This window comes from Gordionus sp. m RMFG-2023, chromosome 5, assembly GCF_954871325.1.
Source record: "Gordionus sp. m RMFG-2023 chromosome 5, tfGorSpeb1-WG-v2, whole genome shotgun sequence".
NCBI classification, from domain to species: Eukaryota; Metazoa; Nematomorpha; class Gordioida; order Chordodea; family Parachordodidae; genus Gordionus; species Gordionus sp. m RMFG-2023.
Genome location: NC_088779.1, coordinates 24479479 through 24623657, shown reverse-complemented (window position 1 = coordinate 24623657; position 144179 = coordinate 24479479). Strand labels below are relative to the sequence as shown.

The 144179-nt window shown below is 28.7% G+C and overlaps 9 protein-coding genes across 15 annotated transcripts; 6 read left to right on the top strand and 3 right to left on the bottom strand.

Moving 5' to 3' along the window:
• Positions 1–19241: 19241 nt before the first annotated feature.
• On the bottom strand, positions 19242–26412 carry LOC135929383 (uncharacterized). Of its 5 annotated transcripts, XM_065465930.1 has the most exons (9): positions 25999–26391; positions 25913–25954; positions 25685–25869; positions 25584–25642; positions 25382–25540; positions 24620–25339; positions 23107–23236; positions 22093–22182; positions 19251–19872 (listed from the first exon to the last, which is right to left on the bottom strand). In XM_065465930.1, exons 1-8 carry the CDS (start codon positions 26023–26025, stop codon positions 22131–22133), a joined length of 1374 nt encoding a protein of 457 aa, XP_065322002.1. In that variant the 5' UTR covers positions 26026–26391; the 3' UTR covers positions 19251–19872; positions 22093–22130. The 5 variants fall into 5 exon arrangements, 3 of the variants coding, with proteins under 3 accessions (XP_065322003.1, XP_065322001.1, XP_065322002.1); XM_065465929.1 differs by having other exon boundaries at positions 19250–19872; positions 25584–25869; XR_010572579.1 differs by lacking the exon at positions 23107–23236 and having other exon boundaries at positions 19242–19872; positions 25584–25869; positions 25999–26410.
• Positions 26413–44901: 18489 nt separating this feature from the next.
• On the top strand, positions 44902–45692 carry LOC135930282 (craniofacial development protein 2-like). Its single transcript, XM_065467063.1, has 2 exons — positions 44902–45492; positions 45546–45692. The coding sequence occupies exons 1-2, from the start codon at positions 44902–44904 to the stop codon at positions 45690–45692; spliced, it is 738 nt and encodes a 245-aa protein (XP_065323135.1).
• A 742-nt stretch (positions 45693–46434) lies between these two features.
• On the bottom strand, positions 46435–56664 carry LOC135930281 (endoplasmic reticulum junction formation protein lunapark-B-like). Its single transcript, XM_065467062.1, has 7 exons — positions 56628–56664; positions 50672–50827; positions 50576–50629; positions 50466–50531; positions 50349–50414; positions 47797–48079; positions 46435–46537 (listed from the first exon to the last, which is right to left on the bottom strand). The coding sequence occupies exons 1-7, from the start codon at positions 56662–56664 to the stop codon at positions 46435–46437; spliced, it is 765 nt and encodes a 254-aa protein (XP_065323134.1).
• Positions 56665–61176: 4512 nt separating this feature from the next.
• LOC135929412 (uncharacterized) lies at positions 61177–69712 on the bottom strand. 3 transcript variants are annotated; one of them, XM_065465976.1, is made up of 8 exons: positions 69569–69712; positions 69343–69528; positions 69148–69302; positions 65477–65665; positions 63623–64162; positions 62300–62572; positions 61709–61795; positions 61177–61605 (listed from the first exon to the last, which is right to left on the bottom strand). In XM_065465976.1, the coding sequence occupies exons 2-8, from the start codon at positions 69398–69400 to the stop codon at positions 61288–61290; spliced, it is 1620 nt and encodes a 539-aa protein (XP_065322048.1). In that variant the 5' UTR covers positions 69401–69528; positions 69569–69712; the 3' UTR covers positions 61177–61287. The 3 variants fall into 3 exon arrangements, with proteins under 3 accessions (XP_065322048.1, XP_065322049.1, XP_065322050.1); XM_065465977.1 differs by lacking the exon at positions 69148–69302 and having other exon boundaries at positions 65477–65661; XM_065465978.1 differs by lacking the exons at positions 69148–69302; positions 69569–69712 and having other exon boundaries at positions 69343–69464.
• Positions 69713–71087: 1375 nt separating this feature from the next.
• LOC135930280 (uncharacterized) lies at positions 71088–80620 on the top strand. Its single transcript, XM_065467061.1, has 7 exons — positions 71088–72650; positions 76037–76322; positions 77125–78426; positions 78544–78672; positions 79772–79876; positions 80111–80240; positions 80584–80620. The coding sequence occupies exons 1-7, from the start codon at positions 71088–71090 to the stop codon at positions 80618–80620; spliced, it is 3552 nt and encodes a 1183-aa protein (XP_065323133.1).
• An 11374-nt stretch (positions 80621–91994) lies between these two features.
• On the top strand, positions 91995–107251 carry LOC135930055 (polyamine-transporting ATPase 13A3-like). Its single transcript, XM_065466837.1, has 8 exons — positions 91995–92112; positions 92595–93562; positions 95361–95523; positions 100343–100785; positions 102757–103315; positions 103543–104286; positions 104477–104783; positions 107110–107251. The coding sequence occupies exons 2-8, from the start codon at positions 92784–92786 to the stop codon at positions 107202–107204; spliced, it is 3090 nt and encodes a 1029-aa protein (XP_065322909.1). The 5' UTR covers positions 91995–92112; positions 92595–92783; the 3' UTR covers positions 107205–107251.
• LOC135930056 (uncharacterized) lies at positions 107245–109806 on the top strand. The gene has a single exon (XM_065466838.1). It carries the CDS (start codon positions 107245–107247, stop codon positions 108739–108741), a length of 1497 nt encoding a protein of 498 aa, XP_065322910.1. The 3' UTR covers positions 108742–109806.
• A 4505-nt stretch (positions 109807–114311) lies between these two features.
• On the top strand, positions 114312–130544 carry LOC135930279 (polyamine-transporting ATPase 13A3-like). Its single transcript, XM_065467060.1, has 7 exons — positions 114312–115057; positions 115886–116048; positions 117393–117799; positions 123902–124436; positions 125981–126718; positions 126984–127293; positions 128257–130544. Exons 1-7 carry the CDS (start codon positions 114312–114314, stop codon positions 130542–130544), a joined length of 5187 nt encoding a protein of 1728 aa, XP_065323132.1.
• A 4307-nt stretch (positions 130545–134851) lies between these two features.
• Positions 134852–142094, top strand: LOC135930278 (collagen alpha chain-like). Its single transcript, XM_065467059.1, has 10 exons — positions 134852–135073; positions 135820–136321; positions 136468–136619; positions 136681–136806; positions 137184–137690; positions 137942–138067; positions 140194–140686; positions 140790–140961; positions 141040–141239; positions 141868–142094. The coding sequence occupies exons 1-10, from the start codon at positions 134852–134854 to the stop codon at positions 142092–142094; spliced, it is 2727 nt and encodes a 908-aa protein (XP_065323131.1).
• Positions 142095–144179: the final 2085 nt, after the last annotated feature.

Genomic DNA, 144179 nt, shown 5'->3' with positions numbered 1-144179 from the left:
ACCGAATACATTCCCACGTATGCAGTATCTATACTGTGCATCAGCCAATTTTGCTATATACTTTTTAACCACACTTAACTTTTCGTTTTTATTTAGAGTTTTCCAGCATATTGATTAACATACAAGATTTAATGGCGAAGATTGTCTGAAATTCATAAAGTAGTTACTCTACATATGCGGGAATTAAAGATTATGGAAAGCTATGCATAAATATCCACCCTCTAAGCTATAATAACCATGATTTTTAAAAAAATTAAAAATCGGTTCCTTTTTTAAAGTTATAATTTAATCAATATATTTTATGACTTTTTTAAGTATAATTCTATATTCTTTTTATGGGGGTCATGAGATATTCTTTATTAATTCAAAATAAATTCTGGCAAAATGATAGCAAAAGTGGAACTTCAGACAAGATAACAGAAAAGGAATGGTGGAAAAATAGCAAATCAAAATTGTAGATCGAATTATTTATAACCCATAATGTTATCTAACTTTTGGAAACACATAAAATCATAATAATAGTAATGGCTATAGAGAATGCCTATGTAACTAGTTCACGCTAGGATAAGATTCTATGAGTGATAGTTAATAAAAATCGGATTTCTTCCTTAGGCTGTATTTATAGTAAATGCGTTATCTTCAAGCGTTACGTTATTTAACGTAGTGTTATTATGATTTAGTTTTAAAATCTAATTTAAAATAAAATATAGAGATAATTATTGTATGTAATATTTAATAAAAATCATATACCTTTAATCGAATTCGCTATTATTTTTATAATCTTATCGCATATTTTTTATCGACGTATCGTAAAGTATGTTTTTCAAATTTTATCATAGCCTTATCATCATAAGCTCCATATTTATAAATTTAAACCAATTTATTGACTTTATTTTTGTAATAACGCTCTCTAAATAAAGCAACGCTTGAACAAAACCCGTTTACTCTAGTCCCAAAAATTAGGGCAGATGGATATCTGTATACAAATGTGTAAAATCTTGTTGGGTTCGTAGAATCAATCTGCAGATGTGATCTCAAGCAAGAAACTAATTTTTCAAGGGATTCGAATGATTCCATTCCATCATTAAACTTTATAGCATTTTTAGTTTTAATAATTAGCAAGCATCTTTCACAATCATTATATTTATAAATTCTGTTTAAACGTTATTCTTTATTCTTTTACATTTACACGTAAAATATTGGTATAGATTTCCTCCTATCATTATAAATAAGTTCACTACATTTCCATTTTAAATGTTTTAGGTTGAATTCATAGTGTGATCCGATTCGGCACGATTAACAGCTGATCGATTTTTAAAATCTGTTTATGAGATAAATTTTTCTTTATTAATATTTATTTTATAAATTCTTGTCTAAATATCATCATTTATTAATTTTTCTTCCGCAAGATTAATTAACGATTGGAGAATAGGTTGAAAATAGAAAATAATATAAGAACGTTTGACAAGCAGTAAGAAACATCAATAATGGTTTGAAAGACCTTGTAGCCTATAAATATAAGGGTTGCTAAAAATAATCATAAAAATATGAATAAATAATAACTTCACTTTATTACATGATCCTACATAATTAAATAATAAAAAATAAAAATTAAAAAGTTAAACTAAAGTAAAAAAGAATTCTTTCCAAAAATTGAAAAGTGAATTATATCCACAAAATCTCAAACTTTCCTTTAAAATTTACATCTTCGAAATATCCTCATTGAAATCGTAATAATTCTTCTAATTTATATAAGAAAATATTTATATCACAACAAATATAAAAATGGTTAAACAAATTTTTTTTAAATAAATGCTTATATAAGAAAAAAATTATTTTATGCTATGACCTAAATATTTTTAAAAAGCCTCAAAATCTTAAAACTTTCGTAAGTTTAATGAAACATGTCCAAAATTTTCCATTAAAATTTAAAGTTTTAAAAATCTATCATTTGTATCAAATTATTTTTATACTTACATTTTAATTTAATATTTCCCATTTTGATTAATATAACTGCCCATTTCTTATTATAATCTGAAATATAAATTAATTATTGTTTATTTATCTTCTAATCTTTTATAAACTTTAAGTTAAAATTTATTAAATTTTTATAATTTCTCTATCTTAAATAACCTTTCACAAATCTAAAAAATGATTTAAACCACTATTTTATTTTTAATTAAAAATATGTCATTTTTCATTAAAGTCACGAAAGTTTATTAATATTTTTGATATTTAGATCAGAGCTTAAATAAATATTTATTTTATTTTTTGATACATTACCCTAAAGGTAAAAGGGTAAGTGTAAAGAAAAATCAATTAGTTTCGTTTTATCAGATTGTACATTAATTGAATAATTGAGGTTAAGCTTAAACTAACTAACCCAAATGCAAGTAAAATTAAATTGATTTAATTATCAAAATTGTATTTATGTTTGGTCAGTTAGAAGAAAAACTTAATTTAATATAGATCTCCAAAACGGATATTATTAACCGAATACCATGCCTGTTCTTACAGGGAGGGATCTGATGTTCTTTAAAGTTTTTAGGGGATTTCAACCCCTCTACAGCATCTAACGACGCTATTCACTTTATCTAATATATTGTAAAAACAAAAAAAAAGTATTTAAATTTTTAAATAACAATTTAAGCCCATACTTCGTCCACTGGATAAAAAATTTCAATCAGGCCTGACTCGTGAGAAAATGAAAAAGGAAGCAACTATATAATTTTATCTTGCGGTTAGCAAAAAAAATACCATCAAAATTATCTAAGCTAGATGTAGGCTAGAAGAGCAATAATCTTACTTAAATAATTTTAAAATAAAAGCAATTTTTGTGGATATTTCAAAGCTACCAGTGATTATTTATTGGGCGGACGAATGTGGATTATTATATCCCTAGACTTATAATAAACCTAGAAAGATAAATAAGGCAAATATTGTTGTATCCTAGCATTTTTTCTTTAAAAATTAAAATTTATTTATAGTTATTTTTTTTTAGAATTTAGAAACAATGCTAGTTTTCCCTATTTATGCACATTGTAATATGAGAATGAGATACGTAGGTTTTAATTAAGTTTTTTGATAAATTCTTTCCGCTCTTCCTTTCTCTTATTATAACCGGCCTATGAATATTATGATTATCGTCTTGTGCGAAGGCTTGATAAGGGCTGAAATAAACATATATGTCAATAAGGGAAGTTAAAAATTTGATAAAACATTCATTTTTATAACTTATCATTACCCGAGGTGGAAAAATGTAAACGCGAACATCATGAAAAAATTTTAATTTTGTAATTAAATTTAAATATTATAACGATCTCATAATCTTTAATAAATCTTGTAATGGTCTGCATTATTTAAGTCTATTCGATAACGAAAACTAAATTATTTATATCAGAAACCTGCAGACATTATAGTTCAACTTGGCCCGATGGGGAAGGGGCTTAAAATAATATGATTAATAAACCCAGGCCATTATGGTCCGAAATTTTTTTATAAACACTGAATAGTCATGGCCCATTTTTTCAGACTAGGATTTGAAGAATAACTTTAAATTGGACCAATCAACAAGTTCACCATGATGGATTTTTTATACATTATGCACATTTTGTATTTTAGGTATCCCTATAAAACTACAAAGCGATCGGAGCGATTTCTGCTTGTAAAATAGCCAAATTTTATTAAACTGCCGAAATATAATTTTTCTAAACCTGCTGGGCCCGGCAAGAAAAATTTAGATTGATTTATACATTATTATTTGATAAATGTAAATGATTGTGATATTAAGATTTGAAAAAAGATTAAAATAAAACATATTCATCACAACAATCAGTATCAATTTTAGTGTGATAAAAATACAATTTCTGAATTCTAAATCGGTTTACGAATAGCTGACGGCTATTCAAAAATCTTGGTTTTCATCAATGAATTTATGTAGCAGTAATGAATTAGTAATTTTATTAAGATAATTTTTCCATATTATATAAATATGAAGCAAATCAAAAATTCGCAACAATAATAATAATTTTCCGCGAAGGAATTTAGTAGGCCTATTTTGTTGGTGCTTCAAAATATATATTATTTAATATTTAGTTTACAATGAGGGTCGGTAAGTTCATATTTTAAAATAATATAAACTTTATATGATTTTTGTAAATTATATTTTAAATTTTCTTAATAACCTAAAATATATCTATTATTTTAATGTTGAAAAACATTTAAAATATTTTTACAATTATAATAATATTTTTTAAAATAATTATCAAAATATTTAATGCCATCTATAAAATACACTTATATTTATATTCAGTTATTATAAAATTAAATCAAGCGTGGAAATGCATTTCTTTATATAAAAATAAGGATAGACAAAAATAAAATGGTATTTTTATTTTTTTTAAATAATTGATAAATTGTTCATCTGCAGGTCAAAGTCAGACTAAATTTCAAACCATTATTACATTTAAGTTTTAAACCCATATTCATCTTATTAAAGATGCTAGGAAAATATTTTATATTTTATATAATTATCAAAAAAAAAATGAAAACAAAAAAATATGGTATAAAAATTATATTTTATAGAGAATTAAATCTTGTTGGTGATTTAATTCACACTTATAAAGTTTTTTCTTATTTCTTCTTCATCGCTATTAAACAGATAAGATATAAGAAAACAAATCAAGAGTTAATTAAATCACCAAAAGGAGCAATTTTGAAAAACCCGATTTTGGCCTTTTAAAATTTTGATTCTATTGTATTTAAACCAAAATTTTTTTTAAAGCCTCGGAGGTTATCCCTTAACGATAAGAATTTGTATGAATCAATTAAAAATGATAATATTCATTTCCCGATAAAGAGAAAATTGTTTATGATTCCGTCATGTTTTTGCCGTGCAGTTAGACTTATATAATGATTCAATGAAATATTTTATAAAACAAAAGGGAAAAAAACCATATAACAAAGTATTTATTTTATTTAGATTTTTTAGCGAACTTACTTTCTATCCAAGAAATAATAAATGGGCCAGGGAGAGGGTTGCCTGCTAGTGTACAGATACTATTTAGATCCCGAATATCAAAAATTTCTTGTTAAGATTCGGATCACAGAATTTTTAATAATAATATTCATAATTTTATTAAATTAATGGCATAGTTTTTTAACAAAACTTCCTTTTAAATTAATAAACTTTAAGGATTAGGATCCGTTATATCCTATATATTCAGGATTAAGTTATTTCCATCTTTGGTTTGATTTAAAATATAGTAAATTAATATATTATTTCAAAAAAAAATTGTGTAAACATCATTGAATGAGAATTTAAAAATAATTAATTAATAATTAACGGTAAAATTTCTTTCCATCGTTGTTATTAAAAATATAAAAGTGACTTATTAAGCCTATGAGAAAAAATTGTAGTAAAAATTAGCTTGTAGCATAAAAACAAAACCATTAATTCTTAAAATCTATTATTATGAATTATTCGTTAATCAATTTTATTCGTTTCATATTTTACGAATAATAAAGTTATTCGATTTGAATCGAATACGAATAAAGAAAACATATTATTCTTCGAATAATCCATTATTCGAACCTAATCATACATATTAAAACTTATTCATAAATATTTAAAACTTCATTTCCGTATCTATTAATGACCTTTTAAATTTATAAAATAATCTAATTTTTCCAGAGTTGGTAAAAAAAAATCTTTTTGAAAATGTTACCTCTGGTCCATTAGGACTAGTTGCTTTCCCTCAAAAAAATTTCGAGAATCCAGAAATATTTTTGTTTAAGATTTATTTACCACCCTTTTACTAGAGATATCCAAAGCCTGGCCCGTGTATTTTCGCACAAATTGCCTTGCCCGTTATACAAACATTTTCCCGGATCGTCAAGACCTGATAATGTTTTTTATCAAATATTTGGCCCGGAGTAGCCAACTTTGCAAAAAATCAAGCCCGGACGATAAAATTTATTTAGACAAATTTTGGCTAGCTTGTCTGGCTTGGCTCGTTTATTTATGTATAAAAATTAGCCTCACCTGGCCCGCAGGCCGGAATTTCGGACAGGTCCGGCTTTACAGATATCGAATTCGTAGAAACTCATTTGAGTATTTTTTTATGTGTCCATCTACGGAGTAGGTATTCAGGAAGATAACGGAACATTCTTTTCGCCTTAACATTATAGTATTTTGTGTAAGTTATAAATTCAAACACATATATTTGAAATCCGCAAATTATCATTCATTTTAAAGTTTACGAAGTGTTACGTGAATCATGATAATGCACATAAAGTTTTACAAAATCATTTACTTTATATATTTTGAAATGATAATATTAGAATGATATTTTACAAATATATGAAATTCACTTCAAGTTTAGAATGATATTTTGAGAAGGTAAAAAAATAATATATATTTATAATATATAACAATTTAAATATAAAATGACTGACCATAGTTTCGTCTTTAACAAATTCCAAATTTTAACATTTGTTCATATATAAAAAATCTTCAAAGATTTTGATTTCGGAAGATTTTTTTGAGAATGCTCAAACAGAATTTTCATATTTTACCTAAAATTCCATATATATTTTGTGATTTTTATGCATAAAAATCTTAAAGGATGAAATAACAAATGTGTGTTCTTGATTAGTGTTAAACGGTTCGATTTTTAAAAACGGGGAATCCATTATTTTAGCTAAAATAATTACGCACGCTTTGAGATTTTGTTAAAAGATGTCCTGCTATCTATTAGCAAAATCTACAGGCATGCGTAATAATTTTGGCTAAAATATAGAGTTAACCGTTTTTAAAAATCGAGCAGTTTAACAATACTAATTTAGATCTTTAAAAAAAACTTCAATTTTGTTGATCTTCCAAAATTTTTGTTTAAAATTTTTGATAAAAAAATCTTCAAATGCTCATTTAAAGATTTTTGTTAAACCCTTATAAATAAAAAATATTTTTTAAGGCACTTTAATCAAACTTGGGCCTCTCTTATCTGCATAGAGCCGATGATGAAGATAAAATGGTATTATATCTCGAGAGATGTTTATGGTAAAATTTTTATTAAGATCTTCCAGAGATCGTTGACAGCTTTTTACCTAAAGTTCTTAGGATCGCTTTTTCGCCGAAGTTCCCTAATGTGGTAGTAACGAAGAGTAAAAAATAGGTTTTTTTAATTGAAAATTAGTCCAAAATTAAATTTTTAAAAAGAAAAATACCAAATTTTACTAATAATCATAACTTATTAGATAAAGAAATTAAATTTTTGAATTTTTTGACAAAATATATAATTAATTATTTTTGTAGGAGGAATTATTTAATATTCTAAATTTAAAAATCCAAGCTACTTTAATGTTTTTGCATATCTATAATATATATATAAAAGCCGCGTCACAACAAATTTAGCCAATAATATTTTAAAAATATTCGTCCAATATAAATCATCATGCAAATGTTATGCTAATTGCAATTTTTAACATGTGATTTTATATTTTATTTTTAATGTTTTTAATGATGATTTTATATAATAACTATAAATACCTCATTAGAAGACGTTAGATGTTAAAGATATTGGTAATTTATGTTACATATGATTTTATTTTAATAAATATTTCACATTATATACTCAAGGTCAAGATGCCTATTTAAATCAATTATCAATAAATAAAAATCTATCAAATTAGTAAATATAGCCCAGCCATTTCATCAGTTAATATTTAGATTTTCACAGTATCAATGTTTAAATTATCAAATATATTTTCTTAAAATAAAAATCTTATTTAAGAATAGATCCATGCCATGAGAATTTGCAAACTTGCTCAAGTTTCTGGAGAACAAATTAGGTAATTTTTATGCATAAGTAAATATTTGCATTTATATGCTTACTAGCTGATAGATCATCAAGTTCGACAAAGAATTAGAATTTTCTCCTTAATTTGATGATGGATGAATTAAATTAAAAACCATGCTTTACGAATTATCACTTTTATGAAATATCATAGGTCTGTAATTTTGCAACTTGGTAAATCAATTGAATTTATCATGGAAGAAGATTTTGGTTGTTAATTAATACAATTCAATTGCCGTTAGCATAGCTGATATTTTTAAAATTTTGCCATTTATTACCATATTGACTATCGTATCCATGATGCATGCAACTTTCAACTGAATACCTCTTATCTTTTCGGAAAATTTGACCTTTCTACATGCATCCATGGTTTTGTATATTTTCTCAACACTTCATAATTGTTGAATGTATTATTCCTATAACTTATAACATTTTTTATTAAATGTATAACCTTTGTGTTTTACTTATATATTTTGACTATGATTGAAACTAACCTCCTGTTATTTATTAACTTAGAATATCTTTTAATTTATTCTATTGTAATTTAATAACAATGTCTTAAATTTAATTTTTTGTACCTAGTAATAAATCATTTGTTATTTGGGGGGTAGTGGTTTGTTTAAAATTTAAATTAATATGAACAAATTTTCACTATTTTTATAAGGCGTGGTATTTTAATATGTATTCATGAATTTCATATAAATACCAGGAGCTAACCAGTAGAATGATGGGTAAATCAGACATTTCCCCTTCATTTGATGATAAATTATTTTAAAAAATTTTTCCAATGATATAAAATGCAAGAAAAAAATGTATATATTAGACAGATTTAATTCTTATAACCTTTTTACATCAGATATATTTTTCTGGATCCAAGGAAAAAATAATTATTATGGGTTCTGCTGGGCTTGGGATTTCACGTCACAATTGGGAAAAATTTTTCAAAATTATTATGTCTTTGTTGAATAATATAATTTTACAAATTGTAACCTTTATTTTAGTTTTACAAATTGTAACCTTTATTTTAGTCGTAACTTATATTTTAGTTTATTTTAAGATTATATTTTCATTTTAGTTTTATTTAATCAAATATTACTTTTGTAAAAAAGATATAAATACGTTGTAAAAAAGTATAAAAAAATAGATAATAAAAATATATTTTTTTCTTTACATGTTGCCTCGGTGTGAGGTTGGCAAAAATAACTCGCCACCATGCAATTTTTTTAAAATTTTTAAAAAAAAATTTTTTTTTCCTCTTTCATATATTTTTATGGAGATGTTATATGTAAAAATATGAATAATAAAAAAAACGAAACAAGTAAATTCTATAAAAGAAATGAAAAAAAAGCTAAAAATCATTTTAAAATGATTCTCACTATGTTTTCCTTCAAACTTATTAATATACCTTGGGATATATCAATTTACGCTATACTTTATGAACTTACTTACGATTATGACATACAATATTCAAGAGAACCCGATAGTGATGATGTTATTTTTGAATTTTTTAGTCTCAAGAAAATGATTAAATATTTTGAACTTAATGGAAAATTTTACGTTCATAACGATTCGGAGTTTATTCAACTCCGGTGTATATTTATAAAAATATAAAGTGTCATTATTATTTTCAAACACTTATATGAAATATTATAAAAATCATTAATAAATAATGGACACTAAACCAGAATTAATATACAAAATTCTAAAACTGGTTGGACCACTCACTGAGATTTACTTAGACAGAATAGTAAGTTATTTTTAGACCAGCGCTTTACTGGACTCCATTAAAATAAATACTTTACTTAATAATTTATCTGATGATTTTGATAATATTAAATCAATTTGCTCTAATACCGATATATTAGATCTTAAGATAGTGATTAAGAAATTAGCTTACCTTTTACCTGTACAAGATAAAAAGATTTTAATAAACAAATTCAACTTATTACAGCAGAATTCGAGTGAGAATTTTATGCAATGGTTCATAAGAGTATCAAAACTGCATAAAAAATGTAACTTTTCAGACGACAATAGATTAAAAGAAAAATTACGTACGTCTACCTTAAATGACAAAATAAAATATAAATTTTGTAAAAATATTAATTTAACCTTAAATGAAATGGTGGAGTTAGGAATTAGATTAGATAGTATTAATAATAATTCAGATATTGATAATATAAGTTATATGAATAACGATAAAAAGTCTGATAAAGATAAAAACTTTAACAATAGAAATAGAAATGACAATAATAATAATAATTATTTTAGACCTGATAATAATTTTAGAAATAATTATGATAATAGAGATAATAATAGAAATAGAGATAATTTTAACAATAATTTTAGATACTATGATAGGAATTACGATAATAATAATTCGAGATACCAAGATAATTATAATAACTATAACTACAACAACTATCGCTGTAACAATAATAATCAATCTAATTATGGTAGAAATAATACATGGCATGATAATAATCAAAGAAAACACATCCAATACGGTGACGGAAATCGTAACATTTACCAATCTTATAGCAACAATTCAAATAATTATAGAGGTAGCGACAACAATATGAATAATGAAGAAATTATTAAAGAGAAAGTCGACTCTACAAAGATCAAAGATGATAACGATTTCAATGTTAACAACTTATCTGGGGACATGCTTAATGATAAAGATAATGCATTTATGACTACTTTAAAAGTGAACATTGTTACGAGTATGCAAGTCGACACAGGCTCCAAACATACTATCATACCTCATGGTCTGGCTAAAAAACTTGGTATTAGAGATGTTAAGAAATGCGAGTTACAACTTACCGCTTATGACGGAAATTTAATCAAGATCATCGGCATTACTCAAGTTAAAGTGACTTATGAAGGTATCTCAAAATATTTACAAGCGGTAGTAGAGATCTGCAAAGTTAGGCTCGGCCGGTAAAATAATCGGGTTCGGGCCGGGCCTAATATTTTTAAAAAAATTTCGGGCCGGGTCGAGTTGGACCTTGGAAATTTTATTATATATATCTAAATTTATCAATTTTATATTGAGTTTTTATGTAAAATAAAAATTTTTGATTTAATTTATTGAAACTAAACGCTATATAACATATGTCTTTTATTTTAAGTAATTATAAAAATTAATTTCTATATTTAAATAAATTCGGGCCTGGCCGGGCCGGTAAATTTTTTTAAAATAAATTTCGGGTTTGGGCCGGGCCGGCAAATCTTTCAAAAAAAATTTTGGGTTCGGGCCGGGCCGGCAAATTTTATAAAAAAATTTCGAGTTCGGGCCGGGCCGACAAAACTTTTTTAAAATAAATTTCGGGCCGGGCTTGAAAAATTAGGCCCGATGCAGATCACTAAGCGGTAGTCGTTGAGTCAAGAAAAAATGCCTTGTTGGGACATATATGGATCAACGCTTTCAAAAATATTTTAACTAAATTTATAGCAAATGTTGACACTAATTATGAAGATGAAATAAAAAATTGATCAAAGAGTGTGAATCCAAATTGATTAATGGGCTAATCAATAAAGCAAGTGTCAAGTTACATTTAAAAAGAGATGCCCAACCTAAAATTATACCGCCTAAACGTATTCCTTATTCAAAAATTGATCTTGTGAGCAATGAACTTAAAAAATGGATACATGATAAAATTATTGAGCCGGTGAATGATGTCCGATGGCCAAGTCCTGTTACCGCTGTCTACAAAGATGATGGGAGCATTAGGCTTTGTGCTGATTTTAAGGACACTGTAAACCCAGCTCTAGAAGATTTCAAATACCCTCTACCACGAATCAATGATCTAATAGCTAAACTTTCAGAAGGAAAGAAATTTACGAAGATTGACTTTAAAAATGCTTTTTTACAGGTCCCGATTGATAAAAGTTGCAGAAATATTTTAACTATATCTACGCACAAGGGATATTACCAATTTACTATACTTCCTTTTGGGCTAAAGACCTCATCTACAATCTTCCAACAGATCATGGATCAAATCTTCGGTGACATGGATGACGTCATATTTTATATTGATGATTTACTTATAACTGGGAAAAACGATGAAGCCTACCTTAATAACATAAAAAAAGTTTGATAGAATATCATCGTTTGGGCTAATACCTAACTTCAACAAAAGTGTGTTCTTCAAAAACAAAGTGAGGTTCCTAGGTCACGATATTGACGCCAAGGGGATTCATGCTAATCACGACAAAATTGAAGCAATAATTAATATGCCATAACCAAAATGAGCTGCTGAAAACATTTCTGGGAATGGCTGGCTACTATAGAAAATCTTTGAACAATTTTGCAGAAATAGCCGATCCTCTATATAAAATCGTCAACAAAGAAAAATGGGCTTGGAACTTAGAACACTCTAAAAGTTTTAATGATCTTAAGAAGTTGATTAGTCTTCCACCTGCTTTGACATATTTTAACTCTGAATTACCTATAGGGATAGCCACTGACGCATCTAAATGTGGTTTAGGAGCTGTATAATTTCATGTTGAAAAAGACGGTAAAGAAAAACCTATAGCTTTCGCGTCAAGAACTTTATTAAAATCCGAAATGAATTATACCTATATTGAGCGTGAGGCTCTCGCTATTATGTTCGCTATAAAGAGGTTCCAGATTTAATCGGCACAAAATTTACAATTATTACTGACCATAAACCTCTAGTTCACATCTTTACCAAGGGTCTTAAGGATAATAGTACCATGTCTTAAGACTCCAGAAGTGAAATATAACATTAGGAGGATATGATTTAATATAAAGTTTAAAGCCGGTAAATATAATGTTGTTCCTGATTGTCTCTCGAGATTGCCACAAGAATATCATGATGAAGCTGTTAAAAATATCACTATAATAAATGAATATGGGAATTTACCTATTAATTTTAATCAAATTCGTGATGAAACTTTGAAAGATATTGAATTAAAACAAGTTATAAATGATATTAAGAACAACAGGCCTATAATGAACAATATTTATAAAAACATTGAATTGGAATTAAGTATAATTAAGGATTGTCTTTACAAAAGCAACAGAATCATAATTCCGTCTTCTATGGGAAAAAATATACTACAGTCATTACATGAAGGTCACTTGGGAGCAGGAAAAATCAAATCCTTAGCCAAAGATTACATGTGGTGGTCTGGTATAAATAATGACATAGAAATGGAAGTGAAAAGTTGTGACAATTGTAACATATATCATGATAATCTTAAAAAGATACAAAAACCATGGGTTTCGGCAACCAAACCGTTTGAAAGGATACACATAGATTATGCGGGTCCGTTCTTTACAAGAAATTGGTTGATAATAGTCGAAGCCTACAGCAAATTTTCAATAATTATTCCTGTTATAAATATTACGACTGATGTTACTTACGAGTAACGATTTTGAAAAATTTTGCAACAATTATGGTATCAAACATGTGCTCACATCTGCTTATCACCAGCAATCCAATGGCCAGGAAGAACGCATGGTGAGAACGTTCAAAACACATATAAAAAGGAATATCAAAATTGACTTAGACATCGCACTTGACAAATTTTTATTTAATTACAGAAATACGCGTAATGATACTACAGGAGTTACACCATCTCAGAGAATGTTCAATCGAGATATTAGAATTAAATGGGACTTAGAAGAATAAAATAAGTTACTTTACCACGAAATGGAACCTTTAACGTAGATTTTGTTTGGAACAAAGTACAAGGTGATGACAAATGGTGCAAAGGCATATGGTCACACATAAAGAAAGTGACATGATGTTCCAAATTAAGACAGAGAAAGGTATTTTGAGGAGACATATAGATCAAATAAGTATTAGAAACTGTTTTAACACACTTATTAACTACGACTCTAAGGATTCTTTTAAGGATGTAAGTGTGGACAAAAATATAAAAATTACTAAATGATATAACACCTATTTCTAGACCAATGCGAATAAATAAAAACCTGCTTATTTAAAAGACTACATAACTTAAAATATAATAAAGTAAATTAAATATTAAAACGCATAAAGTAAATTAAATATTAAAACGCTTATACTAAAACGCAAAATATGAAAACGCTTAAAATATTATATAACAATCTTATTGATTTACCATTTTTCATTTATTCTTATACCCAACTTGATGAAATATTATTTCTCATTATTCGCAACGCACTGATGATAATAACAATTTTGAAAATTGATAATAATAACGACTGAGCATTACAAGCAAGCTATATGGCAAGTTCACGATTTATAAGGACAATTTGCGATAAGGATATCAAGCTTACGATTTAAACAAACCAACGTGCAAAATCGATTAAAACAAACCGACGATTGGGACAAAGCGATTACTATGACTTATGAAACAACTTGATGGTCAAAACGTTAAAACATTTGGACAACAAACATACTATGACAGCACAATTAAACTTATGTGAAAGCTTCTTTAGAAGAAGGAGAATGTTGAATAATATAATTTTAGTTTTACAAATTGTAACCTTTATTTTAGTTTTACAAATTGTAACCTTTATTTTAGTGGTAACTTATATTTTAGTTTATTTTAAGATTATATTTTCATTTTAGTTTTATTTATTCAAATATTACTTTTGTAAAAAAGATATAAATACGTTGTAAAAAAGTATAATAAAATAGATAATAAAAAATAAATTTTTCGTTTTCTCTACAGTCTTAAATGCTTGAAAAATTTAGACATGGCCAAGCCTAATAAAACTAAGGCCCATGCAACTTTCATATTCTGATTGTATTTTTAAATGCATTATGACTTTTTATATATTTTATTTCAGTTCTCAACTACCAAAATTATTATGGTCTTTGGCGGGTTTGAGAAAATCCCCAAGTGCGTAAACCTGCTTAGGAATTTTTTTAGTATTACACAGAATATTTATATGGCTCTCAGGTAAAAGCTAATTTAAATATATTTTTACTCAAAAAAATAGAATTTTCACTCTTAGTCTTAATTGATTGGCCTTTGTCTGAAACAGAAACCTTCATGGGTTGGGCCGGCCCATGGATCGGGTATGGGTCTAATATTATATTTTTAGCGGGCCTGGGCCGGGCCTGAATTTATATAATTATTTTTTAATGGGCTTGGGCCTAAAATTATTTAATTTAAATTATTTAAAACAGTTGCTAATTTAAAGAAATATTGCCTTTTTTCTTCTAATAATAATAAATTTCAGTATTATAAGCAAAATGATTGCCTAAAAATATTTAAATATTGTTTATTTTCATTAAATAAAAACGAATTCTATTTTTGGATATGGGCTGGGGCCCGTTTGGAAATTTTTTTTGAAACTTATCATGGGCTTGGGAATTTTTTTTAACAGGGCTTGGGCCTATAAAATTTTTTTACTGCGGGCCTGGGCCGGGCTTGGTCAAAAAATTAAGGCCCATGGTCTGAAGTAGGGGTGAAAGGGGTTAAAAAGAATAAAAAATATAGTTTTTAAAGATTTGCCTATCTCCAGGCTTGGGAAAAATTTTTCAAAATTACTATGGGTTGGCCAAGCTTGAAAAGAATTTTTTATAAAATTATTATGGGTTGGGCTTGGAAAATATTTTTATATATTATATTGGGCTGGGCTTGGGAAAAATTTTTCAAAATTATTAGCTTGGGCGCTTGAGAATTTTTTTTATTAACTATGGGTAGACCTGTGCGCCCACAAACTATCGACGGCCCGCGTAATTTTCAAAAAATTTTATCGACGGCCGGCGGCGCGCCGATTTTTAGCCGCCATCAACAAAATCGGCGTAAATCGGCGCAGTTATAAATTTTTATAACATAAACTTTTTAAATTGCTTATTATTTTTTAAAAAAAGGAATATACATTACTCTACAGATATCTCGGCTTATTTTTTAATATTTATTTAATAGAAAACTCATTATAAATCCAAAATCGATTTCGTAATTTTATAATTATCATGTATATTTTATTTAAATTTTCGGGATAATAATGATCCCCTTGAATTTAACGTCAATCCAGCGGTAGAGAAAACTCTTTCACTAGGTGTGCTAGTCACCCAAATGCAAAGAATTTTTTGGCGCCTGGAAAGATTGGGAAGTTTACTCTTCTTTTCCCTCCAAAAATTTAGAACGTCCATATCTTGTGAATATCGTTTTCCAAGAAAACTATGGTATTCTTGTTCTAAGTCACCTAACTTGGAATCATAATTTATATTTGTTAAATGTTTATTTGCCCATTTTGTCAAATAATTTAAATTTAATAATTCATCTTGATCCTCATTAGCTATATTTACTAACCTGATTATCATCATTCTCTATAGGCTTAAGATGTTTTATTATAAATTCTGAAGCTGAACAATTTTGCTCTATTAAATACTTTGACACAATTGTCAATTTTTGAAATCTTGGATCTAAAAGAGAAGCCATTACCTAGATAATTTTAAATAAAAAATAAAAGAATATATTATTACTTGCAGAATACACACCGAAAATCGTAACGCAAGTTTTTTTTAGCATATTTTCCTTAAGTGAAATGATTTCAGAACTATCACTATCATTTATTATTAAATTTGTTTCAATTTCACTTTTAAAAGATAACACCAAGTTTAAAGTAGGCCCTTTTTGTACTGAAAGAAATTCGACAGTTTCTTTAAATTTTGAAAGAAATGCTAATAGTTCTTCTACCAGCTCAGATTCATAATTTGATAAAGTGTTTCCTAATTCTTTCAAAACATTATTAATTAAATTTTTATTTAATCCAGATATGCTTTCTAGCATAATTAATATACTATGCCAAAGTGTTGGGACATTTAATTTTAAGGTTTTAATATGCGTGGAATTATTGTTATTATTATCATTTGAATTGCCAATTTGAAAACGGGTATCCGGGTATGGATCAAAGCTGTCAAGAGCTAACATGTCTGATGTTAAATTTATTGTACTTAGACATTTTTTTGATCTTCCTTAATTCTAATTCAACCTCTGCAGTTTTATATCTTAGAGCAGTAATAATTTCTCTAATTCTTTTGCAAAAAATTTTCCAGACTATGGATTTCTTATTATTCAGAGTTAGGATACTAAAATTATTTATAGAATTATTAAATGTAGACATCCATTTTTTAAAATATATAAAATTATGGTAACTTTTGGAATTTTAGATTTTTGATTGATTGAATTCTATAATGACGTCAATATAATATAAAAATTTATCAAAATCCTGATTGACATTAAAAAAATTACAACAGTGATGTTGACCAATTATTAGAATAAAAAGGTATGAAATATGAAAGAAATTTCTGCGCCGGCCATGCGCCGCCGCGCCGATATGAAAATCGGCGGCGTTTTCGGCGCAACCAAAAATATTTTAATATTCATTATGATTTTTTCAATATTTATTTCAGTTCTCAAGTACCAAAATTATTATCATCTTTCATTGGGCTTGGAAGAATTTTTTCAAATTATTATAGCTTTGTACCTAGCTTGGGAATTTTTTTCCATATATTAGGTATAGGTGATCAATAATATTTAACAAAAAATATTGATATTATCAAATAAAGGCTTTAAATATATTTTTACTCAAACCATAGTATTTACACTTAGTTTTAATGGATCTGGTTTGAAGAGGGGATGGGGTAAAATGAATAAAAATTGGATATTATTTTCAAATAACAGGTAACAACTATCATAAAAGTAAGGAGAAAATTCTCATTCCCCGTCATTTTTGACCGGGTATCTACTAGTTATATTATATATGTACTTCTAGTAGTATATATATTTTTTTTAACAAAATCCTTTATTTCCTTAAAAATAGGAATTAAATTATTAATATCCACTATATATAATTTGAGACAAAGGATTATAATAAATAATTGAAATGGAACAAACCCGTTATAAAATTTAAATTAACAACCGGATAGAAACTGAATCGGTGATATCAATATAATATATGCCAGACCCGTATTATAATTATAAAAAAATCAAGAGGTGGGAATTATTTAATATTTCCAAATTCCATTTATAAAACGGGTCGCGCTGAGACCTATTTACCACTGTTGAAAACATGATTATCAAGACCTATTTACCACCGTTGAAAACATGATTATCAATTTTCAAATGAGCAATTAGGGATTATTTTCCTACTGATATTTCGAGTAAATAGGATCAAGAAAATTGACTTTTTTCCTTCAAAATTTGTGATTTAAATCATAAAATATTTTTTATGTATAAAAATCACAAAAGGTAAAAAATTTGGGCCAAATTTGATCAAAAACCCTGCTTAAGAATTCTCAAAAAAAAATTCATTACTTTTGTACTGAGCATTTGCAAAACCTTGGTTGAAAATTCAGGGATGTGAACCCTTTGACAAAAAAAGGATCCGAATTCAGGAATAAAATCTTTAAAAATGGTTCGGGTTCAGAATCCTTTGGAGAACATAAAGAAATATTGTCACCTTTTCTCCATTTATTTATATTTTATAATCCATATAAATATAGGGCATAATATACAAGTAAAAAATTTAAAAATTAATTTATAATTTAAATGTTATATTAAATCGCATAGTCTTAATGTCATTTAAAACTATGATTACCTACACTACAAAACAGGCGTATCCAGGATTTGTTAAGGGTGGGGGGAGGGGTGGGCTTATTCCCCATAATTTTTATGAAGATCTCTAGGTCCATTAATAGTATGATTAGCTTTATCAGATTTCTTATAAAAATAATTTTGGATTCTCACTTTTTTTATAAAAATGATTTTTTCTAAAAATTCTAAAAAAGTTATTAATTTACTAACTTTTCAAGATTCTTCCTTATAGTGATATATATTGTATACATTTTTGGGAGTGAGAGGTTTGTAGGGGAAAATTTTTATTAGTTTAAAATAATATTTAAGAGAACAGGCAAATATGTGATGTCCACCCTTGGTTACGCGTCTACTATATCACAATATTTCACTTTCTAAAATTTATATTATGGGACCTGCAGTGACACTATTTGCACGGCCCAGGTATTATTTTTAAAAATATATTTAGACCTGGGCATTTCAAATTTTAGGCCTGGCTTGAGTATATATAAAAAAGATTAAAATACTGCAGGATGATTTATATGAAACGAGTTAAAGTTTTTTATATAGCATATTAATAAGTTACCATTTATAATAAAATACCTAAACTACAAAATTCACAATATTTAACTTTCTAAAATTGAAATAAATAAACAAGATGTTACTTTTAAAATGGAAGATAAAATCCAGAAAATTTTGAAAAATGGGAATCCCTAAAAATACATTATGCAGATATATTTTTAACAACTTTCAAAAATTGTTTGACTTGTAATATTGATGTAACAAAGTTGTTAGAAATATATGAAAATGTTTTACATATCATTGATACATATAGAAAATTTTATATATAAAACATTTCAAAAACATGAAGCTTTTGAAAATAAAGTCAAAAATTCGTAATGATAATAATAATAATTTCGCGAAGTTCTTGTAGATAAAAAAAATATATACATGTTACTTTGGCTATATATAAACTGACTTGTACCACAATTATAGTTTTTTAATTTTATTAACAAAATGTTATATAAAATTTTTTAAAATAAAACTTTAAAAAATGCTAATATGGGATAAAAAATAAATTAATGTATTCATTTATAATAATGGTAGGATAATCTTGTTTTTTTTATTATAAATATAACAAAATTAAGAACTATAAATATCTACTGCCATCTATATTATTAAAATATATTTATATTTCCAATCAATATGATTAAATAAAATTATCAAAAATAAATTAAAATGAGATTATCAAAGTAAAAAATTTTTTAAAATTATAAAGTACAAAGCTCTATTATTGTAAAAAAAAATTGAACAAAATATAAAAGAATATAATAAATAAAAATAATAAAATGCGATTAATAAAAGTTATCACATTTTTCATACTAATATTTCTTTTTTAACAAATCTTTTTTATCTGCTCAGTATGCTAATGACAATCACCAATCATATCTTGTTCAAATCAATATGCCTATTATAAAAAATTCTTTATAATATTTTTGGACTAAATTATTTCATAAGTTGTGATACAAATAAATTTCTAAATCAAATTATAAAACTGTTTTTTTTTACTTCTTACTTAAAGTGGCTATTAAATGCGCCAAAGTAGTCCCTAAAAAATCTTTCCAAAATTTAATTTATATTATACATCATAATCTATTTTAAGCTAAAATATTTTATTAAAGCCAGAAAAAAATCAGATAAAAATATTAAAATGTTGCATCTATAAGTTACACATTACCTAAACAAAAGCTCTTATAAGACATAATCAAGAGAAGATTGTATCTTAAAAAAAATAACACTTATAAATATCTTGGAAACATCTAGGATTTGATTTATCAGTAGAAATCTATCATAGGAAAATAAATTAGTGCAACAACATGCCAATAGGAGAATTTATATAATGGAATATTCCTTTTATAAAATATTTACATGTTTGCCATTATTGTGCTGAAGCTATCCTTTAATCAAGACTATATATTAAAAAATTACACTATTTACGGGCAAATACCATTATTAGACCCTGGACAATGGAATGCCCTTCTCCTTTTCGATGAATCCCGTTTTAAAATTAACTGTTAAGGGAGATCGGATAGTCAGAAATAAGAATGTAAATCCTTTCATGCTGATTTTTTTAAAAGAATTAAATATCAAGGAAACACAGTGATATGGATCTTAAGAGATATTAGGTTATCATCTTCACCCGCTGCTAATGCCCATTTGATAATTTCTGGCACTTTTGGTTTACCAAACATTCCAAATTTTAGCACATTTTGTTTTGCTATTAATAGCAGGATGAATTCTAGAAATTGCATATGTACTCTTTATTGCATGCTTTATAAATTTGTATAAACAAAAATTTGTTATATCAAAGCGATAACCAGTGGTCTACAGCAGGTAGAACAATAAGATTCTTGAGCAAAATAAATTAAAGGCCGGGCCAGAGTTTTGGGAAAAAATCTTAAAACATATAATTAGGAAAATTTTATGGTTTTACTTCATGAAAAATTTTATAGGCTGGTTACCTTTTACATTACATATTTCACGAGACCGGGTAAAAATAATTATGGGTTAAGCTAAATAACCAGCTAAAAAAATTTCATGTATCGGCCAGGGCCCACCTCTATTATGTTATATTAATTAATATCCAAAAAAAATATCTAAAAATATCTGCATCTTTTTGAGATTAAATCTTAGGATATAAATACTTTTCAAAGATTAGTATCCAAAATATAAGATACTTCCGAAAATTTTTATAGTTAAATATAAGTATCCACAACATAACGTGCCAACAGAAGTTCGCCTGCAATCAAAATTCAAAACTGAACAACATTCAAGATTCGGGGTTTCATGCATGGCTACCAATGATATATAATAAAACCTAGACTGACGATGTATTCATTAAAAGTGTACATCAATGAAAAACATCTAAAGACACCATTTTAACGCCTGGTTAAGCGTAGCATATAAAAAAAATATTTTAATGTAAGCGAAGTAGAATAATATCCTAACCTCACAATTATTCCAAGGCTTTTCTTAAAAGAAAATATGTATTTAGCAGACCAAATTCAAATAATTGAAAGTATTCTGGATCTTTTATGAGTCACCAAAATATCCGTGCCACATAATCTCCAGCTGATTTGCATTCAACAAAGCTGTAATATGCATTATTGTGAATGAATCGTCACTCTAGTGTATTATTATAGCCCATTGATGCATATAAAATATTTCGTTTTTAATAAAACAAAGAGGATAACTTACTAATAGATTGGCTGATAAACATTTTAATTTGAGAGGAATATATCTAAAACTTGAAGAGTCTTATATGAGCCAATTATCAAATTAATAATTTCGGAAAGTTTTTTCGACATGCGCAATAGGTTTTGCATTCATTAATAATTGAGCGCATTATTTTAAATTTAAAAATCTGATTTTTCCAGAAATGAATTTCAATAGGATTATAATATCTACCATATAAATTTCAATAAATTTTATAATGAACTTTTAATGCAAAACCTATTGCGCATGTCGGGAAAACCTATTAAACTATCACCTTACCATAATTTCTTATTATAGTTTTTTTAGAGAAGATGTTATATATTCTTTAAATTGAACCTGTGCATGATTTTTAAAAAATAGCTATAATTTATTAAATTTCATATTATGACAAAATATTGTTAAATTCATTTACAGTTGAGTCTTTGAGCGGATCTGCATTCATTGAACAGCTTACTTCTTTTTGCTTCCTGATATCTTCACGATATTAGTTGGCTCCTTTAAGCTAATTATATATATTTTTTTAAAGTAATGATTAAAAAGCCTATAGATGGCGCTAGATATTATAAACGTTTCAATACACTAAAAGGATTTTTTATTCACTGTTTAAACCCATTTTAATGCAATAAATTGATTTTTAAAATTAACATAATGTGTATTATTATTAACAATTAACATATGATGGCCTAAATTTTTTTTATCAATATGCATAATATTACCAATGAATCGATTTTTAAATGATAAAAAAGTATTGCAATAAACGTTAAAGTGCCAAAATAATATATATATATTATTAGCAATATTTTTTTTGGAAATAAAGCGTCCGAACAAATTATTGAAGAAATTATCAGAAAAATATTAAAAGAAGAAATTTAAAAAATTAGGGTTCCCAGACATTTTGATAAAAAAGACCATATAAAATATAAAAAAATTATTTTTATTTCTTCCCCTAATTATAGACTTGATTATAAATATAGAATTTAATATTTAAGTTGATTTAATAATTAATTATTTAACAGCAACAATTTCTAAAAAAAAAATATGAGTCCAAAACATTTATCATACATTTAAGAATGCATTAATAATAAGTCAGGTACTATTGGTCTTTCATCAAGATGTATATGAAGAGTAGGTTTTCGATTATCAGTTGAGGTGTTTGTGCAATTCAGTGTGGATATTTTTTTAGGACAAACTAGCAGCTTTCTACCCCTCCCATGTCTGGTAACTGAAATATCAAAGGATATTTGCTAGTTACAATGCTTGTACCTCTCCCCCCATGTTAGAAGATTCTAGATGCTAAAACATGTTCTTTTCATTAATTTTTGTGTCTAGTTTATGAAAACAATATTTTTTCCCCATTTTTTTGCATTCTTTTATCATAAAGATAATAATCATGTTTTTTGGAAGAAAAAAAATGTAAATAAAATACCAATTTTTGTCATGGACATTTTTAAAGGGCACTTGCAAATGTTTTTGATTTGAAAAATATTTGCCTGAAGGTGGTTTTTTGGGTTTAATCTTTTCGGCACTGTTAAAATTGCAATATGCACTTTTGAAGTCTATATTTAAAATAATATTTAAATGATTTTAGATTTGGGCAATTTTATAAAAATCATTAAAATAGCTTAATCACAAAATAAAATCATAACATATATAGTTTTTGGTAATAGGAAAAAACCCCTGGAAAAAACCCCCATGGCAAAAAAACCCCATGGGAAAATTTTTTTAAAAAAAATCGTTATTTTTTTAAATTTTTATCTTGTCAATTTTTCTTAAATTTTTTCTCAATTTAATATTTTCTTCCCATTTTTGCTTTAAGTCATTGTTAATCTTTATTTTTCTGACCTTTTCTTAATTTTTTTTCATCTCAATTTTCACTAAATTTTTTAGTATAGCCTAGCAATAATTAATATTGATAATAATTTTATAACTGAATCAAAAAAAACACAAAATACTTACAAAAAAATATTTGAAGTAATAATGTCTATAATGTCAAGAACAGGATTTATTTCCTGATCCATTATATATATATATATACATGGATTTCGAAAAGTCTTCTATGAGCGAGGTTAAAAGTCATTGGTATGATTATTAACATGTTAAAGCATTTATATTTATTTTTTCAATTAGGAAATCACATCATAATCAGAGGATGCTTTTACCATTTGTGTCAAAGTACCCATATAAAAATTCAAAAGCTAGGTCTGGAAAGCCAATACAGAACCGATGAAGCCCTAAGCTTCTTTTGTGGCATGATGGACGACTTAGCATTTGTTCCTTTATGTGATATGGGCAATGCAATGGCATTCCTTAGATCTGTTACTCCAAGCAATGGTAAGGATATTCTTGAATATTTCGATAAAAATTACATCAGTGGAGTATCAAGGGAGGTCACAAGAAGCAATTCTCTATACCAGACAGGTTGAATTGGGCTTCAATTTCCTCCAAAAATATAAATCAGAGCACTATACTCAACGAATAACTCATAAATAATCAATGTGAAGGTTTGAATCATCGTTTTTCTAATTTGGTTGGGAATAAACACCCATCAATCTGGATATTAATTAAAAAAATGAAATGTGAGGTGGCTGCATGAAACCAAACTTAACAATGGCGTGTAGGTAGTTTGACACAGAAAACAAAATCGCAGTCAATAAACTAAAAAAAATGATGATGTTCAAATTGGTACTGGAAAAAAAATATTCCAGTAAAATAACCCATGTATTACTTATTTTCGCAAAAATTTTTGCTATAGTAATAAATATAATATCCATCTTAAATTACTATATTAAGTAAACTAATTGTCTATACCTTATTATCCAAATAAAAATATACTGATATTATTAGATCTTAAGTAAATTAGAAAAAAAATTTCGGGTTTTTTTCCAGGGGTTTATTTTACGGGATTCATAGTTTTTGCATGAGTTAAAATTTAATAAAACCTAACTTTTCATACTCCCCTTTATTGGCCAAATGTTTGGAACTATTTAATGGCAATCTAAATCCAGGATTCCCATCTCTATATATAATTTGTTTAGATTGTTCAAATTTTAATTTTTCATTATTATTAAATTCATAGGTTACACTTTGTGTGAATATAGCAGAAATTGGTGTTATTGGAAATAAAGTATTATGATGAAAAAAGTCTAATGATTTATGTTGAGCATTGTTTATAGCTTTATAAGGATTATTGTTTGGAGCTTTATAAGGGACATTGTTTGGAGCTTTATAAGGAATATTGTTTGAAGTTTTAGATTGTATATTTTTGTGAGGTTTAATTTGAATATTTTTTTGAGGGTAAAGATGAATATTTTTGTAAGGTTTATGTTGAATATTTTTGGATGGTTCAGGTTGAATACTTATTTGAGGTTTAGGTTGAATATTTTTTGGTGGTTTAAGTTGAATATTTTTTGGTGGTTTAAGTTGCATATTTTTATGAGGTTTATGAATATTTTTATGGGGTTTAGACTCAATATTTTTTGGAGTTATATCTTGATTATATATAGGACAGTAAGGATCATGCTTTAAGGAATTAGAATCATTTTGTTGTATTGTTGAGATTTCTTCATATGTAATAGAAAATACTAATTTATAAATAAAAAAATATATATTTTTTAAATTATTTAATATAGTTTTGACATAGAATCTTGATGTTAAATTACCTAAATATATTTTAAAATGCTTATTAATTTATATAATTTTACTATCCTCCATTTCATAAAAACTTGTATTCTCATGTTTGTTAATATTATGCTTATAATCAATTTTTTCCAAAATTTCAAGGGCATTTTCATATGTTTCTGTTTTTTTAATATTATCAATAATATTGTTCCTTTTTTTGATAAGTTGTTTTATTTTAATATCTATATTATTTGTTAATTAATAAATACAATAATATAAAGGTACCTGAATTTGTTTTACAAAATCTATAATATAATTTTAGAATATTTCTTAGAAACCAGGCCCTTAAATAAAATTTAATACAGATTTTAAATATAAAAACACACATCAATGGGATTATAACTAATATGCAACTAAAAAAAAATCTTGCTTTCCAACTTGATGGTAAATATATTTTAAATCCAATTAAGCCAATTATCATGGCAAGAGAAGAAAACACTAATAGTTTTCTATTATATTTTTTTAATTTTATAGTGTTAAGATAACATATTTCATTAAGTTTGCTTATATCCTATTATTTAACATAAAATTATTGTATACAAAATATAACCAACCCTATCAATATTTTCAATTATTATAACAGGAGAAGTTCTGTACTATAGAATTAGTAAAACTAAATATATATTATTAATAAATATACGTTAAATTTAGTAAAAATAGCACCCATAATAAAAATTCATTCATTCATTCATTCATTACCACGCCAGAAATTGCACCGTGCAATTATTTCATCACCCACCAGGAGTTGAAGTGTGCATCATGTATTTTCACTAGTATATAGATCCCATACATGATGTCTACCCGTTTTATTATAGTGGACGGTACCACTATGTAGCCAGTTAGCAAAGTGAAGAAGGAAGAAGTAATGGTGATGTATTAGTTCCGTTACCGGCAGAATAGTGTTAAGGAAAAAAATAAATAATGTCATATAAAAAATGTACCTGCATCCTTAAGTGGTATTTAGTGAGGCAACAAAAAATAATAACCCTTATATCTTGGTAAGTATTGAGAGTTTGTGTTAAGTTTGCATGAAGAGTCTCTTCCTTGTTTGTTGTTCGGTGTGCCAAATATCGTATGTCCTGTATATTACTGTGCCAATGATATTTGGGTTCGTCCGAGTTATTGCGTTATTATTATAACCAGTTTATCTTCTCATTGTCCATTATACAACTAATAGTTTCGTAATTGTTATCGTTATCGTCGCCGATATCGTGTGTCCAGAAAAAGAAGGTCGTGGGTTATTCCATTTATTGCAAGAACGTAAAGGGGAAGAACGGTTTCAATATTAATTTATTTTTAGATTATTTCTAAACCCTTGCTAATGAATCATGACGAGAAATTCATCATATCATATCAAGCACGTTGGTCCTTAAAAGTGCTAAATATTTCTAAACACGATCAGCTTTTGTCCAAATGCATGCTCAATGGATGTTAATTTTTTAATGTTATAACCAGGTGGATATTGTGAGGGAGCAGTGGCACTATGAGGGAGCGCACAGGGTCGAGGAAAAATTTGAATAGACCCCTGAAGCAAAATATCCTTGAACTAAAAATAATTTTTTGCGATTGCCCTCTGAACTGTTTCTTTTATAATTTTTAATTAATATGATAATTGATAGATAGATTCTTACAAATTTTTAAAAAATGCAAATCTCTTTGACAAGCATATCTTGCTTTTTTTTATATTCAATTTTTTTATAAAAAACAGAAGACGATCGAACATGTAATCTTTATTAAAATTCGTTGCTAGTAATCTGCTTTAGAAGCGTATAATTTTTAGAGTATCTTTAATTGTTCATCTAAAATTTCGTAGGTCTATTAAGTGAGTAAAACAATTGACAAATGACAATTTCTTATATCCAGGATTATGGGGGGGGGGGGGGGGGGACGTATTTTAAAAATTTTAGCGTATCCCATCCAAAAATTTTCAAAAAAATAAGATTTAAATTATAAATGGTTTTATTAGCTTATTATTTATTTTAAATGTAATACACATAAAATATTTTGATTATAAAATGGTAATATATTAACTTAATCAAAATAGAGTTTTGTAAAATGAGATTTTAAGCAAATTGATATCTCCAAGATTCTGTTAAAAAATAGGGGAGAGTAAGAGGAATTATTAGCTTAATCTTCCATAAAATTTCTTGGAGATCTTTATGTTCTTTTATAGTAGGCCATTGGCTATTACATATTTTTCAAAATAATTTTGATTATTTTACTTTATATGCTTATGTTCATAAAATTTTGAATAAGAAATATTTTAGAAAAATTATTAGCGTTTACTTTAGTCAATTTACCGGTATAATTGTATTTATATTTTTGAAAAATGGGGATAGGAGAGGGTGGGGGCCTTTGGGAAAATTTATTAGCTAAAGACACAAATTACAAAAACATGTAAAAAAAATTCTGCGGGGCCTCCCAGGGCTAAAAACACTGGAGGACCTCACGACCTCCAGACCTGTCTTTTAACTTAATTGCAGGGGCGTCGCTTGTCTTTACAATATAAGGGGGCTCAACTAAAATATTTAATGGGGGAATTTGCCCCTAATCCCTAATTTATGGGCCTTTGGCCCTATTTCCGGGCTTTGGCCGAGTTTTATATTTATATATTATACTTTTTTAAAATTTGCTAACTCTGAACATTATTCTGAATTTAAAATTTTGTCATTTATTATATTATGCATACAAAATAAACTAGCATATAAATAATTAAAATAATACACTACACGATATTTCTAAAAATAATATTTTTTAATACAAAATCTATTTATTACAGTATAAAATATTTTTGATTGCTGATATAAAAAAATTTTGCGTCTAAAGAATTACAAGTTATAAAAAAGGTTAATTAATTCATACATGTGCCTCAATTGATATTGGTTTTAAAAAACCATATTATATAATATAATTCTTAGTAGCTTACATTGACAAAAGGCATGAAACTTATATTACCATTTTAGACAATGTTTTATAGAATGAACCAATAAGAAAAAATTCATAGGCCTAACCAAATCAATAATTCTTGAAGAAGAGAATATAAATAACCAATCCAAATCATAAAACTATATGGTGGTTAGAGCTTACTCTTAGACATGTGGAAGCTTAAGTAATCAAGAAAATTATTGTGAGATATTAAATTTCTAAAAGATTATCTTCCATTTTTAATGATATATATAAACGACTACACAGTTGACCATTTTGCATATCTAAAATATGCAATCATATGCTCTCAGCTCAGCAGATGTAGTAATAATCTATAATTACATAGCCACAATCATAATAGATGCTGGTAATTTGCAGTCATAGCCATGACACTCACGATGTTAACTCGAATTTATTATGTTAGATAAATTGATAAAACAAAAACATTGAAAATCTTTAGAAGAAATTATGCAAATATATTGAAGCTATGAGTTACTTACACATATGAAACATTTTGTAACTATAAAATAAGAACCAGAGTGGTAGATTTTATATATTATTGTTTCACCACCTCTAGTTGGTATATTATATCTAATAATATAATAAAATTAAAAATATACTGGTATTAAAAATTTAACTCAAAACTGTTTTTCTGAAGAAAAAATAGCTTTCCTATAAACATGTAAAAAAAGAGAAGATAAGATATCTAATTTATTACATCCATTGCGGGATGAATATAAAGATATATTTTTAAATAGATGGTGTTAAAGAATTGTATACAAATTGTAACTTATATTTATTATCAAAAGCATATATTGGTAAAATTTATTTAAATATTAGCTGTTTTATATTATATAACTATCAAATACGTCTGTAAAAGTGGCATTTTACCTAATATTTTATAAACAATTGTATAAAATAGAGGATTATAAAGTACTACTTACTTTTATAAATAAATCATTTATACTTGTTTGGACCTTGAAAATATTTTCCAATGTTTTAAGAAATTAAAACATTTGGTACAATGAATATCTTAACATTCCGTATACCTATATATAGGCAAAGGGCCTTATTTCTGGTCATCGGCCTAACTTACATAATTTCCGAACTCAGAGACGCATATAATTATACAAAGAAAATATTTGTCTTTATTTTGAAAACGACGATATATGATATAATACAAGAACGAGGTTATTGTGGGGGGACTCGTTCCTCGGGGCCCTGTGCCTGTTCCTCGGTGGAGGTCCTTGCATCGGTTTTCTCTCTCATATCGTCCGTCGTCAAATTTATCGTTTAATAAAATATGGCCTGATTGAAGTCCCTCTCCAGACTGGCTAACGCTTTCTTGCTCAAGGCATGGCAGTGCGTTTTCGATTCTGTGGAGACCCTCTATATCTATATCGTGTAGGACATTGTGAGCTCGCTCGTCCCCTATCCAAAACTTGCTTGGTTCATCCACTTAGTTGTCCTCTGATGCAGCGTTTACATGACAGGATTTTTTCTGGCTGGAAACCTCAAAAATCTATGCCTACCTATTAATTTATCTGTTTAATTACAATGATACTCTTTCAGAAAATATAAAAATTATAACTTAAATTATTTTATTTCTACTATCAACTTTCGACATTTTGTGAATATAAAGGAGCTATTTTTTAGATAATAAATTCAATTAAAACCCCCATCATTTACAACGAATTGATTATTATAGCCTTATAAGCTTGCGGGAAAATGTGTAAACCTTTTAAATTACATTTTAAAGGATAGCAGAAAGTTTTATTTGGAAAATAATGTCTCTGATTGTTTGCAATATATAGATTTGTTTGATGAATTGTAATATAATAGGTCTATAATAAAAGCATTATGCAAACTGTTTTTACCCCCCCCCCCTCCCGTTAATGTAGATGCTGCTATGACGGGATTTACGTAAGGTTTCTTGCAAAGTGAACAAAATAATGGAAATCAACAGATAGCATAATCTTTGTTACTAGATGTTCGCAGACTCGCGACCTAGACGCTCCCTTCTTGATGTATAGGCCACTTGACTATTTTTGACCAGGGAGGGTATCGTTTTATATCTGTTTAGGCCGTGCTTACATCCCACCTATATTGCTAGGAGCTCCTTTTGATTGATGTGTGCCTTCGGCAGATCTGGTATCCCTAGAGCGTGCTTTAATCGTCGAAGGTAAGAGATTATTTATCCTCTAATGCTCCGCGATGCCTAGTCAATGATGACTCCACGGTTCATAAATGAAGATGAAAGAAAAGGGCTTCATCTGTGTCGCTATTGTGAACAAAGTTGCCAGAAAATTTTCAAATTGCGGGAGAAATTTGGTATTATGCGGGAGAAATATAAAATTTGCAGTAAAAATATAAAAATTGCTAAAAAAAATTTTGCGGGCTCATCGTCCGGGATTTTGAATTGACTTAATTATCCGCCTATTATTTTTTATTTAGTTTATATAAATACAAAGTCGGTAACTATTTTTCAAATTAAAATAATATCTTGATTTATTAAAATATATTAATTTATAAAAAAAAATCAACTATCTTTTTAAATATAAAAGAATGTAAGCAAGATAAAATTTTATAAAAAAAAACGATTTTAATTTTACAATTAAAAATATAATTTATGGTCCCGCAAAACGACCGCAATAGGAAATCTACCGTGTGTGTATATAACATTTTAGGGATAGGCGCTTAATTATCAAGTATCACGTTTAAATACATAATAAGGTAATCCAAAAATAAGTAATAATACAGAAGAAACTACAGTTGCAGCAATTGTAATCACTTATCTTGTAGTACAACATTCACAGAGATACTTAACATCACAATGTTGGTAGAATCTTTTTCCTATAATATTAAACTATACTTGTAGAACAAAAATGAGCAAGGCTATCATCAATGTTTTAGGACCTAAATCCAGGAAGTCAATTCTTGATGATTTGAAAAATGGGCATACATGTGCAGTTCTAACAGAGGAATCTAATAAGGGAAATATTAAAATATTCCCTTGATCCTCCGCTATTTCAACAAAATTAAGGACGTTTCAAGAAAATTATTAAATTTTTTCCCCATAAATAGTGAAAAATTTAAAGTAGTTAACCATATAGGTAAATATAACAGATTCGGTATTATCAATAAATTGCATGTCAGCTTTCTGATCTGATAATGCCTCAGTGAATTTGGAAAAAACCAGAGTGTATTTACAGAATTGAGTCAGCACAATGTTAGTTGCGATATGTTCCTATTACCAGCCATCGATAGAATCTTAAAATTTTATAAACCTTTAAAAATATATTTCTTAAATAAAAATTATAAAAGCTGTCCTAACATTTTGAAAATTTTATTTCATAATGAATGGCAGAGGTATATTTAGGATTGTTTCACATGTAGGAAATCTACTACGTTAATGTGCAGCCGCAATCAGAAGAATCTTAACAAATATTCACAAAATATTGCTGCAGATGTGTTCATCTTTACAATTAAAAATTGACAATAAATTTTATGACGCCGTTGATAAAACTATATTAAAATGTTCAAATATTTTAAAAATACTGATAGACATTGATGTCTTGTTTGAGGAGATTGTGATGCTCTCTAGTTTTGATTTACAATTTAAAAAATATATTTATTTAATGCGAATATATAAATAAGATTTTATAAAATATAAAAAAAATATGGAAAATTAAATAGTTATAATGTTAATTATATTTTATTTGAGATTTAAATAATGGAACTAAACGTTTACCGTCGTTATTGAGATATTTATAAAATTCTTAGCATGACATATTATAAATTTGTTTAACCATTAGCTCGGCCTTTAATGTTGTTAAAGCAATCCGATTTCTCTCCTTTTTCCAGGCAGTCCTCATCAGGCTAAAAATGGCTCGGATGAGGCATTTAGAATGAGGTGAGGAGAAGACATACTCGAATATTTTTTCCAAGCATGATGATTTATTGTTATTACGAAAAAATTCTACCCATTTCTCCTCTGCTTTTAGAGCAATCTAACTTTAAGTATTTTGGCGAATCATAAAAAATAGAGAGAATTACAATCTCCCCAAACAAGAAATCAATGTCTTTCGATATTATTAATAAATTTATTAATTATAAAAACCATCAATTGATGGTTTCTGTTCCAAGGTCATAATATTTATACATTTGTAAATAGAGTTATTAAAATCAAATTTTGATTGTAAATATTCTAAAATTGTCTTAATAAAAATATCTGCTTCATTTAAAAATTTATTAATTAGAGTATTATTTGAACATTTTAATATATTTTTAGCAATAGCGCCATAAAATTTATTATCAATTTTTAACTGTAGAGATGAACAGAGCTCTAGCATGATTTTGTAAATCTTTTTTATAAAGAATATTCTGATTGCAACTGAATATTAATTGCATGAAGTAGATTTACTACATGTGAAATGAATCCCAAATATGCTTCTGCCATTTCATACTCGTAGGACAGCTTTAAAATCTTTATTTAAGAAAAGTATTTTTTTAAGGGTTTGTAAAATTTTAAAATTCTATCGTTGGCAGGTATTAATGACAACCACCTGATAGGTATATATCGCAACATCTCACACCATTCCAAGTCAAACCACTTCATCAACACTTTTAATTCATTAACTCTTTTAGTTAATGACTAAATTCGTTAAAACATTTCATAACAATTATTTTGACATCCACAGATAGTACATTTATTGCCTTCTTGCAAGAATTATGTAGTATATGGCATATACCGCCAATTGGTATTAATTCATTATTGTGCTGCCTCAATTTTGGTTTTTGCCAAAATTTACAGAGGCATTATCAGCGCAGAAAGCTGACATACAAATCATTGATAACTCTGAATCAGCTATATTTACCATTATGTGGCTAGCTACATCGTTGGATTTTTCACTATCTGAGGAAAAAATTTAAATTTTTTATGGAAATGTTCTTATTCTTGTTGAAATAACGAAGGATCAAGGGAAATGTTTTAATATTTCCCTTATTAGATGCATCTGTTAGAATTGAATATGGATGCCCATCTTTCAAATCGTCTAGAATTGACCTCTAGGATTCAGGTACTAAAACACTTGTAATAGCCTTGCTCATTTTTCTTCTGCCACAAGTAAGGTTTGCACTTATATTGGATTAAATATCATGAGAAAAAGATTCGACCCATATTGTGATCATATAGCTCTGTGAATGTTAAACTACATACGATTTCAGCAAATGTAGTTGCATCTATATTATTTATTATTTGAGAATATTTTTGTATTGCAAATATTCCCCTGTACTGACTTATATGAATGAAATGATGTTGATTTATTATTGGATAAAAATAAAACAGAATAGAAAGTAATTTACAAACTAGACATGTTTTTAGAATAAATATTTAAAAATATAAAAATCATCAATTATTATCTCTCAAAATTATTATTTATATATTAAAAATGTTAAAATACTAAAAGAAAATTGCGGGATAAATTAAAAAATTGCAGTAGATTTTTGCCGGAAATTTCCAATTGCGGTAGTTTTGTGGGAGAGAGATGTCTGCGTGTAAACTAAAAAATTGCGGGAGTCTCCCGCTGTTGGGGGGGGCATGGCAACTCTAATCGTGAGTAATGCTTTGGAATACTCCTTTAAATAGTCAATTGGATACGCTTCCTCAATATTTAGCACCATAGTATAATAAGATGCTATTGACAACCCTATGATCGAGTAGGTGTAGTGATTGAGTGTTCCTAATACTTCTAATGCGATATATCACTCTAAAGCCAACAATTACAGGATATGTTTATAGAGGATCAATTTCAATTGGCAGAACCGTAATCTCGTTTTGTTCTCTTTGTCCACTGATTCCATCTTGGTAGTCAGAGTTGTTGAAGGATCAAATCAAAAGATCCACGATCCTGGATTCGATCTCAAATTTGTCAACCCGGATTTATGATCCTGACTTAAATTGAGGATCGAAATCATTTTGCTTAATATTCGATCACGATCCTTTTAAAAATTAATTTTTTACAAAGCAATAAATAAAGTAAAAATTTTGAAAATTAAATTAAAATATTTTTTTAAAAAAAATAATTTACATCATATTTTATCAACTTCCATTCCACCATATATATTTCAATTTGATAAATTTTATTTAGAACATTTACGAGATTTAGAGCCTACAAGTACAAGTTTTATTTATTTAATTATATTATATATAATATAAATTAATTCTAGGTTTTAATAATGTCCATTATAGATTTAGAAGATAATACATCTACTATATGTGACAGATATAAGTGAGAACATAAACGCAGTCAGTGGGGGGGGGGGGGTAATTGGAGAATACCCCCTTCAGAAATAACACTTTTTTGTGAATACCATTTTAAGTTAATAAAAAAGAGCCTCCTTAGTTTTTTCCATACCCCCTGTACCCCAAAAATGTGTGCATATATCTTAAACAATAATTTGAAGGAAAGAATGTAAAAGTTAATATTTTTTTAAACTAAGACTATAATTTATATAAAAAAAGTGAAATCAAAAATGTTTTTAAGAAATGAAATATAAGCCAAAGATAAGTCTAAAGGCAATAGAAATTTATTATAATTACTATTAATATATTTATAAAATACTAAATAATATAATATATCAAATATTTTTTATAAAGTGAATAACTTTAATTTATTTTTCTTAATAAAAGTTAAATATAATTTACTGATAAAATTAAATTGTAAATTAAGTAAAAAAAATTAACGCACTATACAAACAGTGGAATATTATATGTCATTTACAATATATATAATTTTATTTTATCTAAGTATGACAATCAAATAATTTTCACCAATAGTGATTTATATATTTTACAGAAGATTATAAAATATTAATATGTACATCATAAAATATCTTTTAAAGATGTAAATGAAAAAAATAATCGTATATTTGTTGAATTAATAAATATATCTACTATTAATACTTTGCTTTCGGAACAAAATATTGTTACATTCATTTAAACATATGAATTATAATTTCAAAATTTTAGTTAAAGATAAATGCCAAAAGAAAAATTACCTTTGCCAGAAATTGGACCTGATAGATGGTTCGGTTCATCCGGTGGTAAATATTATTTTATTTTAATCATATTTATTTACAGATATAACTTACATTAAAGAAATTAAGCTTAAAATCAGCCATCACCCACCTTTAAAGTAATTAAGTTATACTGTAGTTCTCGGGTATAGGCTTTTTCTTTGTCCCACTCCTTTTAAATTAAAGCCTATAGAGGTTTAAGCAACATTTTTCGAAATGTTGTGCCTACAAGTACGTGCGGCTTGCCCACAAACGTGTGGAGGGCTCCTCATATTTTTACTTTTATACCCAAATTAAATTGTTCCAATTAGATGGAAATGGGGAAAACCGAGCGTAGCTCTGTTGAATCTTCAACGTTAGAGGGCAAAAGCGCTATATATCACGTATCACGTAAATTTTAGTTAATGTTCATCCAATATCAATTCTCTTTATTATTAATATTTATCAATGTAAATCCTAAATGGGTACGATGGATAATGAATATGAAATGGATTATTGATTATTTTCAAGGATATAAAGAACTAGTTTTATTGATAAGTGATTGTATTTGTATTTGTACTAGTATTTTTTATTTTATTTCATCATATGTATATTTCTTGGTTGCAATGTTAAATTAAAGTAAAAATAACATAGCCAACATAAATCTTCCATAATCAAGTTTTTATTTAATGGGCATGGGCTTTTTACTTATCTTATTTTCAGTGGGATGGGCGTTTAAGTAAGTAGCTTTGTCTCTTGATAATGAAACAATAGTGATTATGCCAGAGAAATATAATCCTATCATTCAGATAGTCTCAATAGGTAGTGTTTTATAAATTTTATATATTTTTTTCTAAGTTAATGTTGTTGATCTACAGTAAATTTTATCATAATAATTTATTGATCTATAACAGGCTTGTTAATCGATCCTTTTAAAAAGATCGAATCACGATCTTTTCAAAAAAAGATGACCGAAATCCAGGATCGACCTTATTTTAAAAAAAAGAATCACGATCCTTTTCTTATTAAAATTTTTGAAGGAAATTACTGAGCGCTGCAAAATTAACTAATATAAAAATAAATTAAATTTGGTATAAATTTATTGTAAATGAATAATATAATATAAGTATAACAATTAGAATATATATATTTATAATTAAAATTAGCCTTTAATAATAAAATTTTCTCTAAGTTATTATCATCCACTTCTTTCATTAAGCACATGTTTAGCTTTACTAAACAAACGCTCCACAGTGCTTGATGGCAAAGGTGTGTTATATTCAGTAAATATTTTTTTTAATTAACATAAGTATTAAAAATATTCAATGAATCATCATTTGAATAAAAAAATTTATTAATGGAACGAGTATTTTGAAGATTTTTCCAAAAAAGGTATTTATTTCATCCATAGATACATTTGAAGCATCGTGTGATTGACCTAGAATATTTTCCAAATGGGCTATTAACCTTTATTTTACCAACAGATTTTGTGGCATATTAATATAAGGCCAATTTAGCTTAAATTTTGGGTGAATTATTGCTGCCAATATGTTACTAACCTAAAATTTATTTATATTATATATAATATAATTTAAATAAATAAAACTTGTAGGCTCTAAATTTCGTTCTTGATAAAATTTAGGAAATTATTGAAATATTAAATATGGTGAAATGGAAGTTGATAAAATATGAACCTTAGACTCGAGATTTCGATAATATATGTCTAGACCTTTATTCCTTCTATGAGAAAAATCATCAGGCTTGCGTAAAATTTTTCTGGGTGAAATATTGAGTTAGCCGTTTTTAAAAATAGGTTCAAAACGAGCCGTTTAAGAAAATTAAATATGATATAGATAGATATTTTATTTTTAAATAATAATTTAATTTAATTTTCAAAATTTTTATTTTATTTATTGCTTTTTATAAAAATTAATTTCTAAATGGATCGGGATCGAATATTTAAAAAAATGATCTCGATCACGATCCTTAATTAAAGTAAGGATCATAAATCTGGGAAAATAGACAAATTTAGGATCGAATCCAGGATCGACGATATTTTGACTCGATCCTTTAACAACTCTGATCAATAATACTATCTTATAGATAATATATTCAAAAGTACAAAATTTGCAATCTGGTTAAATTAGCTTATATTTTAAAAATACGTATATAATTAATTTAGGTATTTTAGTTTTACCATGCTATTTTACCTAAAAAGAATGCTGATTGTGAATTTAGCAAGAATTTTAACATGGTATAAAAAAAGGTGCATTCACATAATCAATTGAGGAGTATTACAAAATTATGATTTTTATAGCACTTAGGTATACATTTTTAACTCAAATTTGAAAACACTTATTAAATCATAAATTGTTACTCAATAACTTTAAAATTTTATTATCCTCTAATCCATCAGTGAGCATTTCGGATGAGATTTGAGATAAAATTCACTATTTATATACGTTATATTTGCAAGATATGGTAAATAAATAATTGGAAGTAAATTTGAATTTATATTGGCATACAAGCTTAAAAAGAATGGGCATTAAGCTTGAGAATGCACTAAGTGCACACAATGTTTGTAAAGACACTACAATAAACTTTCCAAACATTACAAATTATTTCAAATTTTAGCATGCCTGCTTATTACGACATGTACTGAAAGATCTTTCTCGAATTTACGAAGGCTAAAAACATTTTGTGAAATACCAGGGATCTAAACCGAAACGAATATCAGCCCGGTTCAGGTTGGGGTAAAAATAACGGTTCAAGGTTCAGGTTCGGGTTGCAAAAAATAAAAATATCAGTTCTGTTCGAACCTCTAAAAATCGGTTTGAACACTTTTGTATTCAAACCTACATCCATGTATAGGAAAGAATTTTTATTTTATTTCATAATTAAAATTAAAAAAACATACATAAAACCTTCATTTTTATTAATTGCACATTATAAAATAATGTTTAATTTATAAATTTTACAAATAAATATCATTGATTAATTTTAATATTTAACAATTATTTAAATTTTTTTATTAAGTCGCACAATTAATATATTTTCAAAATTAGTCTCACCAGGCGCCTACACAGATATTTGGTCTGGGGGGGGGGGGGGGGGTAATAAAATTTTTTAAGAAATATCATTGAGTGTAAATTTATTAGGCCTAATAACTTTTTTAATACACAATTTTAAATTAATGTAAATTATAAAAAATTAATATATAAACCCGCATATAAAAAACTATAAAATAAATGTGAATTAAAATATATTAAACGGATATAAATGGCGGCATTGAAAAACTATAAAATTAAATTATAAAATATAAAGTGAATATAACCACTAAATGACCCAAAATAGAAATTTAAATTTTTTGAGCCTTTAAAATTTATATATATAGTATAAAAAATTTAATTGTTGGAAATATAAATTATACACAAAAATTTCTTAGGAATAATTGTATTTTTTATGTTTTGAGCTAATTTTTCAATTATCTCATCCTTGCTTGGCGTTAAATGCCTATGAATATTCAAAAGATTCAAACTATTCAATCTACTTTCAGAAGTTTTACTTCATAGGTATGTTTTTCAGAGACTTGCTGGCCCAGCCTCCGGGCCTGACCTTAAATTTTTTTTAAATATACTCGGGCCGGGCTTTATATTTTAAAACCAAATATTTGAAATCTACATTATTAGCTATAAAAATCAAAAATTTATTTTAGAAAAATTCGGGCCAGGCCTGAATTTAAAAAAGCCGGGCCGGGCCTGAAATTTTTTTTAGAAAAAAAACCCCGAACAGGGTCGAAAAAAATTTTGTAAAAAATCCGAGCCGTGTCCTACATATGGTACCTAGGCAGGGTTCTGTTATTCTTCTTAAAAAGATAATGTTCTCTCAATAGTTTACTAATGGGAAGAGTTGCTAATATATTTATAATCATTTTAATACATTGGGAATATAATCTAAAATGTGTTTGAAATAATGCAAATCATCCATAACATTTTTTGGGACTATATCAACCATAGTTAATCTTTTAATCATAGTTATTCAGCTAATAAGGCATCATAACATACTTTAATATCTTCAAGATAAAATTTAATAAATATTTTTTTTTATCACCATCTGAAAAAGGTTGAAGGCTTTTATGGAAGTTCTGCAGTGGTAAGTGCTGCATGATGAATTAAAAACCATTCATTTATTTGGGTTATAAATGTACTTAAGAGTTGGGACATTTGTTTTATAGTTCTTCTACTGATCCTATATTAATTATTAATGTTTTGAAGATGAGCTTGCTTGCTGTAGTCAAGGGGGGCAAATATTAAACACGTATAGCTCTGCCTTTGACTCAACAATAATATATAAAATATGAAATTCTTCATCAACATTAGCTCTAATTTCCTTGAGTTCTAATAAAATGCTCTATTCTCATCTTCGTAATCAAGTCAATGTCATATTTTTGAAAAGTATTACATAAAATAGTCTATAATTAAATAATACATTCTAATGAGAAAATAAATTTGGAATAAGTATTGAATCCAATAATTTTCTTGCTTCTGAGGGAATATTTATTTCAAACCATTATGATATTTCAGTAATAGCATTAATAATCGGCTCTTCTAACTCCATAAAAGCTGTTACTGCTTGATGGCGGCGACTCGATCTCGTTGGACAAGCTTGCAATTTCTTTCTCCCTGTTAGACAAGGATTCTCAGAGATAATTATTATTTGACTAGAAAACTAATATTTGAAAATAGTAGGTAAATTACGCCAAGGAAAACTTGGAAACGAAATTAATTGATAAAATAACTTAGTAGATGAATGTGATAAATAAATGTAATTAAATATATATGAGATAGGAATAAATATTAACAAATATAAATTAATATTAACAATATTTTTGAAAAATATAATCCGGCATCTGCATTTATTTGCTTGGGGGGGGGGATTTGTCCCTCTGCCCCCCCCCCGCTGCGTGAGTCTCACTCAAATTACATCTATAAGGAGATAATATAAATTTAATTGTTGAAAAGCATCTTTCCACACTAACTTAAGTAGCCGGCACTGCCAGTATGATATCAGATTTGATGTATCATTATTAATACTATGGATTTAATTTTTCTCTAGGCATTATAATTTATAAGCTTAAAATTTAATAAATGTTGCAAAATTGCAATATACAAAGTTTATAAAAATTATGAATGACACTTATTAATTAAATGCGATTGATAATAATCTTTAAAACATTTCGATTATAATTAAAATTATAAGACTCGAACCGGTTGGTATTTTAGCGGTTCGGTTCAGGTTCGGCTGGAAATTTTTTAAAAAGTTTAGGTTCGGTTTAGGTTTGATAAAAAATACCGGTTTTTAGCGGTTTAATGGTTTGGTTCAGGTTCAGTTTGGATCCCTGTGAAATACTACCTCGCAAATTGATTAAATGGCTTAGCACTCATAAATATTCATCGGGAATTAACACCAGTAATTATCTAATTCTAAAAGAAAATTAGATCTAAAATTATAAATTATTAAACGTTTTTGTATTAATGCATATATATGTAATTTATTATATTTTATATAACTTAATAAAAATATCCTTCTTATTTATTCCAAACTTATTTTTTGATATTTAAACAATTTCGTATATTCAAAATAAAGATAATATTTTTTTATTAAAATTTATTCCCTATCTTGTAAAAATATTTTATAAACTAAGAAAACCCTGCAGAAGGCCGGCAAAAGCGGGCCTAAGACCGGCCCAAAATGGGGTCTCAATTCCCCCACCCACTTTAGAAAAATCCTGGCTACACCTATGAGTGAAAATGGGAATCTTTTAGCATTTCATAAATTACCTACGTATTTTATGTGAAACGGATAGAAGTAATTATACAATGATCAGTGCAAAATGCTTTTTATGTAAGCGATAATATCTTCTTCAAAGATTAGTAGTTCAAACGTCAAAAGGCATTTAGAAGTAATTAATAATTTTAAATTTTATTTGATAGTCTTAAAGTCAACATATTTATTAATACATACCAGAGTTAGGCAGGTCCACCAAAAAAAGAATCTCGATACAGATTCTTTAATGAATCTAGATACAGATACTAGTATCTTTTCCAAATATTATACTTGTATTTTTTGTTAAATTAGAGTATCCTAAATACAATATATGGTAACTCACTGAAACTCGGGGAAATTTTCAATATTATATTGCCTTATAAAGGTCCATATTTTAAAAAAGATCGCGTGATTTTTTGTAATTTATAGCAAGTTAAAAAAAATCGAAATTTTGCTTTTCCTATTTTATAACTTTTTGCACCTTTCATGAGAGCGTCTACAAGAAAGGAAAGAATGGGGGGGGGGGGGTAAGAACAGTTTGCATTCAATTTTATTTGAGAGGGGGTAGGCCTATAAGGAGGGTAGACTAGTGTAAGATAAATCTATTGGAGGGATATTTATTAAATTTTTGGATATAATATAGCAGAATATATTGCACTAAAGATTAATTCTTCGATTATAGATATATTATAATACAATGTTATTGCTAAACATCGGCCAAATTTATGTTTCATACAATCATAGAGGTAATATTAATAATGTTAAAAGGCGGAGAGAAAATTATTTAGGGAGTTGAATCAAATTTTTGAGGTGGGTTTGCATCCAGTGAAATTTTTGTCATTTAGACGTTGCATGATGAGTTCACTAAATTTTGAATATAAAATTAGTTTTGTAGAATTTTGTTTTAGAACGATGTCGAAATAGAAGAAATATATAGAATCGTTTCCATAAATGGAACTATAAGTATTGATGGAGAAGGGGGAATCCTCCCACTCTCAAGAATTTGCAAGTTATGATAAATAAGCTAATAATTTAGATAATAATTTGAAAGAAAAATAAGCTAAAGTTAATAAATTTTTAAAATAATGACTGTAATTCAAAAATTTAGAAAAAGTAAAAAATCGAAATTATAAAAAATTTAATATATCCAAAGTTCTGCAATAGATGATTTTAAAGATCTCCAAAAAACATTATGGGAAAAAACTAACCTAATAATGCTACTGCTATTCCCTTTATAGCAGGTAAGGTCTATGAATAGACCTTTTACAAACTCAGTTTTAATCAACCAAAAAAATATATTTATATTTTTAAGAATAAATACAAATACGACGAATAATTTAATAAAACAATCTTATTTTATATTTTATGTTGTAAAGAAATTTCATGGATTTTAATAGTAAATTAAAAATAATGTAGTAATATTGAATGAACACCTTTGGAAGCGTCCTATCCTAGGTAAAGCCTCTTTGCACACGTTTCTTCCAGAAAAAAAGGACGTTTGACAGTATCAAGATATAACATTGTACATTGGTTTTCTCGTTTAAAATCAGATATATAGTATAGAGAAATGCAAAATTTGGCCTGCCCGAAAGCCCAGCCTTCGGACCAATTTCAAAGTGAATTATAACGGGTCTGGAATACACAAAAAAACTAATGGGCCGAGCCTAAAATCTTTATATTAATATTCTTTGGAATAACAAAAAATAACGACAATGAGTATAATTCTTTTCATTTATGGACCCTAATAAATTAAATCTATAATTTATTCCATTTTTATATAAAATAATAATTTTAATTAACCAGCAAGGAATAAAAATTTTGATATGTTTGAAAATAAATTATTACAATTTGCTTTAACTAAAATGCTCAATCTATAATAACACCATAATTTCAAATAAACAAGTTATTTATATAATCCAATCCCAATAACACAACACAGGTATCAAACACGTTTTAAGTATAAAAAAAACTTAAATGACTTTTCGTAAAATTTAACGACCAGGGAAATTTGTTTAAAAAAATGTATCAGGCTAGAATGGAAGACAAAAATTTTAATACCCGATGGGACCGGGCAACTTGTGCAAAAACTTAAACTGACCAAGCTTGACAAATCTCTGATGTAGTATAATATTTTTTTACATACAGTGTCTATTTAAATTAAGCCTATTCAAAGACGAATTCAAATCGAATAATATATTATTCGTATACAATTGAATAATTTATTATTCTCAATTATACCAAAAAAATAAGAATAGTACGTTTTACTATTCGTACGGATTCGAATAGTTAATTATTCGATTCTTTCAAAATAATCTAACACGAATAATTCATTATTCGATTTGCATTCTCTTTTGAATAAGTCTAATAGATAACTTTACTTATGAATTGAGACATTAGAAAAAAAAATTTTTCTTAAAGTTTCATTTAGTATCATATATTAAATATATAATTTACGAGCATTAATAAATGAGATAACAATTAAATGTGATTAAAATTGGGCTATAAAACGGATTCATCGTATGATTGTGACGCAAATATGATATTGATATGGGATATAATTTACAGTTTAAAAGTGCTATTATAAGTATCTTGACAAGAAACAATATGATAATACAATAACAAATAATTGTGCTAATATTTATCTTGACTATAAAATAATGTCCTAGAATGGATAGCAAAAAGAAAATGTAGGAGAGAGTTTTTTTTTCTTCCAGTAATTTATTTGTTATTTTTTTGGCTTATTATAAAAGCAATAAATAAAACGCCATAAATAGCAACATTTTACATGGTGAAAATTTAGCTTTTAGCAAAGACAAAAAAAGCGGGCTCAGGCTCAAAACCTATATAGGAATATAATTATAATATTACACGTTTATAATTTTGCATTTTAGGAATAGGTTTCGAATTCAAATAAAAAAAAATAGCTTAATCAAATAGAAAAAAAAGCCCTCAAATGTTGGATTATCAACAGCGGCGTTTATAATTCACGAAGGACTGCAAAAAAATTAAACGATATAACATTCGAATGTTTTAAATTGTTGTGTATACATTATGCGTATTATTAATATTAATCACCGTTTTCCTTGAAAGTTAATGCTTTCACGTGATTTTCTTTCGGCGAATCTTCTGGTGTAAGTTGGACCTTTGGTTTATTCTTTTTTGCGTGGTTAAAATGACTACAGTACGCACATTTGAACGCTATAAATATAAAAAGTATGTAAAATTTAAAACTAATCCTTGATTGTTTTTCTTTATTTTATTCGTGGAGGAATAGCTCTACCAAAATCCTACCTTCAGCCTCATCGTGGCAACGTCTTTTGGCGGCTAATGGAGGTCTAAAAGATTCTCTATGATCTGGGTCTAGAATAAAATTACCGTCTCGTCGACGGGGTGTAACCACTTAAAGAGGTTGATGTCAGGAAGGGCATCCGATTGTAATAACCTCGCTACAAAATTTCCCTATAGTTAAAACAAAGCATGGACGAGTGGAGAAACCAGTTTACGGGGGATCGAGTTAGGGTCGCGACATGGAATGTTGGGAGTATGACGGGAAGAGCGAGAGAAGTCGTCTATGTATTGAACAGAAGGTATATAGATGTGAGCTGCATACAGGAGATAGTTGAAAAGGAAATGGGACCAGAATGATTGGCAAGACTAGTGAAAAGTAGTTGGGGTATTGGTTGCGGAGAAATTGTTAGACAAAGTAGTCGAAGTAAGAAGGCTAGATAACCAGATAATGGCTATCAAGATGTTTTTTGGTAGAAAGCTATATAATATTATCTCCGCATATGTTCCTCAGATTGGAAGAAGTGAAGAAGAGAAAGATATATTTTGGGACAGTCTATTGGGGGTGACATCGAAACTGGCAAATGAAGAGAGGATTATCCTGGCTGGTTATCTGAATGGACATGTGGGAGCGAGTAGTGAGGGTTATGAAAGAGTACATGGAGGGTTCAGTTACGGCATGAGAAATTTGGAAGGAGAGAGGATTTTAGATTTTAGTGATGCTACGGATATGATTATCTGTAATACAATGTTTAAGAAAGAATCAGAGAAGCTGATGAATTATAAGTCGGGTAGTACTAAAAGTGCAGTGGATTACTTGTTATTAAGGAGATGTGATCGATGTATAGTAAAAAATGTGAAAGTGATACCGGGAGAGGAATGTATAAATCAGCATCGACTAGTTGTAGGAGATCTCACTCTTAAAGGTGCCAGGGTCACTAAAAGAAAGTTTGTGCCAAGGCTGAAGGTTTGGAAATTGAAGGAGGAGAATGCTAGACGTCAATTCAATATGACATTGGCGATTAGGGAGGAAGCTATGAGTGTTTCAAAGTATGGTATAATAGCAAAGAAAATAGTGATAACGATATTTACAAGATGGCTAAAAGAAATGCTAAGAAATTAATAGCGATGGCTCAAGAAGAAAAAAGACATGAGTTTGCTAAAGAAATGGAATGCGCTGATGGAATTCGAAATATGGTTCGAACAGATGTCAAAAAAGAGGCAGGATGTGATGGGTGTTGAAAAATATGGAAGGAAAAATGGTGATTGATAGTAGTGGTATTAAGAACACCTGGAAGATTTACATGAAAGGACTTTTGAATAAAGAAAATGAATGGGAAATAATGTTAGTTGTGCAAAGATAGAAGGTCCAAAATGTAAATTTGGCAAAGACGAGATAAAGAGAGCAGTGAAAAAGATGAAAAAAGGAAAGGCATCGGGTTTAACGATGATGGTATCAGAGATGTTCAAAGGTTCTGATGATTTAGGGATTGAATGGTTAATGAATTTAGCCAATCAAATTGTAACAGAAGGAACTATTCCCGAGGACTGGAGAAGAAGTTATCCCAATATACAAGGGGAAAGGTGATCCTTTAGATTGCAGGTCTTACAGAGCTATTAAACTCTTGGAACATGCAATGAAAGTATTTGAGAGAGTGTTAGAGAAGCGGATAAGGGAACAACTTAAAATTGATGAAATGCAGTTTGGTTTTACATCGAGAAAAGGCACGACAGATGCAATTTTTGTGGTGAGACAAATGCAGGAGAAGTATCTTGCGAAGTAAAAGAAACTCTATTATGCGTTTGTTGATTTGGAGAAAGCATTTGATAGGTTGCCGCGTGAGGTTACTAGATGGGCCTTGAGAAAATCAGGTGTGGTGGAATGGTTGGTTATCGCAGTGATGTTAATGTAAGTTGGATCACAAACAGCAGTACGGACGGATTATGGTGATAGTGACAGCTATGAGGTGAAGGTAGGACTTCATCAAGGATCCGTGCTGAGTCCATTATTATTTATCTTAGTAATGGATGTGGTGGCTAAAGAAATGCGTGAAGGACTTCCCTGGGAGCTATTATATGCAGATGACCTTGTATTAATGGCAAACAGTGAGGAAGAATTGAGGGATAAAATTAGCTAATGGAAAATGACTATGGAAGCAAAGGGCCTAAAAATGAATGCATCAAAGACAAAGGTGATTATTGATAAGGAAAATCTAAAGATGGAGGAATCCGGTAAGTGGCCTTGTGGTGTATGTGGGAAAGGAGTTGTATCCAATGCACCCGATGCCAGAAATGGGTACTTAGTAGCGGGAAAAAAAGGAAGTTTGATGTTAGGAAGAATGACCTTTATTTGTAGAACATGAAAGGGATACATAATAATGATAACCTAGAAAATGGTGGTCTGGATATTGGCAATGGGTTAACCCTAAAAAAAGTGGATAAGTTTTGTTATTTAGGTGATATGCTAAACGCAGATGGTAGTGTAGATTCTGCCGTTGTTGCAAGGACCAGACAAACTTGGAAGAAATTTAGAGAGATGTCATCTATTCTTACAAATAAAAAAGTCCCTCTGAAGTTAAAGGGGAAAGTTTACGTAAGCTGTGTGAGGAGTTGTTTAGTTTATGGTGGCGAAACATGGGCAATGAAAGCGACTCACGAAGCCAAATTAGAAAGAACAGAGATGAGGATGATAAGATGGATGTGTGGGGTATCTCGGAGAGAGAGAAAAACTAGCAAGGAATTGCGAGCAAGATTGGGTATAGAATTGATGGGAATGGTAATGCGACGAAATAGACTAAGATGGTTTGGGCATGTGGAACGTATGACAAAAGATGACTAGAAATTCACAATTATGGAAGTAGGAGGATCAAGACCTAGAGGAAGACCCAAGATGACGGACAAATGTGATAGCGGCGGATATGAGAAGCATGAATCTTACAAATATTGATGCTCAGGACCGTCAAAAATGGAAAAGAAAAATTAGGGAAACTGGCCTATCCGGGTAAACCTGGAAATCGCCATAAAACGGAAAAGAAGAAGCGTGGAGGAATAGGCAAATGTATTTCATTCATTTTAAGAATTTGGCAAATTAGTCTTAGCATATAAGTTACCATTTTAAAGAAAATTTCACAGTTCTGATTAAAAAAGAGACAACTATCAGAATTTGGATACCACAAATCTAGAAGTTATGGACCGGGATCACTCTTTTAAAAAACTTATGATAACCGGAAAACATTTTTAAAATTTCCAGGAATTGGTTCTAACAAGAATTTCAATAAATCAAAACATTATTTACATTTAAAAGTATAATTAAAACAAAAAATAATAATAACCTAAGAATTCATACTCTTCTTTCATGGCCATTCCATTATGACAAAAACATTCGGAACATATCAAGGCATATCTATAAGTAGGATTCCCATCTCCGATGATGTATTCCAATAACTTATCAGCGTAACTTTTCGAGTTTTGGAATTTTAATCTTGCATCTTTATCGAAGGCTAATCTTTTTGAAATGACAACTGATGCCGGTAAAATTGGGCGTGGAGTTTTAGGTTGAACATCGCTCGCGGAATTATTCTGAACATACCGTAGGATATTATGATCTCTGCCATTAACCATTGGAGTTTCTATGCAAATAAAAATATTATATTGTATTAGATACCCACTGAGTAGATATTGCACCATAAGTAAAAAACTTATTATCTTTTCTGAATGTGTGGGGGGGGGGGGGGTTAAACTATTTTTGTTATAAAGATTATACGAGGAATATATTTTGGATCGTGGTATAGTGATACCTCCAAAAATGATCAACTCTTTATAATGATCAACTCAAAAATGAGAATTATAATGAACATTGACTTTTAGTGTAAATCTCTAAAATGGCCGTCGAATCATTTACTATTAATGATAAAAATGGGATATATTTTTTAAAAAAGAAGAGTGCATTTAAATCATTGATTTTAATATATTCAATATACTCCGATTTTTTAAAATTTAAATAAAAAATTTTTAAAGGTATTATTTACAATACCAAATAGCTAGATATTATTTTACAAATTAATAAAAAATTTTATACCAATTATATTTATGCATTATTTGTGATTCATTATTTATTACATGCATAAATTATCAAGTTTATGCATTAAAGTGTTACCAAATTTTTACAATAAATTTAATTAATTTTAAGATATAAAATATTATAAGAAATCTTTTTAAATAATAAAACAAACATTCTCAAATTTTAATTAAAACAACAAAAATTTGCTAATTTTGACATTATATTGTCCTGATGTTGTATTAATGAAAATGTAATTTCTAGAAACCTGTGAAAGTTTTTGATAAATGTGAAGGAGGTGGGTGGTAATGAGTAGAAATTAACCCTTAAATTATTGATACAACCCCTGCCTATATATTCAGCCCTCAATGAATAATTTATGAACCCTTTAAAAAAAAATCAAATTATAATTTTTAAATCGTTATATTATCTATAAAAATTTTGATTTATTGATTAATTTCAGGCGTATTTGTGGATATTCATATATGATGATAGATCATAAGAGATTATTTGGAACCTTCTAATAATATTAAATTAAATGAAAGAATCGAGCAGTTAGCCAAAAATATAATCATGAATTACATGGACTAGTTATTAGAGGTCCAAAGGTAGATTCTTAACCCATAGATTGGCCCCCTGTTTTAAATATTCTTGGTTTTGAAAAAAAATTAATAAAAAAAATCGCCCACTCATCTAAGGTCTTATTTTTAGTAAACATGTTAAATTCATGCATTGTGTCATATGATTTTTCTTAAATATTATATAAAATAATTAAATTTATTTTAGCTTTATCTTGAATTAGTTTTTAAAACTCAATCTGCTGTCATAACACAGCGTTAAATAATGCAATGCTTAAAGATAACGTGTTTACTATAAGCAACATGTCACCGCAACTATTCAACCAAAAAAATAAATTTTTATAAAACATTTTTTATCATTCTATTCCATATAATATTGTTTTATAATTAGAATAAATAGTATATAAAATAAGTATATGAATTAATTCCTAGTATAATAAAAGATATAGGTGATAAATTTAAATTACTCCCATCAAATCCAAAATATGATAAAATATTTATAACAAATCATAAGTTAATTTTTAGTTCAATTATTATTTATAATTATGTAAAAATAATAATGCATCTGTTTTCTGGATTCAAACAAGTTCTCTTTTTTCAAGAAATCTTCCATCAGTGCTAAAGGCTTGTTCAGAGTTGTTGGAATAGCTAATATACTTCCAGATTGAAATATGAATTCAAAAAAATTGATCTTCAAAATACATGCACACACATATTCAAATCAAACCAGTACCTTTAAATTCAAATATATTGTGACATCATTGGGTATATAGCACTCTCCTCAGTCACACCTTTATCTGCCTATCTGTTGAAATTCTATGTTGAACATCACTATATCAAAAATGGAAGCCTAATTTTTAAAAAAAAAATTTTATCCACCCACTTTCCTGACTGTATTTATAATAACTAACCCACCCATGTTAAATGAGTGGGTTAAAAATCTATCCATTGCAGACACCTACTAATTATGTGTTTCAGGGAAAAGGTTTATGACCAACTAATAAAACCACAGATGATTATGAAATATTAAATGAAACACCAGTCAAATCTCCTTTACTTTTGAGTTTAGAAGAAGAATCTTTAATTTTAAAATTATAATTAAAAAAACATGTTCCTTCAGTAAATGCTGTGAGATTTATTTTCATTTTGTAATCGTAATATTGCCATACATAATATAGCGAATCCCCCTACCTCATTTACTATTGTGGCTTTTTAGAAAATAAACTTACCCACTAAGTAGACTTATTATATAGTTGCTATTACTTTCTATTTCTTCAATAACATTTGATATAGATTTGTTGGCATTGTTCCTTAATCTTACATTTTTATCTAAATGTAATAATATAGGATAAAGATACTAGTATATTATATAGTTGTTACTTTCTATTTCTTCTAGGTTACTTGATATAGATTTGTGGGAATTGTTCCTTAATCTTGAATTATGATCTAAATAAGGTTTCAATTGAATATAATATTATACTATTTATTACTTTCTATTTCTTCTAAATTTGATGATTTGATTTTATTCCTTAATTTTAAATTATCTAAATATATATTAGTGATGATTTTAATTATAAAATTTTTACCATTGTCTATATTAAGTAAACTATTTTCTTGTTTATTGGTTATTATGTGTTGATCAAATTTATTCAAAATTTCTATGGCATTTTTGTATGTTTCTGTTTCTTTTACATTATTTAGTATATCATTCTTTTGTTTGAGAAGTTGTTTTATCTTAATATCTACATTATATTTATACAATTAATTATAATATAAATAATGTAGAAAAACCTGAATTTGCTTTACATTTTTCATAATATAATTTCAAAACATTTTTTAGAACCCAAACCCTTAAAAAGAGAAATTGTTGTATAATTTATGGCTATAAAAACATACACAAATGGAATTGAAAATAATATGCAACTAAAATATAATCTTGCTTCCCATTTAGATGGTAAGTATAGATAAAAACTAATTAAACCAATTATCATGATAAGCGAAGCAAAAAACAGAATTTTTAAATAATATTTTTTAAATTTTAACATGTTAAAATCACGTATTTCATTTAGTTCCTTTATATCCTATATCAAATGTATCATTATATATTATATAAAATATTACCTTATCAATATTTTCCAATATTTCAATAGAGGATTTATGCTAAATAGTAAATAATGAAATAGTGTCTTTTTTTAGTTTTAATATACCTTAAACCTCTTCAAATATACTTTAAATTTCGTAAAAATAAGACCCATGAAATTGTAAAATTCGAAATTATAAAATAAATCTCGAACAGGTGGTAAACATCAATCAAATAATCAAGTAATTTTGATGTGCCATTGTCATTTATTTGAAACATATAGAAATGTTGTCAGTCGTCATTTTTCTACAATCTTATTCCCTTTTGTTGTTTTAAAATAACAGATATTGATTTTTCTCATGCCTATTCAACTGGATAAAGTTTTAAAGGTTAAAATTATATGAAGATTTTATCCATCAACTTTTGGAAGGCTGAAAATTACATATGTGCACAGTGAGAGTAGCCTCATGCTTAAAAACCTTCGAGCATTAAGATGGAGATAAAAAAAATACTCGTGCCGTATTTAAATAAAAGTTTTTTTTATTAAGGGAAGGCTTAACAATGTTAATATATTTTATTGAGTATATTTCGATTCGAATATTTATTTATTAATAAGTATAAGCTTTAAGTTAAAAAAAAACTAATATTATTTCTACTACGGTAAAAAAAATTTGGCACTCGAGATGCAACAAATCATATCTCTTGTACTTAGATCAGCTGGTTTTTCTACCTCATTGGAACCTTCTGGTGGAGTGTTGATGGAGTTACACGAATTCCATGGTCACAAGGATCCAATATGGAATTTTTCTTGATTGGACACGAACTCCCCTTCCAATTTCAACAAGGATGCTCTGAACAGAGCTCAAAAAATTTAAGATCACCAAATACAGCGTTGATTTTTCTAATACATATTCGTACCAATTATCTGCTCCACTTTTACAATATATGGTGATTTCGCTAAACGTTTTTTAAAGACGTTGGCCGCCTAATCAGGAAAAATTCCAAAGAACCTCGGGCAGGCTTTTACTTTAGGCAGAGGATCGCAATTCTTAAGACTAATAATGTTTATTTTATCAATTCGATCTCTCCTGACAGCGTCTACATGACAGGATTTTCACTGGATGCAAACCCCTTTCAAAAACCTTTGCCTACCCCCCTAAAAAATTCCACTGTCTTCGGCGGCGGTGTTGGTCTATTATTGTTTTCACCTTTTTAATTGATTGATACTCTTTTCAGAGAATTTATCTATGATGACTAAAATTAATCTATCTTTACTACCAACTATCGATATTTTGTGAATATAAAGAATTTATTTTTTAGATAATAAATTCAATCAAAACCTCCATTATTTATAATGAATTAATTATTATGGCATTATGAGCTTGCTGAAATATCTAAACCTTTTAAATTACATTTAAAAGGATAGCAGAAAGATTTATTTGGAAAACAATGTGTATGATTGTTTGCAATTGGTCGATGAATTTTATTATAATAATTCTATAATAAAAGTATAATTTACAGCAATAAATTTTGTTCTATTTCATCTCGAAATTTAATAGATAACCCCCAAAAAAATTTATCCTACTCCCATTAAAGCAGCCTATCCCCTACCACCCTCAAAAAATAGGATTCAAACTGTTCCTACCCCTCCTGCTCATGTAGACGCTGTCTTCTGAAAAGGGTTGCCAGGTCAAATTTTTCAAATTGCAGGAGAAATTCGGTATTATGCGGGAGAAATATAAAAATTGCTAAAAAAAAAATTTGCGGGCCTTCGGCCGGGATTTTGAATTGACTTCTTTATCTGTCTATTATTTTTTATTTAGTTTATATAAATACAAAGTCGGTAACTATTTTTCAAAATAAAATAACATCTTGATTTATTAAAATATATTAATTTATATAAAAAAAACCAACGATCTTTTTTATATATAAAAGAATGTAAACAAGATAAAATTTTATAAAAATAAACGATTTTAATTTTACAATGACTGGCGAGGTATCTCATACTATGCTTCCCGTAAATGAAGCACTGTCACTTCAATTTTATTGGAATAGATTGCTACGTCTTTTTTGATTTTAGAACATATGTAATATCTCACTCACACGATAACTATTATACTATTAAAACATTTAAAAAATTTCTTTAAATAATTTCAAGTTTTGTAACCTACTTATTAATGCAATCATATAAGACATAGATAAAAGGTATGCTGTTTAAATATTGTTTGTAATTTATATTTTGATTATCTGTATTTTCGATAGATTTGAACTAATCTATAAAGATGAATATATAAAATCAGCAATAATTAACCCACTGTATAAATTATATTAGCCTTTGATATTTATAGGTCCGCGAAAATAGAAAGTTTCAACTTATTTCCCGTTTGATAAAATATCTTTACAAAGAAAAAGCATACTTTGATTCCTTTAAAAAATAACACACATACCAGATTATTTTCTGATAATGATAAAAAAAATTTGATGAGGATCTAAATCAAGAAGATATTAAGCCTTTTCCCAAATAGAAATTATTCATTAATTTTTAATAAATCCCCCTTATTAAAATTATTATTTATTAAATATAATAGAGCCCTCCCTTCATTTGCAACAGTTGAACGTGTTTTTAGCCCAACGAAAGATGTGTTGAGCACTCTCTTGTTTATTTGATCAAAATTTTGAAAACAAATTGCTGTTAAAAATAAATAAAAATTATTATAAAAATATATATCTTATAATATAATATTTTTGCATAAATTTATTTATATTATATATATAGGAAATTATATATATATTATTTAATATTTCAAATAACTAGTAACACATTAATTTCTGAATAGCCAGTTTTATATGAGTTCCTTTTTTCACAAGTTAACGAGTAACGGTAACGAGCTCTTGTTTTTTTTGACGAATGAGTAACGCGTTTATTTTGAAGTAACGTTTACAGCACTTTATGAATTTTTTTATAGTAAATAAAATTTTTAATTTTTATGATAGAAAAGAATTAATAAAAAATCTTATTAGAGAAAAGATTATAAAATAATCGTATTTATATTCTTGAAAATTAAATGTATGAAAAAAATTTCTGAAAAAACTTATAAACAAAATGTTGAATAAATTTTTATATAAAATATATTTTTTAAAGTTAATAAAAACATATATATTTATATAAAAATTAGGTATCTTATGTGATATAGATAAAAAAAATATCATGTGTTTCAAATAGCTTATTGTGGTCTAGTCATTGATTGGACATGTCATTTACCGCATAGATCTGAGTTCGAATACAGGAAGGTTCCGAGTTTTTCTGAAGTTAAGAAAGTGATTGTGTGCGGCGGACATGATATATAGAATATTGAATACGACAAAATAATTCTAGTCATACATCTTAAAATAAAAATGGTTCTTATCTTATTATATTTTAATATAATGGTCGATATTTAGCAAATTTGTATATTATGTCTAATGCTATATATCATATGGATGTTACTGGAAAAATGAAGGTAATATGAATAGCACAGCAACGCCTATTGGAGAGAATTTGTTTTAGTTGACAGGCATAGGGTATAATTTTTTTCAGGATTTTATCACATAAACAATCCTAATTTTAGTAAAAATGTACCAGTGAAAAATATGCTTCATAAAGGAAAAAGAATTTGCATCCATATATTTTGAAAAGATCATGATTCGATCTTTTGAGAAGATCCATTATCAAACCTTATAATATTTGATTAAATTTATAAATAATTAGTTCTAAACCTATTATACAAGTTTGTATGTTTGAAGTTTGAAATCACTTTATCCACTTGATATTTGATTAAATTTAAAAATAATTAGGTCTAATCCTATTCCAGTTTGTATGTTTGAAATCACTTTATTCACAATTTTAATTATTCGCCACTATTTATGATTTACCACTATTTATGATTCGCCACCAATTATGAATTTTAGGTCCTAAGATGCCTAGACGAATGCAGGGCCAGTGCGAAGATCTAGTTTTATTAATTTTTTTAATCAAGGGCGTCACTAGCCTCTATAATCTCAATATTTATTTTTTAGATAACATTTTTAAAATGACGGTAAAAACAATTTTCAGAGTGCTCTTCAAATTTTTAGGGGGGGGGGGGGTCTGGCCCCTATGCGTCCCCACCCCTCGTAGGGACGCTACTGCCTTGAATAATTAAATTTATAATAAATAAAATGTAAAGCATTGTTCGTAATTTGTCATCACACCTTCTTTTTAACATATAAATACGAAAGGATTTAAGAAAATCTAGTTATAAATAAAATATATTGTTGTTTTAATATTTATATTTTTTAATTCCATGGGATCTTCTGGTGGAAATTTTTATTTTATTACAATTCAAAATAGTTGTGCAGTGAACGACTTAACATCATTCTAAATAAAAAAATTATATTAAGTAAAATTTAGCCGCGTAACACAAACCATAGCGATTAATAGATAGAATTATAAATAATTACAGCTTAGTATGGATGATTTTTATGTATGTTATATTGGTGAGAAGTATCTTTTATTATTTCTCCTCCTTTATATATATATTAATTTAATTAAAACAATCATTTTATAGTGTTACAGCGCTCGCAGTGTTAATAAAATTATATCACACATACATCAAAATGTAAATAGAAGTTAATAATAAAAAATTGATATATGTTGTTGCATGTTCGCTTAATTTGTTGTAATTCATTGTATATTTAAATACTTCTTAAATATTTCGCTTATTCAATTTATTGTAATTGTATATTTAAATATGTTCATATTATCTTTTTATTCAATGAAATTAACATGTATATAAATACATCTCAAGGCGATTAAACATATATATATTGATATATATTTTTATTTTCTAATACCACTTGTTTTCTTTTGTATAACCATATTATTAAATGAAAAAGACCACTTGTTTTCTTTTGTATAACCATATTATTAAATAAAAAGACCACTTGTTTTCTTTTGTATAACCATGTTATAAAATAAAAAGACATTACATCAACGTCAATATTCTAATAATATAATCAATAAAGACTATCATATCATTCCTCCTTAATTATGAAATACAATCACACACAATTTATTCTATAGTATTTATTCTTGTTCAATATATGTAACATAGTCATTTTTGACAAAAAGTGTATATAGAATAACCTAAATCTAGAGCGACGATATATATTTATTAACTTGCATTTTATCGGGCCATATATTGTTATTCTTATTATTTTATTTAGAGCCTAAAATGTCTCTAATATTAAGGATTGAGGTCCGGCATATTATATAAAAATGAAGGGTACACCAGATGATGAAAAGAAATAAAATGATATTATCCTTTTTGTAATACTAAAATATTTAATTATCCTAAACAAAAATCAAACAATTTTATTAATGCCATGTTTAAGCTAAAAATGATGACAGATGAGAAAATTGATATAATTACATTACAGGAAACCCATAGTCAGGGAAACACCTATGCCACGTTTAACCATTTCATATTGTATGGTTCAGGCACTACTCTTAACAGCTGGTCTGGTGTTGGCTTCCTGATAAACAAAAAAATATATAATTATATTGTTAAATTTGTACCTATCTCGGAAAGATGTGGGCTTTTATACGTTAACACCAATTTCAGACCAACTATTCTGATGAATATATATGCACCTCCGAACAGAAGAGATAGATTACATTTTCTTGATGACCTATAAAATATTATCAATACCTTACCCAAAAGATACAACATTATTTTGATGGGTGATCTAAACACTAGAATTGGTTTGGAGGAAGCTATATAAGAAGGGGGATCATCGGTAATGCGTCGTCTATTGTTCAGCCAAATTGCGAGGATAGCAGGAAAATACTGGATCTATGTAGTAGTAAAAACCTTACAATTGAAAATACCTTTTTCTCTCATAGGGAGGTGGACACCTTTACCTTTAAAAGAGGGGTTACAGATCACAAATTGACTTTTTCATATCGAATGTTCATTGGTGGTTTAAGGACGTAGTAGCCATGAGGAGTATTAACATATCAGACCATAGAATGATCAAGGCCAAGATATGGATTAGGAACCTATGGAGAGTCTCAGCAGGACCCAGTTACACCCTACACCAACCAACAAACGGTCTTAGAAGACAAAGTATTAGGAACCTCCAAATGCCCGAAATTAGAGATCTTTTTGACCAGAAACTTCGAGAAAAGGTAACTAGGTTTGTAAATATATCCCAATTTAATACTTTGGAAGAATGCTGGATGCTGTTTAAAGGTGACATTCATGAAGCAACAAGCAAAGTCTTAGTAACTAACAATTCCTTGGCAAGGAATGAATGGATATCCACAAATACCCTACAAAAAATTGAGGAGCTTCGCTCTAGTAACTGCTTTGATAGGGAACTTTGGAAAATCATTCAAAGATCTCTAAGAAGCGACAGAAGAATCTTTACTGCTAGGAAAGCATATGAGATTGATGTAGACATGCGAGGAAACAGACGCTTTGACGCCTATAACAAACTCAAGTATTTTTGTAAATCAAAAATTTTTAGAGAGTTACCATCCATCCGGCTAGATAATAATAAAGTTATATTCGACCAGGAAGATCAAATGGCACTCTGGACAGATTACCACATGAACATCTTCGAATCCAGGAAACCCGTGAGGTTGACATGTGAACAATATACTAATCTACCTCCCAATTTACACTTAATGAAATTACCACTGCTCTAAAGAAACTAAAAAACCGCAAAGCTCCCGGGCCAGATAACATTACAGGAGAACAACTTAAAGCTTCACTAGACACCATACTACGATTTTTGCTCATTATCTTCAACAAAATATGGTCTTCGGGGATGACTCCTAAAGATTGGAATCTCTCCACTCTTTGCAACTTCCCCAAGATCTCAAACCCTACGAATTTTCGTGACTACAGGGCTATTGCACTTACATCGACGGCGTCCAAGATTTTTATGGTCCTACTCAAGACCCGTATTCTACGATCATCGCATAACCTCTTTGCTAAATATATTTGTGCGTATCGTCCTGGTAAAAATATTATGGAGCCTTTTCTTACCCTCAAAATCATCATTCAAAAATGCGATAGATATAAACTACCATTCCTTTTCACCTTTATCGATTCTAAACGTGCCTTCGACAATGTCAATCATAATGCTCTTTGGCGAATCTTATCAGAAGTTGGAGTGGACGGAAACATAATTAGGATTCTGAGGAACCATTACAATAATCTGCAAACCACATGTAGACTTAATAATATAACCTCCCCACCGTTTAGAATAAAGAAAGGAGTTAAACAGGGCTGTGTTCTCTCTCCTATCCTGTTTAACATTGTAATGAACAAAATATTGAAGGATACCCTAGATGCTGCAGATCTACTAGAACTAAACTCACCCCAGGATAACAGATATCATTTAAAAAACAGAATCATATCCTATGCAGATGATGTAGTGATTATTACTAAAAACCTAGAAGAAACCCGAAACCTTATTCTACTACTAAAATCTACAAGTCAAAGAGTTGGGCTGGAGATAAATTTTAATAAGACTATGATCCTCCCAGCAAAACACACTCCCCCTTTCGAAAATATTGTAATTGTATCAGATGTTATCAAGGTAGTCACGAAAGTGAAGTATCTAGGAATCACTCTAGATAATAGAGGAGGATGTAAAGATGAACTAAAGTTGAGAATACAAAAGGCCAGAACAACCTTTTATAAATACTTTAAACTATGGAAGACCAGAGAAATATCTGTCAATACTAGACTTAGGATATTCAATTCTATAGTAATACCAATTTTGCTCTATGGTTGCGAGACATGGGAGATTATTAAAGCCGACAATAGGAGATGCCAAACATTTATCAACAAATGTTTAAGGATCATAAATGGGGTGTTTTACCCAAGATTAATTTCCAATGAAAACTTATGGAAAAAATCTAAACATACTCCCATTCACACTCTACTAAAGAAAAAACGCATCCAATTTCTGGCTCATATACTAAGACATCTAAATTCCAACCTGGCCCATGACGCCCTCACATGGCTTTTCACCTGCAAAAGGAAATCATATAGCAAATACAAGACACTTTGGCTTCATCGAGTTCTAAAAGACGTAGCAGACCTGAACCTAAATTGGAAACAATTTACCAAATTAAATAAAAATCCATAAATAAACTCCTTAGGATTAAGTCCAATTATCTGAAATAATATCCCCTCCTTTACAATTACTCTCTCCCCTCCTCAATAACCCAGATACCCGCAACATGAGCACATGTTTCACTTCTTATTTACTCATATTTTGTACATAAACCTTATAAATGCTAATTTTATCTAGAAAGCCTCCTCATGTCCCTTTTACTCTAATTTCTATAGGGCTGTAGGTTTGGGTGTGGGCTGTTTACACTGGTCCTCCCTTTTCAGACCAGCCCACAGACGTTTAAACAATAGTCCTTGGACTATTGTGCGTACAAGTACGTACGGCTTGCCCACAAACGTGTAAAGGGCTTCTTATCTTTTTCCCAAATTTTATTTAATCCAATTAGATGGAAATGAGAAATACCTAGCGTAGCTCTGTTGTACCTACAACGTTTAGAGGGCGTATGCGCTTTATGACGTATGACATACAATGTCAAATTTTTTTTTTAAAAATTAGCTTGTTTTTGGTAAATTACTATTATTATGGCATTTTGATTCGAATTTTAATAAAATTTAATTAAGTATTAAAAAAATATCTTTTAATAAGAGCATTTTATATTTTTTCAACATCTGGTGCCATGATATTAATAATGTAGACTGCATCGTAATGCTGAATCAAATTTGAAGTGGATAAAATTGAAGTGAATGGTGGGCATCTTGCTTATGTAAAAAATCCCCCTTTTTACTGTAAATGAAAAAGATCGTAACATTTTTTTTATCTACAATTCATATTATTAAATATTCTATAAACTTATAAGATATTTAGTTTAAATGTTTTTGAAGATTGTTTTAAATAAAGTTTGTTTAAAATAAAGAAACCATTGTTTAACTATGAATATGTTAGCGGCAATGAGTTTTTCCTGGCAATATATTATTTTTCAACTTTAATGCATTTTTTGGGCGCGTTTTTTTAAATTTAAAAATTTGATTTTACCGAAAAAGCATTCAATCATGTTTGGGATACTTTCCCTATGAATATAGATTTTTTTATATAAATTATAAATGACTCAAAAGTTAACGATAAAATTATCTAAAATTCATTAGATAGGAATTCCTAATATGCTGGAATACATTTCCAGTAACATCAGATTTTTAAATTTAAAAAAAACACGCTTAAAAAATGATTAATGCCGCTAATATATACACTACAAGATTGGCTATTAAATCATTAAATACATTTAAAAATGACTGTAGCGCTATTTTGCGGTTTGGACGTCGATTAATGGATATTTGCATTCATATAATGATAATCAAAACAATTAGTAGAAATGTAAACCACAAAATGACGTTACTGTGCGGACTCCTCTTTATATAAAATTTTAATTAATAAATCGCCAATCTAGTACTTTTATTAAATTAGAATGTAAAATATTTAAGAATTCATCCTACAAATGTTCCCCCCCCTCTAATCTATCTTCTCAAAATAGAGGTTAAAGATGGCTATGATCGTAATCTGTCAGATTAATATTAGCTGGTTTGCTATTGCTCGATTAATGCAATTATTGGGTAATAATTTTTTTTATCTAGGTTAACTGGACGAGGCCAGGTATTAACAAAAAAAATGGGATTTGCGTAAAATTTTATTCAAAATAAAACAACGATTTTTGAGTTTGTATGGTTGAAATATTTTAGAAATTAATTTCAGATTTTCTTCTTGAAAAATTATATTATTATTTTTAAAAAAAATAGAATAGCATAGCAAAATATTTTAAAACACTTAAATGTTTATATAATATTCAATCATGTTGAGTAATACAAAAACAAATTTCTTATATAAAATTATTTTAAAAAAATTGCAACATTTAATGTGGATAATTTATGATATATAAATAAATATAAAATAAAGTTAAAAAAAATATACGCGAATTTGATTATTTCAATAAGTAAAATATTTTATGTTTTATTTTAAATTTTAAAGGCTTCCACCCAAAGGTAAAGGATGTGCCTCAGTATTAAATACATATCTATCCAGAGGAATCAAGCTTTCACTGAGCGTGCCATTTTGATCATCGTGAAAAAGCAAGTAAAAATATTTGAGTGTTTCAGACATAAAAAATGACTCCATTTTATCTTTGTAGTATATATGTAAGCGTTCATTGAATCGCCCTGAAGTAAACTGACTATTAAAATCTGGTATATCGGTATCCATGACGTTGTTAATACTGCTATAACCACCGCTAGGTATTTTGGTGTATTTTTCGAAAGAGAGAAATATCCGCCAACCCCATTCCTTAAGGATTATTGTTTTATAAGAATAATGATTATATAGTGTACTAATAATGAAAAATGATTTGAAACCCAATTTAAAATTTTTTTTAAAAAATAATATTTACCTGGTATATTGGATTTTGGGTCAACTCATACATATACCACAAGCTTTCAATGGTCTCTGGCCTCAATAAATTATGAGTATCAGAATACTATATAAATTGTTTATAGTATAATAGAAAAAATTAGTAAGCAGTAAAGGATGTAAAAAATATAAAAAATGCTTCGAATATGATCTTACTGAAACTTTTAATTACTTTTTAATGAACGTGTTATAAAAATGATTTGGGATTATGAATAATTCCAAACAAAATATAGATAAATTATATTTAAAAAGATTGTGATGTTAAAAAATTGGCAATAATTGATTGATTAAATTTTCCTAAGGAATTGTAGTATTAAAAAAATTTGAAAACAAAAAAAATATAATTTAACTTTTTAATATACTTAGTAAGCCGTCATGTTTATGGTCTACCACCCCCTCCTACTCATTGACAAAATAATTTCTATATTTAAATTAGAAAATAAATATGGAAAGAAAATTCTATACTAAATAAAATAGCGATGTAATATAACGTGGAGAGAAATTAAAAGAACTCACTTTAAATCTAAGTTTCCTGTTATATCAAAAAAAAACGTATACAATGTATACATACTTTAACGTAAAAGGGACCTCTTTTAATGAAATTGGGGGAAGCGCTTTCAAAGTGTACTATTTCAGGAGCAAGGCCAGTTGGCATGAATTCGTACATAGCGTAACAAGTATTTGTGAGCTCAATAGCCAATTCTAAATGAAGGGAGGTGTTCCAGTATACATCGCCAATCGTGAGATTTAAGGAGTTATTGAATTGGGGAAATAAGGATATCAATTGAGTGTAATGGATCAGCCCGTATGCGAGCGTAGCGGGTAAGAAACACACTAGATGATCCTGTAGAATGCAGGTAGAAAGACTAAAAAAAATTATGAAGGTTTGCAAAGAGGAAATAATTGGTGGTAATAATATCAGGGACCCGAGTTTTTATTTATAACAGTCCCGTTTGGTTACGGTTCAGTATGCATAAAATTATCATGGTTACGGTTCTTAAGAAAAAATTTATAAAGTTTCGGGTTCGGTTCAGCTAATTGTAAAGGTTTATTAAAATTAAAAATTTTTTTATTGAAGCAACACCATTGTATAATGACTTTAATTATAAATATTATTTATTAAAATTTTTGCCATCATATTAAGTTAATAATATTGTATTGTTTATTTATAAAATAGATGAAATTAATTTATTTTTATTATAAGTATCTGTGAATAATATATCAAAAAAATATATAAGAATCATAACTCATTTCCAAATATATTATTTGAACATATAAGTAATAAATATAAGTGGATTCATATTTGTTCATTGTGTGTGGCACATAGCCCCAAAAAAGCCCTTTTAACAGAAACTTGTGCAAGTACTATAAGAGCAAGTTTATATAATTTTGGATATTCAAATTTCTTTGATTTCCAATATATAAAAACTGATGATTTTATGGATTAACTAAATACAACTAAATCAAAAATTGGTTATATAGATAATTTGCATAAAATATAGGAAATAGGAATGCTCTAATACTATATGAAGCAGTTAAAAGATTGTGGATCAATTTAAGTCATAGTGAAAAATTAACACATACTTCTATGGATATTAAACAAATATTTTACATTTAATAATTATAAATAGACACAGATATGGTAAAATATGTAATACACCACCAGGAAAAGAATGTAATAAAATGTAAAATTATTTTTTTTATTTTTGCTGAAACCGGTTTAACTTTTTTTAATAAAAGTTCTTTTTACTCCTTCAAAAAATAATTGCATTGGTTCGGTATCGGTTCAGATATTTATAAAGGTTTATAACGGTCCATGGTCCCTGAATAATATTAATATAAGAAGAAAAATGTAATAAACCTGCTAAAAATTTAATTTATAAAATATAATTACCATTTTAGGTTCTAATCTTGTACCTTCCAGTTCGTTAACGTAAAGATATTCGCGCGCTTCAGCATCGTTAGCAATGACATTGTCTGACGATTTATCGAGAGTGTAGGTCACCTTTTTGACCAAATTTTTATGCATCGATTCCACGGCTATCAGGTAATCGGAAAGCAAGTTAAACACAAAGTCGTAATTACTCGTATGACTTTCTTCTTTCGAGGCAAAGTCATAAAATGATGGATTACGAAAGACATCTTGCTCCGAAAGATTTCGGGGCATTCCCAAAACATGGCTTTTTGTGTCCTTTTTGCTTAAGAACCTGGAAACTTTGCACAGACCAATGGCATGACACTCTTGTACGCATCTTTTTATCAAGTATTCATAGTACGAGTCTCCTCTAGCTCCTAAGCTAATTTTAGCCCCTTCGTTCAGGAAGCCCGTATAAGGGGATATGAAAATCGGAACCAGGCCTCTAATGGGGCTGAATTTTGAACGTGGAGAAGATACGATCTTATGTAATAAGCGGAACACGTTGTCAGAGTAGTTCTGTATAATAGAAATAACAATTTATGAGGTGAGAATGCTATTAATTATAAATTAGATCATTAAGTTAATAACTAGAATAAATACCTGGTGGACTACTTATACACTATAATTGAATATTGTTAATCCCATAATGGACTTCCCTCACAAGTAAAAAACCTTTTCTTATCCACTTTTCTAAAAAACCAACTTCCTTAAAAATATCGATTAGAAAATGGCTGTCTAGCCCAATTTAACAATATCTAAATTGGCTTCCCAATTTTTATGGATAACCACTATAGAAGAACTATGTTCCCTATGCTATATCTCAGACTTAAATTGGCATATTTTGAAATATCATTATTTTATTGTTCAGACTACTTTTTGTTTTAGGTAATAAAAGCAACTTTCTATAAGTGAAACATGATACCTTTTACAAAATTGAATTTAAGATAAACTAAACCCCATAATGAGTGAGCTATTGTTTTAAAGACCTCTAGCTGTATGGGGTGTATTCAGTGTATTGTAAAAAAAATATTTACCGAATAGATAAAAAATCCTCAAATTTTTATTCACCCTAATGCTTAAAATTTCTGGTATAAAGTGAGTGGTTTATTAGATATGGGGTTGGATTAAATTTTTGGCTTAATTTATTCCAAATTAAATATGAGCTAAGTGTTAATGCAGACAGAGGCATAATAGACACCCATATGTTTAGGGGAAAGTCAAATTTTTACAGATATAGGGGCACAGGCGAATCCAAAAGTTTCATATGTGGAGGAAAGTACTATTAAGTGGGGTTTTCTCCCATAAAGTTTTTTGTAGGTCTCTAGGTCAACTTATTGTAGGTCTTTTATTTAGAAACATTTGGAAAATATCCTTTAACAACTTTAATCAATATCAATACTTTGGTATGGGATATTGACCAAAACCTTTAAGTTTAACTAATACCAGTATCTGATACCCAAAATAATATTATAATAAACGTCGACCACAAGTTTAATTAATATTAAAAGACATTTTAATTTTTAATGTAAAATTAATAAGTCAAATTTTTTCGTGAAAATAGAGACCGAGAAAAATAGCTCAACGGAACATTCAACTAATCTTTTTATTACATGAAATACTATATTCAAATTAAGCAAGTAAGGTAAAGAACCGGATTAAAGATTAAAAGAGATATATTAGGATTAATTAAAGGTTTGAAAGATATAGGAAAAATCATTTTTTTTAATATGTCAAATCTGACAGGTCAACGAATAGAAATTTAAATAAAACAGCTGTTGTAAGAGCTACCCCCTGAGTTGGGCCATAATCATTATAGGGATAATCATATACCATATATAAAAGATTTTGAGTAGTTCTTGATAAATCGGCAAATTCTAATTGAAGAGTTGCTACTTCTGAAGTTGTGCTCTCTAAAGAACCCACTGATGAAGCCACTTTTGTCTTTAAGTTAACATCAGAAAATGGTATTCCTGATGGACTTTGAGTGAATGCAAGAATCAAACCATCACCTAATTCTTTCTAAAAAAAATAATATGAATACAAATACAAACATAATGGTTGCTGCTTCAATCAAAAATGCATTATAATCCAATGTTATAGTCTTAAAATTAGCAGCGGGGACACGCTATTACTCCAATCTAAAAAATAGTAAGGGGCACGCGAAGATGAGCAAAATTTTGTTTTCCCAAGAATTTGAGATATTTTTTTTCGAAAATTTGTATTTATTTTTAAATAGTTTATATGAACGCTTTTCATATAAAACACATTATATATATTATATAAAATAGCAATTTAAAGTTATATAAAAAAATGACGTAATTCAAGCAAATCTGTCATAATGACATTTATAAGATGAAAACAGTGCTCACAATCAACAATACACATGGAACTGAGTTAATACAATTTTAAAACTCTTTCAAATCAAGGGGACATATTACTTTCATTAATATGATCTATATATTCCCTCATTCCATTTATTATAAAATCCACATAGAGCTTCAGTTGGAAACAAATTCATATTATTACACGCCATAATGAATGTGACGATTTGGCGGGCATCTTGGTCATTGTGCAAAACTGGAGTTTATGTAGAAAAATGAGACTTAATTAAACAGTTAGCCGTGATCCAACAACCGAGAATTAAGTACAATTCAATTCGGCAAAAAAAACAAAATCATAATTAATTAATGATCCCGATTACATATTTTACTCTTCTTATATGCTAAAAATTTATTGACAAAAAAGAAATCTATCAAAGTATTTTTATAAAGATTTCATACTTATTGGCCATCCTAAAAACTGGTTAGGACCAGTTTCAAGTGAATAAAATATAATAACAAAGTTTTATAATTTGAAATATCATATAAAAAAAAGTAAAGAATGATGATGGACGAAGGGGGCAAAATATGACAAACAATGTGGGGAGGCTTTGAAAGAAATATTATTATAAAAGATATTTTTAAGTGAAGAAAATTTCATAAATGTAGTAAAGTTGTATATAAAAAAAATAAAAGTAAATATATATTAACATAAAACCCCAACGGGGTTTCGTCAAAACACAACAGTAACGAATTAATTTTCGTTGATAAGAATGCCGTCTGTTTTCCTTTAGCTTCTTGAGATATTTTCATATGTTCTCCGTTATAAATTATCGTCAAAGAATTAGATTATTAGATTTCCATTTTTGTTATTTTGCAGGAGAGCAATATATTGTTTTCAATATGATAGAAACCTTATATTGGCTATAATAAAATTTATAAATATGTTGGGGTTTTTATGTAAATAGAATACTATAATTATAAAAAATGGAATCGTTTACTATATTTGATCTTCAGTGTTAGGTAAACTGATTGTATTTGTCTGAAACCTTAAAGAAAGATTGGATAAATCAAACAGAATATTATGCATAAAAGCGAAATGGAAAATTCACCATGGAATCAAAGATTTAATAAAAAAAATTTAAAACTAATTCCATTTTTCCATTTGTAACTACCAGCTTAAAGCAAATTTTTGACTAGAAATGATAAAAAAATAATTGACTTGTACATCATAATATCTTAACATAATTTCAGGCTAATTCTAGGATCTGGTGGACTACCCACTCAATTTTGCAATGTTGAAAAAATTTTGAAAAATGCTCATAGTTACACCAAATAACAGTATGAAGAGAGCTAGATACCCTTCTTTCAATCTTCGACAACTGAATGCCCAATTTAAAATCTATTTGATCTAACGCCTCTTAATTTTTGTTAAAGTGGCTATATAAACTATAAATTATGCCAAAGACTTAAAAATGATTAACGCCTTTAGCATTTTTAATTGTATCGGACACCGCTAATTCTAAAAGGTGATGTAAACAATGCCAAAGTATAATTTTTGGATTAAGTGTGTAAAGGTACTTTGTAAAAAATTCAGATTCATTCCCAGTCATGACACTGTTGCCATCGCCAATTTGATTTACTACCATTTTGTTTATAAAATATTTTATGATTATTTAATGATAAAAATAATATGTTATAATATTAATATAAAAAAATTTAAAATTAGGCTAAAAATTTTTTAAATTCCTAATCTGGGTTAGATAAATGATAACAGTTTGATACCAAACAAAAAATATATGCATGTAAGTAATAAGATGATTGCTGAATTTTACATGGAAGATGATCGAGATTTACAACATACTTTATAGACTCGGAGGATAAATTTGGAAATATGCATGTGTAAGAAAGTAGTTTACAAAAAAGCCAATGCAGGACTTTGAATTAAAAAAAAACAACATATTCAGAAGTTGGAAAAGTTTTAATCGTCAGAAAAATAAAGAAATTGATAGTTTTTACAATCAACAAAAAATTATCTGCATGGGAGATTGGTGATACCAATTAAATTAATGAATGTAGAGTTAGAAAATTCAATGTGGCACCCTGGTGAAAATGTGATGAAACCTTTTTAGATCATTGCTAGTGGCCCAGGTGAGTATGATATAATAAATTATATTAAAAGATATGCAGGATGCCAGAGAAATAGACAGACCTGAAATTCAAGAAGTATTTCACTATTTTTAGACTGTAGGTAAAGAAATTGACAGGAAATTCATATTGATTTGGCAGGGTCAGTTGAATCTAAAGATTAAATAATTTGATTGGATTTATTCCAAATGGTTAAAAGTTGACCTGATGCAGAATACTTGAGCTGAGGCAATGATCAAAATTTGTAAAAAATGGTTTGCTAGGTTTATACTTAAACATATTATGTCAAATAATAGAATACAGTTTGTATCTGGAGAATCCCTTTGTTACTGTGAATTAAACCAAACAATGTAAGTCATATAGTCACCCCCATATCATCTCTAAACAAAAAGATTAGCCGAGTGTATACAAACTTTAAGTCAATATTATGTAGCGTGAAAGTAGATTTCTTATCTGGAAGAGGCTTTGATGCAAGTTTTAGTGACCTATGAAATAGGAAAACATAATTATACCAGAATATCTCCTGCTAATTCAAATTGAATAAGACTGGATAGAGAACATGATATAGAAAAGACAAATATAAGACAGCATCAAAATTGTGAGTTGCATTATTAGAGAAAAATATAAAATTTCACAATCGCTGCTAAATATCAAGAATATTAAAGGTTAGAAAGAGAAGGTAATTAAAGAAAGAAGATATTTTTATTCATTTTTTAGATATGATTTCCAAAAGAAGGTTATAAAATCATGTGGATCAGTTATGAGATATTAGAGTTATTCTGAATCATAAAAATTTATCATAGGCTCCAGAAGTGGTGGTACCAGAATGAAGGAGGAAGTGATATAGGCAGCTGAGATATTGTAAGTTAGCTAAAAGGTTTGTTAATGATATAAGTTCAGATATGTTTAAGGGAAATGCAACAAATCAAAATGAACATTCCAAAAAAAGAATAATTATTATTACATTAGATATATTAAAATTGATAGATAAAAAATTACATTATCAATAAAATTGAATTAAAACAAAATGGTTACTGCTTTATCTAATAATGAATTATATCTGTGATTAGATAAATGGTATGAACTAAGTAAGCCTCCTAGTAGTCTGATAGTAATTTCAAATAAATTTATATATCTATTATTTTCAGTAAAATTTAAATTTTGTATTTCATATTTAGCTCCCTCAAATTCTATAATAACAAAATTTAAAGTTTTAAAATTAATTGATACCATCATATAATCCCATTATAATAAATGTGTCTAAAGAATCAATCAAACTAATTCCCATACCAAACCAGTTGGAGCCTGCTTTTGATATTGGCTTTAATTCATCATATTTCCATGAATACAACTTATAACCCTTCCAGGCATGTAAAAGAGCATCTCTAACTGCTTTCTGTTTAGTGTTTTTTGGGCCTAAAAAATTTTAAATATTTTATTCTAAAGAAAATGAGACCTTTAAATCTTTTTTTCCAAATAAAGGGTTGAATATGTTCGTATTCTCTTTTATTTAAATTAAGAACGTGATTTATAGATATAATTTTTGGCTTTGAGATATATTAGATTATAAACATATGAATTTATAATAATTACTTTTTCTTTTACATTAGGTATATTTTTTTTTACTTTTATATAGAGAAATATCACAATTATTATAAAAACATTTATAGGAATATAACACAATATATATTTCCTTTTACAATACATTATTTTGAATAAAGTAGTTTTGTTAAAATATAAAAGTTGACGAACTGAGGTGACATGCCATAATTTATGCTTTATTTGAAACATATCTGTGACATGCATCTAATATTGACATAATTGAATATCAATTATATTATGTTTTTTATATACAATAGTAATCTGAAAAGGTAAAACTTTTATAATAACTACTTATAAATATCGCCTACTTACATTTTTTTTTGGGTTTTGAATTTATGATATTATATTAATGGCATTAATAGTTGCTGCATAGGTCCTTTATATCCCTCTTTGATTTTAACAAAAGTAGATTTGTGATATAATTAAAGAGTTTATATTTTAAATTAATAAAAAAAGTTTACATTATTTTTGGCTAAGGCTAACATCAAAAATATTTTTTAATTTTTTTTTGAACTAGATTGGAGCTAAAGAAAAAATTTTATATTTAGAAATTTTTCTTCGTAATACTATTTACATTAATTTTAAAAAAACTTGTTATATTTCAAATTTTTAAATTTAGGAATAGCTTAAAGAATATCACATATACAACTTTAAGAATTTGTAGTTTGAAATTTATTTAGATAAATATTTTTTTTGTGGATCTTTATATTTTTCATTTTTTTTAAATTTTTGCCTTTTAAATTATGGAAAATTTTATTATAAATTACAAAGGAGAAAAAATTAAAATATTGGGCTATACTTATAATAAATATAATTTTTTTTTAATATGGGCACTTACAATACTATCAATTGGTATTCTTTATTTGATCTTCTACTGGAAACCTGCTTGGTATATCAAATGGGCCTACCAGAAATCACCACTTCTTAAGAGTCAATATATTTTAATTGGTGAACATAATAAAAAGAACGTTGAAAAAATTGTTTATATTAAAGCTTCAAATTATGGGATAAACTTTTTGTTGCTCCCTAAACCATCTGGTAAATTTCAGCAGGCATCATGGATCAAAGTATTCAATTACAAAGAAGATATTTTTATTTGGCAACCAGATTCTAATTCTTTTATAAATATAAATGTATTTGAAGAAAATATTCCATGCAATTATTTTCATGAACAAAAATCATTAATAGATACTGAAGTGTATTTGCGAAAATTTGTTTTTGGTTCTAATTTGATTCATGTTAAAGTCTGGCCATTTTACAAAATTCTTTTTCTAGAAATTCTATCTCCATTTAATATATTTCAAATATTAAGCATAATACTTTGGTATAACGATGAATATGAAATTTATGCTACCTGTATCCTATTTATTACAATGGCTTCTTTAGTTATTGCTACCTCTCAAATTCAAAAGAATCAAATTCTTTTGCACAAGATGTCTTATACAGAGAGTAAGATTGAAGTTTTACGTAATAATACTATTCAGAATATTGCTTCTTCTGAATTAGTACCTGGTGATATTGTAAAATTAAAATCAAATTCAGTATTAACATGTGACTTGATATTACTAAATGGAAGTTGTATAGTAAATGAGAGTCTTCTAACAGGTGAAAGTATACCTATCACAAAAACGGCATTGCCTTTATATTCTAATTGCTATAAAACTGAGCATTTTGATAAAGATATTCATTTTAAGCATATCCTTTTTTGTGGAACTAAATTAATTCAAACACGTTATTATGATTCTGAATATTCTAAAGCAATTGTAATAAGGACAGGTTATCAAACTGTTAAAGGAAACATTATAAAATCTATCAAGTATTCATCTCCTAATGAATTCCATTTTGATCAAGATTGTTATAAATTTATCGTTTTCTTATTTTTTGTAGCTTTTGTTGGCTTTGTATACACTATAATTTTAAAATTAAAAGCAAATGTTGAACCTATCAAGATAATTCTCAGAGCATTTGATATTATAACAATAGTGGTCCCCCCTACCTTACCTGCAGCCATGGCTGTTGGCATTATATATGCTAACAAAAGATTGGAAAAATTAAGTATACATTGTCTTAGCCCTGCTAAAATTAATGTTTGTGGTGTTATTGATACAATATGTTTTGATAAAACTGGCACACTGACTGAACAAGTGTTAGATGTTATGGGATTCATTTACAATACAAACCCCATTATATCATATGGTTTTTCAACACAGAAACATATATCAAAATCTCAAAGTGACTCTTTTAAATTCAAGCCTTTAAAAGATTTTGAGAGTGTTAGTTCTAGTAGTTCTGGAAATTTTATGGAAGAGTTTGACACAAAAATAAAGATTACAGAGTGCATGGCTGCATGCCATTCTTTAACCCTTATAAATGAGAATGGAAATTGTCAAATTTCTGGGGATCCATTAGAAATAAAAATGTTTGAGCATAGTGGGTGGGAAATCGTTGATAAAAATCAAGATTCTATCGAATCCTTAAACCATATAAGTGAGTTGATCAAAAACGAAGAACCTATGAACGAAATTGATATGTCCCAACATTTAAATGACGTAATTTACGATAATTTAATACCCATAATCGTTAGAGAAAAGAAATTTTCCAACCATTTAACCCAACCAGCGAAGAAAGATATAGACCATGTTCATCCTCCATTGACATGTAAAGAAATGGCAATTATCCGCCAATTGCCGTTTTTATCTTCGTTACAGAGAATGAGCGTCGTTATAAGGATGCTGGGTTCCCCTACTTTTGAAGTGTACTGTAAAGGTGCTCCCGAAAAAATTAAGGAATTATGCCACAAATCTTCGATTCCAATTGACTTTGAATCATATCTTGATCATTACACCTCAAGGGGTTATAGGGTTTTGTCACTTGCCTGGAAACCTTTACCAACGTTTATGAAATGGCCTAAAATTCAAAAATTGAATAGGAACGAGGTATATTTCCTATATTCAGTTAAATATATAATCATAGCATTTTTTTTATATAAAAAATAATTATGTTTATGAGCTATTATATTAGTATAAATATAGGCTTCGATTAAAAAATCAAAGTAACAAAAAGTTATGTAACTTACTGATATTTTAAAATGTGATTATAAAAACTTTGGAAACTCTGATTTTCATTAGATCTTAATAGTGAATCATTTTATGATTCTCAAAAGCTGGCAAAAACTATATATACACACTTTTTCTCTGGTCCTTTATAAATTCCAACCTTCACACTTATATTTTCACCCCTTTGGTTCCTCAAGTTAGCTAACTACTCGTTTTCTGTTTTTTTTCTTCCATATTCTACTCTGCTTTTTATTTATGTATTTCTTTTAATTCGTTTTTTTTTAGAAAAATTTCTTAAACTAAATCTCATCTGTACCTTGATTCATGAAAGATGACTTTTAATAGATGTTTTATTTTCATCTTGACATTTTGTCACTTTTTTTATATTCTCTATACTCTACCTACCATTTATAATACCCCAACCGAACCAATATATTTGTTTTTCCTGTACCATAAACCAACCGGGATTCGTTACTTATTTAACCTAAAATTTCAAATTGTAAAAATATCTTTTATAAATATATCTTTCTGCGATTTTTATATGCACAAAAAATCAGGGTTCTGAACCCGATTACCAGGGTGGGTAGAACCTCTTTTAGAAAATCGATTTTCGATTCTTGATATTTAATTTCCGCTAATTGAAGTTTAAAATTCCTGAACCCGAATTCGGCAAAAAAAATTTCTTGAATCTTTTTAAAAAAAAATCTTTAATTTTATGATCTTGGAAAATTTTTTGCTCAAAATTTTGACCAAAATAATCTTTGAACATTATTTTTCCAAACTCTGGTTTAAAATGTTGCTTTACTCATTTTAAGGAATTTTTTTTGATTGATTTACAGAGTTTGGAATTCGAATTTAGAATAAAAGGAACCGCTTCAAATTTAAAAACTAAAACCCACTTTTGAAAATTTTAGGAACTGTAACCATAACCATTTTCTTTTTAGTCATGGCTCCAAAATTTGCTTATAATTTTTTTTTGTTGTCGTAATAAACCATATTCCATGTCAAATCGATCACAATTCTTCGGATCCTTTAGAATCTAGGGTTTAATTTTGTATGGAAACTAATGTACACGTAACTAAAGCAGTGTTCTAATTTTATCTTCTTAGCTTTTATATTTTTTTGAAAACATGAAGGGTAATAAGATAAAGAATGACATATTTTTACCATTATTTTTATAAAAAAATAATTTAAAAATTTAACAAATGTTCCTTGTAGATTCTTTAGTAATATTAGAAAATAGATCAATTAGTTACATATACAATCTATTGAATAAATAAAATATAATCGATATTACCATGAAAGCCTTGACATTTCCAAAGTTTGTTTTTATACAGATACAAATTTGCCTTAGTGACAGGCATTTGCTTAAGATTTTATAAAAATCGGAAGAAGTTCATTATTTTTTTACATGTTTATTCCATAGAATGTAGTTAATTTGGACTCCCACAATAAAAATTCTTTTAAGGCCTGTCTTAGGTCGGCTTAATCCGGATACTTAATTGCGTTTTAGTATAGGCTAAAAGGCATTTGATCGAGGACACCCTATTTTGGTTAATATTAAGTATTTGGTGCCATTGTTATTTTTCGTATTTTATTCTCGTATTTTTGGTGAATATTTTTTATATTCATTTTTGGCTATTTAGCCGGTACTTAAAAGACGGCATCTATGACAAGACTAAATGTTTTTTGTTAAAATAAATAGAGTTTCTTTGGTTTCAAGCAAATCTTTAATTGAATCATAATCGATAAGCGTGAAGGTCATTTTTCGTACATTAACCCTCGAAAACTCCAAATATATATACAAGGGTCGGAATGCTAAAAATTGGAACGCTGCTCTAGTTGCCTATAGCTTGGTATATTATAAAATCACAAATTTTTAATATCGTCCGTCTCAATTTAAACAAGACTTTATACGTTTTTTTAAAAAAAATTTCTTTTGAATAGCAATATAAATCGCAAACGAGGAATTTGTAAGCACCATTAAGCCATTTCATCATGTCCTTGTAAGCAATTTAATGAATGACGCAATTTCATTCACCCATATTATTATTTTTTAGCGTAAATGGGTTGCCAATAGCTTTGCATTGTTTTTTTTGCGAATAAAAGCCGCATAATTTAGATCATACAAAATAGCGTTGTTACAAAGCCCGATTTAGTTTTTAAAAACGGCCCGATTAAGATTTTAAAATAATATTATGTAAGCCTCAAAATTTAGCGAATAGATGTTCCAAACCTTTTATGCCAGCTATGAGCAGAGTCTCCAGACTTACATAATATTATTTTGGTTATAACCTTAATTGGGCCGTTTTTAAAATCGACCCGAATCAGGCTATAACAACACTAATACATTATAATAATGATATTTGTAGAGCAAAGATTTGAAGAAGAGAAATTTTTGATAGAATTTTACCTAATAATGACAAAATATTTTTTAAAAAATTATAAGTATATATAAATCTTTTGTAATTTTCATGACTCATAAAAAATCTTTCAAGTTGAAATCGAAATAAGAAAAAAACAAATCTTTTTTGAAGATTGGTAATTTTTAAAACTCTGAATATTTGATAAAATTTTTACTTCAGGTAATAAAAAATATTAATATGACTTAGTTTCTTAGATTTATTGTTGCTTGTGATAATTCGATTTGCAAAACATCTCATTTTACCGATTTGATTACAAATTTAATCTTTATAATTAAATTGAGGGAAAAACTATATGGAAATTTTTTTTTGATCTGTATTATTGTCCATTGATGTATTACGGGGTTGGGCCGTAACCATGAATATTCACTGAGGGACGGGGTAGGCATTGAGACAATTTTTTTGTATGACGAAACTTTGTATACTTTTTAGTGCAAGAGAAAAATAGAATATAAAGAATCGAAATATGCTATTTTCTGAAAAGTACCCCCACCCCAACGAAATTTCTTGTTAGGGCCCTGAATGGTATGAATTCATTTAGGGAAGTGCCCAAATCCCATTTTTTGTACGCCCCTGGTTTTCATCCCGCTTACATCATTTAGATGAGAGAGATTTTATCATGTGTTACCTAAAATTTAATCAAAAATTATTATTTTTTAAGTTTGATATAATTGTAATGCCTTTTAAATATTAAAATAAACGACTTTATTTACACACCCTAAAGAGATGTCGGGTCTTGATATTTTATATTTAAATGATGTTCTTATTTGTTTGCTAATGATACACATATTGATTTGATATTATTATGCTTGATAAATATTAAATATAAACTTATTTTAAAAGCTGGAAAAAGATTTACATTTCTTGGGCTTTATGATCTTTGAAAATAAACTCAAGCCAAATAGTCGGGCCGTAATTGACATACTTAAACAAGCTAAAATCGACGTTTTTATGGTGACCGGTGATAACTTATTAACCGCCATTTACACTGCCAAACAATGCTCATTAATCGATTACACCGCACACGAAAATGTTGTAGTCTTGAATCGTGATAATTTACTAGACTATTTTTCATCAGATTTTTACGAAGAAAATCGGGGCAACAAGAAGGATTACTGTAAAAAAAATAGTGAGTCTTGTTTTAAAAATTAATAATTTGAGACAGCACTTATTTTGCCATTGTGCTTGTTCCTCGATACTAAGTCGGGTTCGGGCCGCTTCAAAATTTCGAAATTCAAAAATTAATGACAGATATCGGCAGAAGTCGAATTGTCAGGGCCTGGCCTAAGTTTTAATTTTTTTAAAAAAAATTTACATAGTTTTTGAAGTATTGGCTTTAAATATAACATTAATATTTCTTTTACAGCAGGCCCATCGGCTGGACCATTATTTTTTTATTGATGATATTACCGCCTGCAGGCCAGATGTGCCTAGCTGGATTGATAGGCCAGCCCTGCGATATTCAAAACTAATATCCCTCTGTTTTTATAAAATTATTTTTTACTGCAACAACTTCTAGTTCTCTTTTCACCAATTGTAATCAAGATGGGTGACCACCCATTTCTTTCAATAAGAATTATAGAAAAATAAGGTAACATAATATATTTTTTTTGTCAACTATATCCTGAACCTTTATTTGTCAGCAGTTATATTGTTTTGGTATCACTATCCTGGTTGGATTATTTCAGTAATCTTTTGACAAATAGTCTATAAAATGTTTAATACAGTGATATATGAAATTAATTTATGGTTTTATTGTTTTGGTATCTTCCAAAGTACACTTTTTTATCCCAACAAAATATGATAATTTACGTATACTTTTTAATTTAATGTAATAAGCATATATATCCGTTTGTATGATTCTAATTGATATATTAGATTATATTATATTTTCCTAATTTTTTACAAAGCATTTTTTTAAAAATATTCAGTTAAATCAGCCAACTGGAATTTATTTCGATTTATCAACAAAGCTCGCCGTATTAAGTCCTCATTAAAATTATCTAAGCAGCCACTACCTCACGCGTCTTACACTCCTGATATATGTTTTGCCGTTACGGGAGATGTCTATGAATCTATACTAATGCGCGAATACGATGATTATCAACGAGATTTTAAAAACATGAACGCGATAAAAATTGATCTCGAATATTCTAATACGAAAAACGGAACCTTTGAAATCCCTTTGACTCTAAACTATCCCTATCAAACTTCGAATCATTTAGATAAATCCGAAAAGATAAACGATCATATAATTGGCCCGAAAATCCCTAATAATCTTAGCTCAGCCTTAAGAGCTCTTATCAGTTGTGGTCGGGTAAAGATTTTTGCCAGGATGGGACCCGAAGTTAAAGCCCACCTCATTCACAATATCCTTGCACCTTCCGGCCGTTACGTTATGATGTGCGGTGATGGAGCTAACGACTGCAGTGCTCTTAAGAGCGCCCACGTTGGTGTAGCTCTTACATCATCGCCCGCTTCCTCTGATGATGAGCCTTTTACCAAATCGCCCAAAAAAATTGTCTACTCTAAATTCAAATTCTATTATATATCTTTAAAATTTTTGTCGTTATATCATAAAGTTATGGATAAGGTAATAGGATGCAACGATAGATCAGGCAAAAAATTATCCGCTAACGCTAAAAACCCTACGTCAAAATATGCTTCGTGCGATGACAATGAGGAAAATGTTACGCTCGCTGCTCCGTTCCTAGCTAAAGGGCGCGACATATCATGCGTCTTGGAACTTATAAGGGAGGGCCGGTGCTCGTTAGGAGCATCTTTCGGGTTATTTCAATATTCCGCCATATCTAGCTTGCTTCAATTTGGGGCAGTACTCATGCTACATTGGAATGGGGCCAATCTGAGCGACCCGCAATTCGTGTATCTAGATCTTTGCACTCTTACTCTCATTGCAGTTTTGTTTGGTAGGGCCGGACCTCCCTCTCTATCTCGCTACAATATTGATCGACCTCTATCCGTCATAGGCCATGACACCAAAACTTCGCCGATAAAACACACGGAGGATGCCGATGGCCTCACTGATTCGTCGTTAAAGCGCGACAAAATAATAACCCGAAAATCTTGTATCAAAATAGCCGGAAAATTATGGAACGATGCTGGGTTTCCTGAACTACCATCCCTGAGTTGCGATAGCCCACGCGCCAGCCTCGTGTCGGGACCAGCTCTCTTCTCTCTCTTCTCCCAAACCTCACTTCACTTACTCTTTCTAGGTTCCTCTTTTTCTATATCACGTTTTCTCATAAATATTATAAATAAAATAAGTATCCTAATTCTTCTTGAATATTTATTTCTTGTTATAATATACCATATTAAATTTTTTTCCATAGTCCTCGTCCGGTGCTACGTAATCGAGCGACCTTGGTTTGAACCTTACAATCCTGAAATAGATGTCGAAGAGGATTATTTGTCCCATGAAGTTACTGCCATTTTCCTCGTTTCTGCCCTGCAATATTTAAGTTTGTTTTTTTACTATATACTCACAAACAATTCTTCTTTTTTTAAATTTTTTTTTAGCTACTTATATAAAGCATGATCATGTATGCCGTATTGGGATATGAAATCCATCAATATCGTAGCATTTGTAAAATCGTATTTGACCTAAAATGTATTCTAGAATGATAAATACGAATTACACAGCAAAGTAGTCCAAAATTCATAGTGTGGGCACCTCTACGCATGCTGGAATATTTTTTAATGCCCTCAGTGAATGATCTAAATTGAAATATTCTGAATTCCCATGAGATTCATAACCCAATAAGACATATATAAAATTAATAGGGCTGTGCCGTCCGATATTTTTTATTTTTTTTGGTTATTTTATAATTATATATATATTTTTTTATTTTATAAATAATTTCATAATAATAAATGAATCAAAGGAACTAATAATATACAATTTATTAATTGTAATGTTTAAATAAAAATAGTCTAAAATTTTGCACTATTTTTTGTTATATTATCTGTAAATAGAAAAGGATTTTAAAACTTCTAACGAGTCACATTCAGTTGGTGTTTCTAAACGGCTCGATTTGGCAAATTTTAAAAATGGGTAACTCATTAGTCAAGAGTAAATGACCTGCGTATTGAATTTCCTCACAGATATCAGAAAGGTTTGGACTTCTATTGGCGAAATTTCGAGGCATAGGCAATAATATATTGGTTAAAATTTTGATTTGGCTTTTTTCAAAAATCGACTAAGTGGAGCTACTTAACAACACTACATTCACCCATAAACATTGCAAATATTTTAAATGAAAATATTAAATTATGAAAAATAAAAGAAATAAAATACACTTAATCATTCGTAAAAGTTAGTTGTTTTTTTTTAAAGTAGAAAATACTGATATATTTATGACATCTACACAAAGAAAGATGGTGAATAAAAGTCAATATAAATATCGGATTGATCTGATCGGTTTTATAGTAATATCCGAAAAAGTTGTGTATCGGCACAGCCCTAAAAACTAATGTTTATTTTTTTATGGAATTTAATTATGAATTATCGGAATATACATTAATTTTAAATGATAATTTATAATTAATTAATTATATAAGCGCTGGCCGTGACGCTCTACGAATCTTCCGCTAGGGGCGTACGAGTGTCACTATGGGAAATCCGACGCAACAGTCTTTTATTAATCGCTTTGTTCTGTCTTACAAGTTATTATAATTTCCTTTAAGAAAAAAATATTATTTTATTACATTATTCAAACTAGAGGTCCATTTTTATGGAAAGAAAAAAACTTGCGTTTAACTTTTTATTACGTTTTTCAGACGAGAGATCAATTTTTATCTTTTAATTTGTAAGTTAAATATTTATTGTTTATTATTATATTATATGATTAAGTTATTATGTTACACCTTTTATTAAATTAAATAAATAATATGGTTTAGTTAATGGTATACTAATGATTATGGGATTTTTTCCAGCAAAACTTCAAAATATCATGTTCCTACAATTGCCTCCATCATTATCGGCGCGCCTTGTATTGCTGTCTATCGTTTTTTACGATTTTTGTATTACGTATATCTTAGAAAAATATATAATTATAAGAATGACATAATGTAATAAAATACGATTTATAAAACAGTAATTTTCATAATTTTATTATGGGTATCATTGTGTAAAAATTATCTTTAACATTATATAAATACATTATAAATAAACAATAATCATGTATTATTTTCCTTATTCCATCTGTGATAATATAAATGTGCATAATATTTGACCAATGAATATTTTATACCTGTTATTTTATTATTTTTTTTAATAAAGGGTAAAATCATTTTTTGTTGTTGTTCGCAATTATATATTTTGATCATTTATATTTAATAAAATTTTAAAAAATTTAACATATATAAATCAGACTACTAAATATATTAGAGCCCATCAAGGAGATCTGACTCGCCCAAGTCGGGTCGAATTTACTCGAATTTAATTTTTCAATAAAACTTTGGACCGGATCAACTTAGAACTATTATTAAGTGTAATTAAACGGACTCGACGGATAGAAAATACTTATTTTGGATTGGTCGGACGATCAAAACCATCTCGATGTAGAACTTTAATGCATATTTATAGTTTATCATTTTATAAAGGCTCCTTCTCCTTCAAATTTAACAACACATATATTAACTAGTGATAATGCATCGCGCCTAATTTTTCAAGTCCTGCCCGAATTTTTTTACAAAATTTGTCCGGTCTGGCCCGACCCCGAACAATTTTTTTTATTTGTTCCGAAAATCCCGACCTTAAATAAAAATAAAAATTATTTGCCCGGCCCCAACATTATTTAAATATAGAAAATTTAATAATTTTTTAATTGTAAGCAAAAAAAATATTATACAAATAAAAAAATATTGGCACCTTGTTTTCTTGCAAGAATTTTAAAATGTATGAATTTATTTCACAAAATGGAAAGATATCTCGACCCGGTCTAGCCCGAATTCTTTAAAAGCCCAGTCCATTATTACTTTAAATAGGCCTGATTTTATCTTTTCTACACTGTTTTTTTAATTTGCGAAACATTATTTATTATTTCATTTAAATTAAATATAACGAAATTTGTGAAGTGGGTATTTATTTCTGAACATGTGTCACCACCTTTAATACTATAGAGAGTAGAATATTTCTGCGCTCTATAACTATTTCTCAACAGGGTTATATGCATTTAAATTAGCGTGTAACCAGAAAATGTATATCAAGCATCTTTAGATGTTGCATTTTGTTTTGTAAATTTGGCTATAATATCATTAGTTATATATTAATCATTCACCGGATACAACGTCTACATAAAAGGGAGGTAGATAAGAGCGATTTAGCTTCCCCATTCCCGTGAAAAAAGGCAATCCTCTCATTTTTAATCTTTTTTAAAATTTTATTCAAGAAAAACAGAATAATTAAACCACCTACAAATCCCATACCCCCTCTCCAAAAAATATATGTAATATATCACTTTAAACATCAATTTGAAAGAAAAATGCAAAAGTTTATAATTTTTTAAAATAACTATAATTCAAATTTTCTGCTAAAAAAACCCCCAAAATTATCACTTAAAAAATATGTAACTTAAAGGCTTGCAATGTGTTTGCTTAAAGGTCTCAGAGAAAAAAACCAACCTATTAATGTACCCCCCCCCCCAATTAGCAAAATTCTGGCTGCCCCTTAAGTTTTATTTTTCAGATTGGTTTGGTGATATGAATTTATAAACAAAAGGTTTCCAGTACATTTTGGAGTGAGTGGCCCTGTATGAAATTCTATAAACTTTATGTGGAAATCATAATTTTTTACATCTTTGGGAGAATATAAAGGTTAAGGATTATCTTTAAACAGAATAAATAAATAAAATTAATATAAAAGAGTTTTGACATTCATTAAAAAATTGTTGTTTTGTGAACATTTGCATTTTTTTTACTTCGAGACCCTTTCTTTCCCTCTTCAAAAAAGGTCGCTTAAATGCGCTGAACTATACTGCCAATATGCTATTATAGAAATACTTAAATTATGAAAAAGGCCCCATAGGCACAAGCCAGAATTTTGCTTAGAGTGATAATTAGTGGAGGGGGGGGGGTCATTTTTAGGTTAATTCTTTCCTCATACATTTTATTGGATATCTTTAAATCAGGTATCCATATCGAACCTGAACCGTTAATGGAACTTTAACCTTTAAATAATTGTCTATCCGAACCTAAACGGAACCGCAAGACTTTTGTGAACAGGTTCAAGTTTCATGATTTTGTGTTGTGCTTATAACAGAATATGAAAGTTATTACTAGTTTATTGGTAAAATTATTTATATCAGAATTGTTTTAAAGATTATCATCAATCAATTTTGATTGTCAAATTTTTCATAAATGTTAAAATATTTTACAACATTTTTAAAATATATTTGCTTATAATGTCTAGAGATAAATCCAATAGTATTAAAAATGACACATTAAAATGAAATATTATTGTTAGTGTTACAATTATAAAGGGGCACCACGGAGCAATTCTTGAGAATCACATAAAAAGTAACCACCCTCTAGAACTCGGTAAAATTAACTAACACATCGTGACAGAAGGCTAAAGAAATATTTAAAAAATTAAAATGTGATCAAGCCAACAGACTATCAGTAAAACAAATAGAAAAAAAATAATTTATGCATGCACCGAGTTGATCACTCTTAATGATAGACCATTCAATAATCGGTGATAGTAAAAAAAATTATTGATCATATTTTAGAAGGCATGGGTGTAATATAGAGAAAAGTTTGGAACCTAAAAATAAATAAAAAGAAGATTGGCAATAAAATAATTTATTTATTAAATTATATATAAATCAATTATAAATTAATTAAAAATAAAAAGAAAACTAAAATAAGAAAAAGTAAAAGATTAAAATTAAGAAAATTTAAGAAATTTATCAGTGAAAAATAAAAAAGTGAAATGAAAAATCTATGATATCACGCTTTTCCTCTCATTTGCATAGTCTACTTAAAAGCATTATTTTTGTTTGAATATTATCACAATTTGAATGATAATTACAACATGGGTAAAATCAAAATTAATTCTCAGGTTATTTAATCTAATTTTGCATAATTAGGCTTGAGAATTCGGAAAAAAATATAATTAAAAGAAATAAATGGAAAGGTATTTGGGATTAATCATCAGAATGCACAAAAAGCTAAAATTGTTCTGAGGACTAGTTTTGTTAAAAAGCCCAAAAGCCCGATTTGGGTCGATTTATCAAAACGGCCCGATTAAGAGTTTAGCTTAAATAATATTATGCAAGCATCGAGGTTTGGTATAAAGATGTCCAAGTATTTCTGCCAGCTATGAGCAAAATCTTTAGGATTACATAATGTTATTTTGGTTATGATCTTAATCGGGGGGGGGGGGGGGGTCAAAATCGACCTGAATCGAACTTTTTCACAACACTACTTAGAACACTAACAATTAAAGAAATTTTTATACAACAACATACAATTAAAATTGATAGTGGGGGATTATAGTAAGGATAATTTAACAAGAATGGATCTTCACCTGAAGTGAGTGAATTTATAAAAGAATTTTCTTTAAAAAAAAGGATGGTAACAAACAAAAACTATCTCAAAAATTCGGAGAATATTAGACATATTTTATTTAATTTTTCTAAAAGTCTAGGTCAATGACATATAATAATACCTAGACTGACAATTCATTCATTAAAAGTGTACATCAATACAAATCAGCTAGAGACGCCATCTTGGTTACTGTAATAAATATTAAAATTTTAAACGAGAGCCTAATTTTATATTATATCTGATGCAAACTTTATTATAGAATTGCCTGATCATCGAGATAATAAGAAAGTAAGTTATAAATTTAATATTAGTTTTTAACATGAAAATAATTATTATAAAGGTTACCAAAATGGCGGGTCCAGCTGATTTGCTTTTAACGACGCTTAAAAATGCATTTTAATGAATGAATCGTCAGTCTAGGTATTATTATATGTCATTGGTCTAGGTTAAATAAAGAAATGAATATTTTAGACTATTGGAGAAATCAGAGTAATAAATACCGGATTTATGAAAATTTTCTGATATTATAATGGCAGTGCAGATCGTCGTGTGGAAAGATGTTTTACAAAAATCAAATTTATACTATCTCCTTATTATAATTATGTAAAGATTATATTTTTTCCGTTAAAAAGATAGCAGCTCAAATTTGGAAGAAACTAATATAAATTTAAACGCCTTAATTAACGTTTTTTCGGCAGGTGAATTAAGATTGAGCCGAAATTAGCCGACATTTAGCCATTACCCAATTATACTCCTAATAGATGTAATCTGAATGAGATGAATATTATAAATATATATTAGTTGTGCTGCTTAATAAAAAAAATTATAAAATTAATAAATGTGCAATTAATAAAAGGGAACTTTTTATGTATGTGTTTTTTATCTTAAGGATGAAATAAAAAAATATTTCCTCCCTATAACATAATTTGAATGTAGGTTTGTATATAAAAGTGTTCAAACCGGTTTTTAGATATTCGAACCGGTATTTATATTTTTTTTAAATCAAACCAGGATCTTGAACTGTTATCTTTATTTTTTATCTGAACCTGAACCGATATTAGTTTCAGTTTGGATTCCTGCTTTCAATCTACATATTGCAGGATGACTATGTTATGTTTTTTAAAAATAATTTTGTTTTTTTCTTTTTATATTATAAAAATGCCATTTTAAAAAAAAATTATATTTATATTAAAAAATATTTTAATATATTTATTTTCTTCCAAATTATTTTTCTTGGTGGTATATTGTGTTATAGTTTACATTTTTTTAATATATATTTTATTTTATAAAGTGATTTAATTAAACAGATATATTGATTTCGAAATAGCGGATTAATTATATTTATTACATTTTAAAAAGAAATTGCAAAGATCATTTTATCATTTTTGTAAACCTTTTATATTTGAATTTATTTAAAAAAAAACAAAAAGGGTATCATAGTAAATTATTTAAAGGATATCGCCATCAGCGGTGATATTCCTAAATTTAAAATAAAATATCTCTCCTTCTCCGATGTATCAAGATTTTTTTTATTTCATTTTTTTAAACATATATGAATGTGTTGCCACAACCAGCGTCTACATGTTAGGATTTTCACTGAATGCAAACCCCCCTCGAAAACCTAAGCCTACAACCCCCCCCCCCTTCCAAATATTCCTGCTTTTACATTATTAATTACACTTTTTTATTGTAATGGTACTCCTTTCATACATTTTACAAGGAATAGCTTAAATTATATTAGCTCTATTACCAACTATCAAAATATTATGAATATAAAAGACTTTTTAGATAATTAATACAATTAAAAAATCATTCATTTACAATGAATGCATTATTATAGCACATGTTTTTCATGAATATGAGTTTATTGAGAATGTCTAATCCTTTTAACTGATATAGATTGGTCGATGATCAGCAATATAATTGTATTATAATAAATCTATAATAAAAGAAATAATTTTAACAGCAATAAATTTTGTCCTATTTTATCTCAAAATTTAATAGATAACCCGCTAATCAATATATCCTACCCTTCTTTTAAAGGCTCCTACCACCCCCCCCCCGCACCCCTCTCAAAAAAATTGGATTAAAACTTCCTATCCCCTTTCCCCCTTCCACACAAGTAGGCGCTGGCTGGAACAACAGATCGAATTTTTGGGATGATATGCAAATATTTTTATGGTATTACCACTATATTATCAATTGAATGATCACTGTTTACAGTGCAGTATACTACCCTTTATGAGATCAAAATGACGGTGGAGGTTGCTATATTATCCAAAAATATAATTTGGAATTAAATCAAATCATATAGAAAAGGATTTTAGTAAATAAATTCAGATTCGTGGGGAATAAACTAAATTCATAAGAAATTATTCGAGTGAATAAATTTGTTTGTCGAAATATGATAATTCGTAATGTTGCAGAATAAAATTTATTCACCATGCCATTCTTCATTGGTATTCATTATAAGAAATTATATCCCCATTTATCTGAAGATATTATGGGTAAGAAATTAAATTCTTATCAAAATTATTTTTCTTTATATATATTATGCTTTACTGTATTCGTTGAAAAAAATTTAAATCCTTATATAAAATTATTCGAGAATATCTAATATTCATCGCTTATATTTTCTGGAATTTTATTTTTAGAAGGAATTATTCCAAGATATTTATAACTTTTAGGAAAGCGTATTCGAAATTAAGAAATCATAGTAAATGATTTACCGATAATAATGGGGTAGATGTATATGAGAAATTTGGTTATATATTGTTTGTATTATATTCTGTATTTTTATTGAAGAAATATAAAATTTACGTTATTACATGGTATTTGTAATAGTCGAGGAAATTATGCTGAATATAATAATATATTCTATTCTTGATTCTAATTGGAGAAATATAAAATTCACGCTTCAAAATTATGAAATTAAAAAAATATATTCTATTCTTTATTCTAATTGGAGAAATATAAATTTGTATTAATTAAAGGGAAATTGTAGCCGGAGGAAATTATATATATTATTCTTTATTCTTATTCGTGATACGAATCAAACGGCGTCCTCCTATAAACAAAAAATCCGCATTTCTTATGGTATGTTTGTAACATAGTCAATTCCAAAGGCTTTTCTATGGACAAAAAACTACATTTTTTTAATTCTTATTATAAAGTCGTTCAAGATAGTGTATTTAAGGCGAAAATATAGACAACTAAGATAAGCTAAATGTATAAATATATAGTTTGAAGTAAATGGAAAATGTCCTTATGTGTATTTATATTTTGTATATTATTGATCATGTATTATCAGAGTTGGGCAGGTCCTCCGAAAAAAGAATCTAGATACAGATATAGATTCTTTGTGAAAAAATGAATCTTAGATACAGATACTAGTATCTTTTTCAAAATATCAAAAAGATACAAGATAAAAGATACTTGTATCTTTTGCCTAATTAGAGTATCTTAAATACAAGATACTTTTAAATTATCATTATCAATTAAATTAAAATAGTTTATAAAATACAGTTTTTATTATTTATTTGTGAAGAACATAACATACGCATATAACAAGAATGAGTATTTGCAATAATTAATAAAATATTTAATGATGAGTTATTTAATTATTAATAGTCTATTCTTAGAATAGATAGGGAAGGGAGAACAAGTATTTTAATAGGAGTTCAAATATTAATTTGCAAAAGAGTATATTAATAGATTCATTATTTTATAAGATAATCAATTTCAAATAATTTATCATTAGACCTTTGCCGTTTTGGACTACTTAACATTGTGCCAAAACTAAATTACCTTTCAATTGGAGCAGATAAAGGTATTGCAGTATTATATTTATAAAAAATTTCCTTAATGAAAGGATAATAATTAAGCATTTATAATGTATTTCAACTTTCTTTAATATAATTTAAAGCCTGTTCAATGTTCTTTGTATTATTGAACAGGAACATTTGTTTCACCAAAAGAAAAATAATCGTTAAATGTATCGGTGTTATAGTTTGAGCTTGATTATATACTCTGGTCTATATTTAGGGCTTTTTTATTAATATATTTTGAAAGTATTTGTTTTTATCATCTGACTCAATTCATAAGTTCTTAAAATTTGGATGAGATATTGATGTCAAAAAAACCTTATTATATTCAAATCATAGAAAAATATTTTCTTAAAATCAATTTCTCATACGACTTTAGGCAGCTTTTAATAAAGGTAGCAATATTATAAACTTCAATATTTAAGATAACTTATGCCCCTTTTAACCACACATAAATAATATACTTTAATATGTTTAACAAAATTTCTATTTAACCATTTATCCTTTTTTTTTGTTTATACAGGTTTTACATCTAGCGTGTACATTGTCTTTTTTAACTTTTATTTTAAAAAAATTTATATATAAAATTTTAAGATTTCGATTTGATTTACGGGAACTTATTTCCATAATTTAAATTTTACTATCATGAGTGTTAATCATCCTACAAATTAAAAAAATATTACATAAAATTGGTAATGATACTCTATCGAATAAAATTTATATATAAAATATAATCTTTACTTATTTTATTTCGTTTTGGTGCTGGTATTTTTTATCTATCTACCTAGTGTTATTAAACGGTTCGTTTTGAGCCGATTTTTAAAAACTGCTAACTCATTATTTCACACAGAAAGATCTTACGCAAGCCTGAGATTTTGCTCATAGAAGGAACAAAGGTCTAGGCATACATTAACGAAATCTCGAGGCTTAGGCAATATTTTTCTGGCTAAAATATTAAGTTGGCGGTTTTTGAGGTTTAACAACACTATATCTACCTTAATATGAATTATAAATTTTCCAGCTAATTTTGACATTATATTTAAAATATGGTGAAAAAAACTAAGGAAATTAATATAAGATTCTCGAAGAAAAGATATATACTGTGATATGTAAAATTTTAAACATGAATATTAAAAAGAATCTGTATCTGTATCTTTTGTCAAGAAAATGAAAAAGATACAAGATTCTTTTCAGAATAAAGGATCTTAGATAAGATACTAGTATCTTATTAATAATGCCAAAAAGATACTGAGTACAAGATTCAAAAGGATCTTGTATCTTGTATCTTAGATACAAGTATTCGCGGTACTGCCCAACTCTGTGTATTATCAATCACCCCTAACACTTCGGTTTAGTAATGGGTGGAGTTTTGTAGCTTATTTTATTGTATTTATTCGATAAAACGATTTATCTTAACAGATGTATTAATTTCGAAATAGCAGATTGATATATACATCAAAAAGAAATTGTAAAGATCATTTTATCATTTTTGTAAACTTTTTATATTTTGATTTATTTATAAAGAAATAAAAAAATATCTTCCTCTCTCAGATACATTAAGAGTTTTCTTATCTTTCGTTTTTTTACATTTATTAAATATTGTATATATTTTTTGGGGGAAAATGTGGGGGATGCTTAATCGCAATGATATTTACAAGAACAGGGCATCTTATTCTCCCAGCGCCTATGAAGGGCACGAGAAACTTTTTTATCTTGTCAAACGCATACGTAATAAAATGGAAGAAGAAAAGAGGTAACATTTTATTTTATTTATTTCGATATTTTTTTTAATGGTAAATTTTTTTATTTATTTATAATAGACCTAAACATATTACGATCAAACTATAATATAATGTAAACTCATTTTATAAAAACGGAGGAGGGACTACAAGATCCCAAAAACACGAATAATTATATTTTGAAATAGTAATTTGTATATTTTGTTTTAAAAAATAATATTCTTAGGGTACTGATGTAAGTGTTCTATATTTTTCAAAAACTTTAAAATTACGCTTGAAATATGTCCAAGGGAAGATATAACGATTGGTAAAAAAATATAATTTGTTAATTTCGAATAGTTAATTTTTTTATCGGCTATTATCAAAAGGGTCAGAATTTACATTTTTTGGAAATGAAGAGACGCATGTGAAGTTCCAAATTAAGGATTAACCTAAAGACCAAGGCATAGGACATAGGCGTCGCCAGGGGAGAGGGCAAGGGGGAATTCCCCCTCCCCCTTCAGAAATTTATCACTATTTGTGAATTTCATTTTAAGCTAATAAAAAATATCCCCCTTAGCCCCCCCCCCCCACTTCTTGACCCCCAAAAATGTATGCATATATCTTAAACAATAATTTGAAAGAAAGAATGTAAAAGTTGATATTTTTTTATAAAACTATTCATAATTTATACATTTTTGGAAAAAAAGCATTTATATATAAAAAAAGTGAACCAAAAATGCTTTTTAGGAAATGGAATATAAGCCAAAGATAATTCTTAAGACAAAAGTGAAATGTGTTATAATTATTAATTCCATAAAATTACTAAATAATATAATATAATTTTTTATAAAGTGAGTAATTTTAATTTATTTATCTTAATAAAAGTAAAATATAATTATAAAACTATTGATAAAATTAAATCATAAATTAAATAAAAAAATTAAAGCACAATACAAATAGTGGAATATTATATGTCGTAGATTTACAGTATATCTAATTTTATCAATTATCATTGAACAATCAAGTAAATTATATATTTTACAGAAAACTATAAAATATTGATAAGGACATCAGAAAATATCTTTGAAAGACATTGTGGGATGAATAATATGAAAATTAATTTTTAATATCATTTTTTATTTAAAATAAATAGATGGTAATTATCAAGAGCATTGATTAGTAAAATTTGTTAAAATATTAACTGTAATATATTCACTAACTGTCAAATATGTCTGTAAAAGTGGAATTTTACCTAGTATTTTGTAACTAATTCTATATAATAGAGGAATATCAGCTATATGAATACTTACTTTTTATAAATAAATTTCTTATACTTGTTAAAAATAAATCATTACCATGCTTTTATATTAAAGTATATACAAGTAATTTATTATATTTTATATAAACTAATAAAAATATATTTTATATAAACTAATAAAAATATATTTTATATAAACTAATAAAAATATATTTTATATAAACTAATAAAAATATATTTTATATAAACTAATAAAAATATATTTTATATAAACCAGAGTATTTGCTCAAAATAAAAAGATCGTAAAATTTGAAGATCTTTTATTTTTAAAAAATTTTGTGTAATGATCTTCAAATCTAGATCTTCGAAGATCGCTGCGATCAACGATCTTCAAAGATCTTCATGATATTTATTTTTTTACCCCTTTATTAAAAGCCCAGATGTTTTTCAATTTTATTAATATAATATTTCTTTTATGTTTTATACCTCTCCTCTTGCCCTGATGAAAATTGAAAAACCTCTGGGCTTTTAATAAAGGGGTAAAAAAATAAATATCACGAAGATCTTTGAAGATCGTTACACAAAATTTTAAAAAAATAAAAGATCTTCAAATTTTACGATCTATAAATTAACAGGCTCCATGATGTTTGGTATTCGGACCCTCGTAAGAAAACGATATCTGAATTTACATATCTGCCTTGACTATTTATACAATTAAGACCACATCTCCCTTTGGAACTAATACTTTACATTTTCTGCATATATGTGGTTGAAATCTAATTCGATGATCAATGGCAACACCTAATAGTTCATTTGATATTAGATACCTAGATTACAACTTGGTATTGCTTCCTAGTGTTGTTAAAAATCCCAATTTATTAAAACGGCCCGATTAATATTATAACCTAAATAAAATTATGTAAGACTAAAGATTTCGCTCATAGCTGGCAGAAATTATTGGATATCTATTTGCCAATTCTCGATGCTTAGATAATTTTATTATAGCTAAAATATTAATCGGGCCGTTTTGAAAAATCAACCCAAATCGGGCATTTTAACATCACTAATGCTTCCATAATAGTACCAGCATTTTGTAATAGTTGAATATATATCGAAGGGGGGTTTAATGAGAGTATTTAAAAAAAAATTAGGCTAAAAAATGGATATTAAAGATTTATAAGTATAATGATCTAAGCATAATAAGATCGTATTATTTTGAAGACATCTTTGACTATAAGATATGAAATATATATTTTTTAAATTTTTTTGTTTTACATAGTTTTAATATATTTTTTAAATTATAGGATTATATGAAATTAAAAATAAAATAATTAAAAAGATACAAAATAATTAAAAAGATACAAAATAATTAAAAAAATACAAAATATTTAAATTAAAGACATCTATGAGGATGATTGATTGTTTGAATTATCATGCGTAGCCATAATTTGCGCTAACAGATGATTTAAATTTCAGTTAAATCTGGATTTTACCGATTGGAAATATATTTTTGTTCGCGAAAAAATATATTTCAACCCCGCTATCACGGTAATTAACCAATTTATTTGTAGTATTTATATAAAATATATTCAATTATTAATGTGAGTTACAATTATATTTTATATTTATAATATGGTTATTAATTAAACTTATTAAAGATTGCCAATATAGTACTTACAATTTAAATAGATTTATTAATACAAAATAATAATCCTATCCTATATGGTGTTTAATATTTATTAATTTTTGATTTATTCAGTTTAATATTACTACATAAGTCTTAATATTTTGGACCATTAGGCTAGTATCAATATTATCCAATTCAACAAATTATAATTATACTTAATTTCAAGGCCATTTATATATATTATTTGAACATGACCTTAAATGAAAAATAATAGATATAGTTCAAAAGAAACTTTTTCTATATGGAATTAAGTCAAATATTTGTGCAAAACCTTTAATAAAATTAATAGACTAGGCCTATTTTCAAATAAATTCATACTTTAATTGTTTAAATATGTTTTAAGATTGGCTGCATGCCTTTTCCTATATTTACACAAATACATTCCAACTACAGATTGAATGTAATTACAATAACAGCATTTAGCTCATAACTTATATTGGTGAACATTATTCGCAATCATAATTTACAATTACTAGCATAATAATTTTCAACCCATTAACCCCTCTTTAAAATATTTATCCTAATTTGGGATATGAAAAATATTCTCAAAAATGATATTAACACCATTATCACCAAAAATGATATGCAGCACAAAAATTTTATCCCCATTGAAAATTCTGACATTGAAATCAAGGGGTATAGACTTAATCCTTTCAAACTTTTGGCAGTATGGTTAGCTATCATCTTGACATTTGGAGCCCTAGGATTGGTTTTATTTTGGAAACGGGATTGGTATCTTAAATGTACTCATTCACGGGCTGGTCTTGAAACTTGTACAAAGATATTGGTTAAAGACAAGTATGGGCAAATGGAGGTGGAAAATATTTTCATTTTTACCAACAGAAATGGTGATGACAAAAATGAAATAATTGTTAAAGATAAGGAAAACCATTTTGAAATACCTGTTCCTGGTGGCATGTTCAAGTTCTCCGATATGGTCAGATTATTTTGTGACAAACGTATAGTATACCTATATGACCCATCTCGGGGCATGTTTTATGATATAATTGGGGAATGGCTATGCCAGGGCTTTTCTTTGGCTAATCTGACCACTTTCATAGACTCAAACAGGTTAAAAAGTAGGGAAAAGACTGAACAGATTTTAAATCACCAGAATTGTGTAGGAAAAATGATGTCTGAAAATATATACTCTAGACCACGGCCACCTTTGAATGAGAAGCAAAGACAGAGGAGACTAATGTTATTTGGTACTAACAACTTGCATATACCTGTTCCCAACTTTTTCAAAATTATGTATGATGAAGTGGTGACACCTTTTTATGCCTTTCAAGCCTTTAGTGTTATCTTATGGTAATGTACAAATAATATATAAATTATTATAATTATATATTGACATAGTAATAAGCTAAATATAAGGATTAATTTTATTAGGTTATATATATTTTTAGTAAATCATGAGTTAATAATATAATACATGATATTTTGTAGTAAGCCTTTTGAATCTTATATATGGGAATTGAATCATTTATTTTATAAAATAATTTGGACATAAGCCACTTCAAATCTGGGTTGGCAAATTTTCAAAAAAAATGTATTAATACAAATACATTTATAAAAAATAATCATTTCAAAAATAAATTTGGATTTAAAATGGAAAATGTTAAATTTTTCTAACTCAGATCAAATTTAATGAATTAAATGTAAAATTACATATTATTTTTTATTTGTCTGAAAATTATGAATTCATAATAAATACAAAATACTTGTCATTTTTTTAGTATTTAATAAATAAATACTTTGGTAAATATTCAAATAAATACTAAATATAAGAAAGTAATTGTATCTAGTACTTTAAATACAAGTATACATGTTACTGCCCCAACCTGCTTCATACCATAACTCCACCCAATCCATAAATCATTAAGAAAACGAATATTTTATAAAATATTTGGTTTTGTTAGATAGAGACTTGCAAAAGCAAAATTTTTTGGGCCATCTATGGTTCTAGACCGTAGCTAGAACTGCAGATCATTTTTAACAAGCTTATTGGGAAAAATCTAACTATAATATTTATCTTATTCTCTATTTTAATGTTATGCAATAATTTAATTATTCAGCAATAAATTTAATGATGTTAATCTATTTTATTAAATTTATTTATTTAAAAATATATGATAATGAATAGGACCTTTCTTTTTTTTTAAAAAAATAATATATATATAATTTTCTTATTTTTTAATTCATTTTTTAATTGTGATATTTAATCAGACAAAATAAATGGAGAATAGGAAGGAAATATAACTGATATTTTTTGAACCACGGGCTGTACCTATATTTTATTGACGATGTTACCAAGGTGGGCTTTATATGTCTCCTGCTTACTAGATTGTATTTCTTCAGAATTCTAATTAGGTATCTGAATTATAGATTTTCAATAGGCCAGATTTTAGCCTGTCCATTCTACAGGCGGGTATAAGATTTTAAACATTGGATGGATGAGTGGGCGGGTTAAAATATATTTTTAAAACTTTTCGGGCTATATCAACAAAACAAGACTATTATTTATTAAAAATCTTTTTTAAATTTTATAATATTCTATATTTTATAAGCTTAAGTAAAAAATACATTAAAATAAAGTAAATGGAGAGCCATACCAACAGATAAAATAGTTGTTAAACGTTAGGCTGGCGGGATAAACAAAAGGGGATAGATAAATTGTCTGGCAGGCCTGATATAACCCGGCAGACCTCTAGTCTGAGTAAAATGTAATTTTTAGACTTAAAAAATAATTAGGCATTGTTGAAAATAGCAAAAATTTAATTCTAAAAACCCCCTTTTTTAAAAAAAAAAAATAGAACATTTAAAACTTGGATAGCATATTTTTTGTGTGAGTTTCAAATCTTTGGCATTGGCTTAAATTTATGAAAGTTTTAGACAGTCTTTAGTGTACTTTAAAGGTGCAAAACCTATATATAAAATAAAAAAGTCATAAAGGGTGTCCTAGCTTCTTATAGAATACTCTCCAGAATTAAATATAAATAATTTATGACTTGCTATTGCTAAGACAGTACCTTTCTAAGGACAATCTAAATTGTTGGACAATGAAATAGTAATTAACTCATATTTATCCACCCCGTTACATTTATAGGTACAATGACGACTATTATTTTTACGCCTCCTGTATTTTGATAATATCCTTATTGACACTGATTAAATCTACACGGGATATCAAGCGTGACCGCGAAAAATTGAGTCGCAATCTATCAACCAACGCAACGCAAAATCTTAAGGATCAAGAATCTCGCGATAAGGTTAATTGATTAAAATGACTTTTGAAATTTGCATATTTAAAACATTCTTCCAGTTCTGTCAAATATGTTCACATTCCTTTCCTTTCCAATTTCTTTCAAAAAATTTTTTTATTTGCCGATAACGTTCCGGAACGTTCCAAAGCTCTGGACAAATATTTAAACTATAGTTATTCAAAATTTTATCCTGTTTTAAAATGAGAAGTAATAAAAATCGATATTTATTATACTCCACTTAGATATATTGACAAGAGACAATTACGTCAATTATTTGCATATATATTGACAATAGACAATTACGTCAGTTATTTTCATGGGAAGAGAATAAAATGAAAATGAAGCCTTCTTAAATCAATGACATAAAATAATTCCTAGACTGACGATGCATTCATTAAAAGTGTACATCAATCTAAACAGCTGGGTAGCCATTTTGATTGCCCATATCATTATTATAAACGAGAGGCCTTATTCCTATGTCTGGCGCAAACTTTATTAAAGGAATCGCCTAATCATCGAGATAATAAGGAAGCAAGTTATCAATAGTTTTTTGGCATGAGAATAATTACAATATGGGTTACCAAAATGGCGGGTCCAGCTGATTTGCATTCAACGATGATTTTAAATGCATTATTATGAATGCATCGTCAGTCTAAGTATTATTATATGTCATTGTCTTAAATTTAAATTTGGTTAAAATATCGAGCTGACCGTTTTTAAAATTCCGCTCCAATCGAGCCGTTTAACAACACTTAACGCCCGACATTTTAAACGCTACTTCAAAAAAATGTAGCGCGTTATAGCCAGTTTAAATTAGGAAAAAAATAGTATTTATTTATAAAATTTTATATCTTTAGAATGAAAACCGACTTAAATATATACTTTTTTTTCCTCTAAATTTAGCTTCGGTTGAAGAAAAATTTTCCTTTTCATTATTGTTATTTTTTTAAAAAAAATTTTTTATTGTTAATACGCTCAAAAGTAGCGAACATAATATCCTATATTGGCTATGTTTCCATCACTTTTCTATATTTTTTTTACAAGTGAAAACCTATACCTTTTAAGCATAAAACGTATATCTATTAAGTATAATGAAATGAAGAATTTCGATTCGTGTACTTTACAAATACAGGAAAATTTGCCCATTACTTTCATAGCATTATATGTATTGTATGAGTTTTATAACGTGTTATTATTGGAACTTAAAAGTTTGTAGATAACTGCCCAACTCAACTTTTTTTTATATAAAACATGTCACCAAATTTGGATTGAAAAAGTTAGTTTATAGTTCACCATTCTAAACTCTTTATTGTTTAAAGTTTCTTCAGCCTTCCGCTGTCAAACTGTAAGAATATTGATTAACAATGTAATATTGATTATATTCTTTGTATTCCCAAAGAAATTTTAATTTACTATTTTAAAATATAATTATGCTAATTTTTTTGAACTCGTAATGCTGCCACTTCCGTTTTTATAGAATGACCGTTTTTGATTCTCTTTATTTTAAAAATAATATATATATCGTCAGCTGAGTATTATAGTGTTTTCTATACACATTTTTGGCAATTTCGATCAATTCTTATTCCGATGATAACCGAATTTTTTTTAATTGGGTTAAATATATTTAAAGTTAAACAGGCGAGTAGGGTTAAAGGTTAGGGTTAATTAAAGTACGAATTAGGGTTATGATATATTAAAAAATGGTATTTAAATAAAATTTAATCATTTTTTTTATTAATAGCTCGTCACTAATCTATTCCTCCATCCTATATTTGCATTATTATAGTTTAATCTTCTATTTAAAATACGTTAAAAATGCTCCTCCTGAAATAATAAAAAATGATATAGAACATTATAATACTCAGTCCACATATATATTTTTTTAAATAGTCCATTTCCCTAAAATGGCTTAGCGTTTGAGCGAGTGTGATCGCCGCTCTAGATCTAGACTTTTGGGGATGATGATGTAGAAAAGAAATGAATCTAATATTAGGATGTTGAAAATTACTTTATTTATTTCGTGGAGTTGAAGAGTCTTTAAATCATATTTTATAAATAATAAAAAAAATTAATCGATATTTTTTTCCTTTCGATATAATTCTTCCCTAAATTTTTGCCCCTTTATACATAACCATTTTTTTTAAAAAACGAAGCCTCCTATAATTCATTTCATCTTGTTAAATTGAGGAATAAAAACCCGATTATTTATTTTTATTCAACATATCGAAAATTTCGATTCGAAAAAAGAAGAAATATCATTTCTTTTTTTAAAATATAAAAACAAAAACATGTCCAAAATATTATTTTAGAAAATTTCAAAAATTTTTTTTTTAAAAAAATGAGTCATTTTGGGCATAGTTTTAAGAGACATCAAGAAATTTTGGATGAGAATCATATTTTTCCTTTTACCATAATAGATTTAAAACTGGCCGGAAATTTAGGTGGGGATTCGCATGACTCTTTGACACATGTCATTAATTATTATTTATAAATAAAAATTTAAACGAAATCAAAAAACACATTTATTGGTATATTTCTTTTCTATACAACAGAAATGTTTATCCCTCTATATAGCTTCTTATCCTCTAATCATACTTAGAAGAAAGTGGTTCATTTAGATTTAGTAACACACAAACGAAGATGAGGGTGTCCTCTGTCCTAGTCCCAAAATCTATAGACCGGTCTAAACAGTATGAGGTTTCTAAAATCAGATAAACCGGGACATGGCCTAAATGTTATTTTTTATTTTGATTAAATTTTGTTTTTTATTAAAAGCTAAATAAAAAAAATGTAAAAGTTTAACACGTTAATTTTTTTTAAAATGAATGTTGCATCTTGTTCCAATTTTTATATTAATTAAATTAAAGTTTAACATAATTTTGTTTGTTTTAGCCTATAATTGAAAATCAAAATTTTTCTAAAAAGGTAAATATTTATTTTTTGGACTTGCGCTAATTAATTTAATCGAAAAACAGGTATTATATTGTTTTGATATTTTTTTGTTATTTATTTCTTAAAATCGATTAAATATAATTATTTTATTAAATAGCATAACAAAAAATGGGCGATATCGCGTCGATTTACAAAAAATAAATACATAAATGTTATATTATATCAGTTATGCTATCATTTAGACAGGAATCACATATCGCTTAACCAGAATCTCGGTTATTAAAACGTGGCGCGGATAAATTTCTAGATAATTTTTTAAAGGATTATTATAGTGATTAGCTATGACAAAATAATTTGAATTTTTATGAAGTTATTTTAAGTCCTCCTTTATAGTGAACGCGTAATGTAAAAGCGTTGCGTTATTAACAAAATCAAGGCAATAGATAAACAATATGGAGCGTTATGACAACGCTGTGATAAAATTTGAAAAACATATGTTACGACGTATTTTTTAAAAAATTTGTCTCTGATTTTGAAAGCGGTAAATAACACAATGCTTGAATATAACACGTTTACTATAAATGATTCCTGAGAGTGTTTTATAATTTTGTTTAAAATGTTATGAGCAGCTTTGTGATATATTTTAGTTCATCTTTAAATTGATCAAACTTCTTAAAACCCCCATAAAATCTTATTGCTTAATCGATTTTAAATAAAATGAAAATATGTTGAAATTTCTAACCTTGGTAGTGTATAAAAGCCTTCGGGTCGATTTTTAAAAGATCCAAAATCTGGTTTTTTAACGATACTACGCTTTGGCCGGGTTGAAAACAATGCTTTAAAACATAAAATAGGAACGATTGTCCAGGACTTTCTAGTTGCAAACTCTGGGAATTTTTGATACCTGTCAGGTTATCAACACCCATTTATATGGTTAACCATCTCTACATGAATGAATAATTTGAGTGTGGTATATAATGTTGTTAAACGGCTTGATTTGGCCTATTTTATATAAATTAAAATCAGGAGGAAAATAAAACAGATTTTATATCAATGTTTAGCACAATTACTCATCTACAAAGTAAAAAAGATATAGCTCTCTACCTAAAAAATACTTTAAGAGCATTTTCGCCAATTTACACCGTACCCAGGGTAAGAAACACCGTGGTAAAATGGTTAAATTAAAATTGTATTACCAAAAAATATAATATAATTTTGGCATTTATTCTTCTTTTTTTTATATTTATAAACCGAACAATTATTCAATAAGATCATGTAGAAAATTTACATATTTCGAATGCGCCCAATTTGGAGCACAAACATTTTAAATATTTTCCAAATTTTCTGATGTTCCTTTTTTCCTAATGGCGTTAAAATCCAAATTTTTATTTTTTTCAGCTTTTCAAAACTAACCATTTTAAACCGTATTGCCCATAGTCACTTTACCCTTCTAAACTGATCCTTATTGCTATCCTTGTAGTATAACTATAAACATTCATTATAACTTTTGTTTTATACCTAAGACTTTAAAGGAACATATGTACATAAATTATAAATTATTGCGTTATAGATTTTGCTAAAAGTAAAAAATTACTGGAATAATTTTTATAATTTATGACATTTCCTAAAATATGAATATAAGTAAGAGGTTATATGTAAAAATAAGTCTTTACACAAAATTTACTTTCTTTATGCTCAAGGATTAAAAAGTTATTTTTTTTAAAGAATTTCCAGGAGTTACCCTTTGGATAAAGTAACTTATTAACAAAATTAGCTACTTATCAAAAGTAACTATAGCTTTAAACATACCCCTTTCATGGTTTTCCAATTTATTTTATTCGGATTGACTATGCTTAATAATATTTAAATGGAAAGATTAAAATGAATATTATCATATATATCCTTTATTTTATTCATTATCACCCCTTAATAGACCCCCACTGCTATCTCCCACACCATTCAAATCGAACTTTATTCAGACTCGGGCTATTTAGGTCTGACCACTATTCCTACAGTCGATTTAGTTCCGGGCGATGTTATTAGAATAGGGTCTAGAGCCTGCATGACCGGTCGGGGTTTTTCCATTCCGTGCGATGCGGTTCTGCTCAACGGCTCCTGCATAGTGGACGAGTGCATGTTAACGGGCGAGAGCGTACCCGTTACCAAAACCCCTATACGTGTTGACAGCGAAACTAAAGATAGCAAAACCCTAAACCGCGAAAATGATGAATGGAGAAAAAAAGGCGGAAGACGTGAATCCGAAAAAGAAGGAGATTTCGGGGAAATGGCCGACGAGGGAGGACTACTCTATCTAAGGCAGGACGTTAGTTTGGCTCGACATATCATCTATAACGGAACGCGAATCTTGCAAATCAAGTTAGGGGATATAAATAAATCTATCTTTATTTACTTAGCACTTAGATTTTAAAGCAAATTCTGACGTGGACCGGAGACAAGCGTTGGTTCTAAAAAGTAAGAGTTTTGGCTTCCGCGGTTTCCGAGGGTTCAGAGTTTTTCTTGCTTCCAAACTATGCTAATAACCAACGTCAAAATATTTAAATAAATTCCTCTATAAATGTTGATCATACCTAATTAAAATTTAACCGAATAAATTTAGTTGCACACTTTTATTAGAATCGTTTCCGGTTCTTGGAAATTTTGATGGGCTCCACTTCTTAAAAATTTTATAGGAGGGGTTTTAGCTCTTTTAGATTTCCAGTGCCCAAGGTTTTTGCTACCCAACTTGCCAATTCTTGAGCTGGAGTCAAAAGAATCACACTCCATCTCGTATAATTGAATGAGATTAGAAATGAGAATGGTTCATAATTAAGGAATCGGCCTATTGTTAAAATAGCCGATAATCAGCGTCGATCCTATTCCTAGATTCGTACGTGTGCAACCAACCTAAAATGGCTTGCATAACAAGATATTATAATGCGCAGTGTTTTTGATTTGAAATGAATGATTGAACAAAAATGGCCAAATTTCCATTTATATTAATTTGTGGCCATTTTTAATTTAATCTTTTTTAAATAAATATAATAAATATTTTTACGGAAATGATACCACCCCATTTTGCAAAATGAATCTAATCGCCAAAATATTTTATAAAATTATGGTAGATTTCAATCATGATTAATTATTAATCATTTTTTGAGGAATTTTTTATTAAAGGTATAGCCCCTGGATGTAACTATTCAAGTGATTCATATTCAATTTAAAAAAAAATATTAGTAAGTATTATTATCTATTTTTGCCCTCTGGTTAATTTATATGGTAGAACGTCATTTAAAAAATAATGTTATTTAATATGACGTAATATATTATGTTTATTTTGAAAAAATAATGTTATTTAACATGAAGTAATATATTATGTTTATTTTGAATTTTATTTGTACACTATATGAAAATTTTTTTAAAATCTCACTTTAGAAGTGAAGAGGAGTTCAATAAAATCATTTCAAGCTAAATATATTTTGCTAGAAATTTTATACATAATTTTTTTTATATATACCATTAAACATATATTTTAGTGTAAACTAAAAACCAAAAAAATTTATATATAAATTTTTACATATAATTATGGTTCCTTTTTGGGAACATAGTTATGAAATTATATTTTTATATAAATATATTTTAATTTTAGAGTGTTTTAATAAGTTATTTTAAATATTACGATTGAAATTTTTAATGAGCAATTTATAAAAAAATACTAACAAATAATTATATTTCAAAAAGGGGTTATAACTACAAACTTCTAATTACCCATTACAAAAAAATTTATAATTTTTTAATTCAATTTTCTACAACTGCAACTCCCTTTATAAATGGATATTTTAAATTTAATATTAATCTTTATTATAGTAACTTTTCTACTCTTTTATTTTTTTCTTAGCCGCCAGTGATCATATAGTTAAGGAGTATCGTGAGCAAAGTGTAAATAAGCCATAAAAATCATTTTATTTGTTTTGGTAAAACTAAATTATTCTAATTTATTTTTCGAATGGATCCTTTTTTTTACGTGTTAAATATCTAGTTCTATTGCTGCAGATATTAATAAAATTTTGAATTGTTTATATTGTCTTTATTCGGCATCATTATTTAAACTTAACCTAAAGCATGGATGCAATATGGCCAAGGAGGTCGGCCCTTCCCAAACCGCCCCGTGAAAATTTTTGAAAATTTTTTAGCCACACCGATATTTTCTCGCTTTAAATTAGCCTTTTATTTATGTTTAAAAGAAAATATATAAAAAAAACGGAAAAAAGAAACTACGAAGAATTTAATGAAAACGAACCCGAACTTTTATTTTTTTTTTTTTTAAATATATAAAACAACAAAAAAAAGAAACTATGAAGGATTTAACGAAAACGAACTCGATAACTGTTCTGGTGATACTAACAAAGATAACAATAATATCCCCGAAAACGAAGCCATAAGGGCTTACGTGATATCCACTGGATTCGGCACCGTCAAGGGCAAAATGGTAACTGATTTCTTGTACCCGGCTCCAAGCGTGTTCCGTTTCGATCAGGACAGTTACAAATTTGTTTCAGCCCTTTTCGGACTCGCCCTGGCTGGTCTTTGCTACTCGGTTACCCTGAAGGTCATTCAAAAAGTTCCCGCCAGGCAAATCATCATAAGGTCACTCGATCTGGTGGCTATAGTCATCCCACCCGCTTTACCCGCCGCCATGACTGCCGGACTCATTTTTGCCCAGAAAAGGCTGAAACGGCTTTACGGAGTTCTCTCTCTCAGCCCTGACAAGATTAACGTATCCGGAGCTGTAGATATTCTCTGTTTCGATAAAACTGGGACCCTGACGGAAGACGGACTCGATATTTTGGGAGTTCATCCACTTGTGATCGATAAAGAAGAAGAGGAGCTTGAGATGGAGGATAATCATGTTTGATTTTTGGAATGAATTATACTAACACACTATATATAATGACATTTATTTAAATATTTTAGAATATGTTATAGGAATTTCTTATTATTTTAAAAATATAACTAATATAAAAAGATAATCTCAATAATAATTAACAACCTTATATTTTTTTTAACGAAATTAATTAGTCAAATATTTTTTGTTACAAATTTAAAGAAAATTAAAAAAATTTAATCATATTAAAGTCGACAAATAGCTCTCCCGATAAACGCGCTTTCGCCCCTCACATAATTAGGGAACCTGGGCACCCTTGGTCTCTATACTCAAAGAACCTCGATTCACCTAGAAAATCCGAATTGGGTACCATGATTACTTCCTCAACAACAAGCAACGAACTGTCGGCATGCTGCGCTGTATGCCATTCATTGGCCATAATTGGCGAGAAGCTTGTGGGAGATCCGTTAGAGATCAAAATGTTTATCTTCTCCGGTTGGTCCATGTCAGACCAACAGCTGCTTTATTATCACCGTAAAGCCACCCGTTTTTTCGATTTTTCAAATAATAACACTACCAATGATAACGACAGCTTATTGGTCAGAGCAGTTTTCACTCCACCTCTGCAAGCTTCCTTACGTTTAGATTGTCTGGATGAGGATGTGTCAAGAAAGGAGGATCCAGAGATAGCCGAACTTTTGCTTGCCGATCCTAGTGCCAGATATCAGTACGGTGTAATCCACACTTATCCCTTCCTTCCCTCCTTACAGAGGATGAGCGTAGTAGCTAGACGCTTATTAGGTCATCATTTCGAGTTGTACTGCAAGGGGGCACCCGAGATAATTAGATCTTTGTGCCTTGAAACGAGTATACCAAACAATTTCGAAGAAGAGCTCGATGCCCTGACTAATTGTGGGTATAGGGTTATAGCTTGCGCCCACAAAACTCTGCACCACTTTAAGCTAACTGGCGTTAAAAAGTGCTCTAGAACTCAGGTATTTATATTTATTTTATAGGATTGGAATGTATTATAATTAAAACGTGATTGGAATTGATTTAGCATCTTTTTTTAGTTATAACTTTTCTCGCTTTTAGCTTTTTTTAAGTTATATGTGGCCGGGTGAGAGTACTTGAAAATATTTTATAATTACTCTATATTATTTTTTTTAAATTATAATTTTGTAGATAGAAAAAGATATGACGTTTATTGGCTTCCTGATATTTCAAAACAAGCTCAAACCACAATCAACACCTACACTGGATGTATTGAACCAAGCTGGCCTTAGAACTGTCATGGTCACGGGCGACAATATACTCACCGCTTTATCAGTCGCCAAAGAATGTCATTTAATACCGATAAACTCTAAACGTGTTTATATAGTGGATGCTACAAGTTCTGTCATATCGGATGGTTCCCAAAATAACGCGTGTCCCTTATTGCATATCACGTTGACTCCTAAATCCCTGGTCACCAAAATCCTAACTACAAATGGTTTAAAAAATTTTTTAAAATAGCAATTTGAATATTTATCCGTGTGTGGTAAGATGGGATATCTCAGGACGCTGAGAAAGCTGAAGGGAATCGATCCAAGACATAGATCTCAAACAAAAAATTTTTATCTAATAATTTTCTGGCAAATGGAATAAAGTTTTCTAAAATTGTTTTATAGCAAATGCTATAAGCTGCATTCAGTTAGCCAGATTGAAGTGGTTATAACCTGATTTATGCTTTGAACAGAAATTTTTTGAGTTTTTTTAAAGAACAAATACCAAAAATGCAAAAATATTTTAAAAAAAATTTTTTAAGTTATTAATATAAATATAAATATAAAAAAAAGTTAATTACAAAAGAGAGCACATTTTATTTTTTTTAAAAAGAATTAAATGTAAAAGTATAAATTAATATTAAGAATTTATTAACCAAAAGTTAACTTTAGTAGATAATATATTATCGAATTTAATATTATAATAAAATAAATATTCAAATTACTAAATAAGATTTACGAAATTTCCACCACACCCAAATATTCAAATTATTTTATAACTATTGCAATACCTTTTTCCTTATTTTAGACTAGAACCACTACTCCGATATCTTCATTTTAACCTTCTCTCCTTAATTGACCTGGTATGCACCATTAACAATTTGTCTTCTTAAGTTTTATTATTACACTGCTTATATAGAATTAACGATCCATCTCCATTTGGTTAACCATTTATGGCTTGTAAAGATCACTCCCAACGATTTCTCTTTTGTTCCTTCTACGATAGCGGACATAAATATCGATTCTACTGTTTCCCTTATCTCATGACAATTTGTATGCCCTAAGATACATCTCATCTTTTGTTAAACTACTGCTTGTAAACGATTAATGACTTTATCTTAGTCTTTTTTCCTGGGAAACTCCTAACGATTACTATTAAACTATTATATTCCTTTGTTAAGTTGTTCAAATGATTGCTTATTAACAATTGATTCTAGCTTTTTTCAACCATATGTACGTAGTAACAGCTTGTAAACCTTTAACGATTAATTTAAGCTTTTTCGAACCACGTGTTGCTTCTAACGAACAGCTTATAAATCTTTAACGATTGATCCTATTCTTTTGTCCAAATGTCTAAAGATCTTTTCATCAAATTCTATCTAAAAATATCTATTAACCGGCATATCTTCTCGTTCATTTTTCGCAGTATTTTATTATTTTGGCCTCTTAAATTAAACCACAAATTTATATTACATAGGCAAAATTTACAAAAAAAAATTAATTGTGGAAATTTTACCTTTACTCTCAGTATAGCCAAAACTACTATCCCAATTGAACCATTTACCTATAATCGTTCCCTTTCGATCTCTCTTCTTTAACGGCAGCTGGTAAACCATACTGTTTCCTCATCTTTTGTCAACCATGTCTGATGCCATTTCATCAATTTTTACCTAAAATTCGGGGATTGCTTTCGTTTTTCAATGATAAGAAGGAACTGTAATATCAATATTTTTCAGGTCATGGGGCCGGGCCTATATTTTTTGTAATATTACAATTAATATTACTTTTACCAGTTTTCCAATTTATTCCTATGATTCTTTTGAATAAGATAGATTTATAATGATAATAAAGCAAGTATTCCTTTTTTTAAATCAAATCTACCATTTTGAATTTTTTTTATTTTTAAAAATAGTCTTGTAAATAAATAATAGAAATCAATACACGTTAGTAAGTGACGTTTTTATCGTAAATTTTATATTTTAAGAGTGTTAACTTAGGTTAACATTTTGATGGGGCTAAATGACTTAAAAATTTTTTAAAAAATACACTACTAATATACTTTTTTTCCGAGGGAGAGTACTTATGCAATGTTACACTCTCCCGATTCAAAATTTTAACATATTTTTTTTTCAAGTTCGACAAAATAAAAATCTCTAATTATACATTGTCCCTTAAATTTTAGAAAAATTTTAAATAGAAATTATTATTATTTTTTAATAAGAAAAGCGAAAAGGCATCATTTTCTAGTTTATTTTTTTTTATATTTGCAGTGTTTTATAGTACGCACAAAAGCTTTTGCGTTTACTATAAATTCGCATATATTGAAAAAAGCAATCTTTTTGTTTTTAAATGGTCGCTAACGCCGAATATATTTCGCCAATGTTTCATCATACATTTTTATTGAATATTTTGTAGATTATGAGTGATATATAACAAATATAACGGTTTAAAAAAGAAAGTTGAATCCCTCACCCACCTTACCATTCTCATTATATATATTTTTTAAAATGATAAATTTAAACCTTTGATTCTTCCCACATGAATTTAATGCAGATTCGAACTTCACTGAGTTATCCGATGGCTCATCCAGTACAACTACCAACAAATGTTTAGATCCCGATTTACAACGCATCTCTATTTGGTTTTGAAAAATTATGGAAATATTTTGAATGTTTTAGTGCCTCCAAAATGACTTCGGACATGAACGAAAACAAGACCTTATCAAACCTATCTTCGCTTCCCACCAATCAAAAATCGCTTCTTTTTTTCGATCCGCACACATTTTACAACCGTGTACGTAACTTCCTAACCACATTCAGCCGCAGTAGCAAAATTTACATCACCGATGCTTACGATCATCGTTGTAACGGTTTTTTTAATGATCGCGCCGATACGAAGTGCCCTTTAAATATGCTCAAGGAAGATGGAACTCAGGGAAACGTATTCGTGAACCACCCCGCCTATGAACCTATTTCTAGTCCAACCATAAAATCCATTATATCCGGTGAGAATATCGAATTTCTAAATGACTTTAACAGTAATCATATCGTTTACGCAATGACTGGCCCGACCTTTGAAACGCTCGAAAATTTTTATGATGGTAAAACACGGCATCAAATAAAAATCACGTTGAAAAACACTTTAGGACACAAAAATGGTTATCTAAAGAATTCTAACGAGTTTATTATACACCGATCCATTGTAAATTGTGACGCACTTGATAATTTTAAATGCGGAAACGAAAATCATGGTTATGTCCATAGCAAAGATGTTAACAATAATAATATTAAACGTAAAGGTGCCCATCTCGACGATATTAGTAATATAATTCCAGATAACACTTCTTCTGACATTCTACTCAATTCCCCATATACCTCTAACGGAATATCTCTACCTTTCTGTAATGATGACCTAATACCTACTTTAAAAAAAATTGATCCCACTTCACCTGGTCATATAATGCCGTTTGAATTCCAACCGGACTTGTTGGACCGACTCTTGGTGGATGGTTGTTGTGTGTTCGCTCGTATGACGCCAGAATGCAAGACGCGTCTAGTGCTGAGGTACCAACGCTTGGACTACTATGTTGGTATGTGTGGCGATGGAGCCAATGACTGCGGCGCCCTCAAGGCCGCTCACATGGGAATCTCTATGGCCGTGTCTGACTCTCAACCTGAAGAGGTCATTAGCGATAAAAATGATGACAAGTCGACAAAGAAAGATATAGATATTGAAGGTAACGTTGTTGGCAATAATAATGGGAAAATTACTTTACGGCACCGTGTAAAACGGGCCTTTAGGTGCTCAACCCCTAACGATGATGCCTCTAAGATGGAAGAAGGTGCAGTAGGCACGGCCTCTTTGGCGGCACCTTTCACTGCAACCCACGGGAACGTATCTTGCGTTCCAGGAATTATCAAGGAAGGCCGAGCATCCCTCGCTACCTCCTTCTGCGTTTTTAAGAATATGGCTTGTTATAGTCTTAACCAATTCGTAGCCGTGCTCTCCCTATATTGGTTTGGAACGAATTTCAGCGACGTTCAGTTCGCGTTCGCCGATTTTTTCCCCGCCACCGTGCTAACCATGCTTATGGGTTATACCCAGGCGAATCCTCAACTTCCTACAGTTCAGGCTCTATCAGACACATCGTCATTTTCTCATAAATCAAAGGCTAAATTTAACTGATAACGCTAATGGAGATTTGAAAAATATGGCCTCCGTTAAATTAAGCCACATAGACTATTATAAAGAAAAACGCCGATGCAAGAACTACAACAAAGGCGGAGACTTTAATAAATTCAAGCCTGATACCTCTCTGGCGCAGGCTCGCCATTTGGGTTCGGTATTGGGTCACATATTTATAAATTCTCTCTTCTTAGCCGTCGTCTTGACCTACACTCTTAGACAACCATGGTGTCTTAAGGCTACAGAGCCTGAGATTGATCACAAAAACCCCTATTACAGTCACGCCGTTGCTGCAGTTTTTATATTATCCTTCTTTCAATACCTCACATTTACTGTTGTTTTTTCTAAGGGTTTACCCTTCAGGAGACCTTATTACACCAATCTCCCTCTCTTAACTATAACCGTCTTACTCGTTGTATTCTGGGTGTATATCACCCTTGGAAAACCATATTCCCATTTATTATTGGGTCGGTTTTTTAAGCTGAAATACCCGCCCATTATTTTTCCCTCTCTTTTCTACCTAACTTTGGCGCTATGCAATTTTGTGGTATCTATGTTTTTTGAGCGCATTTTACTCGATAAATGGTTAGCTGGATACTTAAGGAACCGTAGTATACTCTTAAAACCTAACAGACCATTGAAATACCTTACATTTTCTAGTTTTTCCCGGGAATATTGCACTGGGCAAAATATGTGAAATTTGATTATTTTTTTCTTAGTCAATTATTAAATATAGAAAGGGGCATTTTTTTTTTACTTTCAATTCCTATTTATAAATTCTTTTTTTCCAAATTAAATATAAGATGCATTTTTGTTTTTATTTTTTACAAAATATTTTACCTCGCATCACGCTGTATTTAATTTAATGACATTTATCATGCAAGTTTATAATCTGGTTACTACTATTTTCGCCGATTTTCATTTTATGAAAAAAATAAATGGGAATCAAATGCCTGGTATTTTATGAGTATTAATTTTTATTTGCATTTTAACATTATGTATGTATGGGCCTTTTACTTATATTATTTTATATATATAATAAAACGACGAATTCTTATTTAAAATTGTATTTTTTTTTATCGAAAATTTTCTCATTTTTCTCATAATAAATGTGTATTTTGCGATCGATGATGTCTTGATTATATATTTTATTATGTTACTTAAGCCATGTCCTGTGACTCGTTCTTCATATTTCCCAACAAAAATTCTGCTTAACCGTCTATTCATCTCTAGACAAAATAGAAAGAAAGGGGCTAGTTAGATTCAGTACACGCACAAACAAAACGGAATAGGGTGTCAGTTCAAAATCTGAATAGATATCTAAACAGATATAAGTCTGAAAAATAGAGCCACAGGGCACAGTCTCATGTTCTCTTTTCCTGATGGCCGATAAATTTAAGCGCCTTTTGCTCTACTTCCTACTATAATTGTATTATTTGAGGATAATTTGTTTGTTGAGCGTTATATAAAAGAATTTTTTTTTATGAAGGAATAGGAATTTTTTTTAAATCGTTGCCTTTTTTATGTAAAGTATAAGTGTTGGTATGTTAAATAAGAATCAATTAGGAATAATCACGTGACAAGCCTAAATCTCTCAATTTTAAAACATTTACTGAGGTTGATTTTTATTTTTGAATACCTCGTATTAGCTCGACTAAATTAGTTACATATTTAGCCAACGAATACGTATTAATATTATTAAGCGTAAGCTCTCCAGTCGCATAACTAATAGTAACTAATTTTCGCTAACTAATATTACATATAATATTTTTAAATGAATACATGGGTTAGGTGTAAATTTCGTTTTAAATGGGACATACGAATGAATTAGTTTACTAAACTAGGACTAGGTAGAAAATACTTATTTTAGCCAAAATAAATGAATTCTAACATTTATTCTATTAATTTCAGATACCTTTGTCATATTTTTCTTTATTTTTTGTAATTTATATGAAGAAAGATTAACTCAAAAGTTCTTGGAAAAAATTTTCTCAAATCTACAGGGTGCAATTAAATTTTGAGCTTTTATTAAATTATATTAATTAAAATATATAATAGCTTTTTCTCATTTTCCGTTAAAGTCATTAAATTTATTTTTTGATATTTAGATCACAGCCTTAATAGAAAATTTTCGATTAGAGATAATAAAAAATATAGAAAAGTGTAAATATTTTTAAAATAGGGCTAATTAACAAAAAAAATTTAAACAGTATATAATGTAAAACTGGAATATGCAAAATTAATTCTCAATAATTCATATACAGAGGCCCGTACCATTTATTCTGCCTGTCGGATCAGTTAATCCAACTGTTTCATCCCTAATCAAATCTATAGTCAGAATATCAAATTGGTTAGTATAGCTTGTCAAAATAAGACACCATTAGCATTCTTTTCAATTTATTGTATCTTAGCAAGGATTTAAACGGTTGTGAATAATTGGAGGCTAAGTAAAAAATAACGGATTATAGTCGGTTCCTTAAAAATAATAAAATCAGTTTAGGATGCTGGACAAAAAAAAATTGGGTTTTAATTCTGATTTCTAATATTTTTAAAAGTGGTTCTCTCCCCTAAATTTGGTGCCGCGTGTTTATTTCTGGTCAAACTTTGATAAAGCATAAAATAAAAATTAAACAATAAATGAGCCCACTTATAAATTACACAGCATTTTAAAATGTATAAACAATTCGCACTTTTGTTTTAGATACGATTTTCTTAAAATCTTTAAAATGGGGTGTGTTGAAAAGATTTCTATTATATGCTCTAGAATCAGTGCTAACCGGCTCGATTTTGCTAATTTTAAATTAAGATTTTAGCCAAAATAAAATTATGCAGCCGTCCATATTTCTTTAATAGATGTCGAAACCTTTCTGCTATCTATAAACAAAAAATCCAGGCCTGCATAATATTTTCTAAAAATATTGGTTGCCGTATTTTAAAATCGAGCTATTTAAGAAGACTAAATATCAAAAGGTTCAAACCTATTAACATACCTTTTTAGAAGTTTTAGTACAACTTAGGATGACAAACAAAATTTTAAACTGGTTTACGTTATGAATTTCATAACACTATTGGATTGGATTCATGCCGTTAAATATTGGAAAAACAATTTCTCTTTCTGAATTTCCAACACTTAAAAATAAATACTCAAATATTCTGTCTAAAAAATAGTTATTGACTGTTATGCATCAATCGTTATCAACATTAGTAAATCAATAGATGCCAAACCAGTTCAATTCTATCAACTTCATTAAACTAGCAAGATCTGGAATGGAAGGAGGTATAAAACGAGCTAAAAATGTCTGAAATTTTACATATTGGAGGTAATGCTGATCATTCATTTGACAAAATATTTTAAAATTTCTAGGATAAGGGTAAAATATTTGTGGGATTAAATTTTTATCGATATTTTTATACCATTAATTTATATTTTTTTTGAATTATCGCTTAAAAGAAAGATTTTTAAACTATAATTACATATTTAAAAAAAATGATAGTTGCATTAAGATATTATACAGTTGTATTGTAACTATGTAAGAGATTTATGACGATCTTGAAGGTTATCATCTATATTGTGATATCAAATGTTAAATTAAGAGCGTTGTGATACCAAAATCTGGAAAAATAAGCAATAAAGTTCTTAATTATTCATATAATCCATGTTAAGACTCTCTTCGTAATATAGAAATTTATTTGAAAACTTTGCCCATAAGCACCTAAACTAATGATATTGTTTTCAACTTTAGAACAACTGGCTAGACTAAATATTAGTAAAGGTTTAATATGGGCGAGTGGGATTAATATATATACTTAATTTAATGATAAATGTAATTGTAGACAATTTCTTTGATATTAAATTTTATGAATGACAGGTTTAGGGTGATCTAATGAGAAATTTAGCTAAATTATTGAATCTTATATAGATTTAGAATTTTTTACTTTAAGCCTGGGAGAAGAAATTTTAATTTTCAGGTGTTAAAGGAATTATATTAAAGTATATATATAGGCACTTTTACATCCCCTAGGCAAATGGCAATATTATTACCCCCTTCCTTTTCTCGTCAAAAAAATGTACTGACTAGCAGAAAAAAGAATCCAAACTAATCAAAAAACAGGAAATAATTGTGATAAAATGAATCCAAATTTGCAAAAAATAGAACAAATTAGCAAAAAAAGAAATTTTAAATCAATATTAGCAAAAAAATCCTCGCTATTTATTCTTATAAACCGCGATCTATAAACCTGTTAATAGTCTCGATTTGACAATTATCAATTATTGATATCACCTGTCATTCTTTTTATTTTCGTTTCCAAAAAAATTCCTCGATTTTAAGTGATTGTTACATATTTTTATTCTTAAAATATATTTGATTGAATTTGGCTATATAGGTAATATAATATTTTTTTTTAATGTAATTTTTATAATTATTCTGATCTATGATAACACCATTTCTTTAGAATAATTATTTGGCCTCAACCTCTTAATCCTTCTATTTTCTTAACATAATATGTTTTCTTAAACCTCTATTTTTATCAAAAATTTTAAAAATTTATATCGTCAGATAATTACCATACCATATTTATTACAAAGTCTTTTTATCGCATAGGAGAGGGAGATGGTCATTTTTCGAACTGAGTCCTCAGGACGGGCCATAGCGAGCCAGGACTGCTTTGTCCCAATTGATGATTTTTTTTAAAAAATTTAAAATAACATATACGCAATTTGATATATTCTATCTTTTCTTTTTTAGTTTTTTAAAGTCACTATATGTCCTTTTTCATGTATTGTGACTTTTTTTTATTAAACATGGTTTCCGCCTTTCTATCTGATAGATGTATCCGAGTGGAGTACATAGGGATGCCACCCACCTTAGAAAATGATAATTAATTCTTTTTTTAAAAAAAACACTGTTTTTTAACATATGTTTAACTATATTATTAAAATGGATATGGGGGCTATCAAAAAAGCTATGACACAAACTATAACATGATTGTTTAATTTAATATACCAAATATCCATTTTTTTTCCTCTCTAATTAATATAATAAAAAATGTATATTTATTTCTTCATTAGAAATATAAAAGGTATAAATTTTTTTAAAATAAAACCATAATTTCAAATAAAAATCAAATTAGGCGTATTTATAATAATCTTAGACCTGCAGCCTGGGTACACGGACCTGGCCATATTTTAATTATTTTTAAATATACCCTGGCTGGCCGAATATTTTAAAATAAAATATTTTAAATCGCCATTATTAGCTATAAAAATTAAAAATAAATAAAATTATATTTTAAAATAATCCGGACCGAGCCGAAAAATTTTTTTAAAAAAAAATCCGGGCCAGACCTTGGAAATGGTTCTTCGGCAGGTCTCTGATAATTATAATAATTAAATTTAAAAATATGTTAGTCACATATTAACGATCAATTGTTTATATTTTAAAGATTGGATTGGCTGCTGCACGCCTTTTCCAGTATAGCCATCAGCAATTAAATTACAAATATTAGAGTGCAACAAATATTTTTAAATTCATTCATCTCATACCAAAAAAAATTCTTTAAATCGGAATATGATTACGAATAAAATTTTCAAAAATGATATAAAACAACACGAAAATTTTATTCCTATCGAAAATTCGGACATCGAAATCAAGGGTTACGTACTTAATCCCATCAAACTTCTGGCACTATGGGTAGCCATAATTTTGACGCTTGGAACTCTGGGCCTAGTTCTATTTTGGAAACGGGATTGGTATCTTAAATGCACCCATTCACGAACCAGGTTGGAAAATTGTACCAAGGTACTGGTCAAAGACAAGTACGGGCAATTGGAAGTGGAAAAGATTTTCATTTTGATCAGTGCCGATGATAATCATGGTGCTAATGCTGAAGAGAGTACGGGCAATAAAAAGGAAGTTCATTTCGAAATACCTATCTCTGGCGGCACGTTCAAGATGTCCAATACAGTCAGGCTATTTCGTAACAAACGCAGAGTATACGTGTATGATCCCTCTCGGGCCGTGTTTTACGATTTGATGGGGGTATGGTTAGGTCAGGGTTTTTCCTTGGCCACTCTGACCGCTTATATAGACCTAAACAGGTTAAAAAACACCGTGGAAAACAGGAATTCGGGTAGTATGAACAAAAATATATACTCAAGGCCTCATCCTCCTTTAAGCGAGAGGCAGAGACAGAAGAGAATAATGCTATTTGGCTCTAACAATTTGCATACACCCGTACCCAACTTTTTCAAGATAATGTACGACGAAGTGTTGACCCCTTTTTACGCCTTTCAAGCTTTTAGCGTTATCCTATGGTAATCAATATTTGTCAATAATGCTTATTAATAGAAGGGTGTCGAATCAAATTTCAAAGCCGAACTAAACCGTTATAATTTTTCGAACCATTATAGTAAAAATTTAAACCTTTAAAAAATTCTTTTGAATCGGTTTTTGAAATAATAATAAAAAATTTTTTTAATATTGTTACAGAAATAATGCAGGTTTACGTGTGATAAATGATCACGTTATGCAGGTTAACTTAATTTATTTATGTTTTTTAATAAAATGAAGAAATTCAACTCATTTTCTCTAATATTTTGTTGGTTTATCAGATTATTTATGTACCGGCCAATCAATCAAATCTATTGTGATTAATTTAAATCAAAAAGTTATATATATACCATAATGAACCAAAATAAAACGGTTATGAATCAAATAACCAAAATGAAATAAATCTTTTTAGAATAAAAATCTCGTCATATATAACAGCAAAACCTATAAATCTTTCATAATAAATTTAGGTATATTACTCTTAACCTACTTATTTCATATCTTTATTCATCACTCTAAAAGATCATCTAAAGTATAATAAATATCCTATAAATATTTTTAATTTTTTTTTATATAATGGCATTAGTTATATTATATAACATAACCCGCTTATGGATTTGTCCATTTATATTATTTTTTCTTTTCTTAAAAACTTTATATGTCGTGTTAAATCATATTAAATTTACACTTTTACAAAGTTTTTCCACTATGACATATATATATATATACACACAGTTGTTTTTTATAAGGTTTTTAAATTCTGGTTGCGAATACTTTTTATATTGCAATATTATTATGACTAATTATATCAGGTACAATGACGACTATTGGTTTTACGCCACCTGTATTTTGATAATATCAGTATTGACGCTCATTAAATCTACCCTGGACATCAAACTAGCCCGCACAAAATTGAATCGCAATCTATCAAGCAATGCAGAGCCAAATCTCAAGAATCAAGAATCTCACGATCAAGTTAACCCAAAATAATGATTTATAAAAATTTAAAGAGGCTTATGCCAGTACCGGACTAAAATATTTGACAGCTTTTTTGGAACAATTTTATTGTAATACATTTAAAATGCCTTACCCTGCATTCACAGATTAGTTTTGAATTCGCGGTGAAATATAGAAAACAGCAAATTTTGTATTCTTCGCCCCGAACTCGCGTTATATTTGAATGCATTCTATTTGTTAACATTATATTTTTTTATTTTTTTATTAATGTATTGTAGATTTACATTGAATAAAATGAACCCGGAAATATATTTAGGTGAAATATGTTTTCGCTAAAAGATTAAAATACATATTTCAAAAAAAATAATAAACCGTAGATCGAAAGAACATAGGTTTTAGCTTAGCCTTCGTGTTTCAGTTCTTCTCTTGTTTCTAAGTTCCCGCATTAAAAAAAGGTCACTATGCTTTTGTAAAATAGTGTCATCTGACTAAAAAAGTCATTCACAGCTAGCGCGAAAACTCGACGAAGTATACAAAATTCGCAGCGAAGAATACAAAAATACAGAATCGCGAATTTGTGCTAACTCTGAATGCAGGATAAAGATAAACTTTTTAAATAAAATAGCTTGATGTAATATTTACAAACATGATTAATTAATTAATTATAAAATAAGTTTTTAACTATTCCAGAATATACCCTAATTATAAAATGAGTTTTCGAATGTTACGGAATATACCTTACCAGATTCTTTAATCTTTTAATAATCAATTATCATAATTTTAAGATATTTAATTATGTGAATAAATTTTTCACACTGATTTTTTTTATTGCAGTTGAAATATTTGTGAAACCATAATCTAATCTTTGTTGTATATTTTTATCATAAGCCTTTACTCTCATCACTTTTATCTTACGATTATTAAAAAAAAGATATTTACATTTTTTTTAAAGTATCTTTTAATAACTATTACATCTTAGGGGGCCTCAACTCATCATTTGTGGCCTCTAGAGGCTATTTTATCTCTAAAAATTTGGCTTGAACGCTTGCTCACGTCATGGGGGTTGCAGGGGTGTTTGCCCTTTCACATTTCTGTAATACATGGTAACATTTGTTTTTAAAAGTGAAATCTCATACAATAAGTAAAATTGTATAAGAAAATAAGCTAAAAAAAAAGACATAAATTTAAGACATTTACTTATGTAGGGAAATAATTGCAACGGAATAAAAAATTTGGAAGTTATCTATAAGATTCTTAGATATTATATATAAAAAAAATTAGAGTCATATTTTCTGAATTAATTTGTGCAAAACGATCTTAATATTATATATATATTCTATTTATAACTATTACTATACCCAGACTCCAACTTCTGCCTCCCACACTGTTCAAATCGAGGTTTATTTAGAATCTGGTTATTCAGGTTTAGCTACCATCCCCATTGTCAATTTAGTTCCAGGAGATATAATCAGGATAGGCTCAAGGTCTTGTACCAGCGGGGCGGGTTTCTCCATTCCGTGCGACGCGGTTCTTCTCAACGGTTCATGCTTGGTTGATGAGTGCATGCTAACGGGTGAGAGCGTACCAGTAACAAAAATACCTTTGCCTTTTGACATCGAAGATAAAGATGGCGAAAAGGAAAAGCGAGAGTATAAAAAAGCGGGAGATTTTGGGGAAATGGCTGACGAGGGAGGGCTTCTCTACCTACGGCAAGACGCTAGTTTAGCTCGGCATATCATATATAACGGAACCCGGATTTTGCAAATAAAGTTCGTGGATATAATATTTTTCCCCCATTAATTTCTCTAGGATATTACACTATCTCTTAAAATGAAATATATAAAACTAAATGCATAAGTTGTAAAGAAATATATTATCCATAGTGATTATGAATCCAATTATGAAAAATTTACTAAGGGCAATTTTCAAATTTGAAAACTCTTATTTGACCATTTCAATTAACATATCCAGTCACTCAGGGAAAGTAATTTACCTCATCAAGGGTGGCTCTAAAGTACACCCCCCCCCTCCATTGGTTATTTTTCTCCCCCCCCTTACTCCCCGAATGTCTATAACAGTAAGTAAGTAATTTATTTTATATATTTTATGATATCCTATTTTATATTATATAAAATATATTTATGAATGAATAAATGAATTTATATAGCAACATTTTTTTTTGTCTTGCTATAATTATATTAGCTATTACGAGGAAATAATACCATACATATTGTGATGTAGTAAGCAATTTATTTTAAATCGTCAACATATCTCAAAAATTAATTTAAGATTTCTAATAATTTTTAAAGAATTTTTTATATCATAATTCATAGAATTCTTAAATAATAATGAAAATATAGCCCAAAACTATCCAGTTATATTTAAAAATAATATTGCATTTATAATTATGCCCTCTAGCTAATTTTAAGTAAAATATAATAAGAAATATATTGAGTTATTTTAAGCAACATTTCTATCAAAAATTTTTTAATTTAAAATCGAGTGCTAAACCTTGACCCTTCTGTAAATACCTAATAACTAACAGCGATCATAGTTTAATTTTAATTGGTTGATGTAAAAGACGGGCCGGGCCGTATTTTAATTTTTTTAAATAATATCCGCCCCGGGCCGGGCTCTATATTTTGAAACCAAATATTTGAAATCGCCATTATAAGATATAAAACAAAAATAAATATAAAATATTTTTAAAAAAATCAAAACCGGTCTGGCCGAGCCTGAAAATATAAAACGCAGTCCAGGCCGGGTCGAAAAAAATTTTACCTCTGCATTTCTGTTATGTACCTTACATCCATTTCTTAAAATATACATGTAGCCCTTATAGGGGAGATCGTGGTAAAGCGATAGATGGGGTAACAACTGAATACCTTAAATTTGGTGTGAAGATGTATTTTTATATCTAATTTCTTACCTATCCTCATCTTTTAAAATACTTCCCTAGGTTGACATATTTAAAAAATCGTTTTTTACCCATAATTATAAAAATCCCCTCCAGTTTGTTTTGCTTTTGGCAAAATAGATTAAGGCTAAGAATTTGCATTCATTTACCTCAGTCATAGGCTATAAAATAAAATTTATCGGAACTTTATAGCTTAACTAGAAGTCATGCAATAACGATATAATATATTATCTTAGGGTAAAGTTGTTATGGGTAAAATGCTTAAAATTCTGCGTCTGATTATTATAAAAACATAATTTTTAAATATTAATTTCTACACCAAATCGAGGAGATATTTTAAGCAAAAAGGAACATTAATAAGGAATACAATTTTAAAAATAATAGAAAAGAAGAATAATACAGGGTCTCCCATATAAAAGAAAAAGTCCCAATCAAAAAAGGAAATGTCAATCATAAAAGGAAAAGATCCCATCAAAAAAGGAAAAGGGTCAATCATAAATGGAAAAGGTCCAAAAAATATTTAGTCCCAAAGGACTTAGGAAAAAGTCCGATCAAAAAAGGAAAAGTGTCAAACAAAAAAGGAAAAGATTCAATCAAAAAAGGAAATGTGTCATACAAAAAAGGAAAAGTGTCAATCAAAAAAGGATAATTCCTATTCAAAAAATGAAGATAGTTATTTTTTTAAAAAAAATATACATTTTTTTCTTGTCAATTTTTCTTGTCAATTTTTCTTAAATTTTTAGTTTTTTTAATTTTTTCTTCTTATTTTTATTTCTAACTTTTGCGATTTCTTTAAGTCATTTTTAATCTTTATTTTTCTTTTCTCTTATCTTATATTTTCTTAATTTATTTTTCTTCTCATTTTTGAAATTCCATTTGTCTTTTTAAAAATAATTTATAAATTTTTCCTGTTATATTTCTTCAGTTCTCTATTCTATTTTTTGTCATTTTTTAACAATTCTTTCCTCTTTTTTTTTTATCCTACATAACAATTTTTTGACTTTTGATGATTTTTTTCTCCTTATATTTTTATCTTATAAATTTCACCTAATTTTAATTTCTCTTTTGCAATCAAATTTTTTTTAATAATATTTTTTGCGTATCAAATTATTTCATTATAATTACGATGTATATTAAATATACGATGCCATTATGAGAGTGTTATTTTGATAAATTTTTATTACGCATTATATTGATTAGTATTACTTAAAAGCAATGAATAGGCGTCAAAATTGGTTCCACGTCAATTCGGCGCGGAAAATTCGGCGCAGAAAACTCGGCGCGGCGTCAATTCGGCGCATCGTCAATTCGGCGCATTGTCAATTCGGCGCATTGTCAATTCAGCGCGGCGACAACTCGGCGCAACGTCAATTCGGCGCGGCGACAACTCGGCGCAACGTCAATTAGGCGCGGCGACAACTCGGCGCAACGTCAATTCGGCGCGGCGACAATTCGGCGCAACGTCAATTCGGCGCGGCGACAACTCGGCGCAACGTCAATTCGGCGCGGCGACAATTCAGCGCAACGTCAATTCAGCGCGGCGACAACTCGGCGCAACGTCAATTCAGCGCAACGTCAATTCGGCGTCTAATACAGTTGCAATTTATTATAAATTTATTAGTATAAAAAAAAGGATTATTAAATAGAAATGATTTTGAATGTTGTCATATTAATTATTTCTTCGTATTTTTTTTTACAAAAATCTCAATTTTATTTACTACATGTGTAATATCAATAAAAAAATTAACAACTAATATTTATACCGATTTCCTTGCTGGACTAATTTACCACATTATAAGGTAGGGGAGACTGGGTTTAGTCGGACCGATTTTTATAAAATTGGCTATAGCTCCTGGTTTTTTAGATAATATAAAAAAAATATATGATTAGATACCTAAAACTATACTCTATAAAGGTTCCTTATAAAAAAATTTAAGAATATAATCATTTTTTTTTGAATTTTACTTTTTGTAAAAGAACAATTTTGTCCAACAAGCCCCAATAGCGGGTAAATTAAGGCAAGTTATATATAAAAATTGAAACTTAATTTTGGTTAATTTAATAAACATTTTGTATTTTTTTCATTATTAACTGCCATAATAGACGTGTATGGTTTAGCAAGCCCTGCTAACTCTAAATTTCTGGATATAATAAATACTCATATAACTTTCCCAAATAACTTCATCAATATTTTATTTCTTAAATAAAATTTTTAATAATTATTTCAAAAGATTTTTTGTCTATAAACGTAAACTAATAAAAACTATATTATGATAAAACTTTAACCTTCTGGTGTATTTAATTTTAAGATGAGATTAAGTGGTTTGCCAAGCCCCGGTATCTAACCCCAGTCTCCCCTTTTTTGATTAGTAGCCAATATTATGTAAGCGAGATTTTGCGCTAAATGTAAGAAAAGTTTGGACTTCTATCTCTAATCTTACATGTTATTATGGCTAAAATCTTAATCGACCCAAATCGGACGTTTAACAACACTAATGTTGATCCAATAAAATTCAAATTAAGACTGATTCATTTTTTAGATTTATTAAAAATCCTTAAAATAATTCTATTAATCATTTTAAATATATATTATGTTTAACTAATTTTTTCTATTATAAAATAATCAAAAACGAATTAACGCACAAAGGCAATTTCATGGCTGTTTATGATTGGTATTTAGGATTTATGCTAAGAAATCATAATATCTCCTTTATGTCCAAAATGTTTATTAAATTAACCTAAATTAAGTTTCAATTTTTATATATAATTCAATTTATAAGTATTATGATATTTTTAACAATAAAACAATAAAATTATTCTATACGTATCATTATTAATAAATAAAAATGCATTTCAATTTATTATGGCTAAAAAAACCAATGATTAGGAAGCCCCTTGAATCTGCCTCACCCCGCTATTGGGGCTTTTTGGATATTATTTTTACTTTTTCAAAAAGTAAAATTTAAAAAAAATGATTATATCCTTAAAATTTTTATAAGGTACCTTTATAGAGTATAGTTTTAGGAGGTATCTAATCATATATTATTTTTTATATTATCTAAAAAAATCAGGAGCTAAATTTTGTAAAAATCGGTCCGACTAACCCCAGTCTCCCCTACCTTATAATGTGATAAATTGGTCCAGCAAGGAAATCGGTATAAATATTGGTTGTTAATTTTTTTTATTGATATTACACATTTAGTAAATAAAATTGAGATTTTTGTAAAAAAAAATACGAAGAAATAATTAATATGACCAACATTCAAAATCATTTCTATTTAATCATCCTTTTTTTATACTAATAAATTTATAATAAATTGCAACTGTATTAGATACGCGCCGAATGACGTTGCGCTGAATTGACGCCGCGCCGAATTGACGTTACGCCGAGTTGTCGCCGCGCTGAATTGACGTTGCGCCGAGTTGTCGCTGCGCTGAATTGACGATGCGCCGAATTGACGCCGCGCCGAGTTTTCTGCGCCGAATTGTCGTGCGCCGAATTTTCCGCGCCGAATTTTCCGCGCCGAATTGACGTGATACCGTCAAAATTGCAAAATTTTGTTCAATAAAACAATAAAGTTATGTTTTATTTTATGTCAACCACTTTACCCTGATGCTTAAACTAACCTTAAGCATGGGGTAAAATAGGAAAAATAGCACAGCTCCTAAAGTATTATAATAAGAGTTACATTTTTGTTATTTTGAAAATGAGGGATTTAATCATATAGTTTTATATTTGTTTTGAAATTTAATGGTAAAAACGAAAAATACCAATCGTCCCGGTCTCCTATACCGCAAAGTTCTCTAGTACCTTCCGGAGACTCCTCTGATGGCTAAAATATAAACGGATTCATTTATGAAGATGCTGAATTGAAAACTGCAACGGCCGGGTTTTTAGCCCGGTTAAAACTTTTTAAGCATTGGGCGGGTGGTTTAAAGCATATTTTTTTAGACAATGAGAAGGCTGGTGAATTAGAAATATTTATCAGGCGAAATGAGTATTGAGATTATGAAATTCGTTGAGTTTAATTCTAACGTGGTGATTCTAAATATCAAAACCCTACTCTTTATTCCGAAATCAAATTTTTTTTAAATATTTTTATTATCATATTTTTTAAACATATAACAAATTATTTAATATATTGTCGCCTTAGGAAATTAGCTTATTCCATCTCCCCTTTTTGTAGTTGGAGGAGAGCAATTATAAAAATATAGTTTTCTTTCAATAAAGTTTATTTTATAATTCCCTTTTTTTAAAATGTAAATTAGAGACCTGCAGGCCCAGCCCTAAGTCTGGTCAGGCTCGTATTTTAATATTTTAATTATACTTGGGCCGGGCCGTACGAATGGTACCTTTGCAGGCTCTGATATAAATGGAATAGTATAATTATAAAAAAATTATATTTTGACGAAAAGTGGATATGGAATAACTTAATTCTCAGGCGACTATATAATGGTTATCACCTAGTCCTTACTCAACTAAACAAGTTATATAACTTTTACGGCCCGATTCAATTAGTTCAAGCATGGGAAACTAATTTATGGACATGCTCTATTAACCCTACTTTAAAATTATAAACCAATTTTTGTACCTAAAATCATATTATTTAAAAAAAATTCAACTATAACAAATAAATAAGAAATAGAAGAAAGAAAGAAGAAGAAGGGAAGGAAGGAAGGAAGGAAGGAAGGAAGGAAGGAAGGAAGGAAGAGAAGAGAAGGAAGGAAGGAGAGGAAGGAAGGAAGGAAGGAAGGAAGGAAGGAAGGAAGGAAGGAAGGAAGGAAGGAAGGAAGGAAGGAAGGAAGGAAGGAAGGAAGGAAGGAAGGAAGGAAGGAAGGAAGGAAGGAAGGAAAGAAAGAAAGAGAGGAAGAAAGAATGGGCCTATCATTTTGATTTATTATTTTTTATCTCTCTAAAAAAAAAATTTTTTTTAAAAATTCATTCCTAAAAAAGAAACTACCAAATATTCGGTGGCGATACTAATAAAAACAATGATTATAACAACCCTAATAATATCTACGAAAGTGATGCTATAAGGGCTTATGTAGTAGCCACCGGATTTGGCACGATGAAGGGAGAAATGGTCACAGACTTCTTGTACCCGGCTCCGAGCGTGTTCGGTTTTGACCAGGATAGTTACAAATTCGTTTCGGCTCTTTTTGGATTGGCCATTGCCGGCCTTTGCTACTCAATTTCATTGAAAGTCATCCAAAAGGTTCCTGTCAAGGAGATTATCATAAGATCTCTTGATCTGGTGACTATAGTAATTCCTCCAGCTTTACCAGCCGCTATGACTGCCGGGCTCATCTTTGCCCAGAAAAGGTTGAAACGACTTTATGGGGTTATCTCGCTCAGCCCCGATAAGATTAAGGTGTCCGGAGCTGTAGATGTTTTTTGTTTCGATAAGACCGGAACTCTGACGGAAGACGGGCTTGATATTCTAGGAGTTCGCCCATTAATGATAGATAAAGTAGAAGAAGGATTTAAGGTGAATAATCATGTTTAAAATATTTAAAATATTTATATCATTTATACAATGGTGATGCTAAATCTGAATATGAATTCATTCATGTTAAACGACAATTTGTTTTATTTTAATGTAATATTGTTTATACGGGAAATAAAAATGGCTTGCCACCAACTGATTTGTGTTGGTATACTTTTAAATTAGCGAAATCATCAGCCTAGGTATTATTATAATGAATGTCATTGGCTTCCAAATGTTAAATTTACCAGGTTCATCTATATTATATATACATATACCCGGAAGAACTTGTTTTCACTTAAAACTGTCATATAATTTTAAAAAAAATAAATCAATCATCTTCATATTGTCATTCGCGCCCTTAGATAAACTAGTGGCTTGAAGCGTTCTTATAAATTTAGTTGGGTTTTTTTTATACTAAATATTCCCTGCTTAAAAATGGCTATTACGTATCCGGCCAAAACTGCCTCAGATCTTCGCAATTAAAATATCCAAATCAATCAAAAAATCATACCTTACTCCATTTTATAAACTCAAACAGAAAATCGCCGTCTCTTTAATTAGATCTAACTATCAAAAATTCAAAAAATCCTGGCCTGATCTCGCCACCTGATTTTTTTTTAAAAAAAATTATTTTATATATAAATTTCACATTCTTTTTATTAATTGTTTTTTAAAAAACTTGAACTGATGATATATGACATATTTTACTATATTCTTTATATATACCATTCTTGTTAATTTTTAAATATTAATACTTTATCATATTTGTATATGAATTTTAATAAAAATCAATAGAATTTATAATTATCATAAATTCAAATATTTTTATACATGATAAAATTGAGATTAATAGTGATCTGCATCGGGCCTAATTTTTCAAGCCCGGCCAGGCCCGAATTTTTTTTAAAAAAGTTTTGCCGGCCCAGCCCGAAAACGAGATTTTTTTAAAGAAATTTACCGGCTCGCCCCGAACAAATATAGAAATTAATTTTTATAATTACTAAAAATAAAAGACATATGTTATATGGCATCTAGTTCTATAAATAAAATAAAATCAAACATTTTTAATAATAAAAAATTCAATATAAAATTGATAAATTTAAATAAATTTAAAAAATTTCCAAGGCCCGACCCGGCCGGAATTTTATTTTAAAATATTAGACCCGAACCCGATTTTTTTAAACAAAATTAGGCATGAGGACCGGGCTCGGCCGGGTACGTGTAGGGGCTGGTACTACTTTTGCAGATCTCTAATTAGTATATCATTTAAATTAATATTTAGTTTGAGTAACTAAATGAAAAAAATTAAAAAGTTACTTTTGACATGTTAAAATTTTCTGCGAAACATTTTTAGAAGAACCATCGAAGCATATTATTAAAATATGTTTATAAATTTCAAGAAGAAATTATCTGACCTGGATAACACTATCCCCGGTCTTCTCTCCCTAAAATAAGCCTAAATATTAAAAACCTATTAATTTTTTTAACATTAGGACTAAAAGAATAACTTAATTTTTATTTACGAATTCTTTTTTTTTATAAAGTCTACATCTCCCGGGAAGTGTACCTTTGCTTCTCACATAATTTCGGAGACTGACCCCCTTTGGTTTCAGTATCATCAAAACGATGATTTATCAATTAAAACTGATTTGGATAATGTGATCGCTTCCTCATCGGTGAACGTCTTATCGGTATGCTGCGCCGTGTGTCATTCATTGGCCATTATAGACGAAAAACTTGTCGGGGACCCGTTAGAGATCAAGATGTTTATCTTCTCCGGATGGTCCATGTCAGACCAACAATATCTTTATAACCACCGTAGTGAAACTTGTTCATTAGATTTTTCAAATAATAAAAACACTAACGCCAACGACAATAGTTTATTGGTCAGAGCCATTTACACTCCACCTTTGCAAACCTCCTCGAGCTTAAATTGCCCAGACAAGGATGTATCTCTAAATATCGACCCAGAAATAGCTGAACTTTTGTACTCCGATCTTAGCTCCAGATATCAGTACGGGGTAATCCATACTTACCGTTTCCTTCCCTCTTTGCAAAGGATGAGCGTAGTAACTAGACGTTTATTGGGACAAAATTTCGAGTTGTACTGCAAGGGAGCACCTGAGATAGTGCGATCTTTGTGCCTTGAAACGAGTATACCAATCAATTTCGATGAGGAGCTCGATGCCCTGACTAATTGCGGCTACAGGGTTATAGCCTGCGCTCATAAAAATCTGCACCATTTTAAGCTGACCGGAATTAAGAAGTGCTCTAGAACTCAGGTATTATTTATAGTTGTTTTGTTTAAAATGTGATTGGAGAGAAATATAATAAATCATGTTTTACAAATCATATTCATTCACGGATTTTATATTATGGAGTTTTTTTATTTATACAATAAGGTTATCCCTCACTAATGTGTTTCTCTGTATGACTTCCCCCTTTTTTTTGAGTTTTAAATTTTAGATTCATTTGAGACATTCCAATGAGTTATTATATTTTATTGCATTTGAAAATGTAACTTTAAAAGTATCCCTAATTTTGTAGATGGAAAAAGATATGACGTTTATAGGATTCCTTATATTTCAAAACAAGCTAAAACCCCAATCCATGCCTACACTAGATATACTAAACAAAGCCGGCCTTAAAAATGTTATGATCACCGGCGACAATATACTTACCGCTTTATCGGTTGCCAAAGAATGTCATCTTATACCCGAGAACTCCACTCGCGTTTACATAGTAGACGCTATCAGTTCCGTCATATCAAATGGTTCCAAAAATAACGCGTACCCCTCATTGCACATCACTCTGACTCCTAGATCCCTGCTCCCCAAAAGCTTAACGACTAAGAATGGTTTTTCTTAAATAAAAAACATAAAATTATTATTTTTATAATTTATGTTAATGAACTCATTATACTATTACTCCATTATTAAAAAATAATAATTAGTAATATGAAATATCGACAACTGAGTATTATAGTGTTCTATCTACATTTTTTTTAAAATTGTTTAGGGGAGCATTTTAACATATCTAGCATTTATCAAAAAGAAGCATCTTGCAAAATAAGTGAATATAGAACCCTATAACACTCATCCAAGCAAACCCATCCTAGAATATTTTTTTTCATTCTTATAAAGATCCGAACTTCTATCCAAAATTTTAATTACTAGAAATAGACCGTTGACCTGAAAACGGAAGAGTTCTATCGAATTATTTCAAAATAGCCGTTTTTAATTTTTACCTAAAAGATATATAAATAAGCCAACTAATATTTATTTATTGTACAAACTTAAAACAACCCAGAATTGGTGTCATAACTCAAAGGCAACCTACTTCTTTCTTTCTTTCTTTCTTTCTTTCTTTCTTTCTTTCTTTCTTTCTTTCTTTCTTTCTTTCTTTCTTTCTTTCTTTCTTTCTTTCTTTCTTTCTTTCTTTCTTTCTTTCTTTCTTTCTTTCTTTCTTTCTTTCTTTCTTTTTAAACAGAAATAAATTTCAAAGATAACCTGAGCGCCTACACGGCCTTACTGATGAAGGTAAGTAAAAAAATTATTTTTGTTATTCTTTGAAAAGAAATATTTTTTAAAAAGGAAATCACCAGGAAGACTTAATTTAAAATTTTGTGGAGGTCTTCCGGTCGATTTCGAAATAAATGTGAAAGGTGTGAATAGGACTGAGTAGAGAATGAATGTCTGACTAACCCAGCATTCAGGCGACTCACGTTGATTTAATTCAGATTCTCTGCCCATACATGGCTTTAATAAATTTTTATTTTTTTTAACCCATTGACCCCTCCCCTCCCAAAACGATAACGTAGATCTGTACGATGACGAGTTATTTGATGGTTCACCCAGCACAACTACAAATAACCCTCCTTGGTTTAATTTTATGAAAGTATGGAATTATTTCGAATGCTTTAATTCCCCAAAATTAGCCCCGGACATGAAAGAATCCAACAAAATTTCAACTCGTTTTTATTATTCCCATGAAATTTGCAAGCGGTTACATAAGATATTATTTAAGTTGACTGGCAGGAACAGGATCTACAGCACCAATGCACACGACAATCGTTGTAGGGAAATATTTGGTAATCGCGCCAATATCAAATGCGTTGTAAACATGCTCAAGGAAAATGGGGGCCAAGGAAACGTATTCGTGAACCATCCCAACCACCAACCCTTTTCTAATCTAATCAACAAATCAAATAATAGCAAATTTGTGGGGGATATAGAATTTTCGAATGAATTTAACAGCAATCAAATCGTTTATGCTATGACTGGCCCAACCTTTAAAACGCTCGAAAAATTTTACGAAAATAAAACGCAGCACCAGATAAAAATTTCGCTGAAGGGAAGAGTTTCAAAACCGAAAGACGGCGATTTAAATCATTCAAGCGAGCCTATTATACACCAGTCCCTTGTAGGGTGCGATATAATTAATAATTTTAAATGCAGAAACAAAAATCCAGACTTCATACCTATGAAAGATATTAACAATAATAATAGCCAGTACACGAGTAACCATAACGATGCCACTAATAAGGTTACATCAGATAGAGTCCCCTCCTCTCATTTTTTAGACCGGGATATTTCCAACGATATTCCTTCCACCTTATCTCTGGGTAATGAGGATCTACTTCTTGCCTCAAACACAAATAGTCCTATCTCAACCTGTCAATCAGACATATTGGAGTTCGAACCCGATTTGATCGATCGGTTTTTGATAGACGGTTGTTGTGTGTTTGCTCGTATGACACCTGAATGCAAAACACGCTTAGTTCAGAGGTACCAACGCTTAGACTATTATGTGGGTATGTGCGGTGATGGGGCCAATGACTGCGGAGCTCTCAAGGCCGCTCATATGGGAGTCTCCTTGGCCGTGTCTGACCATCTACCCGAAGAAGATATTATAGATGATGGCGATAAGTTTTCAAAAAAGGATAAGGAGATTCAAGCCAATGTCCGTGATCCTCTTAGCAATAATAACGGAAATGAAAAGTTTAGAGGGCAACTAAAACGAGCCTTTAATTGTTCGATCTCGAGGAATGATTACACTCATAAGATAAAAGACAGTTCAACAGGCACAGCATCCTTAGCGGCACCTTTCACTGCTACCCAGGGCAACATATCTTGCATTCCAGGAATTATTAAGGAAGGTCGAGCATCCCTAGCCACCTCCTTCTGCGTTTTCAAGAATATGGCCTGTTATAGTCTTAACCAATTTCTAGCCGTGCTCGCCTTATATTGGTTTGGGACTAATTTCAGCGATGTCCAGTTTACCTTTGCCGATTTTTTTCCAGCTACCGTGCTTACTATGCTTATGGGCAATACCAGGGCTAATCCACAGCTTCCTACAGTTCGGGCTCGGTCAGATGTATCATCTTTCTCTCATAAATCAAAGGCTAAATTTAACCCTTCGCCTAACGGAGATTTAGAAAATATGTCTTCATTGAAATTGAACCATATAGATCGTTATAAAGAAAAACGTCGATACAAGAACTACATGGAAGACTTAAATAAGTACAAGCCTGACACTTCTCTGGCTCAGGCTCTCCATGTGGGTTCCGTATTTGGCCACATCGTTATTAATTCTTTATTTCTAGCAGCTGCCTTGATCTACACTTTTAGACAACCTTGGTCTCACAAGGTAATCGTACCTGAGAGTGACTTCAAAAACCCTTATTATATTCACGTTGCGTCTGCGGTGTTTATTTTATCCTTCTTTCAATACCTCATATTTACTGTGGTTCTTTCTAAGGGTGCGCCTTTTAGGAGGCCTTATTACAGCAACTTTCCCCTCTTAATCATCACCGCACTACTCTTTTTATTCTGGGTATATCTCACAATAGGAAAACCTTATTCGTATTTAATATTGGATCGGTTTTTTGAGCTGAAATATCCACCCACTGTTTTCCCTTCTCTCTTTTACCTAACTTTGGCACTGTGCAATTTTGGGGTATCTATTTTTTTTGAGCACATTTTACTCGACAAATGCTTAGCTGTTTACCTACGGAACCGCAATATATTTCTGAGGCCTAGCAAACTACCAAAGTACCTTACATTTGCCAGTTTCTCTGAGGAATATTGCATAGGGCAGAATATGTAAAATTTTTATTTTAATTTAGAACCGTCAAATTACTTCTTCTTTTTTTTTAAAAACGTATGTGAACATTTTGACTAATTACATGTAATTTAACTTTCCTTCATATCTACTTAAATTATAAAATATTTTTTTTTTGTTATTATATATTAAGTTGATTTATAAATGTATTTCTTCGACCCTATAATATTTAATCTGGCAGGTTTTCATTGGTAATTTCTCGTATCTAGATATTTTTTTATAAAGAAAAAAATATATTATATTTCAAAATTGTAAATGTTTTATGGTAAAACAATGCATAATAGTTATGTATTATATTTCATTCGCTTGCATTTAATTCGATTGAATTCTGAAAAATATTTATGACTTTTTTTGTGATAAAATTTTTATAAAAACATTTTATTTTTCAATATTTTTGTATATTTGCCGATTAATAAAATCATATTTTATACTTATAATGAATGATAATGACAGTAAAGACTATTAAACTGCCATCGTATCTTGATCTTTTTGTGACGGGTCATGTTATATTTTAACAGTATTGTAACTTTAAATGTTATAATGTTTAGCCCCTTTATGTTGGAATATAGCTCAAATCGAATTTAAGCGCTTTAAGCACATCTGAAGAATTCCAGCATAAAATAAGTCTAATTTAAAAGTTAATATAAATGAATGTTTTTAATTAAACCTATGAAATGATTTATTATTTCACTTATATAAAAATTGGTATAAAAAATGGTTTAATTAAATCATTAATAGCATAATAACGAAGTGCCATTCACATTAGCTTTTGGGTAAGGTAAGTACTAGGGGTAAGGTTGCATTTTTTGCCACCTTCGGCTGCGCATAACGAATCATAGACTTTGTGAAATTGAAGTAACCTATTTTATTTATAACAGGGACCTGCAGAGGTAGCATTTGCACAGCCCGGCCCGGATTTATTTAAAAAATTTGGGTAGTCCTGGATTTTATATTTTTAGGCCCGATTCAGACATATAAAAAAAAATCTTTTAACCGGACCTGCAAGGACTTTGATTTATATTCTCCCCCTCCTCTCTCGCTGATTTTAACGACATGTCCAAAGTTTTGAACTTCAATTCGAATTTCTCCAAGAGTGTGATTTTTAAACGTTTAATGGCATATGAACATTTATTGAGTTACAGTCTACAAATTTTTAATTTATGTGAGTTCATGGGTGTCGAATCCAGGTATTGAAAAAATTTTTAACGTTATTATGAGGTATTCTTTTTAAAAAAATTATATTAAAAAAATTTTGGTATAAATTAAATTAGCAATATGATTTGAAGCGTGATTAAAAAAAAATATCAAAGTAACTTTCTCAATTGTTATAAAATTATTATCATAATAAACGACACCTCTGATAATCACCATATAAAATCATTAGATCCCACCATGACTAAAATCATTTACGCTTGAATTATTATAAGTCTTCGCTTTTCTTTCCACAAAGCGATATTTGCTTTTAATATTTTTGAACGCATTTTCTTTTTAAAATTAGCTAGTAATTTGGGGCTGCTTCTGCTGTTTGTTCTGTCACTCACAACAACAAATTATTATCGAATAATGATCATTTAAATTTTTCAGAATCTGAGTTTGAGTTATGTACCCAATTTGGCATTTCCTTCCTCTGGACATTAAGAAATAATTCTCAGCATTCAATAATTTTTTCTGACCCTTAAGTATATATTCTAAGATTTCGGGGCTATGTGTTAGAAAATTAAAAAAGGTAAGACAAAACTTTTATAGACGCTATAAAAATAAATTGTGGTTGGAAGAAAAAATGGACATGATAAAAAATATTTTCTCACTATAATTCTGCACAAATAACTAAATTTGTTTAAAGAGAAAAAAAAATCTATGTGCTTGTGTGCTATAAGAAGCAATCAAGGCCCAATTATCAAGGTATATTCGTGTTACTTGCAAATCGATAAAGGAAAAGCAATATAATGTATTTATTATTGAGTTTTTTAATATAAATTTTCCTATTTATGTGCAAAAGATAAACTATTATCTATACCATTAAAATTTAAATATAATTCAAAAAAAATATATTATACTATCCAAAGTAAAATATAAATTTAACTTGCATATTTCTATGTTTATTTCTAACCACACCTACAATAAAAATGGCCGCTGCTAACTTCGACGTGGCCTCATTTCGAATATAGTAGTCTAGCTTATATATATACATATATATATAACTATAATAAAACCTAATTTTTACCAAATGTTAATAAACTCATTTTTTAAAAAAAATATTTTTCTAGATCCAGAAATCAAAATAAATATCTATTGACTATAAATTGAAACTTTTTAATTTATATACCGGTAATTAGGCCTATTTGAAACCGAATACGAATCGAATATGACATTATTCATATTTATTTTAAAAAAATTCGTATGAAAATATATTGACAGTTTTTTTAAAAAATTTTTTTTTATTATTTCACTTCTAATACAAGAAAAATAATTATTAGAAATAATAATGAAATTAAAATATGCATATTTATTGTATTCAAAATGCCAAGCCAATTTTTAAGTGATATGCTATTTTTTGACAGTAAATCTGTTCCAACTATGAAAGTTTTTTAGAAGCAGTTGATGCTAACCTTGTTAATTACATCATCTGTCAGATTGATAGATTATCGATATGTTATACGAATAATTCTAATATTCGATTGAAATTTGATTCGAATATAACAAATTAATTAAATAATTCTTCCGCTATCCGAATAATTCGAGTTATGTATTCGAATTTAATAATTCGTATTCGGACAAAACGAATCATTTTACTATTCGTGTTCGTTACTATTCGATTTTCGTTTTTAAATAATGTTACTTGTAATACACGAATTTGACAAGATATTAATCACTTGGACATTCTCTGTGCTTATAGTAATAAATTAGTAGTTAAAAATTACAATATAAATTCATAGAAATAATTAAATATAAATATTAAAAAATTCAATTTAAAATATCAAATATATTTATTAGCTAATGCCATATGAAGTCCATAGAGATTTGCAATATCTTCATTTTGGATAATTTATTGAGGATAATTTTTAAATTTGAGGAATCTGATTTCACACCGTACAGTATGTTGAGAGTATCCCCACTGTGCATTTCACACAGAGTAGTTTTAAAACCTGACATGCAAAATTGTCTTAATTTCACAGCGTTGGGTACTCCACACATACTGGAATGCATTTCTGTCAAATACATATTATTCCGATAGCCAGATTCCATCAATGATATAATAATACTTATCTAGATTGATGAATCATTCATTAAAATGAATTTTTGAACGTTGTTGAATACAAATCAGTTGGATGACTGACCATTTAAATTTCTTCCATATGTTGTTTTTTTTATATTATAAATGGAATTTGAAAGAAAAGAAGTTATCATAAAATTTTAATGTAAATTGTTCAAATAGGAAATAAAAATGGAGTGCCGCCAGCTGATTCGGAGTTCAGGACAGGATGTTAAATTTTTTTTATATAGGAAACCAAAATAGTGTGTCACCGGCTAATTTGTATTCAACAGCACTTCTAAATGCATTTTAATAAATGAAGCAGTCTTGGTAGGGTAAGTTCCAACACGACATATTTTTTTAAAGATAATATATATGATAAATCAAAATGAGAAATGATCTTTGATTTAAAAACAAAATATCCAATATTTTTAAAATTTGATTCTCTTTTTTTACAACTTTTAAAAGTTTTCTTATTTTTAAAGGAAGAGGGCTAATTTATAATCTTTTATTTAACCTAATTATTATGATATAATAATTATCATATTATATATATTTTTTAAAAATTTAACATATATCCTTCAATTTAAAAAAAAATATATACATATAATTAAAGGGGTAATCAAAAAATGGGTAAAAGCGAAGGAAAGAAAAAGAGGTGGCAAATTTAATTTATAAATCCCGCAAAATGAATATTAGGTGAGCCCTAATTAATAAGATTTAAAAAGTGATAAAATTTGAATAATTTATACTTTAAAATTTAATTATATTTGACACTTCCCCTATTTTTTTTAAAAAATATGACTTGTCTATGTATAACCTTTATTATTTTTTATTTTACCTTTTAGTTTATTAACTCTTTTAAAATAGAAAAAACTTTTCCCAAATTTAATAAATAGAGAAATTTTTTTTTATCTATATATATTGATAATTTTATCATTTCTAAATCATAATTTTTTTTGTCCCATCTTTTAATCGATTTTCAACTGATTTATTTAACTTTCGACCATTTATATTAAAGAAAAATACTGATATTATTATGGGAGCTACTAGACCCTTTCAAGGCAAATTAAATGTTTTCTTTTGTGTCGCGGGTTTCTTGGTTCTGATCCTGACTTGTTGCTGGGTGTTACCTGTGTTTTATGGGCAATTGTCCCAAATTCAGCAGGAGCAAAGGGAATTGGTTGACATGATGATGTCGAAATTGGCTAAAAGACAAAGTGTAATCGACAAAATGTATAAGAAATTGGAAAACATGAGAGTAATGATTTATTTCGTATGATTTATTTTTAGAATTGATATAAATAAATTTTAAAAAAATTTAAGAATACAACAAATGAATAAGACATCTTTTTATGAATCCTTTAAATAAAATATTTTTATTTTTATAATTACACATAATCAATTTATGTTAATTAAAATATAATGGAATCCATGATATTAAATAATACTATTAAATTCTGATTTTCAAATTTTTAAATTTATATGAACTTAATACTTGTACGAGTTGAGCCGATTTTTAAATATGGCTCTAGATCGCTATTGGATTTCTAAACCTTTGTGCCATCTTTGAGAAAAATCTTAAGACCTTGCGTAATATTTTCATGGATAAAATATCGAGTTAGCCGTTTTTAAAAATCGGATCGGCTTAAATCAAGCCGTTTAACAACACTATTTGTAGCATATGCTGTTAAAATATGCAAGTCGGCCTGAATCCCAGCCAGGCCTTAAAAAAATTCTAATGATGCTTCGTTAAAAAAAAGGAAAAGATAATGATATTTTTGAAAAAATAGTTATTTATATTTTATTTAACTTGATCAAAATGTATTTAATTTATATAATATACTTTTGCAATAAAATAAAATATCGGAGAGGGACTAAAAATTCGTAAAAAAATATATGGCCGGCTCCCAGGCCAGATGAGGGATTAAATTTTTTTTCTAAATTCCAATAATTACCAAGAGAATTTACTCAACCCTTTTTGACCTATGAAATATTATAAATTAGAACGAAAGATATGCCGCGAAAGTATTGGCGGCTAGGCGAAAATTGGAAAAAGTCGTAGATGACCTAGAAATTAAAAAGAAACGTCGAATGGATGCTCAGAATGTAACCCTCTTCGGAGTTCGTATTAAAAGACATGCTTTTACGGATGCGGACACTGGTTTACTGGCTCCACAGCCAGCTCCTCAACCACTACCTTTTGCGGGGGAGTCAATTTTTGGAGGAGGTAGCAGCGCGAGCGAAGGTTTTGGCATTCGTAGCGGAAGTTTTGGTAGTCGCGGCGGGAGTTTTGGTAGTCGCGGCGGGAGTTTTGGTAGCCGCGGAGGGGCCATATTAAGTGGTTTTGGAGCACTTTTGCAACAAAGACGCGTTCAACAACAGGGTGGCACCAGCGGAGGCCTCGGAAGTGATTTTACGGCTAGAAGAGAAGAGGCCGGGCGAGACGATCCTAGATACCGTAATTTGGTCAACGAACTCCTTAGAACGGGTGGCGTCACGGAAGTCGGTGAGTATTTTAAGATATAATTTTTATTTTAAGAATTAATAAAGCTGAGCACGTTTATTTTTAAAAAAATTGAAAACGGCCCAAAGGACATCTCATTTTGACAAATTTTAAGTAACTCATATATTTTTTAATTCCTTTGGTTTTAGATTGCGGATGTCCTCATGGAAGAAATGGATCACCTGGACTAGCTGGCGCGCCAGGTGGCAAAGGAAGACAGGCCTCTCCTGGACCAGATGGAAGATCGGGGGATAGAGGCAATGATGGTAGCCAAGGCGAGCAAGGTGGAGAGGGGCCACAGGTATTTTTAAAAATCTGAGTATTTATTTATACCAATTAATACATATTTAATTTTTCTCTAGGGACCACCCGGCCCTATTGGTAACCCAGGAAATGATGGTCAGCCCGGGAAAAGGGGTAATCCTGGAAAACCGGGTCCTCAAGCCTCCGCGGGAAGAGATGGGCAGCCAGGAAGCGACGGATTACCAGTAAAATTGATTAGTAATTTGTATCATGATTATTATTAGTGCAAGAATCGAAAATTTATGTAAATAGGGGTGAAAAAAATTATTTTTTTGGAGAAAAAATAACGAAACAAAAACAATTTCATTATTTTTTCAAAAAAATTTTTTTTACTACTACAATCCTCGTGGAAAATATAATCAACCAATTTTATTGCAAATTTTTCAAATCATCATCATAATCAGATATTATCCATTTTTTTTTTGTTTTTAAGAAATATTTAATTTTTGAGGGTTTTCGTTGTAATGATTTTTTTACATCCTTATATACAATCAATTCGTATAAATTATGACCCTAAAATATATGCATATGATTATAATAATATATTACATTTTTTTTATAGGGCTTACCCGGTAACGATGGAATTCCAGCTGATGAAGGTATACACGGCATAGCTGGTATACATGGTAACGATATTTTAGATGGTGCCCCGGGTAACCCAGGTAAAGCCGGTACCCCTGGAGCTAAAGGAACTCCCGGTCCAAAGGGTGTGGCTGGCCAATCCGGCCCAGCAGGTAATGATGGATTGCCCGGAAATGACGGTGAACCAGGCCAACCTGGAATCGATGGTAACCCCGGAAGTAGTGTCATATCACCTGGTCCTCCAGGCGACGCTGGAAATCCTGGAAGGGATGGTCAACCAGGGCAACCTGGATCAGATGGTAATGAAGGTCGAGACGGCTTCCCGGGAAGTGACGGTATTCCCGGGCCAGATGGAAATCCGGGATCTCCCGGGGCCCCTGGTTTAGATGGTAAACCCGGTTCTTTCGGTAAGGACGGCTTTCAAGGACAAGATGGACGCCCTGGTAACCCTGGACCTGACGGAAAATTTGGAAGCAATGGGCAAAAGGTGAGAAATATTTATTTTTAAGTTATATTATAGCGAAAGTTATTTAGATAAATTACTTAGTTTTGAGACATCAACAAGCTTAACCCATAGATTATTTTCAATTTTTCTTTCTTTTTAAAAAAATAATGAAATATAAATTATATTAAAAATGAAACCATTTTTTTGTCTTTAAAAATATTTTCAAAATTTAATAAATACATATAAGTAAAATGAAGAAATTATAAAAACTATTTATAAATAATATTTCAAAGGGTTTTCCAGGTATACCCGGTCTTGATGGTGCAGATGGAAATTCTGGCAGTCCTGGTAGAGATGGTCAACCAGGGCGAGATGGCTTCCCTGGTCAAGATGGTAGACCTGGTGAAGATGGACAACCAGTAATTTTTTTTATCAATTACACAAAAATTTTCTTAACTCTTTAAGAGATTAGCCAGGATTATAAATACAGTTAGTACTTTTTTTTAGAAAATTGGCAGTTGAAAATAAAATCAAAATATTACTATTTAAATCTATAATCGAAAATTTCATACATTCTTTGGTTCATTTTTTATGGTAAGTGCCAAGCGTTGCGAAATTGTAATTTACAAAGGCAGGCCAATAAAGGTGTTAATTATATATATGGAGCGAAATGATGGAATTGTGACAGCTGTTTATACCTATATTCCAAAAAGTATTATAGCTGTCACGAATCAGCTGTGATTTCGCTAGCGTTTAATTGAATCACTGGAGAAAATCGCACTTACTATAAATGAAGCGTTAGACTTAAAATCTCTTATATCAAATAGGAATAAGAATAAGTGTAAAATAGTTTTTAAAATATCGTTCAATTAATTTAGATCATGTCCAAATTTTTTTGAAAAATTCGGAAATTTTCAAATATTTTGCGAATTTTAAGATTGTAAAGAAATCATAATGTTTAATTTTTTAGAATCTTGTTTTTATTTTATATTTTATTAAAGTTTCCAAAGTTTGTAAATTTAATTTTTTTTGATATTTTGGACACACCATCTTTAAAAATTAATTATCATGTTAGAATAGGAGAATAGGAGAAGGTTCATTTTCTTATTGCGCTGCAAGATATAAATATTAAAATCGTAAAATTAATTCGATTTTGAAATATCTACATCAGGGTACGAAATATTTGCGGTGAGGGGTAGGGCATAATTGAAGCAATTGTATATCAAGGTTGTGAATCTGAACCTCTAACCAGAAACCTTTGAACCCTAGGGATTTTACTGGCCCCAAACCCGATTCAATTAAGGGTTCACAAGATTTATTTTAAAAAAAATTTATTAAAAATAACATTTACATAATATACAGCTATGCTAAAATTAAATATAAAGAATATTTAAAATGTAAACTATTCAAAACCTTTTCTTTTTTTTCAACATTTTTTGTGGAAATTTTATTATATTTTAGAGGACTTCATTTTATGTTATAAAATTTTACCAGTATATTATGGTTAAATAACCCAATTAAGGGAATCTGCAACTCAAGGAGATATCTTAATTGGATGAAATATATTTAAAGTTAAGCAATTAAGTAGGATTAAAGGTTAGACAGATATAGGTTAATTAAAGATTTGAGAGATATGTGGGTTAGTTAGGATATATCAAAAAAATGGTTTTTTGATGAAATTTAATCATTTTTATTAATGATTTGTTAAATATGACAGGTCATGTGATAAAAAATAATTTTCTTTGAGTTAATCCTTAATTTGTTAGGTTAATTCATTTTAGTAAAATTTTTAAAATATTACAATTATGATGAAAAATTATTTTTTATGGTGATTCTAAATAGAATAAAATAAATTTTAAAAAAATATGATGTTCCTGTATATTTTAACTAAATTTATACCTTTCATAAGATATTAGAGATTAAATTGTACGATTTTACATTTGTGTAATCGATTATGGTGCCAAATTAAAAAAATAATATAGATTTCAAAAATGAATGAACTAAAATATATTTTTGCATTTCAAATTTACAAACGACAATGTTATATATCTTTCAACTTCATTCGTTCATATTTTACAAAGAAAAAAAAATCAATGAATAAACTGATCATGCAAAAAAACATTCATCTCTTAACTTTAACCAAGAAAAATATTAAGTTATTATTTCAAAAATTGAATATTTTTGAATGTTATTACACTAAGACAATTTTATAAATGTATGCTTTCTACTACTATTCTTAATTTAAAGGATATAAAAATTCAATTTAAGAAAAGTCAATTATGGAAATTGGTAGTAAAAAGGGGGTGGAGGGCTAAGTGGTTATATTTTCCGGGTGGGTGGTGGGAACTATTTTGCTTAAGTGATTAGGGGGTGTAAGAGCCACTCTTAGTCTTACCTAGTCACTTAAAACGAGAGTTGATTTTTTTTATAAGTCAAATATGATAGAAAAATTTATAAAAATACAATATTGTTTAATGCAAATGAAAAAAAGATTTATCGATCATTACATTTTTCCAATAAAAGCATTTATTTAATTATCGAAAAGGGCAAGGACGGAGAAGCCGGTCTAAATGGCAAAGACGGACCAGCCGGAGAAAGAGGATTTGATGGAAAACCGGGATCTGACGGTAATCCAGGATTCGATGGAATAGGTGGTGAATCAGGAAGAGAAGGATCTCCTGGCTTGCCCGGAGAGTCAGGCAATCCGGGGGCTGATGGAAGACCCGGACCAAAAGGATTAGACGGATCCCAAGGACTTATTGGCGAGACAGGAGCATCGGGTGAGCCTGGCCGTGATGGAAGATCTGGAAACGAAGGCAGACCAGGTGCTGACGGACAAATCGGCGCGCCTGGCGCAAGAGGTGAGTCTGGACTTTCTGGGTTCCCTGGAAAAGACGGAGAAAAAGGTCCGGACGGAGAGGCAGGCAGAGACGGTGAATCCGGTCCCTCAGGAAATATCGGAAGGGATGGTCCTTTGGGGACTCCGGGTTCGCCTGGATCCTGTAAGACACAATGCACAGCAGATGCCCGCGTCATGTGTAAGTTTTGTTGTATTAAATAAATTAATATGTGCTAATTTTTTTTGTTGGAATATATTTTTATTTACACGATTATAAATTCAAACAATTGATATACAATAAGCTCTATGTGGCGGTTCTAATTACATTCACTGGGGCAGCAAAACCTGCGCAGACTCTAATACACGGGCTCAAATTCTTTACACTGGATACATCGCCGGTGGACACTTCTCTGATGAATTTCCTGGAGGAGGTCACAATTACCTGTGTTTACCAGAAAATCCGGAACTTAAGGGGTAAGAACAACTTAATAAATTTCATAGCATAATTAAAAATATATGCCATATAAATTCCACGACAACAATTATTAATAGATATATAGCGGGATTTTCGGGGCCCAACGACCAACCCTTGGCTGGTTTATATGGGGCGGAGTATAGATTGCACACTAAATCCAGTCCCTTCATTACACCTGTCGGAATTTTACAAGGACAGCAAGCCGTCTGCGCTATATGCTATACTTTCCATATGTGTACACATGTCATGATTCCCGGACGAAAGGAATGTCCTAAAAGTGCGTATATAGTAAAGTTATTAATTGTATTAAATTAATAATAGACTTTTACAAACCTTTAAAAAATGAAAATAATTAGGAGGACTATTTTAGAAATATTAAGCTAAGATTGTAAAAGAATGGGATATTTACACTGGTGTCGAACCAAAAAAAATTGAAAATAATTTCTCAATAGTAACCTTAACTGAACTGTTATAAAAATTTTGCATATGAGAGAATCGGACCATTGTTAAAGCTTTTGAACCGATTTCAACCGGTTCATAATGTTTTTTTAAATTTAATAATATTTCAAATTACGCTAATAATTTTTGAATAGTATACAAAATTTTTTTTTATATTTTTTTTCACTGTTTATAAAACAAAAAATAATTTTTGTTTATTTTTACTTTTAAAAATTTTTTAAATATTTTTTATTAGATTATTTTGGATGGTTATTTGTTCCAAAAATCCAAAACCTATAAAAATCGGAACAAATTGAAAAGAACAGCTAACCGATATGCATTTGTTAAAATTACCGGATATTGGTTTTGATACCTTAATTCACTATGTCCTCAATTTATGAGAATTCTCACAGCTTTTGCATTAAAAGTTATTATATGACTCAAAAATTATTTTCACTATATTTCAGACATGGTCAAGGAGTATTCCGGTTATCTCATGTCTCTGAGTAACAGATTTTCTCGGTCCCAATACATTTGTATCGACAGAACCCCAGACGCAAGTTACGAGGGAGGAAAACGCAAGGGCGATATAGGAGGGAGTGCGTTGCATATTGTTGAAGTCAAATGTGGAGCGCTCCCATGTTCGGCCTATCCAGATGGACGAGAAATAGCATGCGTTGTATGCGGCAAATAAAAATATGCCAAAATAACCATCGATTATATATTTGTTTACATTAATTTATACATAAACTAAGAAGAAAAAAAATACATTTTGAAAATATATCATATTTCAGGACTTATTACAATATAACTATACGAATCTAATAATAACATTATATAATATTTGTTCTGATATGTTATTTAGATATAATATTTTATACCAAATGTATTAACAATGTTTAAATAAAGAATCACTACTATTGCAAACGTAAAATCTTTCATTGTTCACAAAGTATAAGAATTAGCACCAGATGAGAATATAAATGCAATTAGTTAGTTAATTTTCAAGAGTTCAATATGCTCCAAATCTAAAGAAAATTTGTAAGCAATATATTTTTTTGCTCCATTTTAAACAAATACTAAAAGTATCATCCTATACTTTAAAATTCCCAAAGCTATTCGCCTTACCGGTTAAATTTACTCATTATATCTACAAGATATACTAGCATATTCGTTAAATTATAGAATCCTAAGCTATTAGGTATCTAATACCTACATATTTATTTTTTGACTCACATTAGTGAAAGATCCATGTAATCTTCCCTGCCCAATCGTTATGAATTATAGACAAGCTGTGAAAATATCTATACCATGCATGGATTATATTTGAAACTTATTTCTGTATGCCTCAGGACATTCAGCCTTTAGAGCTGTGATACCCTACTCTGGTTTGTTTTAAGTTTTTACATTAAATAAATATGACTTTGTTATTTGTATATTTTTTTGGATATACAGGTAGAACAAAGACGTAAATCATAATACCTTGCCTGTTTAGAGGAAGTTAAATAAACGGCTCATCAGACCGCTGTTTAATAATATTCCAAACGGTGACACGGTCGTGATGCCATTTTTAAACAATAATAAATAGGCGATAAAATGTGTTGGGCGGTATGATCTTTAAAAAAAAATCTATTCAGGTTAAAGATTTTATTAGATTTTTGAAATTGTGAATGCGTAAAATCTATTTTTTATTTTAAAAAGATTATTATTATATTGTTTCATAAAGTATCTATACTTTAAAATAACTAAAAACAATCATTTTGATAGTATAATATAATTAGTTTTAAAACCCCGAAATTTCAATGTTCGTAATTACATTTTGCAAAATATTTTAAAAAGAAAATAAAAATTTTGAACAAAAATTGCTAAATGCAACATTACAAGATGATAATTCAGATAAATTATGGGAAGAAATTAATTTAAAGACAAATCAATTTTTTTTTATAAAAAAATACAATTTAACAAAAATTTTATTAAAAATAAAAGGTTTTTTCTTCAAATTTTATAAACATATCTTTTAAAAAAAAATTTCGATAGGACATTTTTATAAGTAGCCATCTACACTTACATACAACTAAATTAGATTTTGATTTTATTAATAATACATACATATATGTTTGTGTAAATGTACAATTAATTATATTACAGAATATCAAAAAATATCTTTCAATATAATACTTCACAACACATTTTATAAGTTAAATTACAAAATTACTTTAATATATATTTTTTTTCTATATCGCCTACAAATATAAATAACATCTACGACATCAAAAATATTTAAATACGAGATTAATCGTAATATTTGGCATTTCCATCGTCATAATAGACTTTTATAAACTTTTTGGGATCATATCCCCTTTTCATGGGTCGTTCTTTCGGAATATCTTCATCCCAATTTATGAACTTTTCTTTAATGTAAACAGAATCATGCTTCTTTCCCACGTCAGATATTCTCTTGGAAGTGCAAACGCAAGCCATTTTTAAAGGTAGCAAACTTGGTTTAACTATCACATACCTCATTTTTGGATTTTTTTGAGGGGGGTGGCAAGGCTTTTTTTTATATAAAAAAAATAAATATCATAAAATGGTTATTCGATTAGATTATTACAATAAAGGAATTTCAAAGTCAGTTTAAACGGCATAATTTAAATTTGAGGTAGGAGCGATCTGGGCTAAAACCGGGTCGTAAAATTTTCTCTCGGGTTTTAAAGCTCGGTCTTTAATTTATTTTACACAGCCCACCGCTTAGTAATAATTTATGAAGAAAAACAACAAC

Excerpts from the sequence above, each read along its gene's own strand:
- LOC135929412 (XM_065465976.1), bottom strand. The coding sequence starts at position 69,400 with ATGGGAATTAGTTTGATTGATTCTTTAGACACATTTATTATAATGGGA. Across the intron at positions 62,573-63,622 it reads CAAGATTAGAACCTAAAATG|GATCATCTAGTGTGTTTCTT; the intron begins GTAATTATATTT and ends TGCATTCTACAG. Across the intron at positions 61,796-62,299 it reads GAGGTCCCTTTTACGTTAAA|TATTCTGATACTCATAATTT; the intron begins GTATGTATACAT and ends CAATTTATATAG.
- LOC135930278 (XM_065467059.1), top strand. The coding sequence starts at position 134,852 with ATGGGAGCTACTAGACCCTTTCAAGGCAAATTAAATGTTTTCTTTTGT. Across the intron at positions 135,074-135,819 it reads AGAAATTGGAAAACATGAGA|AACGAAAGATATGCCGCGAA; the intron begins GTAATGATTTAT and ends ATTATAAATTAG. Across the intron at positions 136,620-136,680 it reads AAGGTGGAGAGGGGCCACAG|GGACCACCCGGCCCTATTGG; the intron begins GTATTTTTAAAA and ends ATTTTTCTCTAG.
- LOC135930056 (XM_065466838.1), top strand. The coding sequence starts at position 107,245 with ATGACTTCGGACATGAACGAAAACAAGACCTTATCAAACCTATCTTCG.
- LOC135930055 (XM_065466837.1), top strand. The coding sequence starts at position 92,784 with ATGAAAAATATTCTCAAAAATGATATTAACACCATTATCACCAAAAAT. Across the intron at positions 93,563-95,360 it reads GCCTTTAGTGTTATCTTATG|GTACAATGACGACTATTATT; the intron begins GTAATGTACAAA and ends TTACATTTATAG. Across the intron at positions 104,784-107,109 it reads CAAAATCCTAACTACAAATG|ATTCGAACTTCACTGAGTTA; the intron begins GTTTAAAAAATT and ends AATTTAATGCAG.
- LOC135930279 (XM_065467060.1), top strand. The coding sequence starts at position 114,312 with ATGATTACGAATAAAATTTTCAAAAATGATATAAAACAACACGAAAAT. Across the intron at positions 115,058-115,885 it reads GCTTTTAGCGTTATCCTATG|GTACAATGACGACTATTGGT; the intron begins GTAATCAATATT and ends TAATTATATCAG. Across the intron at positions 126,719-126,983 it reads AGAAGTGCTCTAGAACTCAG|ATGGAAAAAGATATGACGTT; the intron begins GTATTATTTATA and ends CTAATTTTGTAG.
- LOC135930281 (XM_065467062.1), bottom strand. The coding sequence starts at position 56,664 with ATGGTTAAACGTGGCATAGGTGTTTCCCTGACTATGG. Across the intron at positions 50,630-50,671 it reads TTTACTTAATATAGACAATG|ATAATTTAAAATTAAGGAAT; the intron begins GTAAAAATTTTA and ends ATATATATTTAG. Across the intron at positions 50,532-50,575 it reads AAATTTAGAAGAAATAGAAA|ATCATAATTCAAGATTAAGG; the intron begins GTAATAAATAGT and ends AACCTTATTTAG.
- LOC135930282 (XM_065467063.1), top strand. The coding sequence starts at position 44,902 with ATGGCTATCAAGATGTTTTTTGGTAGAAAGCTATATAATATTATCTCC. Across the intron at positions 45,493-45,545 it reads TTAGGGAGGAAGCTATGAGT|ATGGCTAAAAGAAATGCTAA; the intron begins GTTTCAAAGTAT and ends GATATTTACAAG.
- LOC135930280 (XM_065467061.1), top strand. The coding sequence starts at position 71,088 with ATGGCTTCTTTAGTTATTGCTACCTCTCAAATTCAAAAGAATCAAATT. Across the intron at positions 78,427-78,543 it reads ACTTCACTTACTCTTTCTAG|TCCTCGTCCGGTGCTACGTA; the intron begins GTTCCTCTTTTT and ends TTTTTTCCATAG. Across the intron at positions 79,877-80,110 it reads CGCTTTGTTCTGTCTTACAA|TTAATGGTATACTAATGATT; the intron begins GTTATTATAATT and ends AATATGGTTTAG.
- LOC135929383 (XM_065465929.1), bottom strand. The coding sequence starts at position 26,025 with ATGGGTGCTATTTTTACTAAATTTAAC. Across the intron at positions 25,340-25,381 it reads TTTTTATGAAATGGAGGATA|GTAATTTAACATCAAGATTC; the intron begins GTAAAATTATAT and ends AAATATATTTAG. Across the intron at positions 23,237-24,619 it reads AGGGGAGTATGAAAAGTTAG|ACTTCAAAAGTGCATATTGC; the intron begins GTTTTATTAAAT and ends TTTTAAATATAG.